At 40.5% G+C, this 144,179-nt stretch overlaps 4 protein-coding genes and 2 non-coding genes across 6 annotated transcripts; 5 read left to right on the forward strand and 1 right to left on the reverse strand.

Annotated features, from left to right (window-relative positions):
• Positions 1-5,193: 5,193 nt before the first annotated feature.
• LOC141597694 (small nucleolar RNA R71) lies at positions 5,194-5,300 on the reverse strand. Its single transcript, XR_012522915.1, has one exon. It is a non-coding gene; the product is annotated as a small nucleolar RNA R71 (small nucleolar RNA).
• A 21,977-nt stretch (positions 5,301-27,277) lies between these two features.
• Positions 27,278-53,225, forward strand: LOC141596470 (putative jasmonic acid carboxyl methyltransferase 2). The gene is made up of 5 exons (XM_074416647.1): positions 27,278-27,462; positions 28,311-28,703; positions 30,109-30,378; positions 31,828-32,286; positions 53,106-53,225. The coding sequence occupies exons 1-4, from the start codon at positions 27,382-27,384 to the stop codon at positions 32,194-32,196; spliced, it is 1,113 nt and encodes a 370-aa protein (XP_074272748.1). The 5' UTR covers positions 27,278-27,381; the 3' UTR covers positions 32,197-32,286; positions 53,106-53,225.
• On the forward strand, positions 46,052-46,158 carry LOC141597671 (small nucleolar RNA R71). The gene has a single exon (XR_012522894.1). It is a non-coding gene; the product is annotated as a small nucleolar RNA R71 (small nucleolar RNA).
• A 1,554-nt stretch (positions 53,226-54,779) lies between the features above and the next one.
• Positions 54,780-59,337, forward strand: LOC141596471 (putative jasmonic acid carboxyl methyltransferase 2). Its single transcript, XM_074416648.1, has 4 exons — positions 54,780-54,981; positions 55,510-55,905; positions 57,514-57,765; positions 58,897-59,337. Exons 1-4 carry the CDS (start codon positions 54,901-54,903, stop codon positions 59,269-59,271), a joined length of 1,104 nt encoding a protein of 367 aa, XP_074272749.1. The 5' UTR covers positions 54,780-54,900; the 3' UTR covers positions 59,272-59,337.
• Positions 59,338-64,731: 5,394 nt separating this feature from the next.
• Positions 64,732-67,059, forward strand: LOC141594750 (uncharacterized). The gene has a single exon (XM_074414742.1). It carries the CDS (start codon positions 64,732-64,734, stop codon positions 67,057-67,059), a length of 2,328 nt encoding a protein of 775 aa, XP_074270843.1.
• A 33,936-nt stretch (positions 67,060-100,995) lies between these two features.
• On the forward strand, positions 100,996-101,502 carry LOC141594751 (uncharacterized). The gene has a single exon (XM_074414743.1). The coding sequence runs from the start codon at positions 100,996-100,998 to the stop codon at positions 101,500-101,502; it is 507 nt and encodes a 168-aa protein (XP_074270844.1).
• Positions 101,503-144,179: the final 42,677 nt, after the last annotated feature.

The raw sequence follows: 144,179 nt of genomic DNA on the forward strand, positions 1-144,179 counted from the left end.
AATGAATTTCATGCTTGAGGTTGAGCTTTTTTATGTGTGGGGGATAGATTATCAAGGTCCCTTCCCATCATCGTTTGGAAATGAGTACATACTCGTGGCGGTCGACTATGTAAGCAAATGGGTTGAGGCGATCCCGACCAAAACTTGTGATGCTAAGGAAGTGATCAAGCTACTTCAAAAGATCATTTTTCCAAGGTTTGGGGTCCCGATAGTCCTCATTAGCGATCGTGGTACGCATTTCGGAGAAAGAGCATTGGAAGCTTTGTTGAAAAAGTATGGTGTGCAACAAAGGAAGAGTCTTGCCTACCATCCTCAAGCTAATGGGCAAGCCGAGATTTCCAACCGAGAGTTGAAGACTATACTTGAGAGAACCGTAAACAAGTCAAGAAAGGATTGGTCCTTGAAGATTGATGATGCTTTGTGGGCTTACTGGACGGCCTTCAAAACACCGATCGGTACCTCACCATTCCGATTGGTGTATGGCAAGGCTTGTCATTTGCCGGTTGAACTTGAACACAAGGCATATTGGGTCATCAAGCATCTCAACTATGACTTGAAGACGGCCGGTGAGAAAAGACTTCTTGATTTGAATGAATTGGAAGAATTTAGGCTAGAAGCCTATGAGAATGCTAAGTTGTACAAAGAAAGGACGAAAAGATTTCACGACAAGTGCATAATTAGGAGAGAGTTCAAGGAGAGTGAGTTGGTTCTTCTCTATGATACCCGCTTGAAGTTCTTTTCTGGAAAGTTGAGGTCGAAGTGGACCGGACCATTCACCATTGTCCGATCTTTCCCTCATGGTGCGGTTGAAATAAGCCAAGGAGACCGAACTTTTAAAGTAAACGGTCAAAGATTAAAGCATTATCACATTGGGAATCCCGTCCAAAAGGAAATGAAGATCCTTGAAACCTTTCTTGTCAATTAAGCTTTTTCGTCCTCACCATGAAAATTGTTGGCTTGTTTACTTGGTCGAGCCTACGACATAAAACAAGGGCGCTACATGGGAGGCAACCCATGCAATTATGTAAATATCATGCATTTAGGTAGAAATTGAGGAGTTTTGGACCAACGATACTTGTCGTTTTGATTGATGCCGGGTACCATTGTTGAAGAATTTGGGATTTTTGTATGAAGAGCAAGCTTTTTGCCATTTATTGGCCCTTGTCCGACGTCATGAGTCAGGTTTGAAAGTCGAAAACATGGAAGTCGAGGCCAATAGATGATGGGATATGGAATAGGGGCATATTGGAGAAAATGTGATGGAACGTATTCCCAGCCGGGTGACTGGCGGCCGGTCCTTTGACCGGCTGGGAGGTTCCTGTAACTTCAATGAAATTGTGACAATTTCACATGGATTAGTTGTCCCAGCCGGCAGGCCGGCAGCCGGCCCACCGGCTGGGAAGGCGTATATTAGGAAAAATCTTGCGTTTTGACAAAGGAGAGTAGTTTCAGCCGGCAGGCCGGCAGCCGGTCCACCGGCTGGGAGTACGCTTATAGGGGATTTGTGTCAAATTGACTCTTGAGAGAAGTCCCAGCCGGCAGGCCGGCAGTCGGACCACCGGCTGGGAATGCTTATAGTGAAGAAATTGAAGCAAGGGTGTCCTCCCAGCCGGGTGACCGGTGGCCGGTCTCCTGACCGGCTGGGAGTCTTCTGTAAATTTCCAAAAAAATTCAAATTGACACGTTTTCCCAGCCAGGTGACCGGCGGCCGGTCTCCTGACCGGCTGGGAACCCTCTGATTCCCTAATTTACACGAAAAACACCCAAAACCCCTTCATTTTTTTCGACACTTCCTTCTCTCTTCTCTCACTCTAACCCCAATCCCCCTCCTTTAATCTCACCATACAACCACTCCCACCACCCCCTACCACCTCCCTACCACCAACAACCACCTTCCACCTCTTTCCCAACCCTTACCCTCCATCAAAACACAAAAATGGCCCCAAAGAAAAGAGTGAGAAACGGAGATTTGGCCCTCCAACAGGCGGAGGCGGTGGCGGCGGCGGCGACCGACATGAGGACCGATCCCGACTTCCCGGATGTCCAATTCACTTCAATCACCATGAAAGGTAAATTTGTTTTATTCAAGAAACGCCCCATTGCCCCAACCCGATTTATTGATAGACAATCCATGCGGGAGTTAGGGTTAGACCAAGTTACTCTTGAATTATTTGATGGGGTAGGAATGAAAATGATGTACGGGATTCATGAAAAAACCTATGCCCGTCTCACATAGGAGTTTTTGAGCTCCCTTCGTCTTGACAAGCATCTTCAATCCGAAAAGGTAGCCTTTTTGCATTTCCGATTGATGAATAAGGACTACTCCTTGACTCTCCCGACCTTTGCTTCCCATTTTGGGCTTGATACAAGCCCTCCACATAAGGCACCCGAGACCTTTGACCATGGGGCCTTATGGAAGGCCATTACGGGTTTAGATGATTGATATACGATTAATTTACTTCTAATTCCCTCTTTCTTTTATGCATACCGACTCGTATCGAGTCGGTTTCGGGTGTTTTTTCCTTGCGTTTTGTGCCCAATGCCCGTACTTGTCACCTTGTGCATCCTTTTGTAGGAAACGGCCCAAGTATGGAGGAATTGGGGCAAGAAAGGCACCCCATTGCCTTTACATGAAGAATAGGTGAAGAAATGAAGAAGAGTGTGTTTTGCCGGTCAACCGGCAGCCGGTCTAGCCACCGGCAAAACACACCCCAGAGAATCACTTAAGATTTTGAAGAAAAGTTGAGGAATGTGCTTTGCCGGCAGGCCGGCAACCGGCCCACCGGTAAAGCACAGCAAGTGGAATTAATTGAAGAATTTGGTGAAAAACAAGCTTGACCTCGCTGCCGGTAGGAGCACCGGCAGCCGGTCAACCGGCATTACGCACCATAAAGAAGAAGAAGAAGTCCTGAAGAGGGTGTTTTTGCGGCAGGCCAAGAACCGCCCACAAGCAAAACACGGATGCCGGACATTTTAAATCTTTGCACGGTTTTGCGGTAGGAGCACCAAGCTGTAGGTGCACCGCAAAAAACGCAGCAGACGGGATTTGGGCTTTTCTTCCTCTTTTCTTCCTAATCTTGTACAAGCCTATAAATACCCCCTCTTAAACCCTTTTGTACACACAACCCTAGATCCAGAATATTTACCCTTTCAAGCTTAAAACTTTGTTAATCTCTTTGTTAATCTTTCCTTAATTAGAGAAGTTCTTCAATCAATTAGTGATTGAATTTGGGTTTGTAAGAAGATTGAAGGATTTCCTTCTTTATTATTTCTATCCAAATTCCTCTTTCACTATTTTGTTGGTATTAATTCTCTCCCTATTTTCATTTGTTTACATCTTGTTCTTCTTTTATGTTTGTTTGATTGTTTATGTTAAAATTGTTGTTGTTGTTTGTTTGTTGTTGTTATTTCCATCATTGTTCATCTTTTCATTGTTCATCTTTCCTTTGTTTCTCTTTCATTTGTTCATCCTTGGGTAGTTGTCCTCAAAGACTTAATCTTTGAGTTGATTTGGTTAAAGATTGTGTCTTTTAGTTTAATCAACCTTGTTATTAGATTAAATCATCCTTCCTTACAACTATTGTTGGATTGTTGCGTGTTTAGTAGTAAACTTCATCTTCCCACCATGTTTGTGACCAAAGGTTCCATCTTTATTGTTTATTTTGCAATTAGGACCATGATTAGTGAGTAGTCCTCCACTAGGGCTCGGTTTGACCCAACATGAGTAATTTCACTAATTGAATTTCATAAAGGCTAATTATTTGGGGAAATTGGTGAGGGTAGGTTAGAGGATTGACTTTGTTTAGGGGTTGACTTTTGGGTAGTGTCGATTTACGACCCTTGACCACCAACGAGAGTTGGTTAGGTTGTGATTTGGATACCCGAGATTTGACCCTATTGTTGACCTTGGTTGAGACCGAGAGGGAGAACCGGGGTAGGACACCTCTAATCTAGCGTTTGAAATCGACCCTCGAGAGAGGGAGTGGGATGACCCGGGAATTGATGGGGCTTAATGACCTTAGCAAATAACCGGACTACCTTGGGAAAATGCATGTTTTTGGGGTAGTTGGGTATTGGGTTAAGGATTCCGACCTTCGAACCCGAGAGGGGGGTTGGTGGGTAGTACTAGTGTCCTATTTCGAACCCGAGAGGGGGGTCTTAGGCGAATTAGAGTCGTCACCTCCTCACCTAACTACCCTCGTGATTAGCCTAGAGATTTGATTGTGTGGAATTACGAATTGTTTGGGAAGAACCGAGTCTTAGGTTTTTAATCATTTGAATTACATCCATTTAGTTTATCTTGCTTGTTTTTCTCCTATTTCTTTAATTAGTTGTTTTACCTTGTTGTTAGTAGTTCTAGTATAACCTTCTCCCATTATTGTCGACTTAGCTAAACCATAGAGTTAAAACGATTAGTAGTCTTCCTTGCTCCTTGTGGGATCGACCCTTAATAGTGTACAACGATAAAATCGTGCACTTGCGAGGTATAACTTGATACCATCAAGTTTTTGGCGCCGTTGCCGGGGAGTTTGGCTAGATATTAATTGTTTTCGTTCTTGTTTAGACTAAGTCTTTTGTTTCTAATCCCTCTCTTGAGTGTGTAGGATTTCTTGCATGGTTAGGAGAGCTCGAAGAGGTCAACCAATACGCCCGATTGACCACGAGATCGAAGCAACCGCGAGAAGACTAAATTCACTCCGTAGAAGAGGACTTATAGAAACACCAATTCCTCAAGAAAATCCAGTAATTGAGAACCTTCAAGAAGAACCACGGGTCTTTGAAACTTTCGAAAATCCTTTTGCAACACCGGAAACGGAAGTAACAATGGCCGCGGTTCCTATGAGAGATAACTTGGCTCCGAAAAAGGTGGTGAATCCGAGTATTGTGAAGCCACCTATTCAAGCCAACAATTTTGATGTGAAAGCCACCTTGCTACAACTTGTCCAAGGGAATCAATTCGGAGGGGGAGCCACCGAAAACCCCAACGAGCATCTCAACGAGTTCTTGGATAGTTGTGACATGTTCAAGGCCAATGGAGTCACGGAAGATGTCGTACGCCTTAGGCTTTTCCCTTACTCTTTGAGGGGAAGCGCCAAGGAATGGCTTAAAAGTTGTGAACCCGACTCTCTACGGACTTGGGACGATGTCTCTAAGGCTTTTCTCAACAAGTATTTCCCACCCCAAAGAACCGCAAGAATCAAGAGTGAGCTCCAAGGGTTCACCCAACAAGAAGATGAGACCCTTTATGAAGCATGGGAGAGGTACAAGGGCCTCCAAAGGCTATGTCCTCACCACGGTATTGGGGATGATGAGCTCATCAACAATTTCTATGAAGGGTTAAACAATGAGATGAAGATGAACCTTGATTCCGGCTCGGGGAAGGGAGCTTTGGATAAGATAGACCACAAGACGGCGAAAGAGCTTATTGAAGAAATGGCTTCTCGTACCTTTCATTGGAACAATGATAGGCACAAGAGGAAAGGGAAGTCAACGGTCGAATCGGCCAACAATGTGGAAGTGAAAGAGATGATAGAAGAGCTTAAGCAACAAGTGGCCTTGATGAGCTCAAGCAAAACATCTAGCAATTCTTCTATGAGGAACCAAGTCTATAGTTGTGAGCTTTGTGGAGACCAAGGACACCCACCCAATGAGTGTCCTTTGGTGGTTGGAGATGGCAATTGTATGGAGCAAGTGAACGGGATATGGGAGTCTAGTCCGGCCAAGCAAGCATTTAACAACAACCAATATCACCCCGGATTGAGAGCCCACCCAAACTTCTCTTATGGCTCTCAAAATGTCCAAAACCCAACCTTCAAACAAAAGTCACAACAACCAAACTTCCAAACTCAAAAACAAAACACAACATTCAATCAAGGTCCACCGGGTTTCCAAGGAAGAACCTTTCAACCTAGACAACAATTTCAATCACTTAACCCACCAACCACCCAACCATTCCAACAAACCACCCAACCTTTCCAACAAAATTTCCAACCATTCCAACAACCCACCCAACCAAAGTCAAACATGGAACTCATGATGGAACAAATGATGACATCTCAAACACAATTCATCAACCATACCACCCAAAAACAAGAAGAGACAACCTCATCCATCAACCAACTTAGGACCCAAATGCAAGCTTCTCAACGGATGACGGACAACCAAATCTCCCAATTGGCTACCCAAATGAGCCAACTACAAGCCTCCCAAGGGAAATTCCCGGGTAAAACCGAGGAAAATCCGAAAACCATGAATGTTATCCACTTGAGGAGTGGTAGGGATTTGGAAGACCGGGAATTTGTCAAGAAGAGGAAGAGTAGTAGACCGGGTAATGTCATTGAACCTCAAGTTGTGGTTGAACCTCCTAAGGCAATTGAAGAAAAGGAGGGAAAAGATGAGCTTGTGGAAATTGTTGTGGAAACTCCAAGAGTGATTGATGAACCAACAAGGGTAGTTGAAGAGCCTCAACAACAAGTGGTAAGAACTTATGTACCACCGGTTCCCTTTCCACAAAGGTTGGCAAGAGCCAAACTTGAACAAAAGTATGGGAAGTTCATGGATATGATGAAGGGTATCAACATTACTATGCCTTTCATTGATGCCGTAAAGGAGATTCCAAGCTATGGAAAGTTCTTGAAGGAGCTTATCTCAAACAAAAACTCCTTGAGCCCGACAACCACGGTGAACTTATCCAAGGAGTGTAGTGCAATTCTCATGAATGAGGCTCCTCAAAAGCTTGAAGACCCGGGAAGCTTTTCCATACCTTGTAAGATTGGGACCGTGCACATTGAGAGGGCCTTGTGTGATTTGGGGGCTAGCATTAGTCTTATGCCCCTCAAAATTTTCAAGAAGTTGAAAGGTTATGAGCTTTCACCAACAAGGGTTTCTCTCAATCTTGCGGATAGGTCGGTAAGATACCCGATTGGTCTTGTGGAGGATGTCCCGCTCAAGGTGGGGAAACTTGCATTTCCATGTGATTTCTATGTAATGGATATCCCCGAAGACTCAAATATTCCCATCATATTGGGGCGCCCATGCCTTGCTACGGGGGGTGCCATGATTGATGTGAAGAATGGGAAGCTTTCTTTGCAAGTGGGTGAAGATAAGGTTGAATTCTCCTTGAACAAGGCTATGAAAGAGCCTTCGGAAGAAAAGTCTTGTTATATTATTGATGTGGTAGAAGAATGGGTTGATATGAAGAAATTTGATGAAGACAAGAGTTTGCAAGGGTTCCTTGAGGGCAAGGTAAAGGATTGCAAGGAACACCGGGAGTATGCTTTAGCTATGGAAGCAACAATTGAAGAAGTCCCGGACAAAGAATTTGAAAGCTTGAGAGGAGATGGGAAAAAAGAGGAGAGATCCACGCCTCCTCAAGTGGAGTTGAAGGAAGCTCTCATCACCGCTCCAATCATGCAACCTCCCACTTAGGGAGAACCTTTTGAGTTGATGTGCGATGCTAGTGATGTAGCGGTGGGAGCGGTGCTTGGACAAAGGAAGAATGGTAAACTTCATGCCATATATTATGCAAGCAAGACCTTGGATGAAGCTCAATCACACTACACCACCACCGAAAAGGAGCTTTTGGCGGTCATATATGCCATGAACAAGTTTCGTTCTTATTTGGTGGGCTCTAAGGTAATTGTACACACCGATCACACGGCATTGAGGCACTTGCTAATCAAGAAGGAGTCAAAACCACGCTTGATTCGGTGGATACTTTTGCTACAAGAATTTGATATTGAAATTCGAGACAAGAAGGGTGTGGAAAATGTGGTAGCCGATCATCTTTCTCGGCTACTCCATGTCAAGGGGAAGGATGGATTGCCAATTGATGATTCCTTTGGGATGATCAACTATTCGCACTTGCTTTGATGGATGTCCCTTGGTACGCGGACTATGTAAATTATTTGGTATCCGGGGTCATCCCGCACGGTTATGACTCCCATAAGAGAAAGAAATTCTTCCATGACCTTAAGCAATATTTTTGGGAAGAACCGTGCCTCTACAAGGCTTGTGCCGACGGGATAATTAGAAGATGCATCCCCAATGAAGAAGTCCAACCCATAATCTCTCATTGCCATGACATGCCAAGTGGAGGGCATGGTAGTTCACGGAAAACCGCCGCGAGGGTGCTCCAATGTGGATTCTTTTGGCCTTCCCTATTCCACGATGTGGCCACCTACGTCAAGAAGTGTGACAAATGCCAAAGAAGTGGTAACATTTCAAAGAGGCATGAAATGCCAATGAACTACATACTTGAAGTGGAGGTATTCGATGTATGGGGCATTGACTATCAAGGCCCTTTTCCCTCATCAAATGGGAATGAGTATATCCTTGTAGCGGTGGACTACGTGAGCAAATGGGTTGAAGCAATTCCAACAAAGACTTGCGACGCAAAATCGGTGACCAAACTCATGGAGACAATCATATTCCCACGGTTTGGAGTTCCACGAATTGTGATTAGTGACCGTGGAACTCATTTCCGGGAAAGGACTCTTGATGCTCTACTCAAGAAGCATGGGGTGCAACATAGGCGGAGTCTTGCCTATCACCCACAAGCTAACGGCCAAGCCGAAATCTCTAACCGTGAAATCAAGATGATCCTTGAAAAGACCGTGAGCCGGTCAAGGAAAGATTGGTCTACCAAGCTCAATGATGCCTTGTGGGCTTACCGGACCGCTTTCAAAACACCAATAGGAACTTCACCGTTCCGGTTGGTGTACGGGAAGCCTTGTCATTTACCGGTTGAGTTGGAGCACAAGGCGCATTGGGCCATCCGACTCCTTAACTTTGACTTGAAGAGCGCCGGAGAGAAGCGGCTACTTGACCTCAATGAGCTTGAAGAATTTAGACTAGAGGCTTATGAGAGCTCTAGATTGTATAAGGAGAGGACCAAAAGATTCCATGACAAGGCCATCCTCCGGAGAGAGTTCAAGGAGGGAGAGTTGGTTCTCCTTTTTAACTCAAGGTTCAAGTTGTTTGCGGGAAAGCTCAAGTCTAAGTGGTCGGGACTCTTCACCGTGGTCCGAGTCTTTCCACATGGCGCCGTTAAAATATCCGATGGAGATCAATCCTTCAAGGTGAACGGGCAAAGGCTCAAGCACTACATTGCCGGAACCCCTATCATCAAGAATGTGAGCTCCATTGCTACCTACCTTCAAAATTATTGATTGTTATTCATAACTCCGTCGAGCCTACGACATAAAACAAGGGCGCTTCATGGGAGGCAACCCATGCATCTTTGTATATAACTTGCATTCTAGACTAGTAGTGAGAGATTTGGAGTCGTATTTTGTCTATTTGGATTGGTGACGGAGGTCACTTTTGAAGATCACAAGCATTATTTTCATTGACCCGAAACCCCGACATCATGCGTCGAAGTAATTGAGGAAAACAAGAATCCCGTGGTCAATGAAAAAGCTCAAAGTTGAGTTGAAGAAAAATTGAGCAAATATGAAGAACAAAACGAAAAATAGCTGTGTGTTGTGTTTCCGGTGGACCGGCAGCCGGCTGGTCCACCGGTAGCGAGGCCAAGCAGAATTTTTGAAAATTGAAGTAGTGGTGTGTTTTGCCGGTAGGCCGGCAACCGGCTCACCGGCATAACCCACCTGGCAAGGCAGAAAACACGAAGAATTGGTGAAGAGGAGTGTTTTGCCGGCAGGCCGGCAACCGGCCCACCGCTAAAACACTCATACTTTGAAGCTGGGAAATTGGAATTTTGAGTGAGGAGTGTGTTTTGCCGGTAGGCCGGCAGCCGGCTCACCGGCAGAACACACCTGGTATTTGGGGAAATAAGTTGAGAGGAGTGATTTGTCGGTGGACCGGCAGCCGGTTGGTCCACCGGCAGCGAGGTCAAAGATCTTGAAGGAGAAATTCGAAAAATAGAAAATTGGGAAGTGCGTTTTACCGGCAGACCGGCTGCCGGTTCGCAAACCGGCAAAACACATCCACAGACGCAAATTAAAACACGATACCCCCTTTTCTCCTCATTTCATTTCTTCTTTCTTCCTTCTTCAATCCTCCATTATTTTTCCCCCTTTTCTACCCTAACTCCACCAAAACTCAATCAAACTCCCTCCAACCTTCACCAATCTCCTCTAATCATCAAGATGGCCGGAAGAAGAACAAGGGCGGACATTGCTAGAGATCAAGCCGATTTGATTGCTCGAGCAGCTACCGGTACTTATCCCATCTATGATGATTTTTGTCGACGGGATTACGTGGGCTATGAGGACCCTCACCCCTCTTACTTCACTTGGCCCGATGGGAATTACCCAAAGGATGGGAGTATGGTCCGCGGAGGCTTTAACCTCCAACCGGACTACTTTGCGCGACCCGTTTTCCCGCCTATGCCCGAGTCTAGACCGGAGGGGCATGATGCCCAATGGTTAGGGGGAGTTCGACCTTATTTTGCTAGTGATGCGGGTGCGTCGGGTTCCGGTGGTGGTTTCACGGGAGGAGATAGCGGCGTGATGAATATGAGTGGTGATTTCACGGGTGGTTTCCCGGGTGTCGGCGGTAGTGGAGGTAATTTTACCTTCAACCCCGATGATTTGATTCAAGGCTCCGACTTTACTACCGGAGACAACAATGATGAAGATGATGATGATGTGATGGGGTCTTAGTCCCAAGAGGCCGAGTTGATGGCCTATTATTACTCCCTTTTCAATCCAAAGCCTTTGGTATGCTCCTCATAATCAATCCAAATGACAAGTACGATCTCTCCCTTTTATCCAAATTCTCTCCTTCACGTTTAATTTTCGCATGCATTTAGTTGATAATTCATTTAGTTGCATCATATAGGATTGCATTAGATTTCAATTTTGTAATATATTGTCACATTTAGTAATTGCATTCACTTAGCATAATTTGCATTGTCATTTCAATTTTGCATATAGAATAGAGCATGCATTGCATTTTCAAAATAAAAACCAACTAAAAATTGAAAAATGACAAAAACCACCAAAAACATGTTAATTTATTTCACTAATATGCCCTCCCATGTCTATAAATAAGTGTGGGGAGGGCCTAAAAAAAAACAAAAATATGTCTTTTAATTTGTAATCCCTCCACACATTTATTTCCATTTGGAAGTAATGTAAATAAATAAGTGTGGGGAGGGAGTTCTCATATCAAAAACCCAAAAATACGTCTTTTAAATTTTTCAAAACCAAAAATCACAAAAATATGTTATTTTGCCTTTGAAAAATCAAAAATCCATCAAAATATGTTCATTTCTTTTTGTTATTCACTCCCTATGCTTTTGTCCATTGAGGACAATGTACATCTCAAGTGTGGGGAGGGAAATATCCACTCTTGTGCATATTTGTTTATAATTGTAAATGTTTATAAATTAGATAAAATGCCTAAAAATTGAAAAATTTCTGAAAAATTCAAAAAAATTGCATTGTATATATATGTTTTGTCTAATCTTTTCGCTTGGCGCATTGACCACTTGAGGCAAAAGGGAGCTAGAAGACCGCTTGGTATAATCCTTCCTATCTCTTGCTCCTTTTACTATTCTTTCTTTTTGGTATCTTGCATACTTTGAAGGAGAATGGGAATTTTGTTGCTTTGGGTGTCTCCTTGGGAGACCGTTTGGAATTTTGGTGTTGATGTGCTGCTAGGTTTAGCCAATTTGTTGCACGTTTCATTTCATGTTTGTTTAAATTTCCGCATGCATTTGTTCACATGTAAATACTTGTTGCATTTCTTTCTTTTTGCATTAAGTTTGTAAATAAGTTTTTAAGAAAGAGCATGGTCAAAGGAAGGGAACCAAGTACCCCCATGATGAACTAATGTGCCCAATTGTGCCTTTCCCCTCCTCGTGACTCGCACCCGTGGCCTCTTAGTTAGCCGAGGAAGGAGGGCTTGACCAATGAGTTTAGACCGATCTTGTGAGACCTAGGGCCGTAGACTAGACCTTTGGCTCGACTTAGCTACTCAAAGGTAAGGGTAGAGCCTCCTAGGGCGGGTACATTCATACCCCGCCCTCATCTAGGTTCGAGAGTAGGTCTCCTCGCGAGACGTGTCACATCATTACGCACAAGTGTGTCGCATCGTCCTTAGATCATGAAATTGCATTGCATTTTTGTGCATACGATATGAAGCAAAAATCAGTTTATAATGAACCTCACATAGCCAAATAGCCTTGTTTTCTCCCCTACATCGTTTCCCTTTTTGATTCACCCCCTTTGAACTTAGCCTTTTCATTTGGCAAACCCACTTAAAATAGCTACATTCCCATAACCACCCGTCCTTAATCAAGAATTGGTCGGTTTTTGTAGTTGTGTTGTAGGAGGTGATTTGGGTCGTGATGGTGGATAGTACACATATCCATTTGGGTCGGAATTTGGTATGGTTTGGCTTTATATATAAATAAGAGGTTTTGAGAAAAAAAAAAAAAAAAAAAAAAAAAAAAAACAAAATAGAAAAGTGAAAAGTCATGAAAAATCAAAAAAATGAGTTGTGTTGTATATATTTGTTTGTTGCCAAAGAAAAAAAAAAAAAGAGAAAAAGGCAAGCAACACCCCTACTCATCATTTAAAGGGGTAGAAAAAGCCGTTGCTAAATAAAAAGGGGCAAATTGATGTTTTTCCAAAGATGAGTCGGGTTTGCACATTTTTTGCATGGCTTGGGAAACCGAGTCGTTGTTACGGTGTAGACGTTACCATTTGTTGAAATAAAAGGAGTTTTATCAAATTTTTCCTACTTGAGTTGGGTTTATGCAATTTTTGCATAGTCTTGGTCATCATTGCTATGTTAGGGCATAGACGTGTCTCATGTGTTGCAATAAGAGATGGGATGTGATGTGTCGACGATTCTTGATTTGAGCCCCACATGTCCAAACGGTGCTTGCACCAATCCCGTTTCGACCTTCTCCTTAGCCCCGTTGTAACCCTTGCTTCATGTTTTGTGCATTTTTCCCATTGTTTGCATTTCATTGGACATAGGACGATTTTACACATTAGATTGCGGGCACGTTTTCGCTAGTCGAGTTAGTTGAGTGATTTTGGTTACTTTTTGTCACAAAAATCACCTTGTTCTTTCATTGAGTGACGAGTGAAAACCGTGAGGATGTCGTTGCCTTGGTCCCCTTAGTCATGGGTCCTTTGGTTGAATCTTGTGTCGGTTTTGTAATTCTCGGCGGACTTGCCCTTTCTTCCCTTTCCCCGCTCTTGAATTTGTTTCTTGAGCATTGGTCACACAAGGGTTGCTTTTGTCACATTTAGGGGGTTGGCACTTCAATTGGCACTTCTGAGACGGTACTCCCGACCGAGACCATGTTTTGGTTGTTTGAAAAATCCGACCACTTAGATGAGGAAAGTGGATCATTTTGTTAGATGCATTCTATTTGTTGATTTCGTGCTTTCATGATGAATGTGTCGAAAGTTTTGTAGCAAGACCCAACTTGCCTTGCAATAGGGCACTCTCCCCTCATGGGTGTCAAATTGCGAGTTGAAAGGGCGTTGAGTGCGCTAATACTCGATCGGCTTAAGTAGTAGTTTAGTTGGGTGATGCTTATATTGTGCATCCACTCTCCATATCTATAATAATAATGCTTAGTACATTTGGTTTTGGAACTTACTCGGGGACGAGTAAGGCTTAAGTGTGGGGAGGTTTGATATACGATTAATTTACTTCTAATTCCCTCTTTCTTTTATGCATACCGACTCGTATCGAGTCGGTTTCGGGTGTTTTTTCCTTGCGTTTTGTGCCCAATGCCCGTACTTGTCACCTTGTGCATCCTTTTGTAGGAAACGGCCCAAGTATGGAGGAATTGGGGCAAGAAAGGCACCCCATTGCCTTTACATGAAGAATAGGTGAAGAAATGAAGAAGAGTGTGTTTTGCCGGTCAACCGGCAGCCGGTCTAGCCACCGGCAAAACACACCCCAGAGAATCACTTAAGATTTTGAAGAAAAGTTGAGGAATGTGCTTTGCCGGCAGGCCGGCAACCGGCCCACCGGTAAAGCACAGCAAGTGGAATTAATTGAAGAATTTGGTGAAAAACAAGCTTGACCTCGCTGCCGGTAGGAGCACCGGCAGCCGGTCAACCGGCATTACGCACCATAAAGAAGAAGAAGAAGTCCTGAAGAGGGTGTTTTGCCGGCAGGCCGGCAACCGGCCCACCGGCAAAACACAGATGCCAGACATTTTAAATCTTTGCACGGTTTTGCCGGTAGGAGCACCGGCTGCCGGTGCACCGGCAAAACGCAGCAGACGGGATTTGGGCTTTTCTTCCTCTTTTCTTCCTAATCTTGTACAAGCCTATAAATACCCCCTCTTAAACCCTTTTGTACACACAACCCTAGATCCAGAATATTTACCCTTTCAAGCTTAAAACTTTGTTAATCTCTTTGTTAATCTTTCCTTAATTAGAGAAGTTCTTCAATCAATTAGTGATTGAATTTGGGTTTGTAAGAAGATTGAAGGATTTCCTTCTTTATTATTTCTATCCAAATTCCTCTTTCACTATTTTGTTGGTATTAATTCTCTCCCTATTTTCATTTGTTTACATCTTGTTCTTCTTTTATGTTTGTTTGATTGTTTATGTTAAAATTGTTGTTGTTGTTTGTTTGTTGTTGTTATTTCCATCATTGTTCATCTTTTCATTGTTCATCTTTCCTTTGTTTCTCTTTCATTTGTTCATCCTTGGGTAGTTGTCCTCAAAGACTTAATCTTTGAGTTGATTTGGTTAAAGATTGTGTCTTTTAGTTTAATCAACCTTGTTATTAGATTAAATCATCCTTCCTTACAACTATTGTTGGATTGTTGCGTGTTTAGTAGTAAACTTCATCTTCCCACCATGTTTGTGACCAAAGGTTCCATCTTTATTGTTTATTTTGCAATTAGGACCATGATTAGTGAGTAGTCCTCCACTAGGGCTCGGTTTGACCCAACATGAGTAATTTCACTAATTGAATTTCATAAAGGCTAATTATTTGGGGAAATTGGTGAGGGTAGGTTAGAGGATTGACTTTGTTTAGGGGTTGACTTTTGGGTAGTGTCGATTTACGACCCTTGACCACCAACGAGAGTTGGTTAGGTTGTGATTTGGATACCCGAGATTTGACCCTATTGTTGACCTTGGTTGAGACCGAGAGGGAGAACCGGGGTAGGACACCTCTAATCTAGCGTTTGAAATCGACCCTCGAGAGAGGGAGTGGGATGACCCGGGAATTGATGGGGCTTAATGACCTTAGCAAATAACCGGACTACCTTGGGAAAATGCATGTTTTTGGGGTAGTTGGGTATTGGGTTAAGGATTCCGACCTTCGAACCCGAGAGGGGGGTTGGTGGGTAGTACTAGTGTCCTATTTCGAACCCGAGAGGGGGGTCTTAGGCGAATTAGAGTCGTCACCTCCTCACCTAACTACCCTCGTGATTAGCCTAGAGATTTGATTGTGTGGAATTACGAATTGTTTGGGAAGAACCGAGTCTTAGGTTTTTAATCATTTGAATTACATCCATTTAGTTTATCTTGCTTGTTTTTCTCCTATTTCTTTAATTAGTTGTTTTACCTTGTTGTTAGTAGTTCTAGTATAACCTTCTCCCATTATTGTCGACTTAGCTAAACCATAGAGTTAAAACGATTAGTAGCCTTCCTTGCTCCTTGTGGGATCGACCCTTAATAGTGTACAACGATAAAATCGTGCACTTGCGAGGTATAACTTGATACCATCAATGATGTTCCGGGGGTCAAGAGAGCTGCTAACACTGTCCATAATGCGGCTATTCGGGTTTGGCATCGGTTTCTGGGGTGGACTGTTTTTGGCCGTGAGGAAAATCACAATTTCCGAACGGAGGAGTTGGAAATTCTCGGCTCTTACCTTCGTTCCAACCCCACTACCTTCAAAATCGACATTGCCCGCCACTTGGCCCTTACATTGCAAAAACTTAGCAACTCTCCGGCTTCTTCGACGACAGTTGTCGTGGGTGGACTCATCACCCATTTGCTAAAGAGGCTCAATAGGAGAGTCAACTTGAGTGGTATGCGATATATGATTGGTGATACGATGCTTTTCAAGAATTATATCCACCACAACCTCAATTGGTTGAAGACCAACCCGGATGATGGCCTTGACTATTGGCAAATTCGGGTGGACGGGGTTAACCGAAATTCTATCCCTCTTCCTAACCCCGACAAGATGAAAGTGGTACCTAACTCGGAGTACTATTTGCTTGAAATTGAAAATCTTGAAGACCCCTCAATTCCCCAACAAATAAACCCAAATCTTCGGTATACTCGTGGCCGACCTATCATTCCCGCAAGGTCTACCTTGCGGTATGCCACACCATCTACTCCTTTCGTTGCCGGGCCCTTCCAACAAGGGGAGGGGTCCTCTAGTCACCAACCACAACCGCCCCCTCTCCACGCCGACCTCATTTCCTTCATGGAGGATATGAAGCTTAACATGGCCACCGCCGCAAGTGAGCGGCATGGGCTCCAACAACGGCTTGACCGGATTTACTATGACCATTCCCTTGGTCAATTCCCGGTTTATGATGATATGATGAGGCACCAATACAAACACCCCTCCGGCCTTCACCCCTCTTACTATTTATTCCCGGATGGCGGACATCCGGAAGATGGGAGGATCCTTTACGGAGATATTAATTTGCGGCCCGACTACTATAGCGCCCCGGTCTTTCCCACCCCGCCTAACACTCAAGGGGAGGGACATGACACGAGGTGGTTCGGGGGTGCCCCTTCTATCTTCACAGAGGGCGGGTCTAGTGGTGTCGGAGGGTACCCGGAGATGTTTGTCGGCATGAGCTCGGGGATGGAGGATTTTAATTCGGATGCCCCTTTGAACACGGACGATTTCATCCGTGAGTCGGAGTTCGGGGCGACTCAAGGTGATGGTGATGATGATGATGGAGATGGTGATGGAGACGGTGATGGTGATGACGAGTATGAGTAGAGCCTAGTAATGAGGGCTCCACTCCCTCCCTTTTCAATCCAAAGCCTTCGGTTTGCTCCTCATATTCAATCCAAATGACAAGTATAATCTCTCCCTTCTATCCAAAATCTCTCATTCATGTTTAATTTCTCGCATGCATTTAGTTAGAAATTCACATAGTTCCATTCATATAGGATTGCATTAGATTTCAAATTTGTAATATATTGTTACATTTAGTAATTGCATTCACTTAGCATAGCTTGCATTGTATTTCAATATTGCACATAGAATAGCGCATGCATTGCATTTTCAACATAAAAACCAACTAAAAATTTGAAAAATGAATAAAACCACCAAAAACATGTTATTTTATTTCACTAAATTGCCCTCCCATGTCTATAAATAAGTGTGGGGAGGGCCTAAAAAAAAACAACAACAAAAACATGTCTTTTCATTTTAATTTTCTCCACACATTTATTTCCATTTGGAAGTAATGTAAATAAATAAGTGTGGGGAGGGAGTTCTTATATTAAAAATCAACAAAAATATGTCTTTTTAATTTTTCAAAGACAAAAATCACAAAAATATGTTATTTTCCATTTGAAAAATCAAAAATTAAAAAATATGTTCCTTTCTTTTTCTTATTCACTCCCTATGCTTTTGTCCATTGAGGACAATGTACATTTCAAGTGTGGGGAGGGAAATATCCACTCTTGTGAATATTTGTTTATATTTGTAAATGTTTATAAATTTGATAAAAGGCCTAAAAACTGAAAAATTTCTGAAAAATTCAAAAAAATATTTGCATTGTATATATATGTTTTGTCTAACCTTTGGCATAGCACGTTGACCATTTGAGGCAAAAAGGAGACTAGAAGACCGCTTGGTAAACTCGTTCTTATCTCTTTCTCCTTTTGCATTCTCTCTCTTTTTATATATTGTTGTATGATATGGAGGAGGATGGGATTTTTGTGCCTTGGATGTTCCTTCGGGGGACTTTGGATTGTTGGTGATTGATGTGCTGCTAAGATTAGCCAACTTGTTCAAGGAAAGGAACCAAGTACCCCCATGATGAGCTATTGTGTCCAATTGTGCCTTTCCCCTCCTCGTGACTTGCACCCGTGGCCTCTTAGTTAGCCGAGGGAGGCGGGCTTGACCTATGAGTTTAGACCAATCTTGTGAGACCAAGGGCCATAGACTAGACTTTAGGCTCGACTTAGCTACTCAAAGGTAAGGGTAGAGCCTCCAAGGGTGGGTACATTCATACCCCGCCCTCATCTAGGTTTGAGAGTAGGCCTCCTCGCGAGGCGTGTCACATCATTACGCATAAGTGTGTCGCATCGTCCTTAGACCGTGAAGTTTCATTGCATTTTTGTGCACATGATATGAAGCAAAATTCAGTTTTTATGAACCTCACATAGCCAAATAGCCTTGTTTTCTCCCCTATATCGTTTCCCTTTTTTATTCACCCCCTTTGAGCTTAGCCTTTTCATTTGGCAAACCCACCTAAATAGCTACATTTCCATAACCACCCTTCCTTAATCAAGAATTGGTCGGTTTTTGTAGTTGTGTCGTAGGAGGTGATTTGGGTCGTGACGGTGGATGGCTTGCACGTCCACTTGGGTCGGATTTCGATGTGAATTTGGTTTTGTATATAAATAAGAGGTTGTAATATTGTAATGAAAAGCAAAATAGAAAAGTGAAAATATCATGAAAAATAAAAAAAAAATAGTGAGTCGTGTTGTATATATGTTATAAAGAAAAGAAAAAGGCAAGCAACAACCCTCCTCATCATTAAATGGGGTAGAAAAAGCCGTTGCTAAATAAAAAGGGGCAAATTGATGTTTTTCCAATGATGAGTCGGGTTTACACATTTTTTGCATGGCTTGGAAAACCGAGCCGTTGTTACGGTGTAGACGTTACCATGTGTTGAAATAAAAGGAGTTTTATCAAATTTTTCCTACTTGAGTTGGGTTTATGCAATTTTTGCGTAGTTTTGGTCATCAATGCTATGTTAGGGCATAAACGTGTCTCATGGGTTGCAATAAGAGATGGGATGTGATGTGTCGACAATTCTTGATTTGAGCTCCACATGTCCAAACGGTGCTTGCACCAATCCCGTTTCGACCTTCTCCTTAGCCCCGTTTTAGCCCTTGCTTCATTTTGTGTGCATTCTACCATTGTTGCATTTCATAGGACATAGGACGGTCTTACACATTAGATTGCGGTCACGGTTTCGCTAGTTGAGTTAGTTGAGTGATTTTGGTTACTATTTGTCACAAAAATTACCTTGTTCTTTCATTGAGTGACGAGTGAAAACCGTGAGGATGTCGTTGCCTTGGTCCCCTTAGTCATGGGTTCTTTGGTTGAATCTCGTGTCAGTTTTGTAATTCTCGGCGGTCATGCCCTTTCTCCCCTTTCCCCGCTCTCGAATTTGTTTCTTGAGCATTGGTCACGCGAGGGTTGCTTTAGTCACGCTTAGGGGGTTGGCACCTCAATTGGCACTTCCGAGACGGTACTCCCGACCAAGACCGTGTTTTGTTGTTTGAAAAACTCGGCCACTTTGATGAGGAAAGTGGATCATTTTGTTAGATGCATTCTATTTATTGATTACATGCTTCCATGATGAATGTGTCAAAAGTTTTGTAGCAAGACCCAACTTGCCTTGCAATAGGGCACTCTTCCCTCATGAGTGTCAAATTGCGAGTTGAAAGGGCGTTGAGTGCGCTAATACTCGATCGGCTTAGTTAATAGCGTTGTTGAGTGGTGCTTATATTGTGCACCCACTCTCCGTATTTATCTTAGTTGTACATTGGTTGAAGACTTACTCGGGGACGAGTAAGGTTCAAGTGTGGGGAGGTTTGATATAGGACCCTTTTACGCCATTTTCCCCTCTAATTTCATGCCAACCGACTCAATTTGAGTCGGTTTTAATCGTCCTTTCTCGCATTTTGTGTCCCGATTCCCTTTACTATGACATTTTGGCCTCTTTGCAGAAATTGAGGCGGCAACGGGTGAAATTAAGCAAGGAAGACGGGTTGCCTAGACTCAACATGAAAGGAGGAAGAGAATGAAGCTGAAGGGTGTTCCCAGCCGGTAGGCCAGCAGTCGGCCAGCCGGCTGGGAGTGCAAATACATACGACCAAGACTGAAACCAAGCAAAGAGGTGTTCCCAGCCGGTGGCCCGGCAGCCGGTCAGCCGGCTGGGAGAACAATTGAGCTGAAGATTTAAAGAGTTACAGAAACCTCCCAGCCGGTCAGCCGGCTAGGAGTGCGCCCAAATGCCAGAAGTCAAGTTCCAAGTCAAAGGTGTCCCAGCCGGTGGGTGACCGGCGGCCGGTTGACCGGCTGTGCCTACCTGATGACTTCCAAAATTCATTTCAACTTCCAGGGATCTCCCTGCCGGCCAAATGACCGGCAGCCGGTTGACCGGCCCGGAGTGCAGTGTCGTGTTTTAAAGCCCATTTCAAATCACACCCTAATCTTATACAAGCCTATAAATACCCCCTCCTTAAACCCTTTGTACACACAACCCTAGATCTCAGAATATTTCCCTTTCCAAGTTTCAAACTTTGTTAATCATTTTGATAATCTTTCCTTTATTAGACTAGTTCTTCAATTAATTAGTAATTGAAATTGGGTTGTAAGAAGATTGAAGGTCCCTCCTTCTTTGTTTTTCTATCCTAATTCCTTTCTTGCTATTTGATTGGTATTATTTCCTCTCCCTATTTTCATTTGTTTACATTTGTTCTTCCTTCAAGTTTGTTTGATTGTTGTTGTTAAATTTGCATCTTTGTAGTTTGATTGTTGTTGTTTTTCACCATTGTTCACCTTTTCATTGTTCATCTTTTCATTAATTCTCTTTCCTTTGTTCATCTTGGGCTAGTTGTCCTCAAAGACTTAATCTTTGAGTTGATTGTGTTAAAGATTGTGTCTTTTAGTTTGTTCATCCTTGTTATTAGATTAAAACATTCTTTCTTCATAATTATTGTTGGGTTGTTGCATGTTTAGAAGTAGAATTCATCCTATCACCATGTTTATGCTTAAAGACTCTATCTTTGTTGTTTATTTTGCCTTTAGAAACATGATTAGTGAGTAGTCTCCTTCTAGGATTCGGTTTGACCCGATATGGGTAATTTCACTAACTAATTATCATTAAGGCTAATTTGTGGGGAAAATTGGTGAGGGTAGTTTAGAGGGTTTTGCAAGTTTAAGGTTTGGGTTTTGGGTAGCGTCGACTTGTGACCCTTGACCACCAACGGAAGTTGGTTAGGTTGTAAGTTGGGTACCCAAAATTTGACCTTGTAACCGACTAAGGTTGAGACCGGAAGGGAGAACCGAGGGAGGGTGCCTCTAGACTAGCGTTTGAAATCGACCTCCGGAAGGAGGAGTGGGATGACCCGGAATACGATGAGTACTTAATGACCTTGACCATTTACTTGACCTCCTTGGGAAAATGCATGTTCTTGGGGTTGTCGGGTTTTGAGTTAGGGATACCAACTTTCGAACCCGGGAGGGGGGTTAGTTGGAGTTGCTAGTGTCCTTTTGCGAGACCGTAAGGGAGGTTCTAGGCGAATTAGAGCCATCTCCCCCTTACCTTTCTACCCCTTATTGATTAGCCGAGACGATTAGTATGCGGAATTACTTACATTCGTGGGAGAACCGAGTTCCAGTCCTTCTCTTTATTTGATCTATCCCTTATCTTTTAGCTTATTCTTATCTTGTCTAGTTTATAGCCTTTAAAATTTGTTAGTTTCGTGCTAGTTTGTTACCACCCTCTTTGTTATTTATCGACTTAGTTAAGCTTGTGAATTAGAACGATTAGTACTCCACCTACTCCTTGTGGGATCGACCCTTTAGAGTGTACAACGATAAAATCGTGCACTTGCGAGGTTTAACTTGAGACCATCAAGTAATCGTAGTAGTAGTAGTAATAATAATAATAATAATAGTAATAATAATAATAATAATAATAATAATAATAATAATAATAATAATAATAATAATAATAATAATAATAATAATAATAATAATAATAATAATAATAATAATAATAATAATAATAATAATAATAATAATAATAATAATAATAATAATAATAATAATAATAATAATAATAATAATAATAATAATAATAATAGTGGTTGCTGGATAAGACTCCCCAGGGGCTTTGGAGTGTCTGGCATACAGCCTATAATCTCTCTCGTTGTTCTATTTGGGATGCTACTGTTCAGGACAAATTCAGTGAAAGCTTCAGGAGCATCCTAAGTGTCAAAAATGATCTGCTGTCTGCTACTGGCCCCCCTTTAGCTGCTAAGGCTTTACTTCATAGCTGGTGTTCGGGTGATAAGTTCAATGTTACTGCAGCTTATAACTGGTTTAGGCCTTGCAGTCCCACAGTCCCTTGGTCTAAGGGTCTTTCACATAAGGTGGTGGTGCCCAGGCATAGCATTATCTCCTCTCTGGCTTGTCAATAGAAACTAGCTACTTTGGATAACCTAATCATAAAGGGCTTCATCACCCCCAATAGATGTATCATCTGCAAGCAGGACAGTGAAACTCATGACCATCTGTTCTTTGCTTGTCCTTTCTCTCAGCAGCTTTGGCAGGGACTAATGACCTGGGCTCATCTTACTAATAGGAGTCATAACTATAGAAGAGAGTTGGATTGGTGCCTGCACAAGCATTCTAGACGGCATTGGAAGCACATCTGGGTCCTCAGCTGCCTTACCTGTGCAATTTATACCATCTGTAAAGAGCGCAATTGCAGGGTTTTTAGTACTCAGGAGCACACGGTGCAGCAGCTGCTTTATCAGGCTAAACTAACAATTTCTGTGTCCTTGCTTTCTTGGTCCTCTACTAGATGCTCTTATCGTTTTCTAAATGCTTTGCATTCTTCTTAGCCTTTCTTTTTTAGGCTATATGGGTTATTCTTTTGTAAGATTTTATCCTTTTCTTTTTCCCCAACTTGTGGATGAATAAAAGAATTATAACTTCTTGCAAAAAATAATAATAATAATAATAATAATAATAATAATAATAATAATAATAATACTACTAATAATAATAATAATAATAATAATAGTAATAATAATAATAATCGTAATCGTAATATATTGTAATATTAATCGTAAACAAGTTAATTACGGAATACTTAACAAGATTAACATACCGTAATCTAATACTTCGTACAACTTTGTAACACTATGGTTTTCTATGCTTTTGGGCATTCTATCGGGTGGGGCTTACTCTGTCGAGTAAGTGAGTTTGGATTTCGAAACAGTGTTCTACTGATGGGTACTCGATCGAGTAAGTGACTTACTCGATCAAATAAGTTGGTTCTGCGGGTTATTTTAGCCGGGTTTTGTTAGCAACGCGTGATTGATATTTAAAGCATTCCGCCAGTTCCTTTGTCACTTTTTATCTTTTCTAAAACCTCTCAAAAGAAAAACAAGTTACGTTACTTCCTTTCTTCGCGTTGCTATTAAATCCCAAAGGCTAAGGTCGTCGGATCGTCGTGTTCTTTACGTCGTTGAGTTCGTCGTGTCGTGGGTAAGATCCTTGTATAGTTTTTATGCCTTTTTGTTGATTTTGTTTAAAACCCTAATTGGGTATTTTGGGGGATTTTGGGAGTATGATGTGTATTAGATAGTGATTGTATGATTATTATTTTATAGGAGGTGGTTTCGTAGAGGAGCAATATTGAGTAGCTGATTTGTGACGATCTGGTGATTTGCTTATTCCAGCAGGTAAGATTTCCCTACTCGGTTATCGATTACATAGTTGTTTAGTAATGTTGTGATTATTGTTGATCTTTAACGTATTGGTATTGAATTGGTGGTGTTGTTGTATAATTGGTTGTGTGATTGTCTGTGGTCGTGAGGCGTGTCCTCGGCTGAGTGGAGTCACTTGCGGGAGTGGCTTCACACCCTTGATTCGCCCTCTGTGGAACCCGCATCAGGAGGGGGTGTGCACATTAAGGAACATGAGTTTCGCTCGGATTAGATGAGCGGGGATTTGGTGGGTACGGCTGCGGTACCCCATTGGCGGCGTGGAATATCTGTTGCGATAGGTATTATGGCAAGACTATACACTTTAGTGTGTAGTCAGGTGTGTGGAGATATAATGGAGTTGGAACTTGTGTGTGTGTGTTGTATCTTGTGTATCTTGTTTTATGTAATCAGTAACTGACCCCGTTTAAATGTTTTGACAATTGTGGTGATCTATTCGGGGATGGTAACAGTTATTGAACGGGTATGAGATGGCTTGCGCGAGGGATAGCTGGGATGGAGTCACCATGTGTCACTAGAGTCTTCAACTGTGTCTTGAACTTAGTTTTCTTTTCAGTTGGTTTGGTTTTGGAACATTTTTATTACTTTACAGTTTTGGTTTTGGAATTGTAATCACCTAAACTCATTTACATAGTTAAGTATATTTCTTTATGGTCTATTTGATATACATTACCTCGGGTAACCGAGATGGTAGCTTTTCCATGCATTAGGTGGTCTTGGTAAGGCACCTTGGAATATGAGGGTTTTACAAAGTTTACTTAAAGTTTCTGAACTGTACTTATAGGATTTGAGCTGAATTATTCTTACTTTTTTTACTTGAACTTATAGGATCTTAATTTTTATGAACTGAAAATCTTAACCTTTTTACTCGAACTTATTGGATCTCAATTTTTATGAACTGAACTTATAAGATTTGAATTTTCCTACTTATAAAGCTCTGTTCTTTCTGGTTTAATTTCAGCTCATTTCAATTCAACTTAGCTCTATTCAGTTCAGTTCAGTTGAGCTTCATTCAGTTTAGTTTAGTTCAGCTTTTCTCTTCTCTTCACAAATTAACTCTTACTTCAGTTCTGCTCAGATCCATTAAGTTCGGTTCAATTCCATTAAGTTAAATTAAGTTAAGTTCAGACAATTTTAGTCCAAAAAAACAGAGCCCAAGTTATGAAGAAAACTGAACTTATAGTATTTGAGCTGGATTTATAAAATCTAAACTATTTTGAACTAAACTTATACTCCCTCCAATCCAATCCAAACTACCCACTTACTTTTTGGAGGTCAAACTTTGAAAAGTTTGACCGTTAATCTACAGAAAAATATAAAAGTTTGAACGATAAAATTTACATATTTAGTTGTATTATGAAAATATCTTTCATAAATTATATTTTTTGCAAAAAAAAAAAAATTATATACAAAGGAAGAAAAACGCGGTCAAAGTGTCGCCTCGAAGACCACCCAAAAGCAAGTGGGTAGTTTGGATTGAATTGTCTGAAATGAACTTAAAAAGAGTAATTTTTGTTGGAATAATGGCTCCAAAACTCCTTTGTCCAATATTGGAAAAAACTAGCTAAGTTGTTTTCTTGTTCCACATGGAAAAAATAAAACAAGTTTTATAGATTTTTAATGTTCCTCTCTACCTTTTTGTTTGAACTTGTGATTAAACATTTTGTGGAGGTCGATAAGTTCGGGTTGGGCCACACACGCGCGCGTGCGACTCTACTTGCTTCGTCGGGCTCTGGGTAGAGCACCTGCGGCACGGGCCATTGGCTCTTTTTTTTTTTTTTTGGAACATTGTTCTACGGAATTGACTACTGTAGTCTTCCAAACTGATTTTTCTGTTTAAAATGTTTTTATTTTTTCTAAACATAATTTCGTTAATTCTTATGTTTTCTCTGGTCTATATAAACAAGTTTTTGCTCTTAGTTTAACACACACAACTATCATTCTTCTCATATTGTTTCTTACCAAATTTTCATTGAGGTTTTCTGGCAACGTTCTTGGTTGCTCTCATCTGTGTCTTTGCCTACACCAAAGTTGCAGCGGTTGTGTTAATCCTAGGGGTCGATTGCCATTGAGACTGTGTTTAGCAGACGGAGCATATTTGACTTTAGGACAGTGACTTATTGTCACGTCACAACCTTCTCTTTCTCCAGATAAGATCATTCCTTTATCTACAAGTATTGAAATTATTACGACGCAATCACAACTTAAAATTGTACTGTATCTAGAATCTCATATAATTTGTTTTTGGTCAATCAAAGCGCGCACTTATGTCGCATTACAATAAAGGGCAGGGAGATTCGAATCTGGGACCTATTGTCCACAATACCTCCGTCTTAACCACTAGACTAAGACATCTTCGGTATCTAGAATCTCATATAATGAGCAATGAATAGTGTTATCATTATTAAAAGAGTTTTTCTAACGTGCGCCCTAAGGGCACACATTAAGAATATAAATATGGGAAGATTCACAACATATTCTCATGAGAAATGTAAGAATAAACTTTGTGTTACCATAATTAGTGAAGATATCTAATGAATCTTCCCATAAACGATGAGACTTTAATTGTATATGTTGCCAGGGGCGGATTTAGCCCGTTTTTACTAGGGTTATAGCCCTAGATGAATTTAAAATATAATTCAGTGTACTATGTTTTCATTATTATCTTGTAGCTCAATTGGTAATTGATCTGTACTTCTAACCAAAAGACCCGGCTTCGACCCCCACAGATGCACTTTTTTTCCTCTTAATTTAAATATCCATTCCTCACAAACTCCAATATTATTTTTTTGTCTTACAAAAATCCAATTTCATAAGCTTTTGAATATTTTATCAAGTAATTATTGAGGGTTTATATTGTTACCATTATAAAATATTTGATTGATAAAAAAATTGTATATGACTAAAATAGAACATTTTTTTTCATACCTTCTTTTTGCTAATCTTTAATATTGGTTGATCTTAATATGTTGGATTTTCATCGTATTGCTCATGCAAAATTAATTAAAATAGTTACAATCTGTCTCAATAGAAAATTATGTCGCGGTTAGTAACGGAGTAACGGATCCGTAAAATTTTGTCTTTGGGATTCCAATCAATATATTAAGGCCATTTTTGAGTAAAAAGTATATATTTAATTTTATTTAGCCTAGAAATTGGACAGAATACACAAAAAACTTTTATTTTTCGAGTGTTCAAGAACCCGAAAATCCATACACGGATCTGCCAATGTTTTGAAATTTTTGTTACCAATAAGTTTCAATAGTCTATAAATCTAACCCTAGATATATTTCGTTCCTAGTTTCGCCCCTGTATGTTGCTAAGCATTCATCTCAATATTAACAAGACTTTTAACTTTAATTTTAATCATGCATTTACACAAATATCACTATCCACAAAGTTAAACGGACGAGACCTATAAATTACGCACCATGTTTTGTTCTGTTTTCATCGTACAAACCTTGATTAGTTTATATGCATGTGGCCTTAAAACTATTGCATGTCAATTGTCAAGGACATGATAGAATATTGACTACAGACTACAGACTACAGTATACCTTAAAGGTATATATTAGCCTCAACCAAACTAGACAATCACATAAATATTTATTTTCTTATTCTTCCTTCCAATAATTAAATAATAATAAACTTTTGTAATATTTTTTATAATTGTTTAGTTTCGAGGATGACAATGAACATGCTTCAAGTATTTCACATGAATAAAGGTGGAGGGGAGACCAGTTATGCAAAGAACTGTACTATTCAGGTAAAACTTACTTCCTAGTAAAACTGAATTGAAAAAAAAATAAAAATTTATCGTCGAGCAGAGCTAAAGAAGCAATAACTGAATTTTTTTTCTACTTTTTTTTTAGTAAAAATCATGCATAATTCAATAAGTAACGCTTAATTAACCATTCATCTTATATTCATACTTGCTCATTTGATTTCTAGGACCAAAATTCCAAAATTTTGACGTTAAATTAAATATGTTAAGAATTAAGAAAAACTATATATTTACTAGGAAATTTTATACTCAAAAAATTGTTCATATAAATAATAATTCCATACAAAAAGATTATGGTCCAATTTTTTTTTCAAATATTTCAACAACGACGAGAACATTAGAGCCTTAATTAGTTTCAAAATAACTAGTTTAGATCCAGCGCAATAAATGCGCGGTATTTATAGAGTTATTAATATAGACCTTGTGCAATATATGCACAGTATTTATAAAGTTTTACTTTTTAGTATATTATTTATAGAATTAAAATTGAAAATTCACTTATTTTTCATGTTATACTCTCTATTTCCTCTCACAAAGAATATTATATCATATATCCTAATCTCACTCATTAACCTTTTCTTTATCAAATAAATTTACAACCACACGATAGGAACAAAAGTTTAATCCAGACCATTAATAGGTAATGAACCTCCATTTCTCAAAGACAATAGACGAGTTTTAGTGAATTACTCCGTCCTAAAAACCCTAAATAATTATCATTATTTAAATTGTTCTCAGAGAGAAAATCAAATAGATAACATGCAATAGTACTTAACATTTCTGTTAATAACATGCAATAGTACTTAACATTTTCTTTATAATTGACATAGAGCAAGATATTGTCCATCACAAAACCATATGTGGAGGCAGCAATGCATGACTACCTTAACACAGGCATTCCATGGCACACAATTACGATTGCCGAGCTAGGCTGCTCATCGGGACCAACAGCCCTAGACACAGTGACAACGATCATGGACGTGGTCGAAACGAGACAAAAAGTAGCCAATTTTATGGTGTACTTGGTTGATTTGCCGAGTAACGACTTCAATGGGGCGTTTAGTTTTATACCAAGTCTTCAAAAGAGGGTAAGAGAGGAAAAGGGTGTTGGTTTTGGACATTGTTTCATAGCTGGTCTCCCTGGTAACTTTTATGAGAGATTGCTCCCTAATCACTCCTTGCACTTTGTCCACTCTTCTTCTAGCCTTCATTGGCTCTCGCAGGTGGGTGACGTTAACTCATTTTTCTTTGTTTTGTATAACTGTTTTCTTCACAAAGATGTTTTATATTTTTGTATGCTGAATTTCACTAAGATGTTTCACTTTTCATCTTTCTATATAAGTTCTGCTTCTTATACGGAGTAAGATGTAACTTCAAATTATTTCTTTATTTTCATTTTTCTTTACATATTATCTGATTTCATAATATTTTTATAAAATAAATGTTCTATCTTGTTGTTAAGGAGAGAGGCTGAGGGGTCTAACTAGCAGGGGCGGCCCAAAGGCTGTGCAATCCGGTTCACTGCACAAGGGCCCAAAAGAAAATAGGCCCCTAAAATCTAAGTCCAATCCATAACATTAAAGAAAATGACTTTGGCCTTTTCCTCTTTGTGGACTACTCCGTAAAGTCGCTAGTCTACACTCTATAGTATCTTTTGTTTACCAAAAATACACATGCATCCCCAATTCCCATGAGTTCTTTAAATTTATTTATTTAAATTTATTGGCTGAAAGTACACTGTTTTTTTTTACTTTTCTTGGTTCTCAGTTCTTTTGTTATACGAAGCATCTTCATCTTTTTATTTTTTTATTGATATTTATACTTTATATTAAATTATTAATTATTGTGTGGACGATTTTATTGTGTAAAAAGACAAGGCATTTATAACAAATAAACAAATACGAAGTACTTATTTTACAAAAGTGAATCGTCTCATAATATGAAATCGTCTTATTTATATAATTTGCGTTTTATATATGCCTAAAATAAACCGTAGCATCTCCTTTTTTTCCTTTTATTTCATATATCTTAACCTGTCTTTTTTTCTCAAATTCTTGTTTTTTCGGTTACTTCATAAAAATGTACGACGAGTCGACGATGATCAATTATTATGAGCTCGGTGTTAATAATTTTTGTTTAGGACCTCAAGTAAATGGCGATTAATAGTTTTGGGGCCTCCACTTGATAATCGGAACAGGGCCTTCCGAACTCACCGGCCGCCCCTGCTAACTAGGATACACTCGGATAACTAGTGGTTGATCTAATACAATTAAAAGGGTCCGATCAACCCTTTTTAGTGACCTTGACCTTATCCTTACTTAGAATGTCCAAATAATTAAAGATATATTCGAACTCAAAATAAGTAAAACATACTTGTAAATGTTAAGTTGATATTTATATTTGACTCAAATAATATAGTCTTATTTGTCCGATCATTTGTTTACCTATTCTTTTTTTTTTGGTGTTTTATTCATTTGTTTACTTTTTATATTGAAAATGGTTTTGACGAGAAAATTGATTACTCATATCTATCATTGTCTACTTATCCTCTAATGACTAATAAGAATAATTACAAATAATTCTTTCTCTTTTCTGATCTTTGTGCTAAAAATAAACGTAAATTTGCAGGTGCCGATAGGGTTGGATGGTAAAGATGGTCCAAAAAATATGGGAAAGATATATCTATCGGTGACAAGTCCAAGCCATGTGATTGACGCATACAAGTTACAATTTAGAAAGGACTTTTTGTCATTTCTTAAATGTCGTTCACAAGAAGTGGTTTTAGGAGGACGAATGGTTTTGTCATTTATGGGCAAGAGATCTAGTATTTCCAATTATGAAGAAGATTATTTTCCATTGGAGCTCATTGATCGAGCTCTAATGACCATGGTTTCTGAGGTTATTATTCACTAATCACCATGCATACAAATTTCCATTGTTTTAACTTAAAATAAAAACTATATATCAGAAGTCTTAAGTCTAGAGTCAAGAAGACAAAAATATTGTGGCAGATAGGGCTGAGAATCGGTCCAAGACTGAATTGAACCGGACCAAAGACAAAAAATAAAAATTTAGAGGATTGAAGACCGGTCCTAAAACTTTCGGTCTTCGACCGGACCAAACCTTAAATATTTGGTCCGGTCCGGTCCTGTCTTAGACCGAAATGAACTAAAATTAGTTTTTTCACCATTTTGTAAACGACAATTACATTTTAGTTTTGCTAAATAAAATGCATTTAAATAATTAGACGACTCTTTTTATGAAAATCATTGACAATACTAATTTATAATGTCTTTTTAAGATGAAATACTAATTTGATTCATAATATTTTACTATTACGTCATTAAAAACATGAAATTTGGTCCATTCGGTCTGGAGCTAAATTAACCGGTCTTGAACCGGACCGAAGACCTAACCTTGAAAAAGTGAGGACCGAAGACCGGACCAAAATAATTCGGTCTGGGTCTGGTCCAGACCAAATGGTCCGGTCCGGTCCATTTTTCTGGTCCGGACCTTGGAGCACAATTTTCTTTTTAAATAAATTATCTTCTATCTATAATAAATTAAAATATTTTTGTATATCGAATATTTTCCCCTATAATAATGTTAAATAGAGTAAACAAAAATGAAAAATAATTAGTCTCTACAATTTTTTTTAATAAAGTGTTCTATTGTCAAATATAATTAATTTTTAATAAATGTATTTATTGACGATTAATATTTCTTATCAAATAGAAGGTTTTATGTACATAATTGACCAATTAGCACAAGTGTTTCAATAGTTAATTAGTTGGTATAATACTTTGATGTTGAAGGTTCAAATCTTGTTAGAACAATCGGGGGTGGACACCTGCCCCCCTAATTCTGCTCCAGTCAATCATTATACGAGTAATATACTTCCTCGTTTTCAGTCAACTATGTAATTTTATTATGGAAAAGTTTCAAATATTTTACCTCAAATACATTAAGAAATTTAAAAATTATACACGAATGTGATTAGATTGTTTTTACAAAATTAAATATTAAATACTTTTGTAAAGTAATATAAGAATAAAAATAAATGCAATTAAATTTTTTCTTAGAGACCACACAAGATTAATAAAAAGGAAAAAGGATAAACAACGGGCAACTCATTCATAATAGGTCTCATGAGAGACCGTTATATACCAATTACCAAACGAAAATTAAGTAAAAATATAAAATAGTTTATGACACGACTTAACTACATTTCTTTCATCCTTTGTAAAAGTTATCTTATCTTAATCCATGATAAACAAGTGACTATTTAAGTAAATACGTAATTGATTAGTGAAATATTTAAGTAAAGTGTTATTATGCATGATGTAGGGACTTGTAGAAGAAGAGAAGTTGGATTCTTTGAATGTACCATTGTATGCACCATCCCTTGAAGAAGTTAAACTACTAATAGAAGAAGAAACGTCGTTTTATGGAGATCATTTCGCAGCGATTGAAGTCGAGTGGGATGGAGGGAGCGGAATCGAACAAGAGTTAAATTCATTTGAAGGACGACTTACAAGAGGAGAAACAATAGCTAAGATGCATAGAGCCGTGATAGAGTCGATGCTAGAACACCATTTTGGGGAAGACATTATGGATGAACTTTTTTATAGGTATGCTAAGATTTGGGATGCTCATCTTTTATCCAATGAGAACTCTAAATTGACCATTTTGGTCATTTCCTTGATAAGAATTTGATGTTTTAACCAAATCCATGTCATTTTTGGCTAAGTGGTAATTAAACCAAAGAACATGCTCTCTTGGCAAATAGCCAAAATAGTAAGGCATGTGTGAAGATGAGCATCCTCCATTGTTGATCATTAGTAAGCTTATAAGAATGTTGTTAGAGAGAGTTTGTTATAGAGAGAAGTAAGAGAGAGAAGTTGTTATGTATTGAATGAATAGAATAATTTATTACAATCTGTTAATCGTTGCTTATATACTAGTGATGTAACTACCTTCTAACTAACACTTGCTTACATCATTATATGTTCATATTCCTCCCTCAAGCTGGATTACAATTCTGAAGTTGTAATCCAAGCTTGGTACTTAGAAAATTATGCTGTTGGGAGCCTAATGCCTTTGTCAGTAAATCTGCTAGCTGCATTCCTGTTCGAACATGTTAGGGAACCAGAAATCCTTCTTGTAATTTATCTCGAACATAGTGACAGTCGATATCTAAGTGTTTTGTTCGCTCATGAAAGATAGGATTCTGAGCAATGTGTTGTGCGGCTTTGTTATCGCAGAAAAGAGGAATGGGTTTTGGTATACTGACTTGCAAATCAGATAAAAGGTTGTCAATCCACACCATCTCACTTGTAGTAAAAGACATGCTGCGGTATTCAGCCTCTGTTGAACTCTTTCTAACCATCTTTTGCTTTTTAGTTTTCCAGGAAACGAGGGACTTCCCATGAATATGCAATACCCACTTAGAGATCTTGCTGAAAACGCACATTGACCCCAGTCTGAGTCACTATATGCAGTAACAGTTAAGGGAGTGTTTGCAGGATAGTACAAACCAGAATTCATTGTTTTCTTCAAATACCTGACCACATGTATTGCTGCCTGCATGTGTGGCACTCTTGGTTGTTGAAGAAATTGACTCAAATGCTGTGTAGAGTAAGAGATGTCTGGCCGTGTCATATTTAGGTACAGTAATCTACCTATAAGTCATCTGTAACGTTCTGGATCAGGGAAAATTTCTCCTGAATCAGTAGAGAGTTTCAATCCTCGTGCCATTGGAAAGTCTGCAGGTATGCAATCTTCCATCTGTGATGGTATCAAGCTATACCTCGCAAGTGCACGATTTTATCGTTGTACACTATTAAGGGTCGATCCCACAAGGAGCTAGGAAGACTACTATTCGTTTTAACTCTATCGTTTAGCTAAGTCGGCAATAACGGGGGAAGGTTATACTAGAACTACTAACAACAAGAGAAATCAAACTGAATTAGGAATAGATGAAAGAGCAAGATAAAATAAAAAGATGTAAATCAAATAGATTAAAAACCTAAGACTCGGTTATTCCCAAAAAAATCGTAATCCCACACAATTAAATCTCTAGGCTAATCATAAGAGTAGCTAGGTGAGGAGGTGACGGCTCTAATTCGCCTAAGACCCCCCTCTCGGGTTCGAAATAAGACACTAGTACTACCCAACAACCCCCCTCTCGGGTTCGAAGGTCGGAATCCCTAACTCAATACCCGACTACCCCAAAAACATGCATTTTCCCAAGGTAGTCCAATATTTGCTAAGGTCGTTAAGCCCCATCAATTTCCGGGTCATCCCACTCCCTCTCTCGAGGGTCGATTTCAAACGCTAGTTTAGAGGTGTCCTACCCCGGTTCTCCCTTTCGGTCTCAACCAAGGTTATTAACAATAGGGTCAAGTCTCGGGTATCCAAATCACAACCTAACTAACTCTCGTTGGTGGTCAAGGGTCGTAAGTCAACACTACCCAAAAGTCAACCCATAAACCAAATCAATCCTCCAAACTACCCTCACCAATTTCCCCAAATAATTAGCCTTTATGAGATTCAATTAGTGAAATTACTCATGTTGGGTCAAACCGAGCCCTAGTAGAAGACTACTCACTAATCATGGTCCTAATTGCAAAATAAACAATAAAGATGGAAACTTTGGTCATAAACATGGTGAGAAGATAAATCTTACTACTAAACATGCAACAATCCAACAATAGTTGTAAAGAAAGATGATTTAATCTAATAACAAGGTTGATTAAACTAAAAGACACAATCTTTAACCCAATCAACTCAAAGATTAAGTCTTTGAGGACAACTATCCAAGGATGAACAAATGAAAGAGAAACAAAGGAAAGATGAACAATGAAAAGATGAACAATGATGAAAATAACAACAAACAAACAACAACAACAATTTTAACATAAACAATCAAACAAACATGAAGGAAGAACAAAATGTAAACAAATGAAAATAGGGAGAGAATTAATACCAACTCAATAGCAAAAGAGGAATATGGATAGAAATAATAAAGAAGGAGAACCTTCAATCTTCTTACAAACCCAAATTCAATTACTAATTAATTGAAGAACTTCTCTAATTAAGGAAAGATTAACAAAGAGATTAACAAAGTTTTAAACTTGAAAGGGTAAATATTCTGGATCTAGGGTTGTGTGTACAAAAGGGTTTAAGAGGGGGTATTTATAGGCTTGTAGAAGATTAGGAAGAAAAGAGGAAGAAAAGAGAAAAAAGCCCAAATCTCGCAGCTGCTGCGTTTTGCCGGTGCACCGGCTGCCGGTGCTCCAACCGGCAAAACCGCGCAAGGAATTAAAATATCTGGCATTTGTGTTTTGCCGGTGGGCCGGCTGCCGGCCTGCCGGCAAAACACCTTCTTCAGGAGTTCTTCTTCTTCTTTGGGGTGTGTAATACCGGTTGACCGGCTGCCGGTGCTCCTACCGGCAGCGAGGTTAAGCTTGTTTTTCACCAAATTCTTCAATTAAATCCTCTAGCTGTGTTCTACCGGTAGGCAGCTGCCGGCCCTGCCAAAAACACGATCTTGACTTTTCTTCAACTTCTTAAGTAATTCTCGGGGTGTGTTGCGGTGGCTAGCCCATTGCCGGTCTCCGGCGAGAACACAATGTTTACCATTTCTTCACCTCTTCTTCATGTAAAGGCAATGGGGTGCCTTTCTTGCCCCAATTCCTCTATAGTTGGATCGTTTCCTACAAAAGGATACACAAGGTAACAAGTACGGGCATTGGGCATAAAATGCAAGGAAAAACACCCGAAACCGACTCGATACGAGTCGGTATGCATAAAAGAAAGAGGGGAATTAGAAGTAAATTAATCGTATATCAAACCTCCCCACACTTAAACCTTACTCGTCCCCGAGTAAGTCCCAAAACCAAATGTACAAAGCATTATTATGATAGATATGGAGAGTGGATGCACAATATAAGCATCACTCAACTAAACTACTACTTAAGCCGATCGAGTATTAGCGCACTCAATGCCCCTTCAACTCGCAATTTGACACTCATGAGGGGAGAGTGCCCTATTGCAAGGCAAGTTGGGTCTTGCTACAAAAATTTCGACGCATTCATCAAGAAAGCACGTAATCAACAAATAGAATGCATCTAACAAAATGATCCACTTTCCTCATCTAAGTGGCCGAATTTTTCAAATAACAAAACACGGTCTTGGTCGGGAGTACCGTCTCAGAAGTGCCAATTGAGGTGCCAACCCCCTAAATGTGACAAAAGCAACCCTTGTGTGACCAATGCTCAAGAAACAAATTCAAGAGCGGGGTAAGGGGAAATAGGACAAAACCGCCGAGAATTACAAAGCCGACACAAGATTCGACCAAAGGACCCATGACTAAGGGGACCAAGGCAACGACATCCTCACGATTTTCACTCGTCACTCAATGAAAGAACAAGGTGATTTTTGTGACAAATAGTTACCAAAATCACTCGACTAACTCAACTAGCGAAAACGTGCCCGCAATCTAATGTGTAAGATCGTCCTATGTCCAATGAAATGCAACAATGGTAGAATGCACACGAAATGAAGTAAGGGTTAAAACGGGGCTAAGGAGAAGGTCGAAACGGGATTGGTGCAAGCACCGTTTGGACATGTGGAGCTCAAATCAAGAATTGTCGACACATCACATCCCATCTCTTATTGCAACACATGAGACACGTCTATGCCCTAACATAGCAATGATGACCAAAACTATGCAAAAATTGCACAAACCCAACTCAAGTAGGAAAAATTTGACAAAACTCCTTTTATTTCAACAAATGGTAACGTCTACACCGTAACAACGACTCGATTTCCCAAGCCATGCAAAAAATGTGTAAACCCGACTCATCTTTGGAAAAACATCAATTTGCCCTTTTATTTAGCAACGGCTTTTTCTACCCCTTTAAATGATGAGTAGGGGTGTTGCTTGCCTTTTTCTTTTTTCTTGACAACAAACAAATATATACAACACAACTCATTTTTTTTTTATTTTTCATGACTTTTTCACTTTTCTATTTTGTTTTTCATTTCTTTTTCAAAACCTCTTATTTATATATAATGCCAAATCATACCAAATTCCGACCCAAATGGATATGTATACTATCCATCACTATGCCCCAAATCACCTCCTACAACACAACTACAAAAACCGACCAATTCTTGATTAAGGAAGGGTGGTTATGGGATTGTAGCTATTTAGGTGGGTTTGCCAAATGAAAAGGCTAAGCTCAAAGGGGGTGAATCAAAAAGGGAAACAATGTAGGGGGGAAAACAAGGCTATTTAGCTATGTGAGGCTCATAAAAACTGATTTTTGCTTCATATCATGCGCACAAAAATGTAATGCAATTTCATGGTCTAAGGACAATGCGGCACACTTATGCGTAATGATGTGACACGCCTCGCGAGGAGACCTACTCTCGAACCTAGATGAGGGCGGGGTATGAATGTACCCACCCTAGGAGGCTCTACCCTTACCTTTGAGTAGCTAAGTCGAGCCAAAGGTCTAGTCTACGGCCCTAGGTCTCACAAGATCGGTCCAAACTCATTGGTCAAGCCCTCCTTCCTCGGCTAACTAAGAGGCCACGGGTGCGAGTCACGAGGAGGGGAAAGGCACAATTGGGCACATTAGCTCATCATGGGGGTACTTGGTTCCCTTCCTTGACCATGTTGTTCCTTAAAAGTTTATATACAAACTCAATGCAAAAAGAAAGAAATGCAACATATATTTACATGTGAACAAATGCATGCGGAAATTTAAACAAACAAGAAATGAAACGTGCAACAAATTGGCTAATCCTCGCAGCACATCAACACCAAAAATCCAAACGGTCTCCCAAGGAGACACCCAAAGCAACAAAATTCCCATTCTCCTTCAAAATATCCAAGATACCAAAAAGAAAGAATAGTAAAAGGAGCAAGAGGTAGGAAGGATTATACCAAGCGGTCTTCTAGCTCCTTTTTGCCTCAAGTGGTCAATGTGCCATGCCAAAGGTTAGACAAAACAACATATATATACAATGCAAATTTTTTGAATTTTTCAGAAATTTTTCAATTTTTAGGCATTTTATCTAATTATAAGCATTTACAGATATAAACAAATATTCACAAGAGTGGATATTTCCCTCCCCACACTTGAGATGTACATTGTCCTCAATGGACAAAAGCATAGGGAGTGAATAAGAAAAAGAAAGGAACATATTTTTTATAATTTTTTTGATTTTTGAAAGGGAAAATAACATATTTTTGTGATTTTTGGTTTTGAAAAATTAAAAAGACATATTTTTGTTAATTTTTGATATAAGAACTCCCTCCCCACACTTATTTATTTACATTGCTTCCAAATGGAAATAAATGTGGAGGAAATTTAAATTAAAAGACATGTTTTTGTTTTTTTTTAGGCCCTCCCCACACTTATTTATAGACATGGGTGGGCAAGTTAGTGAAATAAAATAACATGTTTTTGGTGGTTTTTATCATTTTTTCAATTTTTAGTTGGTTTTTTTTTTTTTTTTGAAAATGCAATGCATGCTCTATTCTATATGCAAAATTTAAATGACAATGCAAGTTATGCTAAGTGAATGCAATTACTAAATGTGACAATATATTACAAAATTGAAATCTAATGCAATCCTATATGAATGCAACTAAATGAATTATCAACTAAATGCATGCGAAAAATTAAACGTGAAGGAGAGAATTTGGATAAAAGGGAGAGATCGTACTTGTCATTTGGATTGAATAAGAGGAGCATACCAAAGGCTTTGGATTGAAAAGGGAGGATAATAAGCCATCAACTCGGGGACTAAGACCCCATCTCATCATCATCATCTTCATCATTGTTATCTCCGGTATTAAAGTCGGAGCTTTGAATCAAATCCTCGGGGTTGAAGGTGAAATTACCTCCACTACCGCCGACACCCGGGAAACCTCCCGTGAAATCGCCACTCATGTCCATGACGCCGTTATCTCCTCCCGTGAAACCACCACCGGATCCCGATGCACCAGCATCACTAGCAAAATAGGGCCGAACTCCCCTTAACCATTGGGCATCATGGCCCTCCGGACGATGCTCGGGCCTAGGGGAAAAACGGGGGCCGCAAAGTAGTCCGGTTGGAGGTTAAGACCTCCGTGGACTATACTCCCATCCGCTCTCGGGTATTTCCCATCGGGCCAAGTGAAGTAAGAGGGGTGAGGGTCCTCATAGCCCACGTAATCCCGTCGACAAAAATCATCGTAGATGGGATAAGTACCGGTAGCTTGATCATAGTATATCCGGTCCAACTTTCTCCCCAAAATGTCCCTCTCACTAGCGGCTTTCGCCGTGGCAACGTCCATCTTCTCCATCCACTCGGTGAGAGATGGTGGTAAGGGAGGATAAGAAGGTTGGCCCGAGGAGGACTCCCCTTGTTGAAATTGCCAAGGTGGTGGTTGGTGGGTTTGAGGTGCGGTGTAATGTAGGGAGGAGGGAGTGTCGCTTCTACGGTCTCTCGAATAAACACGAGGAATATTAGGAGGAGGTTGGTCGGTGGGTGGATCCGCTTCAATATCAAGGAGATAGAAATCCTTGTCCTTTTCAATTTTTATAGCGGTAACATTTGGAAGCCGGATTGAGTTCTTGTGATTAATTTGCCAATATTCATGGCCATCAAGGGGGTTTACTTTGAGCCACTCAAGCTTGGTAGTCAAGTAGTGCTTTGTCAAGTGAGTCTCCCCGGGTATCCAATTCATCGTAGAAAGGTCTACCGGACGGTCCATATTGCGGGCAATTCGGGTGATCATGCCACCCACATGTATCGGGACTTTTTGCCCCGGAGAACTCGCTATCTTTGAAAGGTGAAGGGCTAGGTAGTGAGCCACATTAATTCGGAAAGGGGTGGGTTTTGTGAACAAGTAGGACCCCAAAATTTCAAGTTCATGGGTCCTAAACACCCATGGCTCATCCACCGCAAGAACGGTGCAACCCATACATCTATGCCACACCCGAATGACGGGGTTGTGGCAACTTATCGCGGGCCTTTTCGCACCAACTTTATCATCAAGGCCCGAAATTGCTTTCCAAACACGGGAATAGTGAAAATCAGCGGGAGGGGTATGTGACGGCGCATTTTCCAGCCCGAAAATGGTAGCCAACCGACCCAAAGTGATGTTGTGTTCCCGGTTCATGAGTCTAAAGCTAAGAGTAGCCACCATGTTTGATTGCCGGTGTTTTGCAATCTTAAGACTGCTAAAAAATTCCCAAGTAATACGGGGGTAAGTGTACTCATGCATGGTAAATATTCCTCTCATGCCACACCCCGTAAATAAAGCCTCCGTCTCCCTAGCAATCCCAAGGGTTGACAAAGACGGATGATGAAGAAACTTAGTTGGGGTGAGGGGACGATTTTTGAAGAGAATAAACTTACCCTTCTGAGTTGGTGTGGCAAACTCGACCGTAGGGAAGTCCGGATCGGGGGTCGTATCACTTGCGGCTCTAGCAATCAACTCCGCTTGATCCCTTGCTATATCCGCTCTTGTTCTTCTTGCGGCCATCTTGATGATTGGAGTAGATTGGTGAAGGTTGGTGGAAGTTTGATTGAGTTTTGATGGAGTTAGGGTTGAAAAAGGGGGAAAATAATGGAGGAGTGAAGGAGGAAGAAAGAGGAAATGAAATGAGGAAATGAGGGTTTCTCGTGTTTTAATTGTGTTTTGCGGGTGCGTTTTGCCGGTTGGCGAACCGGCAACCGATCTACCGGTAAAACGCACTTCCCTTTTTCCTATTTTTCGAATTTCTCTCCTCAGATTTTTGACCTCGCTGCCGGTGGACCAACAGGCTGCCGGTCCACCGGCAAATCACTCCTCTCAATTAATTTTCCCAAATACTAGGTGTGTTATACCGGTGAGCCGGCTGCCGGCCTACCGGCAAAACACACTCCTCACTCAAAAATCAACTTCCCAGCTTCAATGCATGAGTGTCTTGCCGGTGAGCCGGCTGCCGGCCTACCGGCAAAACACTCCTCTTCACCAATATTCAAAATCTTCTAAGTCAGCATGCGTGTTTTGCCGGTGGGCCGGCTGCCGGCCTGCCGGCAAAACACACTCCTCATCATCAGTTCTTCGTTTTTCAGCTTTGCCAGGTGTGTTCTGCCGGTGAGCCGGCTGCCGGCCTACCGGCAAAACACACCATTACTTCAATTTTTCAGCAAATAAGTTTGGCCTCGCTACCGGTGGACCAACCGGCTGCCGGTCCACCGGCAAAACACAACACACAGCTATTTTTCGTTGTGTTCTTCCAATTTGCTCAATTTTTCTTCAACTCGGGATTCGAGCTTTTTCATTGACCCCGGGATTCTTGTTTTCCACAACTACTCCGACGCATGATGTCGGGATTTCGGGTCAACGAAAATAATGCTTGTGTTCTTCAAAAGTGACCTCCGTCACCAATCCAAATAGACAAAATACGACTCCAAATCTCTCACTACTAGTCTAGAATGCAAGCTATATACAAAGATGCATGGGTTGCCTCCCACGAAGCGCCCTTGTTTTATGTCGTAGGCTCGACGGAGTTATGAATAACAATCAATAATTTGGAAGATAGGTGGCGATGGAGCTCACATTCTTGATGATAGGGGTTCTGGCAACGTAGTGCTTGAGCCTTTGCCCGTTCACCTTGAAGGATTGATCTCCATCGGATATTTCAATAGCGCCATGTGGATAGACTCGGACCACGGTGAAGGGTCCCGACCACTTAGACTTGAGCTTCCCTGCAAACAACTTGAACCTTGAGTTAAAGAGGAGGACCAACTCTCCCTCCTTGAACTCTCTCCGAATGATGGCCTTGTCATGGAATCTTTTGGTCCTCTCCTTATACAATCTAGAGCTCTCATAAGCCTCTAGCCTAAATTCTTCAAGCTCATTGATGTCAAGTAGTCGCTTCTCTCCGGCGCTCTTCAAGTCAAAGTTAAGGAGGCGGATTGCCCAATGCGCCTTGTGCTCCAACTCGACCGGCAAATGACAAGGCTTCCCGTACACCAACCGGAACGGTGAAGTTCCTATTGGTGTTTTGAAAGCGGTCCGGTAAGCCCACAATGCATCATTGAGCTTGGTTGACCAATCTTTCCTTGACCGGCTCACGGTCTTTTCAAGGATCATCTTGATCTCGCGGTTAGAGATTTCGGCTTGGCCGTTAGCTTGTGGGTGATAGGCAAGACTCCGCCTATGTTGCACCCCATGTTTCTTAAGTAGAGCATCAAGAGTCCTTTCCCGAAAATGAGTTCCACGGTCACTAATCACAATTCTTGGAACCCCAAACCGTGGGAATATGATCGTCTCCATGAGTTTGGTTACTGATTTTGCGTCACAAGTCTTTGTTGGAATGGCTTCAACCCATTTGCTCACGTAGTCCACCGCTACAAGGATATACTCATTCCCATTTGATGAGGGGAAAGGGCCTTGATAGTCAATGCCCCATACATCGAATACCTCCACTTCAAGTATGTAGTTCATTGGCATTTCATGCCTCTTTGAAATGTTACCACTTCTTTGGCATTTGTCACACCCCTTGACGTAGGTCGCCACATCATGAAAGAGGGAAGGCCAAAAGAATCCACATTGGAGTACCCTTGCGGCGGTTTTTCGTGAACTACCATGCCCTCCACTTGGCATGTCATGGCAATGAGAGATTATGGGTTGTACTTCTTCGTTTGGGATGCATCTTCTAATAATCCCATCCGCACAAGACTTGTAGAGGCATGGTTCTTCCCAAAAATATTGCTTAAGATCGTGAAAGAATTTCTTCTTCTTATGGGAGTCATAACCATGTGGGATGACCCCGGATACCAAGTAATTGACATAATCCGCGTACCAAGGGACATCCATCAAAGCAAGTGCGAATAATTGATCATCCGGCAAGGAGTCATCAATTGGAAATCCATCCTTACCCTTGACATGGAGTAGCCGAGAAAGATGATCGGCTACCACGTTTTCTACACCTTTCTTGTCTCGAATTTCAATATCAAACTCTTGTAGCAAAAGTATCCACCGAATCAAGCGTGGTTTTGACTCCTTCTTGATTAGCAAGTGCCTCAACGCCGTGTGATCGGTGTGCACAATTACCTTAGAGCCCACCAAATAAGAACGAAACTTGTTCATGGCATATATGACCGCCAAAAGCTCCTTTTCGGTGGTGGTGTAGTGTGATTGAGCTTCATCCAAGGTCTTGCTTGCATAATATATGGCATGAAGTTTACCATTCTTCTTTTGTCCAAGCACCGCTCCCACCGCTACATCACTAGCATCGCACATCAACTCAAAAGGTTCTCCCCAAGTGGGAGGTTGCATAATTGGAGCGGTGATGAGAGCTTCCTTCAACCTATTGAAAGCATCCAAACACTCATTAGTAAATTCAAATGGCACATCTTTTCCAAGCAACAATGTTAAAGGTCGGGCAATCAAAGAAAAATCCTTGATAAATCTCCGGTAGAAACCGGCATGCCCAAGAAAACTTCTTACTCCTTTGACATTAGTGGGAGGGGGTAAAGTTTTAATCACTTCTATCTTGGCTTGATCAACTTCCAAGCCTTTACTTGACACTACATGACCCAAAACAACCCCAGATGTCACCATAAAGTGACATTTCTCCCAATTCAAGACTAGACCGCTCTCTTGACATCTTTTCAAGACCTTACCCAAATTAGCTAGACATCCATCAAATGAGGTGCCTACGATGGAGAAATCGTCCATAAACACCTCCATGATATTCTCAACATATTCGAAAAATATAGCTAGCATGCATCTTTGAAATGTGGCCGGCGCATTGCAAAGCCCAAAGGGCATGCGCCTATAAGCAAAGGTTCCAAACGGGCACGTGAAGGTGGTCTTTTCTTGGTCATTAGGGTGAATCGGGATTTGGAAAAATCCCGAAAATCCATCAAGGTAGCAAAAATGAGAGTGTTGGGCAAGTCTTTCCAACATTTGGTCAAGGAAAGGGAGGGGGAAATGGTCTTTCCTAGTTGCCTTGTTGAGGCGTCTATAGTCTATACACATTCTCCACCCGGTTGTGACCCTTGTTGGAATTAGCTCATTCTTGTCATTGGTGACTACCGTGACCTCGCCCTTCTTTGGCATAACATGCACCGGGCTCACCCATGCACTATCGGAGATAGGGTAAATTATGCTTGCATCATAGAGCTTCAACACCTCCTTCCTAACCACTTCTTTCATAGCGGGGTTAAGGCGGCGTTGAGGCTCAATGCTCTCATCCTCCAAGTGAATGCGATGGGTGCAAAAAGAAGGGCTAATCCCCTTAATATCATCAATTGAGTACCCAATGACATCCTTGTACTTTCTCACAACATCAAGTAACTTTTGAAGTTCGGTGTCATTGAGTGCACTATTGACAATAATAGGGTAAGTGTCATTAGGGCCAAGGAAAGCATGTTTAAGAGTAGAGGGAAGAGGTTTCAACTCCACTTGAGGAGGCGTAGATCTCTCCTCCTTTTTACCATCTCCTCTCAAGCTTTCAAATTCTTTGTCCGGGTCTTCTTCAATTGTTGCTTCCATAGCTAAAGCATACTCCCGGTGCTCCTTGCAATCTTTTACCTTGCCCTCAAGGAACCCTTGCAAACCCTTGTCTTCATCAAACTTCTTCATATCAACCCACTCTTCTACCACATCAATCATATAACAAGACTTTTCTTCCGAAGGCTCTTTCATAACCTTGTTCAAGGAGAATTCAACCTTATCTTCACCCACTTGTAAAGAAAGCTTCCCATTCTTCACATCAATCATGGCACCCCCCGTAGAAAGGCAAGGGCGCCCCAATATGATGGGAATATTTGAGTCTTCGGGGATGTCCATAACATAGAAATCACATGGGAATGCAAGTTTCCCCACCTTGAGTGGGACATCCTCCACAAGACCAATTGGGTATCTTACCGACCTATCCGCAAGTTGGAGAGAAACCCTTGTTGGTGAAAGCTCATAACCTTTCAATTTCTTGAAAATTTTGAGGGGCATAAGACTAATGCTTGCCCCCAAATCACACAAAGCCCTCTCAATGTGCACGGTCCCAATCTTACAAGGTATGGAAAAGCTCCCCGGGTCTTCAAGCTTTTGAGGAGCCTCATTCATGAGAATTGCACTACACTCCTTGGATAAGTTCACCGTAGTTGTCGGGCTCAAAGAGTTTTTGTTTGAGATGAGTTCCTTCAAAAACTTTCCATAGCTTGGAATCTCCTTTACGGCATCAATGAAAGGCATGGTGATGTTGATACCCTTCATCATGTCAATGAACTTCCCATACTTTTGTTCAAGTTTGGCTCTTGCCAACCTTTGTGGAAAAGGAATTGGTGGCACATAAGTTCTTACAACTTGTTGTTGAGGCTCTTCAACCACCTTTGTTGGTTCATCAATCACTCTTGGAGTTTCCACAACAACTTCCACGAGTTCATCTTCTCCCTCCTTTTCTTCAATTACCTTAGGAGGTTCAACCACAACTTGAGGTTCAATGACATTACTCGGTCTACTAGTCTTCCTTTTCTTGATAAATTCCATGTCTTCCAAATCTCTACCACTCCTCAAGTGGATAGCATTCATGGTTTTCGGATTTTCCTCAGTTTTACCCGGGAATTTCCCTTGGGAGGCTTGTAGTTGGCTCATTTGGGTGGCCAATTGGGAGATTTGGTTGTCCGTCATCCTTTGAGAAGCTTGCATTTGGGTCCTAAGTTGGTTGATGGATGAGGTTGTCTCGTCATGTTTTTGAGTGGAATGGTTGATGAATTGTGTTTGAGTATTGACAAGTTGGTTTTGGGAAGTCATCAATTGTTCCATCATGAGTTCCAAGCTTGACTTTGGTTGGGTGTTTTGTTGGAAAAGTTGGGTGGTTTGTTGGAAAGGTTGGGTGGTTTGTTGGAAAGGTTGGGTGGTTGGTGGGTTAAGTGATTGAAATTGTTGTCTTGGTTGGAAGGTTCTTCCTTGGAAACCCGGTGGACCTTGATTGAATGTTGTGTTTTATTTTGGAGCTTGAAAGTTTGGTTGTTGTGACTTTTGTTGGAAGGTTGGGTTTTGGACATTTTGAGAGCCATAGGAGAAGTTTGGGTGGGCTCTCATTCCGGGGTGATATTGGTTGTTGTTAAATGCTTGCTTGGCCGGACTAGACTCCCATATCCCGTTCACTTGCTCCATACAATTGCCATCTCCAACCACCAAAGGACACTCATTGGGGGGGGGGGGGGGTGTCCTTGGTCTCCACAAAGCTCACAACTATAGACTTGGTTCCTCATAGAAGAATTGCTAGATGTTTTGCTTGAGCTCATCAAGGCAACTTGTTGCTTAAGCTCTTCTATCATCTCTTTTACTTCAACATTATTGGCCGATTCGACCGTTGACTTCCCTTTCCTCTTATGTCTATCATTGTTCCAATGAAAGGTACGAGAAGCCATTTCTTCAATAAGCTCTTTCGCCGTCTTGTGATCTATCTTATCCAATGCTCCCTTCCCCGAGCCGGAATCAAGGTTCATCTTCATCTCATTGTTTAACCCTTCATAGAAATTGTTGATGAGCTCATCATCCCCAATACCGTGGTGAGGACATAGCCTTTGGAGGCCCTTGTACCTCTCCCATGCTTCATAAAGGGTCTCATCTTCTTGTTGGGTGAAGCCTTGGAGCTCACTCTTGATTCTTGCGGTTCGTTGGGGTGGGAAATACTTGTTTAGGAAAGCCTTAGAGACATCGTCCCAAGTCCGAAGAGAGTCAGGTTCACAACTTTTAAGCCATTCCTTGGCACTTCCCCTCAAAGAGTAAGGGAAAAGCCTAAGGCGTACGGCATCCTCCGTCACTCCATTGGCCATGAACATGTCACAACTATCCAAGAACTCGTTGAGATGCTCGTTGGGGTTTTCGGTGGATCCCCCTCCGAATTGGTTCCCTTGGACAAGTTGTAGCAAGGTGGCTTTCACATCAAAATTGTTGGCTTGAATAGGTGGCTTGACAATACTCGGATTCACCACCTTTTTCGGAGCCAAGTTATCTCTCATAGGAACCACGGCCATTGTTACTTCCGTTTCCGGTGTTGCAAAAGGATTTTCGAAAGTTTCAAAGACCCGTGGTTCTTCTCGAAGGTTCTCAATTACTGAATTTTCTTGAGGAATCGGTGTTTCTATTAGCCCTCTTCTACGGAGTGAATTTAGTCTTCTCGCGGTTGCTTCGATCTCGTGGTCAATCGGGCGTATTGGTTGACCTCTTCGAGCTCTCCTAACCATGCAAAAAGTCCTACACACTTAAGAGAGGGATTAGTAACAAAAGACTTAGTCTAAACAAGAACGAAAACAATTAATATCTAGCCGAACTCCCCGGCAACGGCGCCAAAAACTTGATGGTATCAAGCTATACCTCGCAAGTGCACGATTTTATCGTTGTACACTATTAAGGGTCGATCCCACAAGGAGCTAGAAAGACTACTAATCGTTTTAACTCTATCGTTTAGCTAAGTCGGCAATAACGGGGGAAGGTTATACTAGAACTACTAACAACAAGAGAAATCAAACTGAATTAGGAATAGATGAAAGAGCAAGATAAAATGAAAAGATGTAAATCAAATAGATTAAAAACCTAAGACTCGGTTCTTCCCAAACAATTCGTAATCCCACACAATTAAATCTCTAGGCTAATCATAAGAGTAGCTAGGTGAGGAGGTGACGGCTCTAATTCGCCTAAGACCCCCCTCTCGGGTTCGAAGGTCGGAATCCCTAACTTAATACTCGACTACCCCAAAAACATGCATTTTCCCAAGGTAGTCCAATATTTGCTAAGGTCGTTAAGCCCCATCAATTTCCGGGTCATCCCACTCCCTCTCTCGAGGGTCGATTTCAAACGCTAGTTTAGAGGTGTCCTACCCCGGTTCTCCCTTTCGGTCTCAACCAAGGTTAACAATAGGGTCAAGTCTCGGGTATCCAAATCACAACCTAACCAACTCTCGTTGGTGGTCAAGGGTCGTAAGTCAACACTACCCAAAAGTCAACCCATAAACCAAATCAATCCTCCAAACTACCCTCACCAATTTCCCCAAATAATTAGCCTTTATGAGATTCAATTAGTGAAATTACTCATTTGGGTCAAACCGAGCCCTAGTAGAAGACTACTCACTAATCATGGTCCTAATTGCAAAATAAACAATAAAGATGGAAACTTTGGTCATAAACATGGTGAGAAGATAAATCTTACTACTAAACATGCAACAATCCAACAATAGTTGTAAAGAAAGATGATTTAATCTAATAACAAGGTTGATTAAACTAAAAGACACAATCTTTAACCCAATCAACTCAAAGATTAAGTCTTTGAGGACAACTATCCAAGGATGAACAAATGAAAGAGAAACAAAGGAAAGATGAACAATGATGAAAATAACAACAAACAAACAACAACAACAATTTTAACATAAACAATCAAACAAACATGAAGGAAGGAAGAACAAAATGTAAACAAATGAAAATAGGGAGAGAATTAATACCAACTCAATAGCAAAAGAGGAATTTGGATAGAAATAATAAAGAAGGAGAACCTTCAATCTTCTTACAAACCCAAATTCAATTACTAATTAATTGAAGAACTTCTCTAATTAAGGAAAGATTAACAAAGAGATTAACAAAGTTTTAAACTTGAAAGGGTAAATATTCTGGATCTAGGGTTGTGTGTACAAAAGGGTTTAAGAGGGGGTATTTATAGGCTTGTACAAGATTAGGAAGAAAAGAGGAAGAAAAGAGAGAAAAGCCCAAATCTCGCTGCTGCTGCGTTTTGCCGGTGCACCGGCTGCCGGTGCTCCAACCGGCAAAACCGCGCAAGGAATTAAAATATCGGCATTTGTGTTTTGCGGTGGGCGGCCTGCCGGCCTGCCGGCAAAACACCTTCTTCAGACTTCTTCTTCTTCTTTGGGGTGTGTAATACCGGTTGACCATTGCCAGGTGCTCCTACCCAAGCGAGGTCAAGCTTGTTTTTCACCAAATTCTTCAATTAAATCCTCTAGTTTGTGTTCTACGGGTGGGCGGCTGCCGGCCTGCCAAAGCCAAAAAACACAGTCTTGACTTTTCTTCAACTTCTTAAGTAATTCTCGGGGTGTGTTTCTGCGGTGGCTAGACCCATTTCACGGTCTGCCGTGAGAACACAATGTTTACCATTTCTTCACCTCTTCTTCATGTAAAGGCAATGGGGTGCCTTTCTTGCCCCAATTCCTCTATACTTGGATCGTTTCCTACAAAAGGATACACAAGGTAACAAGTACGGGCATTGGGCACAAAATGCAAGGAAAAACACCCGAAACCGACTCGATACGAGTCGGTATGCATAAAAGAAAGAGGGGAATTAGAAGTAAATTAATCGTATATCAATCTGCATATCCTTGATAATGTCTAGTGTATACTTTCTCTGATTCAAGAGCAAACCAGATGCATTTCTTGCAATTTCTAGACCCAGAAAATACCTTATTTTGCTCAGATCCTTAATTGTGAATGCCTTATCAAGACCCAACTTGATGCTGTCAATTTCCTCAATTGATTCTCCTGTCAATAGTACATCATCAACATAGACAAGTGCTATGATGAACTTCTTTGTCACTGGATGCATCCTAGTAAACAGAGAATAGTCATGTTTTGATTGAACAAAACCCTGATTTTGTAAGAACTTGGTTAATTCTATGTTCCACTGACGGGAAGCTTGCTTTAAACCATAGAGAGATCTCTTTAGCTTACACACTTGACCAGGTTTTGCTATGGTGTAACCTTCTGGTGGAGTCATATAGACTTCCTCCTCCAAATAGCCATGTAAAAAAGCGTTGTTAATGTCTAATTGATAGAGTGGCCATCCTTTTGAAGCTGCCAAAGCAAGAAGTACTCTAACTGTTGCAAACTTAGCAACGGGAGAGAAGGTATGAACATAATCCTTGTATTTAACTTGATTGAAACCCTTAGCCACTAGCCTTGCTTTGAAACGTTCTACTGAACCATCTGCTCGATGTTTTACTTTGTATACCCACTTTGAGCCAATAGCTTTATGTCCTGCTGGCAGAGTAGTGAGGGTCCAGGTTTCATTTTGTTCTAGTGCCTGCAACTCTTTATCCATGGCTTCTAACCATCTCTGATCTTTCTGTGCTTGTAAAAAAGTAGTAGGTTCAACTTCATTGATAACTTTTGACAATGAGTTGACATATTCTTCAGAAAACTCCACCATACTGTCCAAAATAGAAGCATGGAGAGCATTAGAAGTATATTGCACAACTTGAGAGGCATTCTTTTGTGCAGGTACTCTCTGAGGACAATAATAACCCTTCAGTCTTGTGGACAATTGTGTTGGCCTAGAAGACTGCCTAGGTGGTGTCCTAGTCTGAACTGTCATTCTCTGTTGGTTAGCAACAGCTGGTTGCTGCTTAGTAGTGCCTGCAGATGTTCTTTGTTGGTTAGCAGTGTCAGTTTCAGGTGTTACCCTAGCATTGAGCTGCATATTTCCTGTGGAAATAGGATCATCCTGATGAAATAAATCCACCAAATCATTACTGGTATAACCTAAATCCTCTGAAGAAGTAGCAGCATTAGTTTTAAAAGGAAATATCTCTTCTTGAAAAATAACATCCCTGGCTACAAATGTTTTGTGATCCTGTAGGTCATACAATTTGTAACCTTTTTGGCCAAATGGGTAGCCAATGAACACACACTTCCTACCCTTGGGTCCAAATTTATCTTTGTGTGAGAGAGGCATGGGTGCATAGCACAAACATCCTAAGACTCTCAACTCATCATAAGTTGCTGGTTTCCCAAAAAGGACTTCAAATGGTGTTTTCCAGCCTAGTATAGAGGTTGGCATCTTGTTAATCAAATATGTGGCAGCCAATACACACTCACCCCATAATTTTATTGGCAAATTAGCATGAATTTTATAGCTCTTGCTGTTTCAATTAAATGCCTGTGCTTTCTTTCCACACGGCCATTTTGTTGTGGTCTTCCCACAATGCTTCTTTGCAGAACAATACCCTTCTCATTAAACAAATCATAACATTGTTCTTGTAAGAATTCTGACCCATTATCACTTCTAAATGTCTTGACCTTGCCTTTGAATTGTGTTTCAACATAGGCAAGAAAATTTTTGATTAAATTGGCCACCTGAAACTTGTTTTGGAACATATATATCCAAGTAACCCTTGAATGATCATCAAGGATGGTAAGGAAGTATTTAGCTCCTGTTATTGTAGGAGTTTTGTAAGGATCTCATAGATCCATATGAACTAGATCAAACAATCCCTGAGCATAGGAATTACTTCTATTGAAAGGCAACATATGCAGTTTAGACAAAAGACATGTGCCACAATTAAACTTCTTCATTGATCCCACTGTCAAAGGTTTTACATGCTGCAGCTTATCAAAGGAACCATGTCCTAACCTAGAATGAAAAAGTTCAAGGTTACATTCAGCATTACAAGCATTAGAATCAGACAAATGGCTTGACTGTCCAAGAGCTCTTGAGTCTTGTACTCTTGAGACTTTATTCTTTATTTCCAAATCTAGGGCAAACCAGTAAAGGCCTCTTTTCTTTATAGCCATGCCAAGCCTTTCCTTACTGATAAGGTCCTGGAACACACAATGTTCAGATGTAAATAAGACATTCATGGGAGTTTGCTGAATCAATTTGCTTACTGATCGCAAATTTTGTTTAAAATCTGGAACCACTAATACATCCTTCAAATGAACAGCAGATGTTAGCTTGATATCACCCACTGTATTTACCAACTTTATGGACCCATCAGGAAGACCAATAACTACAGGCTTAGTCAAGGACCTAACATTGGTAAGTATGTCCATTTTTGACGTCATATGGTCTGAGGCACCTGTGTCAACTATCCAATCTAATTGACCATATGTTTGTGCAACTGTAAATGCCTCAGAATACAAGTCAGTACCTGCAAAGTTTACTGAAGAGTCTTCAGCAGATGACTTGTCTGACATGGCTTTGTACACCTGCTGTATGACATTCTGAACAATGCCAGTCACCACAGCAGTGTCAACTCCCATCATGTTTGAACACCCTGCAGTAGGAACAGTTGAACCACCTGCAGTAGGAACATCAAGTGGATTATCAGTTTGCATAACTTCAGCATTATTAGCTCTCATATGGTAGACATTGGTCCTCCCACCAGAACCAGAATGCCTGCCACCACCCCTGCCATTTTTGTTTGCAAGATGCCTGATTCTTTGATAGCAACCTGATATTGGGTGTCCCTTCTTGCCACAGTAATCACAGGGCTTCTGATGAAAGCACTCAGCATCAGTATGGCCCCCCTTTCTGACAACCATTACAGAACTTAGGTGGTTTATCTTGAGTCACATCATGCCTTTGACGCTTCCAATCACCCTGATGAGCATCATTAGATCTCATGGAAGCATAAGCATTCACTTCAGTAGGTACCATAGTATGTTCAGAGATTTCTCTTTGTTTTTCAATCTTCTGTAACAAGCCTAAGGCCTTATTCAGAGGTGGTAAAGCATCCATAGACAAGACAGTGGTCTTAACAGTATCGTAACCATTATTGAGTCCCATCAAGAATTGTATAAGTTTTGAATTATTCTCCCTTTCAAGAATCCTTTTTAACAATTGACAGGTACAACTAGTCATTGCACCACATGTCCAGTATGGTATGGGATCTAACTCATCAAGACTTTCCCAAGTTGTTTTCATCTTGCTATAGTATTCTACCAAACTAGCATTTTCCTGAGAAATACGTCCCAAATCTTTCTTTAAGGAGTAAATTTCTAGACTGTTGACCCGACCATACCTATCTAACAACTCAAGCCACATTTCCTTAGCATTAGCAGCATACTTCAAAGTTTCACCAATTTCAGGTTCTACAGAATTTGTAATCCAACGCATGATCAAAAGATCACACCTCCTCCATTGATGATATGTGTTAGCTGTTTGAGCAGGTGCTCTACAAGTACCGTCAATAAAACCTTCTTTATTTTTGGCAACTAGAGCATTATAAACTTCTCGTTTCCATTGAAGAAAACTATTATTTCCATTGAATTTAATGTCAGTCAATTTCAATGTCGGCTGATCAGTGTTAGAAATGTATAACGGATCATCAAGAACAGCATAAGGAGCAACAGCAGAAGTACTAGTATCAGATGACATGATTGCACAAAGATGAAGCTAAAGCAATCAAGAAAAGTTGAAGATAGTAGAGAATAACGAGCAAGAATCACATAAAAATGATCAACAATCGAAGAATTTTGCGGAAGCGAAAGAAAAAAAGAGATCGAGAAGAATAATTCTCACAAACTGATGAACAAAATCAGCAAATAAAACCAGGATCAACACCAGAATTAACCAGAATAAACCAGAATCAATCCCCCGGTTCGTCTGATACCATGTGAAGATGAGCATCCTCCATTGTTGATCATTAGTAAGCTTATAAGAATGTTGTTAGAGAGAGTTTGTTATAGAGAGAAGTAAGAGAGAGAAGTTGTTATGTATTGAATGAATAGAATAATTTATTATAATCTGTTAATCGTTGCTTATATATTAGTGATGTAACTACCTTCTAACTAACACTTGCTTACATCATTATTACATCATTATATGTTCATAGCATGAACTTGTGTGTCTTAGTCACTAATAAGTTGTATAATTATGGTGTGTAGAATACACTGTATATTATACTCCCTCTGTTCTAGTCATTTATTATCCTATTTTATTTTGGGATGTTTTAGTTAATTGTTGTCCTTTCTATTTTAAGAATAAATTTGATGAGCAATTTGATCATTCACACTCAATTTGGTCGATCCACTTGTCATTTATTAATTGGTCCCCTCCTCTTTCCTTGATCTTTGTGACAAAATCCAATGACAACAATTGAACAGAACCGAGGGAGTAAATAACTTGTTCTTGTTTCATAAAATTTATGGGGCTTTTATGTGTATTTGTACGTTTGACGACAATGTATAACTTTGTCAAGGAAAAGATGATCATCACGATAATGTCTTTGTTTGATGTACTAGTGGAGGAGGAAATTAATGGAACACAATACTAACATTTTTTTTTATGACAACCACTATTTTGACTTTATTTTTATATTATAGGTGATTCATTGATTATATTGACATGATTTTTATTTTTATATATTTATTTACCATAAAAAAATATTATTTCAAATAATAACACATGTTACCGATATTTTATTATTAATAATCCACCTAAATTATTACTCCATTTTTTCATTTATAATCTTATCTAGCAATTATGGTTTATACATCGTAAATACATTATGATGATGCGTAGCATAATGTATATGGGTTTTTACTAGTTCAAAAAACCTAATAAATTTGGCTCCATAAATTTCAAATACTCGGTATTTGATTATTTAAAATTACGCCGTCGTCAAATACTAAAGGCATCTAGTATTATGTACGCATTTGTAAGACTCAAAAATTATGAGATGATTACGACAAAGATTTTCATATAATCAATACACAAAAAATTATATTTGCATATAACTCGAAAAATATGAGATGCTTAATTATGACAAGGTCCTTTATATAACATGTGGAACAGGGCCTCGGAATTCTATTGGCCGCTCCTGCTATACACGTGGCCTCTTTAGCATTTGACCCCGGGATTGCACAACTGCCGCTACTTTGATGTAGGGGAAGAAGCAGATAAGAACAATTAAGATCGTTGTCAAATTTTTTTCCCGAAAATAAAGTGATTTTATTGTCTCAAGGAGAAAAGGGTCATATCTCTTAAGTACTCCCTCTATTTTTCAATATATGACTTTCTCACATTTCGAGACACATACTTCTCTCTTTAATATCTTTCAAATTATACTATTAAATATAGTGATATGTATACTCTTATGAAAAAAGTTTTCATAAGGAATTTAATGGTATAATTTTTATAATTTTTGACCAAATATATTTTTGTAAATATTAAAGTCAAAGACTCGTTTCGAAAAAACAAAATGTCATATATTAAAAAAATAGAGGGAGTATATTATTGTTAATTGTAGAGATGAGTTATATTAAGTGATGAACAGGAGATAAAAATCATCAAAATTACCATGGAAAAAAGGTGAATAAGCAAAGGAAATTGAGGTGAATTAAATTCGGTCAATTGCACCATAGAACATAGAATTTTGCTTCAAAGAAACATGCTCAAATTCCAACAGTTTATATGCATGTGGCCTTAAAACTATTGCATGTCAATTGTCAAGGACATGATTGAATATCGAGTACAGTATACCTTAAAAGATATAAATATTAGCCTCAAGCAAAGGAGAGGAGAGCAAACAAACTAACCACATAAATATTTATTTTCTTATTTTTCCTTCAAATAATTAAATAATTGTAAACTTTTGAAATATCTTAAATAATTATTTAATTACGAGGATGACAATGAACATGCTCCAAGTATTTCACATGAATAAAGGTGGAGGGGAAACCAGCTATGCAAAGAACTGTACTATTCAGGTAAAATTAACTTCATAGTAAAACTGAATTGAAAAATAAAAAATCGTCAAGCACGCTTAATAAACTATTCATCTTATTCACAATAATACGTGCTCATTTGATTTTTAGGGTTAAAATTACAAAATTTTGATGTTAAATTAAATATGTAAAGAATAAAAAACTATATACTCAAAATTTTGTTCATAGATATAATAATTACATCAGTACATAAAATAATCGTCAAATTTTTTTAAATATTGATCAACAACAAGAACATCAGAGCCTTAGTTTCGAAATAATTTGATATCCACGTAATCACATAAACCACCCATTAAAACCATAACATGCATACGAATTGCACACCTATGTTCCTCAAAGATAGAATAATAGACAACAAAATAAGATAGGTAATTTTTAGTGAATTACTTTGTCCTAATTAATAATTATCTTTATTTGAAATTTTTCTAACAAAATAAATCAAATAGGTAACTGTTATCTAAGAGAGAGTAAATAGTACTTAACCTAACATTTTCTTTATAATTGACATAGAGCAAGATATTGTCCATCACAAAACCATATGTGGAGGCAGCAATGCATGACTACATTAGCACAGGTATTATTCCACGGGACACATTTACAATTGCCGAGTTAGGCTGCTCGTCTGGGCCGACAGCCCTAGACGCGGTGACAACGATCATGGACGTGGTCGAAACAAGAGGAAGAGTGGCCAAGTTTATGGTGTACTTGGTTGATTTGCCTAGTAATGATTTCAATGAGGTGTTTACTTTTATACCAAGTCTTCAAAAGAGGGTAAATGAGGAAAAAGGTGTTGGTTTTGGACCTTGTTTCGTAGCTGGTCTCCCTGGTAACTTTTATGACAGATTGTTACCTAATCATTCCTTGCACTTTGTTCATTCTTCTTCTAGCCTTCATTGGCTCTCTCAGGTGACTTGCTTGAACTCATATTAAGTCATTATTTTCCATGGTATTTTTTGCATAAATATATTTCATGTTCTCTTTTTGAGTAATTTTATTAAGATACTCCACTTTTTGTTTCAAGTAAGTCTTGTGTAAAACTGTTTTACAATAAAATATTGTAAATTGTTTACTTTCACCGTCTCACTATTTGTTTACCTTTACTATTGTACAAATTAAAGACTAAGGAGAGACCAGAAGACTATACGTGCTTGTTGTGATTGGATAACAAGTAAACAATAATGGATATAGAAGAACAAATTACCCAGAATATTTGTAACATAAAATGGTAAACAAATGAATTAGACACCCAAAAATAAAACAAGTAAACAAATGATCATGAGGAAGGGAGTATAAAATACTTTGATGCCTTCTCACCCAAATATGAAAGTTTATTTTAATTGAGTAATTAAGTAAACTAATACTCCATATAATTTTACAATAATAGTTGTGTAATAGAGTTCTACTCAAGGTTTCGTGTTTAGTTTTCTTCCACTCCTTACAACTACGCATAGGACATGATTTTGGGACCATTTTTAGAATCAAATATGACCACTTTTGAAAGACAATTATTACTGAACCATTGTAGTTACATTTAACTATAAAATTATCACAAAATTCTATATTTTTGAAAAGATAAAAATAATCCGTTTAAAACAAAAAAAGTGTATTACACGAATTTTTATGAGGCTAGAATTTTGAAGGTACTATCAAATATTCAAGGGTATGGTCTTGTAAACGTGGACAAGTCCTTTTATATTCACGAGTAGGATTTTAATGTTGTACGGAGTATGCTACAATCTGTGCTGGTTATATTACTCTTTCATGGGAGACAATGACACACATAAGCATTTGAATAGTACGGATTATTCTTTTACTCTTTTAGCTTAGTTTAATTTTAAGGAGATAATGGTACGACATATTATCCTCTTCATTTATTTTCTCTCAATTTCCTCTCATAAACTCATGTAAATAATATTATCTCATTTATACTCTATTAATCCTTTATTTTTATATATAAATCATGAACCGTTCGATGTTGACAGGATATAATCTGGGCCGTTGATAGATAATGGCCTTTCCATTTCTTTTAGGAAATGGACAGAATTTTGGCTCATATTACATATACACCAAGTCAATAAACAAGCTTGTGACGAATTAATGCGTCAGAAATGAGAGTTTGTGAGTAAAATTTGGGTGAAATGTTTGTCAATGTGTAATCTACTCTGTAGTTAAAAAATATAAGTGAAATTTATGTAGAATAGTCCTTCCTAATGTAATGAGTGCGGATTTTATTGTCATTAAAAAAACAATATAATTATAGAAAATAAACAATTTTGATAAAATTTAGAAGGAGACATATTATTCCTAAATTTTGTTACTCGGTAATTATAGTGATATTTATTTTGTTGTGAATATACTAAATATTTTATACATAATCTAAGGAATAATTCCACATTTATAAAAGTTAGAAAACACAATAATACATCAAATTTTTGATTATCAATTTAATGTAATGCACTAATTTGGAGAAAGTAGCATATTGTATATTAAATTTTCCAATTCTTAAATTTATAGGTACCAATAGGGTTGGATGGTCCAAAAAATAAGGGAAAGATATATCTATCAGTGACAAGTCCAAGCCATGTGATTGAGGCATACAAGTTCCAATTTAGAAACGACTTTTTGTCGTTTCTCAAGTGTCGTTCACAAGAAGTGGTTTTGGGAGGACGAATGGTGTTGTCATTTATGGGGAAGATGTCCACTTTTGAAGAAGATTATCTTCCATTGGAGCTAATTGCTCGAGCTCTTATGACCATGGTTTCTGAGGTTATTACTCACTACTCACCATGCATACCAATTTCCTATGTTTTACTTTTTTTCATCTCGGTTATTTGTCTGTCTATTTTATTTTGGGTGTCTAAGTTTAAATTAACTATATCAAAATTGGGTTTTTCTACTCGGCATAGGTTAAGAAAGTCAAAAAATAACAAAATTTTAATAATGTCTTTATGGGAAATTGTAATATACAATTACTTTTACTTTTTTTTTTCCAAAGAAAACATTAAAATCTTTCTATTTTTGCTTTTTTATACTATATCCACTGGGCATAGGATAGAAAACTCAGTCAAAATTTCAAATAAATTGAGAATTGTTCCAACTATATAAGAAGGTGATTAGATTGTTTTTACAAAATTACATATAATAGTTTATTTTTGTGTGTGAAAACAATAAAAATATGAATGAAAACAAGAGTAATGATGAATACAACCCTTAAGATTGTAAATAAGAATTTAATGCATTTCTTTAAGCGGAATTAAAGTAGGAATTAAAGACAAATTTACATGTTTATTGATGTCATTAATGCTTGATTTAAACTTTTATTTCCTTTTTGGAGCTTTAAATATAGTCTCTAGGGCTGTATATATCATTTTCCTAAAAACAATTAAACTATGTTTTGAAGACGGTGGAAAATTAATAAAAAAAATAAAGATAAATAGTGACCACTTTATAGGAGAATATATATTCGTTACATCACTAAGCTAAGCTATAAGTTTAGGATACAAAGGTAATATAAGTACAATAATGCAAATATGCAATACCGAAATTGAGTAAGAATATAAAACATTTTATGATACGACATAACAACTTTTTTTTTTCATTTGGAATTAAAAGTGTGGTAACTTGTTACATCAAATCATTATTGTATCATTTTGTTGTAGGACTGTCATGGAGCAAATTGGGTAGTTTATGTTAATTATTCATTCTGTCTCAATTTTCTTTTTACCTTTTTTTCATCCCTTACAAATTATGATTTTTTTTCCCGGAAAACAACAACTCCGTATAAAAAATATTTTAATCAAAGATAAATAAGTGATTGTTGATCAGACAGAACAAGTAACTAAATACATAATCGATTAGTAAAATAATTTAAGTAAAGAATTATTATGCATGATGTAGGGACTTGTAGAAGAAGAGAAGGTGGATTCTTTGAATGTTCCATTCTATGCACCATCCCTTGAAGAAGTTAAACAACTAATAGAAGAAGAAACATCATTTAACGGAGATCATTTCGCAGCGATTGAAGTCGAGTGGGACGGAGGGAGCCGAATCAACGGATTCGAAGACTTTCATTCTTTCAAGGGACAACTTACTAGAGGAGAAATAATATCTAAGATGCATAGAGCCGTGCTCGAGTCGATGCTAGAACACCATTTTGGGGGAGACATTATGGATGAACTTTTTCTTAGGTATGCTAAGATTTGGGATTCTCATCTTTTGTTAAATGAGAACTCTAAATTGACCGTTTTGGTCATTTCCTTAATAAGAATGTAATCTTGCACCAAACGCATGTCATTTATGGCTTAGGTCCCGTTATTTTAGATTTAAAGTTATTTAATTTAGTTCACTTCAAATTCTATGAGTTCAGTTTAGTTCAGTTCAGTTCAGATTTTATAAGTTCAGTTCGGATACTATACGTCATTTAATTTAAGTTCAGTTAAGTTTAGATCTTATAAGTTCAGTTCAGTTCAGTTTAGATCATATAAGTTCAGTTCAGTTCAAATCAGATCAGTTTTAGTGCAAAAGAACAGGACCTTAGTGTGTTTGTCACTAAGTTCAATTGTATAAATTTTAGGATGGTCTTTTTTAGGCTCCCGCTAATGCCAAGAGCCAAATGTACCAAGCCAAGAACTTATGTGAGACTCTCAGTTGTCATATATATATATCATTCGTTTTTTAGGTTGTTAAATCATGTCTCGTGTTTTACTCATTATATAAAGAAGGATATTTCCACATTGAAAAAAAAGAGAAGCATACTCTATTGTTGCTCCATTTATTACTAAATTGGTTTTAAAATAAACCTCATTTAATTTATAAAGTGGACACCCTACAATAGAAGTATAGAACTGTTTACACAATAACTATTGTTGAAATTATTGGTCGTTAATTCATTATCCGTAATGGATATGATCTTGGCCCACACAATTTGTCATTTCTCTTACATAATATAGACGGGACTAGTAGTTTTTCCAACCAGAGCACATTTGATTGGGTCAAGAAATTGATGGTGCAAAACACTACACTAACTCACAAGTCGCAATGGTCACTTTCAATAATTTATATAACCTTGAAACACAAGGGACAACATGTCATAACTCATAATCAGGGCGTCTCAAAATAAATAGAGGTATTGTACAACACAAAAAATGAGGCGTTAAATATGAATGTATAAGTGTATTATATTTTAAAATTTGTATTGAATTCGGTGATCAAAATTAGAGGTCCGATTCCGCCGTCCATGATTGCCTTTAGTCTTAGACACCCCTGCTCATAACGTAGGGAATGATCATCACATATATTCCGTATAATCTTTGAAAAAAAAATCAGGATGGAGTCACTGAGATACTTATATAAGAAAAATGATACTTATATAAGAAAAATGATAAAAAAAAAAAAAAAAACGACTTGAAATAAAATTTTAACTTTTTGGAGGTTAACTCATTAATTTATTGAATTATGATTCACAAATATAAGACAACTAGTATTGGTGCCCGGCTTCGCCCGGGCTACCTCTACTTACCATTAATTTTTTTTTTCATTAAATAAAATTATTTAAAGTTGCATAACCCATAAATTTATCATTAATTTATTTTTCTATGACATATCCTAAAATTACGTTGAAATAAATTCACTACTCCCGCTATTAAAATTTTAATCTTATTAATGAAATAATAGTAATAACATTTCATTACTTCCCCGTAATCATTGTTACTTTCACTACTCCCGCGTAATTATTGTTACTGTCACTACTGTCGTATTAATATTGATAATTTCACTACTTCCGTTGTAATTATTGTTACTTTCACTATTGCCACATTAATATTGATTATTTCACTATTTCCGTTGTTGTTTCTACCGCTTTCACTAATCTCGTTGATAATATTGTTACTTTTACTATTCAAATGAGTGATTACTATCATATAACTATATCCAATGTTACTATAATTATTTTCTTTACTGATGAAATTACTTTTACTACTTGGCATGCAATTTTAAGAGAATTATATATTTATATAAATATATTACATATATGCATTAAATCAAATCGAAAGAATTATGCAATATTATATATTATGGAATCTAACTTGAATTACTTATAACCTACTTATATTATATTTGTGTATGTTAAATAATTATCATCTCTATACATCTAATAAACTATAAAGTTTAATAAAATTGCATAGATTTTAAATTTCATATATAATTTTATGATGATAATAATTAATACCATAAGTGTGCATGTTTATACTAATTAATTATTTTATTTTAAGGAAATTGACCATCTTCTAGTCTTCTACAAATATTTTATTTTATTTTAAGGAAAATTACCGAGCATCTTCTTTCTTTTAGTCTCATTAAAATTGGTCATCTTAATTAATTATTTTATTTTAAGGAAATTGACCATCTTCATTAATTATTTTATTTTAAGGAAATTGACCATGTTTTAGTCTATTACAAATGTTTAGGAAAATTACCAAGCTTCTATATAATTTAATTTTAACCCAAACTATATAATATTTGCATTGAGATCCCTTAATTGCGTCCATCACACGGTGCTAGTGATTTAAAACTATATAGTATAATTAATTTGTATAACTTTCTTTTATTACATTGAAGTCCCTTAATTTCTGTATTTAATATATAGTATTGATATGTTAATTGGATATATAAAAATTGTTAATTAAAGGCGACAATTGTGGACTCCTAATAAATAAAGTAGTGAGCATATGACACTAATTTCCTAACTTGCTTTTTTTGATGTACCAAGCAAGGACATAAGAAGTGGTATTAAAGTGGACGATTCAACCTTAGGTGTGATGTAATGTGGTGCTCGAGAATGTGGGGTGAAACGTCAACAAAAAATGTACCCTTGATTAACAATATAGAATGCGATTTGTATGTAAAGTAGCATTAGTCAAGGGAAACTTAATCAACATATGTTTGTTTATTTCATTTTTATACTCTTGTTCTATATACATATATTGATTCAACAACGTTAAATTATTGACTAATCTAGTAATCGTTGGTTTATCAAATAAATACAAATACTCGTACTTCTTATTTAATTATATAGATGTTAGAGTCTTAAATTTTAATATATAACCGCAAGTCCGCAATTGATACTTTTAAGATGATAATTCATAAATCTACTTTGTTGACTTTAAGTTATTGTCGGGTAACACTAGTATACATATATATGAAAAACATTTTAATCAAACATTTGAAAATGAACCGAATAGAGATAGTAGTATAAAAGACAACACAAATACTTTTTTTTTGCTCAAATAAGCGTATTATGTCGCAGGTTATGAATTTATTGATCTTTCTACTCCTGATAATATTGCAACAGCTGACTCAGAGTAAAAGAACAAAGCCAAACCTCAACGAATAAAGAGCATGATTAATTCTGCAGGAAAAGAACTACGGGTTTCAGAATGTTCTAGTTATAGATATAAAGGGTGTAGGTTGTTAATAGGTAATTAAAACATTGTAACTAACTCCGTAATTCTAGGGAATTAGTTAGGACTTTGTTATTAAATACACTGTATTTCCTTAGAAGTTTCTAGAATTCGAGTGTATATAAATAGCTTGTACAGTTTCATTTCTAATTATTCAATACTATTACAATTTTATTTAGCTCTCTATTCAAATTCAATTTCATTAGTTTTTCTCAATCATTTCAATCTTTATCTTCTTCAAAGTTTGAGGCTTTCTTTAATGACGTTGACACATGTTATGATCCATGTTTTCACATAGATAAGCTTTTATAAAGCGGTTTTACACATTTTTTTTCCTTTTTTATAAAACGGATTTTCTTAATATCCAAACAAATATAAGGATATTCCACGAGATAATATCTTAACAAATATATTATCTACGATAATATATTTTCCTAATATATTTCTAATATAATATTCTCTAATACTTAATAATCACTTTTGTCCACTATCAGAATTATATTTAAATTCGTTCTGTACTATATTATTGTAAAATCGTCTTAAGTAAAACTATGAAACATAATATTGTCAATCGTTCCTATTATAATGGATGTACAAAAGCCGTAAATGGCATGAGAGTATTGGGAGGACCAAGACCAAAAAAAGCAATATTTTAATTGGAGGACATGTTCGCACTTCGCACTGCCATTCAGACTAATAAGAATATTAATTTTTTATAATTTTTAATAATGTATACTAAAGATATTCACGTTACAAAATAGGTCTCGACAAGTGTGATAAAGTCAATGTAACCTTTTGTATGGATGGAAGGGAGTATATTCTACTACTCCCTTCATTTTTTTATATATGACGTTTTGCATTTACGAGGTAAGCCTTTAACTATAATATTTGCAAAAATATATTTGTTCAAAAAATATAAAAATGGTACCATTAAATTCCTCACGAAAAACTCTTTCATATGAATATACATATCATAATATTTAGTCTTATATTTTAAGAGATATTGAAGAGAGAAGATAGTGTCTCGAAATGTGAGAAAGTCATATATAAAAAAATAAAGAGAGTATTACAATTACTCATTACTTATCACGTTGTTTAAATGTCATAAAAGTTTTTAAAAATGCTTCAATACTACTATTCCAATTACAATTATTTTACGACTACAACATCGTTGGGGGCCTCGTGGCCCAAAGTTGTTGCCTATTGTAACACACGTGAGCTAATTTAAAGTTTAAACCATGTTGCACACGTTTTTAGATCTTTAATTATTGTTATGCTTGAAGATGACCCGTGGTGGAACCGGGTAGGAATTAATCGAAAGTTGTCCCCTAAACAAAGAAAAATCAAAATATTTTGTTGATTTTTTTGTTTTTTCAATTTCTTTTCTTCCACTGACTTTATTGTATTAGTACTTCTTGTCATTAAAATATTTTTGTTTTTTGTTTCTTATTAAGAATAATTAGTCTTATTTTAAATGGGTATATCCATCTAAAGATGTAGACGGGTAAAATATATCACCACTTTTATAATAAGACAACCTCATCATCCCATTTATTGTTTATATTATTATGAAAATGGTGACATATTTAATCTGTGTATAACCTTAGACGGATAATATTCGTCTAGAGTGAGATTTTGTGTATTAAGAAATCTTAATCCTGACACTGATCACGACAGTATATAAAAAATCTGGAGGAATTAATTTTTCTTTGACAAGAGTAGGCTATTACTACTTTACTAGATTGTCCAAATCTAGCAAAGATAAGGTGGGGGAGGTAAGGTTTGACATATGAGGTAAAATATAAAAAAAATTGTTATACCCTTTTTTCTTTTCTAACTTCTCTTCTACCGACGTTGATTGGGCTGGCTGCCCGGACACTAGACGGTCCACTAGTGGCTATTGCGTGTTCTTGGGTGAGAATTTAGTGTCTTGGGCTTTGTAGAGAATACTAGTCAATGTAAGTGGTTAGTCAATATTTGTAACTAACCTATAACTAACCTCTAACCAAATTAGTTAGTCGGTTAGAGTTGTTAGATGCTTTGTATATATAAGCACAAGTCTATTGATGTAAACCGTAACTTTTACACAAATACTCAATCAATAATATTGAATCTTCTTTATCTCTCTTTATTCTTCTCTCTACAAACTACAATAACAACCATCTTCTTTCCTTCCATTAATGGAGATTTGATGGTTTACATGGTATCAGCTTTGTAAGATCCTATTATTCTACGCTTCCGCACATAAACAACTTCCTCTTTTTTCATCAAAATCATGCCTGAAGATACTCTCTATTCACCATTAGACGACCCTTTGTTCCTTTCTCAAACTGATCAACCAAGCTTAATTCTCACATCTTTTTCATTTGATGGCTCAAATTTCATTCAATGGCAGAGGGAGATTATTTGGGCTCTTCTATCCAAAAACAAAGTTGGATTCATTACTGGAGAGTGTCCCTGTCCTCCTGCTACTGATAAAAAGCATAATTCATGGGTGAGATGTGACATTCTTGTATCTCGCTGGATCAAGAACTCTATTGCAAAGCCTTTGGTCAGTAATCTGCAGTATGCATCTTCAGCTCAATCTCTTTGGGCAGACATACTTGAACGATATGGTCAGCTGAATGTTCTAGATCTGTATGCTCTTAAGAAAGAATTGAGTAACATTTCTCAGGACACTTCGTCTCTTCTTGATTACTATGGTAAAATCAAGAATCTCTGGGAGAACATTGATACTATGGATCCAGTGCCACAGTGCACATGTGGTGCTATGAAGAATTGTACTTGCCAATTACTCAAAAGATTGTTGGATAGAGAGACACAGGCCAAATTAATTCAGTTACTCATGGGATTGAATTCTGGGTTTGAGCAGTTGCAAACTCATATTCTCACTTTAGATCCTTTGCCACCTATAAACAAGGCACTGGGTATGCTTCAAAAGATTGAACGTCAGAAGTTAATAAATGATGTAACTTCTGATGTTGCTGTTGAATCAGTTGCGTATGCAGCTAAAAAGAGGGCACAAACCTATTCTTCAAAGGATGAGACTAGCAAGAAACGTGCTAAAGATGACGTTCATGCTGGTTCTGAAGATGGGAAGTACTGTGACTATTGTGGTAGGTCTGGTCATACCATAGATGAGTGTTGGAGGAAAAAGACTTGCACTTTCTGTAATACTAAGGGGCATATCAAGGAAAGGTGTTACAAGTTTAAAGCTTTCAACAACAAGAAAGGGAATTCTAACATGGAGACAGGCCATACTAAAGCTGCTCATAATGCTGAAATGGTTTATTCTGATCAAGATTCTGAATATCAGGATATAGCTCCTTTTTCTGTTGCACAGACTGGTTATACTGGTAATTCCTCCTTGGGACAGTCTGGTAATCCTCAAGCTTCTGGGAATGTTCATGTTTCTCCTGATTTTGTTCAAGGGATAGTGAATTCTGTAATGACAAAAGTTTTGCAAGCTTTGAATGAGAGGCCAGAACCATCTGGTTCAACTTTGCAGTCCTCTGTGAACTTTGCTGGTATGTTTTATTCTTCACAAGCTTCTGCAGTAAATAATTCTAGTTCAAAGGTAGATTGGATTGTTGATACGGGTGCTTCAGACCATATGACTTCCAATTTGTCTCTACTACATGATTTGAAATGCTTACCTAGACCTGTGTATGTGGGTTTGCCTGATGGTAGTGTTAAAATTGTTTATCAAACTGGAACTGCTAAGATCACTGATAGAATTATTCTGCATAATGTGCTTTTCCTTCCAGATTTTAAGCAAAATCTGCTGTCAGTGGGCAAGTTAATTGCTTCTAGTGGCTTACTTGTGTTGTTTTTGGATTCTGATTGCATATTTCAGGACCCTACAAGTAAAGAGATAGTGGCTTTGGCTAAAAGAGCAGGGGACCTTTACAAGCTCAGGGGTGCTAATGCTTGTTTGCCTAGAGTTAATTGTAGTTCAGTCAATAAGGAATTTCTTGTACATAACAATAATACTCTAAGTCAGTCTCAGAATGTCAGTTTGTTACATGCTAGACTAGGTCATTCTTCATTGGACAAAATGAAATATGTAAACAGTGAAGGATTAAAAGGAATAAAAAAGATTTCTTGTGATACTTGTGTACTTGCCAAACATCATATTTTACCATTTCCAAAAAGTACATCTTATGCAAATGAATGCTTTAAGTTGGTGCACATGGATGTGTGGGGTCCCTATAAAGTACCTACCCTTACTGGTGCTAGGTCTTTTTTGACTGTTCTAGATGACCATTCAAGATTGACATGGACTTTTTTGATGCACAATAAGACACAAGTGCCTGGTCTTGTAAAAGGTTTTGTTAACTATGTAGAGACACAATTTGGAAAAAAGGTTAAAGTGATTAGGTCAAACAATGGAACTGAGTTTTTTCAAACATATTGTAAAGAATATTTTAGTACCAAAGGAATTATTCACCAAAGATCCATTGTTGGAAGACCACAACAGAATGGGAGAGTGGAAAGGAAGCATAGACACTTATTAGACACTGCTAGAGCTCTTCAATTGCAGTCTAGAGTCCCTATTAAGTTCTGGGGGGGAGTGCTTGCTAACTGCCACATATTTGATTAATAAGTTACCCTCTGTTGTTCTAAAATGGAAGACTCCTTATGAGGTATTATTCAAAGAAAAGCCTCAGTATGATGAGCTTAGGATCTTTGGTAGTTTGTGTTTTGCATCTATGCCTCCAACAGCTATTGATAAATTTCAAAAGAGGGCAAGGAGGTGCTTATTCATTGGCTATCCATATAATCAAAAGGGGTATAAATTGTATGATTTGGACACACATACAGTTTTTTCAAGTAGAGATGTTGTGTTCAGAGAGGGCACTTATCCTTTTAAAGCTTCAGCAAGACACAAGGGTGTTTCTTCTCCACCAGTAGATATTACACTTCCTGTTGATTTTCTACAATCCATAAACACAGAAGTTTTATCTCCTGTTTCTACTGAGTCAGAGGTGATAGAGACTACTGGAGTGGTCACAGATGATGTGCCAACCACTGAGTCACCTACTGCAGGGCCTGTTGAGATGGTTCAGACAGTTGCAGATGTCGTGGCTAATGCTCCTGTGACACAGCAGCAGGAACAGGGTCAGGGTGTTAGGAAGTCTGCTAGACCAAGAGTTCCTTCTGTTCTCCTATCAGGTTATCATTGTCCACCACCAAGGACAAGGAGGTCCACAGCTTTTCAGGCAACTGTTTTGAATGAGCTGACTTCTTTTGATCAAGAATATGTCAGGTCTTTATGCAATGTGGTTGAGTCCCATGAACCAAGTTATTATCATCAAGCTTGCAAGGATGATAAATGGGTTTTGGCTATGACTCAGGAGCTGCAAGCATTAGAAGCTAATGATACTTGGGAATTAACAACCCTTCCTTCAAATAAAAAGGCAATAGGGTGTAAATGGGTTTATAAAATAAAGCATAAACCTGATGGTTCCATTGAGAGATATAAGGCAAGGTTAGTGGCTAAGGGCTACAACCAAGTCAAAGACAAAGACTATAAGCTAACCTTTTCTCCTGTTGCAAAATTTTCAACAGTAAGAATAATATTGGCCCTGGCAGCTATTAAAGGTTGGCCTTTGCATCAATTGGATATCAATAATGCATTTCTACATGGCTTCTTAGATGAAGAAGTATATATGAAGCCTCCATTGGGTTATACACTTGCAAAACAAGGTCAAGTTTGTAGACTAAAAAGATCCTTGTATGGCCTAAAACAAGCCTCAAGACAATGGAATCTTGAGTTAACAAAGTATCTCAGTGACTTGGGGTTTATTCAATCCAAGTTGGATTATTCACTCTTTACTAAGACAGACCAGATCACTAAGAAATTCATGGTTGTCTTAGTCTATGTTGATGATGTGTTGGTGACTGGTGAAGACATTGCTGACATACAACAGTTAAAAGATCAGCTGCACTCCAAATTTACAATCAAGGATTTGGGGTTGATGAGATACTTCTTAGGATTGGAGGTTGCCAGGAATAAAAATGGCATTTTATTAAATCAAAGGAAATATATCCTTGACATTATACAAGATGCAGGTTTTGAAGAGTCCAAAGCAGTTTCATTTCCCATGCAAAAGGGCCTGAAACTGTCTACTGATAAGGGGCAATTACTTTCAGAACCAGATAAATACAGACGCTTAATTGGCAGAATGCTTTATCTCAGTCTCACAAGGCCTGATATTTCCTACTCCGTGCAGCATTTAAGCCAGTTTCTGAGTGCTCCTAGAGATGCACATTATGCTGCAGCACAGCATCTGGTCAAATATCTGAAGGGTACTGTGAATGCAGGCCTCTTTTACTCAGCATCAGCTACTCTGAACCTGCAGGCTTACACTGATGCAGACTGGGCAGCCTGTGCATTTAGCAGCAGGTCCTTGAGTGGTTATTGCATCTTCCTAGGGAGTTCTCTCATCTCCTGGAAGACAAAAAAGCAAAAAACAGTCAGTAAAAGTTCTGCTAAAGCAGAATATAGGAGTATGAGTTATACTGCAAGTGAGATGGTTTGGACAGCCAATATACTTCAGGAGTTGCAGGTTCCAATTAAGTTTCCAATTCCCTTGTACTGTGATAATAAAGCAGCTCAATGTATAGCTCAACACCCCGTCTTCCATGAGAGGACAAAGCACATCAATGTGGACTGCCATTTCATTCGAGATAAACAAATGGAAGGCTTTCTCAAGACACAGCATGCTGGTACCAAGTCTCAGTTGGCTGACATTATGACCAAACCACTTGGTACCAGTGAGCATCATTTTTTAGCCACCAAGCTTGGCCTACAATTCAACTCTTGTAGTCCATCTTGAGGGGGGAATGTAGAGAATACTAGTCAATGTAAGTGGTTAGTCAATATTTGTAACTAACCTATAACTAACCTCTAACCAAATTAGTTAGTCGGTTAGAGTTGTTAGATGCTTTGTATATATAAGCACAAGTCTATTGATGTAAACCGTAACTTTTACACAAATACTCAATCAATAATATTGAATCTTCTTTATCTCTCTTTATTCTTCTCTCTACAAACTACAATAACAACCATCTTCTTTCCTTCCATTAATGGAGATTTGATGGTTTACAGGCTTCTAAAAGACAACCTACCGTCTCTCGGTCTAGGGCCGAGGCCGAGTACCGCGGTGTTGCTAATGTGGTTTCGGAATCTTGTTGGTTGCGAAATTTATTGGTTGAACTTCATCATCCGCTTTATAAGGCGACCATTGTCTATTGTGATAACATCTCCGCCATTTATCTTGCAAAGAATCCCGTACAACATCAACGTACCAAGCATATTGAAATTGACATTCATTTTGTTCGGGAAAAAGTTTCTAAAGGTGACGTTCGCGTTCATCATGTGCCTACTCGCTCTCAGTTGACCGATATTTTCACGAAAGGACTTCTGTCAGTTCTATTTACGGATTTCCGAGATAGTCTTAGCATTCGTCTTCCTCCAGCTTCGACTATGGGGGAGTGTTAGAATATATGATTTATATTTAGTATCAATCATATATTTAGTGTATATGTTTGTTATTATATCCCTTAATTAGTGGTAGCTAATTATGTAAATTGTAGATATTGTTTCCTAGTTATTAGGTAGGCATATCTTCTCCTTATTGTACATATACTCAGTTTGTGATTGAATGAAAGGTAAGCACTATATTCTTTCATTCTTCTTCTTTTTGAACCTTGAATTTATAACTGAGGTATCAATAAATTTGTGCGCACTTTACTAATTTGCTTTAGAAATGATTTGTTCTATTCTACCGTATTATTTACAAGTTTATGTTTAATTATTCTTAATTGAATTCATAATTTGATTTTAGTAACTTTTCCGGCATGAGGTTTGATAGTGCGCCGGTCGCGAAAGTGGTAATTTGCCCCCTTAACTATGTTCAATGGTGAAATTAAGTCCCTCAAGTTTCAATTGTAGCAATCAAGCCCCTTAACTTTAACAAAAAGTGAATTTCGGCCCCAATTTTTAATAATTACTTAAAACCTAACAAAAATTCATTTTTATATGTATATTACACAACTAATAACAAATAAAAATTAATAATTTCATTTTCAATAATTTATATAAAATTAATTATTCATCTAAACAATAATTTTACATTCATCTATAATAACACAAATTAAAAATATGATACGAATTAATGAACTATTCTAACATTTATAATAAATTGTCTAACAATTGTAAAATTATAAAAAATAATCGCTATCACAATTATGTATTGTATAAAAGTTACAAGATTATTAAAATTAAATTTTGTTTTTGATTAATTCGATTATGAAATTGATTTTGATGGAATATTTATGAGAAATAACATAATGGGGTTTAATTTCACTTTCAATCAAAGTCATGGGGCTTGATTGCTACAAATAAAACTTAAGGGGCCTAATTTCACCATTGGCCAAAGTTAAGGGGGCAAATTGCCACTTTCGCGGTTTTCGGGTGAAAGATAGTCAGAATATCATAATTGGGTTTATTTGCTCATTGACCAAAACATGTGGGACTAATTTGCACCCTTTAAAACTTAAAGGGTTAATTTGCACATACTTACAAACATATGGGACTAATTTGTTACTTTCCCCGATTATTATATGACTAAGGCTCTGTTCTTTCTGGCTTTTTAGAGCCGAATCGAAGCGAATGGAATGAATGGAGCTGAGCTGAATCTGAATCGAGCTGAATGAATCGAATGGAGCTGAATGAATCGAATCGAGCGGATGAATCGAATGGAGTTGAGTGAGTTGAATCAATCGAATGGAGTTAATTTGAATCAATGTAGTTGAGTGAATCGAATCAATAAAGCCGATTTGAATCGAGGTGATTGAGTGAATTGAATCAAGTAATATTAATATTATTATTAATATTAATACTAATACTCAATATAATAATAATAATAATAATAATAATAATAATAATAATAATAATAATATTGTTGTTGTTGTTGTTGTTGTTATTACTATTTGTTTTTTTTAAAACGCGGACTATTATCATCATCATCATCATCATCATCATCATCATCATCATCATTATCATCATCATCATTATTATTATTATTATTATTTATTTTTATTATTTTTATTTTTATTTTTATTTTTTTTATGAAAGGATGCGCGCATCTTTCATTAAAAGAAAAATAAAAGTTTATATGAAATTGGTGGGAAGTCGAGAGACAATCTGGGCCCCCACACCCTTAGCAACAAAAAAACTAAGTCTAGTGAAAATACAAGCGGCCACCGGAGCCCCCGCATCCTGAGATACCGAGAATTTCTGGATCCGCTTGAGCAAGGCAACAGCATCTGAACCTTGCTCCCCAAGTGAAGGGAAAGATTATTATTATTATTATTATTATTATTATTATTATTATTATTATTATTATTATTATTATTATTATTATTATTATTATTATTATTATTATTATTATTATTATTATTATTATTATTATTATTATTATTATTATTATTATTATTATTATTATTATTATTACTACTACTATTACTACTATTACTATTATTATTATTATTATTATTATTATTATTATTATTATTATTATCATCATTATTATCATCATTATTATCATCATTATCATCATCATTATTATTACTACTACTACTACTACTACTACTACTACTACTATTACTACTACTATTACTACTATAAGAAGAAGAAGAAGAAGAAGAAGAAGAAGAAGAAGAAGAAGAAGAAGAAGAAGAAGAAGAAGAAGAAGATTACTAAATTAAGATTAATACTAGTAATTATACTAATTTGAATGATTAACTAGGTAGCCACCATGAACCACAATACACCATCAATTTTATTAGGTGAAATAATAGAGCACCGATTTGCTAGAATGTTGTTCAAAGTCTAGCCATATATCATCCTGATTTGAGTGATTAGGTAGCCACCACGAAGCAACAACAATCCTAATTTTATTAATTAGATAAATAAAAATCGACAGGCCGACCTAATTTCATCTTTAACCAACAAATAAAATTTGATTGATTAATTAAAACTCAACAAATAATATTAATAATTGATAAACAAGTAAATTAATTTATTATTTGATAAATTAGAATCCATCATTTTTAAATCATCTGAGCAATTAAATTAAGTTTTAGGAAAAAATATTGATTCAAGAGTTCATTTGGTTCAGTTTTAGGTGAAAAGGGTACAAACTAGAACGTTTATGAAAAAGTGTATGTGAAAGATTAAAGTTCGTATATGAAAAAACAATTAGGTATTAATTAATAATAGTAATATTAAAATTAACAATGTTATTAATAATATTATTAATAATTAATATTCATATTCATATTCATATTCATATTAATAATAATATTAGTAATATTATTAATTTTATTAATTTTATTAATATGAATATTATTGATTTTAATAACTATAATATTCAAAATGATAACAATAATGAGGATCATTAATTAATAATAAATTAATGATGATGATAATAATAATAAGGGTAAATTGATAACTTATACCTAGTATAATACACTTTTTCAAATCTTATACCTAAGATAATTTTCTTTCAAAACTTATACCAAAAATCTTTTTTTTTTCACACTTAATACCAAATCTCTAAAACAGACCTGAATTGACGGTTTTGCCCTTACTAATTACTATCACCACCTCTTCTCCCAACATTAATCCTAACCTCTCATATCCACCGCATAAACCCCACCACCATCACCACTACCCACCTTCATCCCCCAGCCGGCACCACCTCCAATGTCGAGCTGCCGCCGCAAGTGTGCACCCGCCGGCGGGCCCTCCTAGTGCCACCCCATTATACACCAACAACTTACTCACAAGCTCCTCAAATCCAAACCCACAACACCCACCCCAGCTACACTCCACCACAGTCAAAAACCCCACCTACAGCCCATATACGCGTCACCTATCATCCTATTAAAAACCCACCAACCCAACACTGTTAACGCCATTACCCAGCATTTAAAAAAAGTGTCCCACCACCTAAACCCTTTCACCAACCTTAAAAAGTCAAATCTCATGTCATGAATGTGGGGGGAGGAATTTTCGTTGGTAAGGGAGGGCTTTCTTGGGTAGTAGATAACAATTAGAGTTTGGGGGTTCGACGGTATATGGAGAGGTGCTGAAAGGGCTGTCGGGAGGAAGCATGGGGAAATATTGACGACAGTGGGAGGGCATTTGCGGCGGTAGCCGATTCCGGTGGTGGTGACAGCGGGGGAGGAGGTGAGTGGTGGTGATAGTAATGGGGTGTATGTGGTGGATATGAGAGGTTAATGAGTTAATGTGGTAGGAATGTGTTAATGTGGGGGCAAAAGGTTGGTGATGGGTAATTAGTAAGGGTAAAATGGTCAATTCACGATATTTGGTATTGGGTATGAAGGAAATGAGGATTTTCGGTATAAGTTTTGAAAGAAAATTATTCTAGGTATAAATTTTGAAAAATCCTGGTTTTAGCAGTGAGATTGTGGCGACGAGAGTAACTAAGACCATTGAGCTGATGGACTTGGTTGCGAGGATTGAGGACCCGCAGTGTGAGTTGCTTCTCCTTCGAGCTTGTACTGGTATATCTAAGCTTTACTTCTCTCTTCGTACTTGCTCCCCTAGTGTTTTTGGGTCTGTCCATCTTCCTTTTGATGCCGCTCTGCGTTCTAGCTTGGAACGTATTGTCACCGCGTCGGGCGGGTTTTGGGGATTGGCGGTGGGCGCCTTGCTACATTCCCTTTTCATCCGGGTGGCCTTGGTGTTTATGCGGCCGGAGATGTTTTGTTCTATGCTTTTATTGCGTCCCGCTTGCGTAGTCTTGGTTTTGCGGCTAAGCTCCTCGGCCCTTCTCGTGTTGTAGCCGCCGGCCCGCTTTTGATGATGCCCACGGTGTTTACCGCAACTACAGGTTCGATATATTAGGTCGCCCTAGTGAAATTGTGCCCCCAAACTTATGAAGAAATTGGCGGACATTTATTTCACGACGGTTGCACGCCTCGAGTCTGTTTTTTTTTGACGCCTCGCCGGATCGCTCTATGGCGGTCTCGGCAGGTTCTCACTCCTCCCGATTGGTTGCGTGCGGTTCCTATCTCAGGGTTGGGGCAGACTATGAACGGGAGGACTTACCGTAGTGTGATGGGGTATCGTCTGGGTGTTCCGTTATTCTCGGTATCTAGGCCCTGTCCTGCTTGCTCTCGGGTTTTTGCTGAGGATGTTTTTGGGGACCACGCTGTTTCTTTCTTGTCTTTGTGGGCGTTAAACATCGGCATAACCTTGTCCGGGACACTCTCTTCGACATCTGCTATAGATCTGGTATTTCTGCGGGGAAGGAGGTTGATATCGGTTTGGTTGATGGGCATGGTGGCTCTCTTCGTCCTGCGGATTTATTGCTTTATTCTTGGGACAGGGGGCGTGATGTGTGCGTCGACCTGACAGGTTCTTCACCTTTGACTCAGACTGGGTTGGCAGATTTTGTGCCGGGCCGGGTTGTCGCTGATGCTGCTCAGCGAAAGTGTGCTAAGTATGGGGATTTGTGCGCGGTAGCGGGTTATGGTTTCCTACCTTTCTCTTTCTCTTCACTCGGGGAGTTGAGTTCGGATGCTGTTGCCTTGCTCAAGCGGATCCAGAAATTCTCGGTATCTCAGGATGCTGGGGCTCGGGTAGCCGCTTACATTTTTACTCGTATTAGCTTTACTATTGCTAAGGGTGTGGGAGCCCAGATTGTCTCTCGGCTCCCCACCAATTTCATGTAAACATTTTGTTTTTATTATAATGAAAGCTGCGCGCATTTTATAAAAAAAAAAAAAAAAAAAAAAAAAAAAATAATAATAATAATAATAATAATAATTGATGGGGCATATTCTGCACCCGCTGACCGAGTCAACATATTGAGCAAGGTGAAAGCCAAAAGACAACAAGTCAACGTATTAGACAGCATAACCGACATAGCCTGTCGGCCTGTCACTTGGGTCTCGGTCTCGGCAACTAGCCGGCCGAGAGGCATATCTGCGTACTCACATCCAGTCCCCTCGGCATGGAGTCAACCAGGCCTGCCGGCCCGGCATGGGTCCCTCGGCCGAGGGCAAGATAGTCTTTCCACCTGCTAGCCACTTGGCCACTTGGCCACAAAAGGTGAAAGTCTATAAATACTCCACTTCTCTCATTGAGAAAAGGATCCGAATATCATCTTAATCTGGTATAAACTCACTTATCTCTCTACAATATACTTTGCCAAGTTAACACATAACTTATCTCTTTAAGTTTACTGACTTGAGCGTCGGAGTGAGTACGCTCGGTACCAAGCCGAGCCCTCAATTTGTTCATCTTTACAGGAGAGAGTGAAAGGAAGGGACAAGCAAACGACGTCATTCTACAAGCTTAAGTGGTCATAATCCTGCTCCGGAATTACACCCGGAACAATTGGCGCTGTCTGTGGGGAAAGATACTAAAAGCTAGTCACCTCCCTTACAAAAAAAAACCAAACAAAACCATTCAAAGAGCTAAGAAGATGTCAAAGCAACAAGAAACTATGAGTGAAGGAACTGCATTCTTCCAGGATGACACGTTCCCTAATTCTGAGATCGGGCAGTCCCCCACCGGCCGAGTCACTGAACCGGCATATGGGATGCCGAAAGAGCCAGAAACACCGCTGCATACCGGCCAAGTCACTATCATGGGACATGTGGTCGATGCAGCCAAATTAAAGCTATTCCCGGACCTGATGGGTAGTACGCCGATCACCCCTGTCACGACGAAGGTGACGACAGCGCATCCACAGGTGACCAGGGCCCATAAAGTGACTCCGAACAACTTGTCCGGAGCGATACAAGGAGCTGGCCATGCTAGGATGCTGGCAGAGCCCGTGGTGCCAGTGGCAGACCTAAGTCCTTCCCCCACTCGCGGGAGGACAGCGTCGCCGCGGCAACAACGAGGTCACCCCCGAATGAATGAAAGAAGTCCGACTCACCAAAGTCGGACAACAAGAAGCCCTTCCCACCAGAGGGAGAGAAGCCGGACTAAGGTTGCGAGGAGCCGATCGCCACGTGTCATTCGACACGTGGTCAGACAGCCCCTCAGTGCCTATGTCCTCGAAGTCCCTGTGCCGACTAAACTGAAGCTGCCGCCCCTATCATACAAAGGGGATAGCGACCCAACCGACCATGTCGAGGCTTTCGAGTCGTACATGTCGGTATGGGAGCAACCTGATGAGGTGTGGTGCCGAGTCTTCCCAACGACCCTGCATGGGATGGCTTAGAGTTGGTACAAGGGGTTACTTAATGGCTCGGTATACTGTTATGCCGACCTGAGAGACAATTTCCTAGCCCAGTATGCTTACAACAAGAGAAGGGCCGTGGAAACATCGGATCTCCTAACTATCCGACAGGGGGAGGACGAGTCCCTCCGAAGCTATGTGAAAAGGTTCGACTCTAAAGTTCAGCACATCCGTGAGCTGAACACTGAACTGGCGGCCTTCACACTGATGAAAGGCCTCCCGAAAGGCGAGTTAAAAAACGAGCTGATCAAGTGTGAAGACCTCAACCTAGACTCCGCCATAAAGATGGCCGACCGAGCCGTAAAGGTGGAGGACTATCACAAAACCTGGGTAGGCCACAGTGAAGCTGGGCACCCAGAGAGGAAGAGCCGCCGGGACAACGTAGATGAAGGACGCCGTGACGGGAATAGGTCACGGCCCGAGAGATTTAACAGGAAACAGCACTCGGCGGGCGCCGGGGGGAGTTCGGGACCGTACAACCAGAAGCGGTACAGCAGTCTCGCCCCCCTGGTCGCCTCTCCAGCCGAGGTCTTCACCCTGAGCAAGAATGATGGGCAGAAGTGGGCAAGGCCCCCCAAGGCGAGGGGGGACGGTGACGCAAGCCAGTTTTGCGAATACCACGGCCACACCGGCCACAAAACTGACAACTGCCGACATCTGAGGAACGCCATCGAAGAGCTGATCGGAAAGAGGAGCCTCAACAAATATGTAGCTGGAGGCCCAGGAGCAAGCGCCGATGGGGCGAATAGAAAATCAGTATTCCAACGGATGGGAGTGATCCAGGTTGTCATCGGGGGAAACGAGAACGGTGGGTCAGCTAATGGGCACAAACGACACCTGAATGAGTTATACCAGGCCATCAACTTTGTGCCCAAAACAGTGATCCCCGCTTCCACCATCCCCGATATAACCATTGGGAAGAAGGACTACAAGGGATTCGTCGCCCCGCACAGCGACCCGCTCGTAGTCCACCTAGATATAGCCAACCACTTGGTCAAAAGGTGCCTGATTGACACAGGCGCCTGCACGAACATCATGTTAAGGGAGTGCTTTCTTAATCTCGGTCTGAAGATTGGAGACCTGAGCCCCTGCACTAACCCGCTATACTGACTTCTCCGGGGCGGCCTGGTACCCCTGGGGTCAATCGGGATCACGGTGATGTTCGGCCAAGCGGACGCGGCTAAAAATGTTTTATCCGAGTTCGTGGTTATTGATGGTTCGTCCGCCTACAATGTTCTCATAGGCCGAGTCACTTTGAGCGAGGCCGATGCGATGATGTCCATCGGGCCCCGACATTGATGTACGTCTCGGACCGGGGAAGCACAAAAGCTCGTCTCAAAGGACGAGAGAGAAGAAATAGTCAATGTCCAAGTGTCTGCCAGGGGGTGCAACATGCAATCCCTCAAAGTGGCGAAGAAGTCGGAGAAAGGGAAGAGCCCATCCTTGCAGCAGGAGGGTGATCCGATGAACACTAACGTCGGCATGGTCGAAGGAGCCGAGACCGAGGAAGTGGAAATTGACCCGGGCGCACCGTGAATCGCTGTCGGTGTCGGCCGGAGCCAAAATTCGAGCCGATCTCCTAGACCTATTGAGGAAGAACAAAGATGTCTTCGCATACTCAATCGCGAGATGCCGGGCGTGAGCGGGAGGTGATCGTTCACAAGTGAACGTACTCTCCACCGCTCGCCCTGTCAAGCAGAAGATGAGGAACTCCTCGGCCGAGAAGGATGAGGCCATCAAAGCTGAAGTAGACAAATTATTAGCGGCGGGCTTTATCATGCCTTGTACTTACCCTGAGTGGCTAGCAAATGTTGTAATGGTGAGGAAGTCGTCAGGGGCGTGGAGGATGTGTGGATTTTACCAATCTTAATAAAGCGTGCCCTAAAGATTGCTATCCCTTGCCTCGAATAGATAGTTTAATTGACGCCACGGCAGGCTACACTATGCTAAGCCTGCTAGACGCTTTCTCAGGGTATCATCAGGTATTCATGGCCGAAGAAGACATGCCTAAGTGCGCATTCATCACCGGTAACGGCACATACATGTATAAAATGATGCCGTTTGGTTTGAAGAACGCTGACGCAACTTACACTAGGTTGGTGGACAAAGTGTTTCAAGATAAAAAAAAGGGCAAAACATCGAGGCTTACGTCGACGATGCTATTGTAAAAAGCAAGTCCGACAGCGAGCACTTGGCCGATTTGAGCGAGACATTTTGTTCACTAAGGAAATATAAAATGAAGCTTAACCCAAAGAAATGCAACTTCGGTGTCCGGGCCGGCAAGTTCCTCGGCGTGCTTGTCAGCGCCAGGGGAATTGATGCCAATCCGGAGAAAGTCCAAGCAATACTAGACCTACCGGAGCCGAGAAATCGAAAAGAGGTTATGGTGCTGACCGGAAGAATGGCGGCTCTAGCCCGCTTCATCTCTCGGTCGGCCGACAAGAGCACTCCGTTCTTTAAAGTGCTGAAAGGGAATAAAAACTTTAGCTGGGGGGAGGAACAGAGCACAGCTTTCAAGCAACTGAAAGCCCACCTTCTGACACTACCGACCCTGTCCAGGCCGACGCTGGGGGAGACGCTATATCTATATTTAGCAGTTACCTTGGCCACGGTCAGTGCCGTAATCGTCAGGGAAGAAAATAAGCAGTAGTACCCAATCTACTTTATCAGCCATACACTGCTGGCCGCCGAAAGAAATTACCCACTGATCAAAAAAGCGGCCTTCACCGTCGTCGTTGCCGCAAGGAAGCTGAAGCCCTACTTCGACGCACATCCCGTGACGGTCTTAACCGACCATCCATTGGAGAAAGCATTGGAAAAATTCGAAAAATCCGGCAGACTTATCAAATGGGCGGTGGAGCTCTCCGGCTTTGGCATTCAGTACAAGCCGAGGCTTTCGATAAAGGGGCAAGCGCTTGCAGACTTCCTGGCTGAGTGCACATATCAAGAAGAATCACATCCCGGCGTATGGGAAGTGTATACCGACGGGTCCTCCACGGCGAACAGCTCAGGAGCCGGCATCCTTATCACCAGCCCTAACGGAAACGAGTTTGAGTACGCCTTGAAGTTTACCTTCTCGGCCTCAAATAACGAATCCGAATATGAGGCGGTGATAACTGGAGTCGAGTTAGCTAGAGCTGCCGGGGCGGAGCATATTATGTTGAAAACAGACTCGCTCCTAGTGACTAATCAAATCAGAGGAGAGTATGAGACTCGAGACGATGGGATGGTAAGGTACCTGGAAAGGGTAAAAGCTGACACCTCAAAATTGAAATCTTTCCAAATACAGTGCATCCCCAGGTCTGAGAACAACCGAGCCGACGCCCTCTCAAAAATTGCCAGTTCAAGCATCAAGAATGTCAGTCGAACCGTGCTGGTGGATATCAGAAATGCTAAAAGCATCACTGAGACCGTCGGCATGGTGGGCGACATCGAAGCCGAGACGACGTGGATGACTCCGATAATGAAATACAAGCTGACTAAAGAGTTGCCGGAGGACCGTATTCTGTCTCAGAAGATAAGAAGGATCGCTGCGAGGTACTTAGTGTTCGAAGGAGAATTGTACAGAAGGTCCGTAATAAGACCACTCTTGAAATGTGTCCCCCCGACGCGGAGCTTATCTTGACAGAGATTCACGAAGGCATCTGCGGACACCACATGAGGGCGAGAACGCTAACCCACAAAGCTCTCCGAGACGGCTACTCGGCCTACCATCTTTGAAAGATTCGGGGCAAAAACCAAGAAGTGCAAGAATTGTCAGATGCATGCTCCGGTAATACATGCACCTTCCCGAGACCTGCAGCCAGTACTTAGTCCCCTACCCTTTGCACAGTGGGGGATGGATTTATTAGGACCATTTCCGACGGCCTCCGGAGGAAGGAAGTACCTGATTTTCGCTGTTGACTACTTCACCAAATAGGTCGAGGCTGTCGCGGTACCTGCCAAGACCACGGCGGCCGTAAGAAAGGTGATTTGGGAGAACGTCATAACTCGTTTTGGGTTACCCCAAGTCATTGTATTCGACCACGACCGAGAGTTTTGGAGCGACATGGTAATGAATTGGTTAGAAGAGCTCGGTATCAAATTTGCATACTCCTCCGTCTGCCACCCTCGAGCGGGGGCGGCGGAGCCAATAAAAAAAATACTGAACGGGTTGAAGAAGAAGGTTGAAGATCTAAAAGGAAGATGGGCTGATGAACTACCCGGCGTCCTGTGGTCACTTCGAACCACGGAGAAAGAAGCAACAGGGTACAGTCCATTCCACCTAGTCTATGGGTCTGAGGCCGTCCTGCCAATTAAAGCAGCGGTGCCGACATTCAGAACGCAAACCTTTGACCCAGTCGAAAATGAGGAAGGCCTGAGAGCCTCCCTAGACCTGGTCGAAGAAAGTCGAGACACGGCACGGCTCAACTTAGCAGTATATCAAAACCGAATGAGAAGAGCATACAACCGTAGGGTCCACAAAAGGGACTTAAGAGTAGGAGATCTAGTCCTGAGAAAGTCGGCCGCAACAAACAAAGGAAACATCCATGGTAAAATGACGGCCAATTGGGAAGGACCCTACGGGGGTGGTTGAAGAAATGAGGCCGGGGACATACCTACCGTGACACGGACATGGAGGGTGTGCCTCTAATGAGCCACTGGAACACGGACAACCTTAGGAAATATTTTGTATAGCGGCGGAGGTGTCCGAGACCGTTGTGGGCACCCCAACGCGTGATTATATCTTATGAAGAGTGATCCAAGTTTCCCATCGAAATGCTTGTCCCCTCCGTAGTCGTACCAAAGTAGACGCCACGGCCAAAGCGGCGATCACTACAAATGCGATTGATACTCATGAAAGCGACCAACATGCTTAGTAGACGCCAGCCGGGCAGTCACTACAAATGCAGTTGATACTCGCGAAAGCGACCAACATGCTTAAGAACGTATAAGTACAGTTGAGAACGCAAATCTGACTGCCCCGGCCAATCCGGGAGTGGAAGAGGAAGCGATCAATATGTCTATAGATACGAACGCTGTCGAGCCGTAACCTCGATTGCCTCGGCCAAAGCCGGGAGTGACGGGGAAACGACCGATATGCTAACATGTTCACAACAGCAGTTGGGAAGCGCAAATCTGACCGCCTCGGTTAAGACCGGGAGTGGAGGAGGAAGCGACCGACATGCCAACATGTTTAAAAACGTTTAAGTACAGTTGAGATACGCAATCTAACTGCCTCGGCCAAGCCGAAGGTAAAACGAAAAAAAGCGCTCAATATGTTTAAAAACGTAAGAAGACAACTGAATGGAGGATGAGATCAAAGCCTCGGCCAAGCCGAAGGCAAATAAACAAACTTTATTAAAAATGTTTACAAGTGAGGCAAAACAAAGTCGACGGCCGTCCCCATAGGGATAGCCTAAACACAACCTACCAAAGTTTAACAAAAAAAGAAGGAACAACAAAAGGTTACAAACATAAGACTTGAAGCACCAAAAGGATGGCAGGGAGGAAAGGCTCAATAGTTGGCCCCCGAACAGCTGAAGCTGTCCGAAGGGCCGGGTGAATCTGGTGACGACCGCCCGTCTCCCTATGCTTGTTCTTTGCTCGCTACGGCAGCAGAGAGAGATCACATCAACGGTGGGCGGCCCAGAGGACGGCTTGGCAGCTTCACTTGCCTTTGCCCTCTCAGCCTCCTCTCTGGCCTCCTTCACCTTAGCATCCCGGGCCGCCTTCTCCGCAGCCTCCTGAGCGACCTTCGCCGCCTTCGCCTCGGCCACGGCCTTGGCCTCCGCAGCAGCAGCCTTCTCATCCAGAAGCCTGTCAAAATCTTGCCACGGGAAGGTGCCTTCAGGAAGGAGCTCTTTAATCGCATCCCTGGTAGCATCTTCAGCTTGGTTCCGGTACCGGGCACACATGTCAGGGATGATGACGGTTTTCAGCATCTCAATATCCTTATCCCTCTGAGCAAGGATAGCCTTTGTGCCCTTGTGCTCCTTCGCCTCGGCCCAATGCAGGGACTTCCATCTTTCCCTCTGCTCAACCATAGCCTGATAGCCGCCCTCAAATTTGTTTCTCTCCCCTCACAGCTTAGCAGCATCAGCCAACGCAGCCTCAACCTTGGCTCTCTCGGCCAGGACCGCCTTCTCGGCCTCCTCCTTAAGCTTTCGCTCAGCGAGGAAGTCTTTCATGGTGGCCAGGAAGTCCCTCTTCGTCCTCTCGGCCTCCTTCTTAGCAGCGTCAAGCTCGAGCCTAAGCCGTTCAAGCGCAGGGGCAGTTTGAGCCATGAGCTTTTCTTGCTCGACGAGATGAGTGCCGGCTAGTTCAGCCCACTTCACCAGCCTCTTGGCCAACCTTATGCCTTCCGCCCTGAGCTGAACGGGGGAAACCTTCTGGGATGAGGAGTCGGCGGTGACATTTTTATCGCCCGTCTGCACAGGCTGCTTCTCCAATTGCCGTTCAGTGAGAACGACAGCCGGCGACGGCTGATCTATAAAAAACCCAGACAAAGCATCCATGTCAACATTCATTGACATATCAGAAAGCCTGTCATCAGGAATGCCTAAAGAACCTGCTAAATCCGAGCCATGGGTTAGATCCGTACCAGTCTTAGCCTTCTTGAACAGAGGGCCGGCTGACCCCTTTTCTTTCCCTGCCTCGGTAACAGCAGCAGCAGGCGATGTTTCTTTCCTCTTACCAGAGGGAGGAGGACCCTCCAAAACGGTGACGTCCTCATCAACATTGACGACCACCTCATCCTTTTGGACTGCGGGGATTGGAGATCGAGTGGGGGTTGACGTCGCAGCCGCCTTAGACGTTGTTTTTGGTCTCCGGCGCGACACGTTACCGCCAATCTCCGCTTGAGTCGCCGCCACATCCATTGCCTTCATCGCCTGCTCCATGAGTTCGTGAGGGGCCGGTCTGCGATCACGTGGCGCGGCCTTAGGGTGCAGCTCAACAACTCTCCCGTCCTGGTCGAGTCCCAACTTGTTTAGGATGGAGACGGAGAGATCCAGGCCAAATCGATTTGCAAGAAACAAAGTCAACAGTTAAGCAAAGGAAGTAAACCAAGACTCAAATACAGAAGCATAAAAAGCAAAGGTAGGCCTCACACCGACCCCACTCACCCTGGCCGAGGGCCGGTATGAGGCCGACGTGACAAAGCGGCTCGTCTTGAAGGACGATCTGCGTCGGAGGCATCCATCCCTTCGGCGTGCCATCCCTCTCAGCCTCGAATAGGCTCATTGCCCGCACTTCGTCGTCCTTAAGATAGACCTTCTTGGCGTCCATCTTAATCTTATTCCGGGAGACATATCTATCATGCTCCCCCTGACTCTCACACCGCAAATTGACGCGGCGCTGGAAGGACCGGGGTAGTGGATAGTCCTCCGAAACCTCAACATATACCCACCGCCCCTTCTAGTCCTTGCAAGATGTCAGCTTGGAAACGGTGACATAACCCGGCTCGGTTTGTATGCTGTACCACCCCGAGCCGCCTAGGGTAGTCTGCCGAAGATGGTGAAGCCGGCGGAAAAGGTTCACCGTTGGGGCCTCCCCTTTAAAAAGACAAAGTCATACGAAGCCAATAATCGTCCTAATGGCCAACGGATTCAGATGTGCCACGACGACATTCATGGCTTTGATTATGGCGGCGACGTGTTCATTAAGAGGAAATCGGAGCCCATACTCCAGATGTATGATGTAGACGCCGATACAACCTTCGGGAGGGCAACAGACTGCCTGATCACCCTCAGGGACAATGATTCTATACCCCCTGCTGAAGGAGTAATGGTCTTCAAAAAGTTCAGGCCCGGAACAACTAGCGAACTTGTTCGTCCAAACACGATCGGGTTCAATCGAGCAGGCTTCACCGTGCCACAAGAAACGCGGCCTCTCTGCATCAGAATGGGTCTTTTCCTCATCATCATCATCAAAACCCTCCAAAAATTTCTCATCAACTTCAGGAGAAGGCGACAAGCGACCCCCGAACCCTATCGGGGTGACAACCAGTGGCTCCTGTTCATCAGGATGCGGCGGTTTGCCCCCCGGAGTAGAGGTACTAGGCAGAGCATCAGCAGCAGACATGGTGACAACAGTTAATTAACAAGTAAAAAGTTGGGGAAGAATTTGTTTGTTTACCTTGGAAGAAAGTGTTACGCCGAGTAACGCTTTGAAAACTAGAGAGAAGTTTCTTCGAAAAAACTAGAGAGAGGAAATTTTTTGAGAAAAAGAAGTTTGTAGGTCAAAATGAGGGGCATACTGCTCTATTTATAGAGCAAAGCCCATTCAGTGGACCAATCAGAGCAAAGCCCATGAAGCGTCCACCAATCAGCACCAGGCCACGTGTCAAGCATGCAGCCACGGAATGTCAATCGACATACAGTAACAAATCTTCTTCGACACGCTCCTTGGTATCTACTTGCTAACGGCCGGTGATCAACCAAGCTTGGCAAAGACGCCGGGGAAATCAAAAGCACACGGCACTCTCAACCTTGGTCTCGGCCAGCGCCGTTCTCTTTTCCACATTCGATGTCCATTACACAACCATGTGGAGGGGGGATATGGTACGGCCTGAACAGAACCAAGCCGAGGAAGAAGTTCTACATGCGCAGAATACGCTCAACACTCATCGAAGGTCCATACCACGGCATAGACTACGCTGGGGCAAATTGATGGGCATATTCTCGCACCCCGACCGAGTCAACATATTGAGCAAGGTCAAAGCCAAAAGACAAGAAGTCAACGTATTAAACAAAGATAACCGGCATAGCCATCGGCTGTCACTGGGTCTCGGTCTCGGCAACTAGCCGGCCGAGAGGCATATCTGCGTACTCACATCCAGTCCCCTCGGCATGGAGTCAACCAGGCCTGCCGGCCCGGCATGGGTCCCTCGGCCGAGGGCAAGATAGTCTTTCCACCTGCTAGCCACTTGGCCACTTGGCCACTACGTGACAAAAGGTGAAAGTCTATAAATACTCCACTTCTCTCATTGAGAAAAGGATCCGAATATCATCTTAATCTGGTATAAACTCACTTATCTCTCTACAATATACTTTGCCAAGTTAACACACAACTTATCTCTTTAAGTTTACTGACTTGAGCGTCGGAGTGAGTACGCTCGGAACCAAGCCGAGCCCTCAGTTTGTTCATCTTTACAGGAGAGAGTGAAAGGAAGAGGCAAGCAAACGACGTCATTCTACAAGCTTAAGTGGTCATAATCCTGCTCCGGAATTACACCCGGAACAATAATAATAACAATAAAATAATAATAATTATAATAATAATAATAATAATAATAAATAAATAAATAAATAAACAAATAAATAATATTAAAAATATTAATAAAAACTATTAAGTTTAAGATGTGCAAAATTGAAATGGCCTGAATTTAGTGGAGCTGAACTGAACTGAGCTGAACTGAATGGAGCTGAACTGAACTGAATAGAGCTGAGCTGAACTGAGCTGAACTGAAGTGGGGTGAAAATAAGTCAGAAAGAACAAGACCTAAGTTTCTTATTTTTTAAAAAAAAATAGTGACGACGAAATTGCAATCGTACGCGAAAAGCTTTATTATTCTGTAATAGAAACGACATACATTCGAATATTCGATAACTCCGTAACTAAATTACATAATTATTTGACTTGAATAATAACGACGGAATAAATAATTGGAATTGACATGACTAGATTTAAATATTACGGGTATAATTCACGAGTAATGCCATGGGCACCTTCAAATACACCCTAATTCACGAATAATTGGATCGGACATTTTGTGGAAGTACCTCCATACGAATATTTCCCGTGCCATTTTTTTTAGATGTTAAATAACTTGAATTTATAGAAATGTAGAATAGATATAAGTTGAGAAAGTGTGTGGATTAATGTGAGAATTAGGGTGTATTTATAGGATTAGATCTAGGAAAATAAAACAAAAAATTAAAAAAAAAAAATCTTCTAATTGTCCGCACTTGGCACAAATTTGAAAATTGAAATTTGGGATTGAAAAATCAAAGTTGAAATTTCAAAATTGAAATTTGTTGCCTTTGTTGGGATTTGACCGAATAAGTTGGTAACTTTGTAGTATTTGGTAATTTGGGAATTGGGATTTTGGTGGGACCTACCTGGTAAAAACGTTGGTATTTATCACACTAATTGAAGACAAATATGGAAATTGCCAAATTCATATCACACAATTTTTGAGACAAAATAATCAATTATTGTCAAGAATCAAGTCATACGGCCGTTGAGCAACTGCACTTTTGGGCGGGCCAGACCGGGCCGGGTCAGAGGCGGGTCAAAGGGCGGGTCAGTGGACGGGCCGGGTTTGGGTTTCTTGACCCGGGCCAGGCCAAGATAGGGAGGCGGGCTAGGCGGGTTGGGTCGGGCTTGGCCGGGCTGTGTGCTAAAATGGCCCGAAGGGCGGGCTGGGCTTGGCCGGGCCGGGCTGGCCCGTGCTGTTGGCCACCCCTCTACACCACCCCATTTGTTGCTTGTCCCATTAGGAATGTGGTATTGTATTTGACCCGTCTTTAGTTTTTTTGTTATGGGCAGAAGTCAATGTGAACTGTTTGCTCCGTGGAAAATTTGCTGAGACACATACTCATCTATTTCAGCACTGTGAATATACTACTACTCTCTCGATTTAACTCCACTTTGCAAGTTTGTTTTTTGCACGGGTATTAAGAAGCGGATTAAAAAAACTATTAAAAGTATATTGGCAAAGAAATTGGAGAGTTTAAAAATATTAAAAAAATATTCCCTCCAATTCGTTATAATGTTCCCTTTTGTCTTTGGCACGATATTTAAGGAATACTATTAAAAATGAATAAAGGACATTGGTGGGGTTGGTGTTAGGAGAGATAAATGAATTATTAGAAGTTAAATAAGGAGTTGTGGGGGCAAAACATTAAGAAAAATAATAAAATAAGAGTAAAAGAGTTGTGTGGGTTTGATGATAGGAGAGAGGAGAGAGGTTTGAATAAAATCAGAATAAAAGTTACCAAAAAAAAAAAGGAAAGGGGAACATTACTTGAATAATCCGTTTCGGGAAAGAGGGGACATTATAGCGAATAAGAGGGAGTATAAAGATGCGTGGGGTTTTATAGTGGATTAGTGTGGGGTATGGATGACATTTTTTGTAAATATAGATTTTCAATAAGGATAGAATAGTCAATTTTTTAGCCAAATAAGGCAACATGTAAAGTGGAGTTGAATGGACGAAAAATGAATATTTGCAAAGTGGAGTTGAATGGAGGGAGTATGTTGTTTGCCGGGATAAGCTATATTCTTCATATCTGTCTCCCTGTCAACTGTCATATGGACTGGGTTCATTCAAAGTCTTGGTCTAAGGTGAAGAAGATGGTTGGATACTAATGCGTGGATTCAAGCAGCCTACTATGCTGTCTGGCATCGAATAGAAGCATCACTTGCTCGGCCTGAATGTGTGTTGACGGAAATTACTAGCCTAATGAAATATCGTGTATCTTCTTGGCTTAGTACAAAAATGAAAAGTAGAGATGAAATTTGGATCATGTCTATTGTATAATCCTTGGTCTTAGGTGAAGAAGATGGTTTACTAATGCGTGGATTCAGGCAGCCTACTATGCTGTCTGGCATCGAATAGAAGCATCACTTGCTCGGCCTAAATGTGTGTTGAAGGAAATTACTAGCCTGATGAAATATCGTGTATCTTCTTGGCTTAGTACAAAAATGAAAAGTAGAGATGAAATTTGGAAATTGTACCAAAATATGGGTAATTTGTATTCTTCTCACTTTTGTGCTCCTTTGTGTGTAGGGAGGACGTATTCCGGGAGGACCCAAGAATTTCTCTAGTTTGTTATACTTTAACGAGAATCTAACATTTCCAAAAAAAAAAAAAAAAAAAAAAAAAAGGTCGTTATATTAGTTGGGCTAATTTCATGGTATGACAGCCGATAACAATTTGTGTTTGGTTGATGATGTCTAGTAATTATTTGGGCTGAAACCCACTTACCTACTTTGTATGACATGGACTGTTTCTGGGCTATCGTTTTGAAATGGGGCTTGTGAGTTGGGACTTATCTTATGTTGGACTCGGTGTAAATAGACTTGTCAGCCCATTGATATACGAAGTACGCAAAATACATTTTTTTTACAGTGTAAAACCGTCTTACATAATCTAACGAATTTTTATCTATTAAAGTTATTTATTTTGTTTATCAAGAGCAAAATAAATAATGCTGCTTCTCAATTACACTTCCTCGTTACTCATAGTATAATGAAAAACATGTCATTTCATCATATTTTCTTAGTTTTAACATTTTATCAAAAGAGCACAACATAAATAACAATGAAAAGAGTAATTAAACTTGGTCGATTAATCAAACTTGAATAAACTAAATCATTAAAAAATACAAAGTAAATGTGATCAGTACGGAGCATTCCATAACCAATTGAGCTTACCTACCGAAAACGTCATAGCATAGTGGTTTAGAGGAAGTATCGTGACAATGTATTACTGGTTCAAAACTTCAAACCCCCTCCCAGTAAGTCTTGCTTAAAACGGGTCGGATTTTAAGACGGGTTGTTGTGTGAGAGGAAATGGGTAGAGGGGACAAAGGTGGGACCCCCCATGTGCCTCTCCACTCACCCTAAATGGGTATTTTGTGAGGGAATATGGTATCCGTCTTATTAATAAGACGGATACCTTGGTCTGAAATAAGAATTGGGGATATGTTGTATTTGCCTCAAAGACAGCAAAAAATGTTAATCGAGCTTACCTATAGATTTTAATAAATGAGCAAGAATTTAGAAATAATTAAGAAAATTAATTACTTGTTAATTAGTACTCCGTAGAAGATAATATTAGTTATATGCTTCGAGGCCTCGAGGGGCTCGGTCCTTACAAGTGTTTTATATTTCAGTGTAAAACTATTATCTGATCCCCTTCAACTCAATTATTGAATATTTATATTTTAAACATATACATTTACAAAATTTATAGTTTAACTCAACCCTTCTTATCATTTACTCTAAAATACGCTACCGTTAGTTAAGTTTGTGCCAAACCTAAGTTGTTTTTGAATTAGTGTAGTAGCTAGATAGAGTACAAGTTAGCTAGCTAGGCCGGCGTTTTTTTAATAAGTTTTGTTTGGACTTGATCGTGTACGTACTAAATGAACGTGGGTCGTGGGCGCATAAATGAATAAATAAAGTATTAATTAAGGGTATAATATGAATTTTAAGTATAGCAAAATCACCCAACAATTGACCAATTATGTACTTATGTTCATGATTTGTTAGGAACCAGGAAGCATATTTTTAGGTAAAGACATCCTAATGTTTTGTACAAAAAAGGTCCTTTGTTTAAGTCCATGACAGCTAACTATTATACCTTACTTTGAATAATACTCCCTCCTATTCATTCATTTTGTCCCCCTTCTATTTTGCACAAGAATTAAGAAAATGATTTTAGACCACACAAAACACTCTATTCCACTCTACCCCACATGTAATTAAATTTGGACCACACAAAAGTTACCAAAAAAGGAAAGAGGGACAAAAATCCGACTAGCTTCGATAAGAAAAGAGAGACAAAATGAATGAATAGGAGGGAGTATGTTATACATACTAACATACTTCGTAACCTATCAGTTGGTTAAAATGAAGGTATCATGGTAATAAATCACGAGCCCAACTCCTCTATCTGTATATTATACTTTGCGTCTCACTTGATCGAAGAGTGTAAAGAGGTCATAACTTAATGGTTAAAACGAAGGTATCGTGATAGTAGATCACGGGTTCGATCCTTTCTATATATTGTAATAGAGTCTTACGCATTGATACCGAAAACCAATTGGAATAGAATAATAACTTGTTCGTATGGATTTCTTGAAATAAATATGGCGCTTTGAATACAATTGTGAATTTGTGAGCGATTTCATCCTTTATTGTCTACTAAAAGATTAGGAAAAACTCAAAAAAAAAATTCCCGTCTCAAATACTCAACCTAAATTTGGGCCTAATTGTAGCATATTCTTTGAATATATCGGGCTAAAACCCGGTCTATTCTTTTCCCTCCTATATAAAAAACTCAATCTAAAATGAGGCCTAATTATAGTCTAATATTTTTGAAAGCTACCCATCTGTAGTAGATGGATTGTAGTCTAATGGGCTAACTTGACTTATTCTTTAAATTAAAATATTAATAAAATTCATAATATTATAATATGCATTGTCGACTTATCGTGTAAAATATAGTTTTTAGGTTTTCTTGGATAAAAAATACAATAACTTATGTTTGTTTTCAGTGAAATGTGAATATATTGTGATAATCAATAAGAAGTGGTTCAACGAAATTGAAGAAACTCTTCTTTTACTTAAATCGGTTGTGTTATTTCTGTTAAACCAAAATTATTGACGATTTTCTGAAGTAGTGCACAAAATTATGCTACGAACTCATATAATTGCTTAGAGTGCCAAATTTTCAACCTACCACACTCTAAAGATTGCATATATGGATAAGCACCTCACCATACAAACAAATTTCAAATTATTATGAACAAAATTAAAATAACAATAGGATTCCTAATAATTATCACAAAATCTCATCAATTGAAGACGCAAGACTATCATCACAAAACAAGACGGATAGTCTTCTCTCTCACAAGATGCAAGTGGCAATGTGTATGGGTGCTCCATTTTCCCTCCCACTTGCCAACCCACTTGCTTTATTGTGAGAGGTCTTCAGCTTGTGACGGATATTGTCCATCACAAGCAAGACGCTTTGAATAATTATTTGATCATGTCCCACATTTTGTTCTATTGTTTCCCTTTAGTTTGGTTTGTATGACTCATTTTTGTACTAGTAAGGAAAAACATAAAATGCACGAGCTTCTAATTAGATTGCCTGACATGTGTACTTAATATTATTCATTATTGGGGCGGCTTGCATGCCTAAACTTTCTCTTTGTGGTATCTAAAGTAGAGGCCCCTACTATTATTTTGGTATGTCTTGTTAATTTGTGTCCTACAATCGGAGGGACGTTTCTGATTTTGTGAGTTTGTTTCGTCATGGCTAAAAATCTAAAATAGATTGCGGAAAATTGATTATACATATGATTTCATGATTTCATCCCTTGTCGTACTACAAAGTTGAATAATATAGTGGGTTCTGGGTTACGTTGTTGTCCTTGTGCTTAAGTCATAGGGCTTACTTGGAATCCATTGAATAATCGGGGTAAATTTTAACACAAAATCTCATTGAAGACGGACACTATCCGTCACAAGTTGAAGACAAATAGTGTCCCTCTCACAAAATGCAAATGGATAGTGCAAGTGGGAGGAAATGGATACCCCCACTTGCCCTCCCACTTGCATTTTGTTAGAGGGCCACTATCCGTCTTTAGCTTGTGACGGATAGTGTCCGTCTTCAATGAGACGGACCGAAATTTTAATCGGGTGATAATTATTGGGGAAGTTAATTACTTAGATAATGAGTTCCTTGATAATAAGTTTGACATATAAGACTAATGATTAATGAGGAGATGTTTTATTCTCATAATCATTACCGGGGGTAAAATGTATAACCCTTTCATGAGGGTAATAAATTCGAAAGGTGAATAATTACTCTAATACCTGTCAAGAATAATTACAAAAGATAATATACTAAACTGAAGATTTGATACTTGGACTCTTGTCCCCAAATTTGCTTCTCAAAATATAGTTGGATGCAAATGGGTATTTCGAATAAAATATAACCCCGACGGCACTCTTAAACAACATAAAGCACGACTTGTTGCGAAAGGGTTCCATCAACGTCCCGACATTGATTACTCCGAGACATTTAGCCCCGTCATTAAACCCACCACCATTCGCCTTCTTCTGTCTCTCGCCGTTCACCTTGGTCGCTTCGTCAAATTGATATCAATAATGCCTTTCTCCAAGGCACTTTAACCGACACCGTTTACATGGCTCAACCACCTGGCTTCCCTGACCCATCCCGTCCCGACCATGTGTGAAAATTAGTGAAAGCTATCTACGGTCTAAAGCAAGCACCTCGTGCATGGTATATTGAATTACGAAATTATCTTCTACAATTCGGTTTTAAGAATTCAGTTTCTGATTCTTCACTGTTCATCTACCATCGTGGCACTACTCGGCTATATGTATTGGTTTATGTTGATGACATTATCGTCACGGGGCCTAATTCGGATGCTATTTTACGTTTTATTGCCACTATTTCTGCTCGTTTTTCCCCGAAGGATCTTGGGCCTCTTTCGTATTTTCTGGGAATTGAAGTTACTCCCACTGTCTCAGGTATTCATCTAAACCAATCCAAGTATGTGTCGGATCTCCTCCTCCGTTACAATATGGAAGAATCCCACCCCGTCAGTACTCCCATTTCGACTGAGTTTCTGCTGGCTAAACAACTAGACGCCCCCATTGAAGACGAGTCTACTTATCGAGCTATTGTTGGCAGCCTGCAATACCTCTCCCTCACTCGTCCCGATATATCATATGCAACAAACAGGTTAGCTCAATTTATCACTCATCCCACGACAGCTCATTGGGTTGCTCTAAAACGCCTTCTCCGCTTCCTCAAAGGCACTTCCAATCACGACATTCAGTTACATCGTGCTACTCCTCTTTGTCTCCGTGCCTTTTGCGACGCCGACTTGGGTGGTGACAAAGACGATTATGTTTCTGTAATACTATGGATTTTATAGGCTAGTACTCGACCGAGTATGACCTACTCGGTTCGAGTAAAGTGTGTTGGGTATTCTGTTTGGCTTCTGCCCAGGAATACTCGGCCGAGTATGGGTAATACTCGACCGAGTAGAGGGTAATCGGCTGAGTATACTTTATACTCGACCGAGTATCCGGTCTAACAGGTTTAATTCCACAATTTGGTTAAGGTGATTAGAGATTATTATAAATTATACTTTTACGGTTTTTGAATCATTTTACCAAAACTAAACGACGCTCACTTCTCTCTCTAATCACCCTAACCATTATCAAGCCTAATTTATCGGTCGCAAGTCTACACTTCCGTCTCTTGTCTCAATTTAATGGGTAAGTCTCTAGTTCGTTGTAATCTGCTAATAGGTTGTCTTTTAGGGTTTTGCCCCAATTTGTGATTTGGGGGTTTAGGGTTTGTTCATCATATGTGTGTTGATTGTGGATTATAATTGTTGTAGGTGACGATGTGGTAATTTTTGTGCAACTATATGATTGATTGCAGCATAGCGGATTGCGAAAAGGTAGGGTTTCTTCTACTCAGTACTGTTAATTGATTGAGATTGCATATGTTTTATAATTGTTGTTATCTGCTGATCATCGGAGGTTGGGTGTTGTGGTGACGATGTTGGTGTGGTTGTGTTGTGACGGTTGTGGTGTTGTGACAGCTGTGATGCTGTGTGTGTGATTGTGGTGGAGTCACTTGCGGGAGTGGCTTCACACCCTAATTTGCCCTCCGTGGAACCCGTCACGGGAGGGGATGTGCACATTAAGGGACAGGGATTATTAGTCACTCGTTGAAGAGCTGGACTAGGTGTGGATGGGCTGCGGTCACCCACTGCCGGCGAGGATTACCTGTTGCGATGGGTAATCTGGCAGGGCTACACACTTCGGTGTGTAGTCGGTTACTGTGTGAGATCGGGAGACCGGGGATGGAGGATGATCAGCCGGTTACATTATGTGTTTGTCTTATCTTGATTGAACGGTACTGACCCCGTGTTGTTGTTTTGTAAAACCTGCAGTGATCCATTCGAGGATGGTGAGCAGATTATGACAGGTAATGCAGATGTTTAGCTATGGGACAGTCATGGGGAGTCATCACTTGAGTCTAGCTTCCGCTGTTACAAGTTTAGCTGTCTTTGATTTCAGTTGTATTGAGACCTTATACTTTTATTTTTGAGTCGGCCGAGTTTTATGTAATCGCTAACTCTTTATACTTTAATAAATGTGTTTTTGGATTGTTGCTTTTGATATATACTTACATCGGGCAACCGAGATGGTAACAGCCTTTCATGCTAGGGTAGTTCTTGGTAAGGTACCTTGGTATGAGGGGGTGTTACAGTTTCCACCTCCGGTTATATTATGTATCTTCGCCGCAACCCCGTCTCATGGTCCTCCAAAAAGCAACGAGCTCTATCTCGCTCATCCACCGAAGCTGAATTTAGAGCTGTGGCCGACACCACAGCTGAAGTATTATGGCTTCGTTCCTTGCTAAGTGAGCTTGACATTGCCATGTCGAAGCCACCTGCCATCTACTGCGACAACCTTGGCGCTACGCACTACTCCGCCAATCCGATATTCCACTCCCGTATGAAACACCTTGCACTTGCCTTTCACTTCGTTCGAGAACAAGTTCAACTCGGCACCGTTCGCGTGCAACACATCTCTGGGGACGATCAACTAGTTGATGTCCTTACTAAGCCTTTACCTAAAGCTCGTTTTCACTCACTTGTCTCCAAGATTGGCCTATCTCTTCGACCGTCCATCTTGCGGGAGCGTGTCAAGAATAATCCATCAATAGATATCAAATCTTCAGTTTAGTATATTATCTTTTGTAATTATTCTTTCCTATTTTCTAGTTATCATATCCTTGTATTTAGGTAGTATTTGATCTTATGATCTTTTGTATACGGCTAACAGTAGGTTTAGGTTTTAGTCTTTAGATTGTAACCATCCTATAAATACTCTTGTAATCCTTTGAGGTAAAATCAATAAATTACATTTACCCAAATCTCACAATACCAAACATGAAAAATGATCCTTACATATCAGTCCCTTATTCATTTCCCCTTTTTACCCTAAATCCAAACAAGCCCTTAAAATTAACATCTCTATCTAAACTCCACTTATCAACTCATATCAATATCTCATATCCGATAACATTTGTTATATGATACTCACCATTTTTCATTTATCGTAACTTATTATGTACGGAGAACTACCTCTACGATAACTACTGTATATACGGGTGAGTATTGGTCCAAGACCTGACCAGAATGACCTGAAAACTGGACCCGTCCAAATACAAATTTAAAATTAGATGGACCGAATGGCGAATACCAGACTTAAAACTTTCGGTCAATCGGACCAAACCAACATTCTTGTTTTCTCTTAGATCAAAGTGGATCTAGCACCATTTATTTTCTCACTACATCGTATGCTATAATTAGATTTGAACTAGTTTTAAACCCGTGCAAAATTGCACGGGTATGTATTTGGGCAAGTATTACTGTTCTTGGATGATTTTTTTTTTTTTTTTTTTGCATTTCTATTGTAATTATCTAATTGATCTAAATCAACAATCTACGTAAATAATGTTTACACTTGTTTCAAATACGTGTTCAAATGCAATGGGTTAAGAGGAAATAACGTAATATATTATTGTAAATAACATTTGCATACATAAAAACCTTACATCCCGAATAAAGAAATGTAATTTAATAATCTACTTTAACATATGAAAATTATTCTAAAAATTGAAAATTTTCATGATATACTACATTAGTAGTCATAGTAGAAGTACGCATATCTGAATCACGAATTAGAATTTTCAAGGTGCTGACCTGAGATAATGACTGCCCTTGACTCGTGTTTAAGTTACAATATGTAACACATTATCAGAAAAATTAGGAATTGTTTTATTACCAATATAAAGTCTATATGGCATTGCACCAAAAACGATTTCATGAAAAGTGTAAAACACATGAACTGAAAGTGGTATCTCAGAACCAGTTATGGGTATCACCCTTATACTGTATTCATACCAAATCTTGCAAGGGTGAAATGTTGCCATGTCGAGGCCCACTCGGTTTGAGGAAATGTTGAACCTTCTGATTTTGTATGTGTTTCCTTCAGTAAGTTATTCTAGGAAAATCCTTGTCAACCTCTGGTTGATTGTTGCCTGAATGGCGTCTCCCTGTTTCATAAACATGATTATGGTTTTGGTTAATCATATACTTACTTTTCACATTGAAAACAACATCAAAGAAAAGAAGGCTTACATTTACGTCTAATAGGAATCAGTTCAACTCCTCTCACGTCATTTGACTTCTTTTCTGACTTTTTGTGCCATAGTCTCATAACCTGAATAGTGATTTGCTCTGTTCTTGGCGTTTCTTTCTTGATGTTGGCGATGTGAATACTCTGAACATATGCCATTGTGTAGTTTTTTTTTTAAGCTTTGTTATTATTTTGATGGTGAGTTATGCTGGTCTGCACTGATATTTATACTGCAAAATAAACATAAGTTGTAACCCTAATTGACCACCTATGCCATGATTCCACTAAGCGACTACTTGGAAAAATCTTATAACTGTTCACCACCACTACATAACTGCATCACTATTATATCTGCAGTTAACTTTCTGATTTTTATAATTCGGAATGTAATTTACACATTTTTGCAGATTATACGGGTGCCGTGTTTTTAATATGATGATATTAATGTAACCTCTAAAAGTTACTTGTCGAAGTAGAAATTACTCGGTAGCCTATCACTGTCACCTTCCGACTTCGGAGTGCGCGACTGATAGTTAAGTTGCCGTAATTTATGCTCCAAGTTTATATATCCTCATGATGAACGACTTTCTATACAGATCTGAGAGGATAATTTTTTTTAAAAAAAAACATATATTAAAGTTTTACAATTGTTTTAAATTTAATAGTTAATTTCATTAATTTCTGTAAAATATTCACATTATTTGTTATTCAATCCCGTAAGTAAATGTAATTTATTCACGTAATTATGTAATTTTATTATTAATTATGTACTTTTATTAGTAACTATGTAATTCAGTCCGATTATATGTAAACTTTCATTTATTCCGATTTGTAATTCATTCTGTTTATATGCAATTTCTTTTACTTCAGCCGATAATCTATTTATTTTAGTAACTATGTAATTCAGTCCGATTATATGTAATTACTTTCATTTATTCCGATTTGTAATTCATTCCGTTTATATGCAATTACTTTTACTTCTGCCGATTATCTATTTATTTCATAAAATACTTTCTATGACGGAATTTGTCGCATGTTTGTTAGAGACGATTTAAAGAAATAAACTCTTTTCACGTAAACGGGACCTAGCATAACCTAAATTTCCCCAAAAAAAAATTGGGTGAATGACTTGGCGCATCCTATGTTGAGCATTGTCTTTTGCGTTAATATAGATAAGATTTCACATGATCGAATGAATGCATTAAATAACTAGACAATTATTTTTTTTTTAAAAAAAATGATAATATTAATTTATAATGTATTTTTGAAGATAAAATGATCATTTGTTTCATAATATTATAATCATTAATCATTAAAAATACTCTCTCTCATCCACTATTCTTTCTTCTTTCTTAAAACGGATTATTTAAGTTTTCTTCCCTCTTTCCTTATTTGAAAAGTTTTTAATAATATTATACTTTTACCTCTCTCCAATCATCAAACCCCATCATATCCTTTATTAATATTTAATCATAATTATTTCTCCCTCTCTCCAACAACAAAACCCCACTCATATCTTTTATTTTATAAAACTGGGTTGAAACGCTGTGGATGCACCACGTGTCAACCCAGCCTTAAATACACGTATTAATTAAAGCTGAAATTAAATACAAACATAATAAGTGATGTATAAATCTCATAAAAGTATTAATTATAGTTTAATAAATTTTATTATAAAATTATATTAAATAATTACGGTGATTTGATTCTAAATTTACTAAAAAGTTATTTTGATAAAAATTCTAAAATATAAATAATTACGTCCATTGTGAAAAATGCTTTCAATTGAGTATAATTTTCATTATATTTATTGAAATATTTATTTTGATATATAGAGATGATTAAAGTGAGTGTCTCACAATGTTTTACATTTACATAAAAAAACATTTTGAGAAAGTTATAAAACTTAGACTATTAAATTCATTAAGAAAAATATATTTAGAAAAGCCATTGTATATATGAAAAACACAACTATAAAAAAACTACTAAGAGATAAGTTTCATAGTTTGAGAATGAAAAAAATTATATTGGACAAATTGAATACATATGAGATTTTGATAAGTTTCAATAGTGTGATAACGAGTATGTTTACGAGTGTGTATGTACATAGTGATCGCGAGTGCATTTGAATAATCAAAACAAAAGTAATGATTATTAAGTAATATAGTATTATAAACGACATGAAAAAGCAGAAAACACGTTACATTTTTTTAATATCTTTAATTAAATATGTATAAGTCAAATATAAAATATTGATTATGACTAACCAAATACTCCTTATTACTTTTAGTTAAATATTTTCTATGTTATCTTTTAAATACTTTGAAGTAAAACATCAAAAAATAATATTTGAGAAAGTTCAACCTATTATATTTACAGGTAATAAACTCTTAAACATCATTATATATAATTGTTTAAAAAAATAAAAGGTGTAAATTTCTCATAGACATGTTTGACACATATCACATGCAAGACACAATCAAAATATTTGAATAAGTTGAGTTTGAACTCTATATGGTTGATAGATAAATGTCACATGTTATACATAAAAAAAAAAATTACATAAAATTATGTTCATATCATTACTAAAAATCCTTTAATCAAATCCAATGGAACAAGAAAGGATGAGAGAGAAACTAGTGAGAGAAAGTTCTTCTAATTTCTAAAATATTTGCTTACTTCTGACGCAAGATGGCTCGAAATAAGAAATCTACTAAAACTCCTTTAATCAATTCAGGACAAAAATAAAAAAATAGTGATAATCTTAGTTTTCGATCATTGAATAAGGGAAAACTTCAGTTCGTCATCTCAAATTTTCGTCGTTGGATTTAGATTCTGACCTTGAGTCGATTTTGGAGGATGAAGCTGACTGTGTGGAGGAACCAGAAAAGGAAATTTCATCTGAGCCTAGTCAACCCTTGCTTCGATTTTCAAAGGAGGATGTTGCGGGTGAGATTTCTTATTAGTCTTCGTCCATATACTGCTATGTCTTAGGTGCTAACCCTCCTAGCAATGTTATTACTGGTTTTGTTAAGCGTGTTTGGCAAGCTAATGGGGTTGACAAGATCTCATTCCTGCCAAATGGAATTTTTCTAGTTCGTTTTAAGACGAAGGCACAACAGCAGACAGTTCTTAACAATGGGCATTTAATTTTTGATAATAAACCTGTTATTATTAATGAATGGAAGCCTGATGTTGAGTTGGTAAAACACGATGTGTCGAAGATACCTATCTGGATGAAAATTTATGGTCTAGACATAAAATTCTGGGGATTAGAATGTTTGAGGAAACTTAGTGGGTGTGTTGGCCAATTCATCAAATGTGATGATGCAACCTCGAATAAGGCTTTTTTTGGGGTATGCTCGTGTTATGATTGAGGTGAAAATTGGTCAAAAGTTTCCTACTGAGCTACCTTTTATGGATGAGAATGGGAAGTCTCAATGTGTACGTCTTGCTTATGATTAGTTGCCAACAACATGTACTGGCTGCAAAGGAATGGGACACACTGTGGATGTCTGTAGGAAGGGGGAACCTAAAGCTGGGTGAAGAAGGTCTGGGTTCCTAAGAAGACCCAAGCCCCTATCAGGAAGCACCCAGTACTGCAGAAGAATCAGCAGAAGTCACAGCCTGAGATTCAGTCTGCTGCTGCTATACCTGCTGGTGGCCTGGTTACACCAATTGTAACACCAATTGTTGGGAATCAGATTCCAGTGGTGGAGGTTTCTCTTCCACGAAGAATTATTACCAGAATGATGAAAGGGGATAATGGTGGGAAGAAAGTTTTCACACCTGGAGGGCTGTCATTTATGGAGTCTCTGACTCACTCTTTACAAAAGAGTAGGACCAAATTGACTGATAAAATTATGATTGAAAGGGGAGAGAGTAGTCACTCTCAGACTGATAATGGGTAGTTGTGGTTTATGGAATATTAGAGGGATGAATAGTAGTAAGAAACAGGATGAAATAAAATGGTTTCTTAACCAGAATAAGATAGGTTTATTTGGGTTATTGGAGACTAAGATTAAGAATAAAAATTGGGGTAAAATTAAGAGTACTCTTTGTGACATCTTTGCATTAATAACAATTGTCATAAGGGTGGTAGAGTATGGCTTATTTGGGATCCTACTATGTTCTCTGTAGATGTTAGAGATATCACTGATCAATGCATTCATGCTGCAGTCAGGGATAGATTGAGGCAAAAGAATTTTTGTATCACAATGGTGTATGGTTTTAATAAGCATGCTGAAAGATAGAGTTTGTGGCAAAGTATGAGGAAGTATTATGGAATTACTAAAGAGTCATGGGTAGTATGTGGTGATTTTAACACTATTTTGGGCACTAATGAGAGGATAGGAGGGTCTCCTGTTACTATGGCTGAGATGGCTCCCTTTCTGCAAGTAGTCCAGGATTGTGAACTGTATGATATCTCAGCCTGTGGTTCCTACTATACATGGAATAATAAGCATGAGGAGGGTGATAAGATATATAGTCGAATTGATAGAGTGCTGATAAATGCTGAGTGGCTACAGGTGTATGATACTAGTTTTGCTACTTACCTACCTGAGGGCCTTTTTGATCACTGCCCATGTGTGATACAATTTGAGGAGAACACTGTTCTTAGGAAACATTCCTTTAAGTATTACAATATGTGGTCACAGGCCGCTGGATGGAATGTAACTGTGCAGGGGACCAAAATGTTTAAGGTTGTTCAAAAACTGAAGGGGCTTAAACAGAAGCTGAAGGAACTTAATAAGGAGCAATTTAGTGATTGTTAGGCCTAATTTAGCCTGGTCTGACTTTAATTTAGCCTGACCTTATTAGGCTGATTGGGGCAACCTAGGACCAGACAAATCTAATTATTATTTGGCAGACGAAGAGTACCACAAGGCAAGCAAGCTACTAAATCCCTGAAGAAGAACCTGATGGTAAGCGTAGAATAGCCTGATAGGACACTTAAGCAGGTTGGATCAAATTGACAAACAAGAAAAATGATTATATGAACAAATGACCACGACCTACTCTCATGGAAGACCAAGTCCAACTACAAAGAGCACATTATCTTCATAAATCAGAACGTGCAAGAGGATAAGAACAAAAGTTTATTGAGGAAGAACAAGTCAACCAGATTAATAGGAAATGTGCCCTATTTTCCAGCTAACAACTCCAACGATCAAGGGGAACGTCGAGGATGCATCCAACGTTAATATTTGAAGACTATAAATAGCATGGTCTAACAATTATAAAACACACGAGATTATTCATCATTCCTTTACAATTTACTTATTATTTTCCTGAATATTCAATTGTATACGCTGAACTTGTGATCAGCTTGTCTAAGAAATACAAACAACATTATTTATACTTAATTCTTTCCTATTATTCATTTACACTTTTATTCCTAAATTATTGAACTAGATACCCTTCCAACTCAATAATCAAGCCGGATCCTTCCAGGGAAAATCCTGCTAAAACAATTGGCGCCCACCGTGGGACATCTTGTTCGTTAATAAAAAATTTCTTTCACCATTCTTCATTTAGAATTCACATACAAAAATGGTAGAACTCACCCCAGAACAACAATTGGCGGCTGCCTTAGCTAAGATCAAAGAATTGGAGACAATTCAAGAAAAGGCGGCCCAAGCAGAGGCTGAAATCAGTAGGCTTAAGGAATCCGAGTCTAACCTGAGAAAAAAATTGGAAAATCAGGCTTCAGGCTCCAGGACCAGATTCGAGCCAGGACCCCCATTCTCATCCATTATCAAAAACATTGACTTTTCCAATTTTAGAACTCCGGAGAAGGATACCTCATCCGGCACCCAAATCATTCTCAACAATGAAACAAACAAAACTGAAGCAGCAATAATGATGGCTATGCTTCAGGAAATTCAAAAACTCCACAACAATATAGAAAATATACCTGGAGTGCCAGACCTTGTGGCTGAAGTGGAAGTTGAGCTTCTTGATTCACTCTTTGCAGATGAAATTGCAAAGATTGATCTCCCCAAGAAATTTACCGTCCCATCCATGAGAACTTATGATGGAACCTCTGATTCACAAAATCACGTTGCCATATTCAAACAGAAGATGTTAGCCACCTCAATAGCCAGTAAACTCAGGCAGGTCTGCATGTGTAAAGGCTTTGGTACAACCCTAACTGGAGCAGCATTACAATGGTTCATCAATCTCCTAAATGGAAGTATCAAGAATTTTGCAGACCTGGTCACTGCCTTCTATCAACAATTCGTAAGCAGCAGAGACATGGCCAAGAGACCCAGTAAATTGTTCAGGGTAAAGCAGCTTCCTGAACAATCTCTCAAAGAATTCCTGGCTAGATTTGTCAAAGAGAAGGTAGCCATTCCCAGGTGCGACGAAGAGACGGCGGTAGAAGCTTTCAGGCAAGGAGTCCTGCTTGACAGTGACATCTATGCAGACTTAACCAAAAAAGCCTGCCCAACCTTTGCCACTGTTCAATCCATCGCCTTAGAACATGTCAGATTGGAAGAAGATTTCAACTTCAGAACAAACTCATCAGGAGGAAAGTAAGGCTACGGGCACACTAACTGGAAAAGCTCCTACCAGAAAGGAGGCAACCCCAGATCAGCACCCTATTCCAGACCTGAGCGATCTGAAGTCAACATGGCACAAGAAAATAAAGGTAACCTTTCTAGCCTACCAACTATTCCTGAATATAACTTTTCTATTAATACTGCAGGATTAATCAAACGCCTGGAAAGCTTGGGAGACACGGTCAGATGGCCCAAGAAATCCGACAACCCTAGGAATGATCCAACGAGATGGTGTGACTTCCATCAGGATATCGGGCACACCACAGAAGAATGCATCCAACTCAGGAAACAAGTGGCATACCTCCTAAAGAAGGGCTATCTGAAAGACTTAATCCAGCAGCCAAAGAACAAAGATGAAGGACCAAGCAAGAGAGATTCAGGGAACAACAGAGATCCTCCTCCTCCTCCCCCCATCTACGAAGTCAAGTTCATAAATGGAGGATCAGAAATCTGTGGCTTAACCAGCTCGGCTGCCAAAAGAATATCCAGGGAGTCTAAACTTCAACCCCCTTTTAGGTCTAAGTCATTACCTGCTGTTACTTTTGATGACTCAAACTTGCAGGGAATATCAGATCTACACCATGACAGCTTGGTAATTACCATGCAAATTGGCACAGCTAAGGTATCAAGAATCCTGATAGACGGGGGAAGTTCAATCAACTTGGTGATGCTTGACGTCCTCAAAGCTATGAAGATAGATGAAGAGAAAATCATCAAAAAATACAGTGTCCTGGTGGGATTCAGCGGAGAAACAAAGAACACCCTGGGAGAAATTAGCCTGCCGACCTATATGGAGGGCGTGGCTTCCTATGAAAGATTCGGGGTAATGGATTGCCTATCCTCGTATAACGTAATCCTGGGCAGACCATGGATCCACAACGTCAAAGCAATCCCGTCAACATACCATCAATGTGTGAAAATACCAACCGAATGGGGGATAACCACCATCAGGGGAGAACAAAGGACAGCTCAGGAATGCTACACCCAGGCTTTGAAACCTTCAAAGTCAGGTAAGTCCCTCGCATAGCAATTAAAGTCACCTGTCAGGAAAGAATATATTGCGCAGTCACAAATGGAAACAGAAGAGGTCATTCTGGACCCAGAATTCCCTGACAGGAAGGTACTCGTAGGGTCAGACACACCTGACTCAGTCAGACCCAATCTGGCCAGCTTTCTCAAAACTAAAATGTCTTGTTTTGCTTGGTCACATTTTGATATGACTGGTATAGATGCTGATATTATAACCGATAAGTTAAATATTGACAAATCCTTTAAGCTTGTACAGCAAAAAAGGAGAAAATTTGCTCCAGAGAGGAATGAAATCATCAACCAAGAAGTTGACAAGCTATTGGACATGGGAATGATCAGGGAAGTAATGTACCCCGACTGGCTTGCAAATGTAGTAATCGTCCAAAAGAAAAACGGCAAATGGAGAGTCTGTGTAGAATACACTGACCTAAACAAGGCCTGCCCCAAAGATCCATTTCCCCTGCCACGTATCGATGCAATGGTGGATGCCACTGCAGGCCACGAGATGTTAACATTCATGGATGCCTCCAGCAGATTCAACCAAATAAAGATGCACCCCGCAGATCAGGAAAGTACAGCCTTCATTACTGAAAGAGGAGTATACTATTATACTGTTATGCCCTTTGGATTAAAAAATGCAGGTGCAACCTATCAAAGATTAGTCAACATGATGTTCAAAGATCAAATTGGAGATACCATGGAAGTCTACATTGACGATATGGTAGTCAAGTCAAAAAGGCGAGAAGACCACGTCAAAGACACGGAAGTAGCCTCCCAAAGTCGGAGAAATTCAACATGAAGCTCAACCCACGAAATGCCATTTTGGAGTCTCAAGAGGCAAATTCTTGGGCTATATGGTGACAAAAAGAGGAATAGAAGCCGATCTGTACAGATCAAAGCCATCCTGGAGCTAGAACCACCAAAGACAATCAAAGACATACAAAAGCCGACGGGAAGAATAGCGATTTACTGAACGAGGTTCATTTCAAGGTCATCGAGAGAGGTGCAAATCATTTTATAACCTCGCTAAGGAAAAACAAAGACTTTCAATGGACCCCGATCATCAAGTCGCCTTTGAAGATGCGAAAACATACCTATCCTCTCCACCCTTGTTGGCGAAACCAGTCAAAGACGAACCCCCGACAAGATATACATCGATCCTTTTAAATCTTTGTCGGCAGCGATTCAGTCAAAGAAGCAGACGGACAACAACACCCTGTCTATTATGTAAGTAAAAGTATACTAGATGCTGAGATCAGGTATGGCCTACTTGAAAAATACGTTTTAGCTTTAATTACGAGTTGCACCAAGTTAAGACCATATTTTGAAAGTCACCCTATAATAGTCAGAACCAATCTTCCTATCAAATCTGTACTTAGAAAGCCAGAATTATCCGGACGAATGTGCAAATGGTCAGTCCAGCTAAGCACATACAACATAACATTTGAACCAAGGATAACAATTAAGTCACAAGCACTAGCAGACTTTGTGGCTGATTTTAGCCCAGCCCTAGAACCCGACCTAATAAAAGAAGTAAACAGACTGACCAATGACCAAACAGACCTAGAATGGACCCTATTCGTCGATGGTGCAGCCAACATGAGGGGCACCGTCCTAGGGGTAGTACTAAAATCGCCACAGGGGGATAAGATAGTACAAGCTATAAGCTGTGCATTCGAAGCTACCAACAATGAGGCAGAATATGAAGCCCTAATAGCCGGATTAAAGGTATGTATTGACCTTGGTGTACAAAACTTAAAGGTACGTACTGATTCCCTTCTTATTTCAAACCAAGTAAATGGAGTATACACTGCAAAAGACTCAAAAATGATGCTCTATTTGGAAGTTGTCCAAAATTTAAAATAAAATTCCGCAATTTTAATATTGATCAAATTCCTAGGGACTTGAATACCCAGGCCGATGCCCTAGCCGGCCTAGGATCCAACTTCAGTCCCCCTGATTTTGATAAAATCCCCATCGTACATTTATTAGAACCTGCAATAAACAAACAAGATGAAAGTTTCCCAATATATATTGCCAATTCATGGACAAAACCTTACTATGATTGGCTCCAACAAGGAATCCTCCCCCTGAATAAGCAAGATGCTAGGGCACTGAAAATCAAAGCTGCTTCATATACTATTATTAACAACGTGCTTTTTAAGAAATCGCAGCGGGACCATACCTCGGATGCCTGGAACCACAAGAAGTGAACAGATACTATCGAGAAATCCATGGAGGATCTTTGTGGAAATCATAAAGGCGGGAGGAGCCTGGCAAGCAAGGTACTCAGAACAGGTTATTATTGGCCCACTCTGAGGGCCGATTGCCTGGAATTCAGCTCTAAGTGCGAAGCTTGCCAGATTCATGGACCATATATCCACCAGCCATCTGAAGAACTACATTCCATATCCGCCCCCTAGCCATTTATGAAGTGGGGCATGGATATAGTAGGAAAACTACCTCAAGCACCTGGGCAAAAAGTTTTTATGCTAGCAATGACTGACTACTTCTCCAAGTGGATAGAAGCTGATTCATACAGACAAGTCAAAGAAAAGGATGTCATACCATTCATCAAACGCAACATCATATGTAGATATGGCATCCCTTCTGAAATAGTATACGACAATGGCACACAATTCGTGGGAAAAAGAACAACAGCTTTCTGTGCTCAATGGAACATCAACCTGGTAACCTCCACACCAGAATATCCAAAAGCTAACGGCCAGGCAGAATCTAGTAACAAAGTAATAATCAGTTGCCTAAAGAAGAAGCTAGAAAGAAGGAAAGGTAGATGGGCTGAAGAACTCCCCTTGGTCCTCTGGGCTGACAGAACCACGCCTAAAACATCCACATGCCAAACCCCCTACTCCTTGGTCTATGGATGTGAAGCAGTAATCCCAGCAGAGGTCGACATTCCATCAGCCAGATGCAGCCTGAATACAATAACGGGCAATATACCTCTAATGGAGGATAACCTGGACTTGACGGAAGAACTAAGAGATGCAGCCAGCATTAGAATGGCAGCATATCAGCAAAGAGTTGCCAAAAGTTACAACAAGACTGTCAAAGCTAGAGTATTCAGGGTAGGAGACCTTGTTCTCAGAAAAGTTTTTCAAAACAAAAAGGAGAAAAACGCAGGCAAATTGGCCCCAACCTGGGAAGGTCCCTACCTGATTGACTCAATAGTCGGCCAGGGAGCTTATAGGCTACAAACCCTGGACGGCGAAATGATCCCAAGAGCTTGGAATATCGCACATTTAAAACTATTTCACATATAAAATATATTCCCCAACCCAGGTATAATCTTTACCTTACCACTTTCTGCTTGACCTGATATGAAACTAAATGTATGATATTTGCCATTATATGAATAAATGCCTTATATGATTTCTTCCATTATGTGCCCAAGTACTTATCAATATTCTCGTATTCCCCTTTAACGAGTAGAATCTTCAATATTTGTTTTTCATACTATACTTTACTTAAAATAAATTTTAAAGATTGAGGGCCACCCTACTAATATCCAACTTTCAGTTGCAAAAATAGGCCTTAAAATATTGAGCTCAATTTAATATACAAACCTGGAAAACCTTTTCCTGGATTGTATGACATAGATGGGTCATAAGCCCTCCAGACAGGCAGGGGACATAAGCCCTCCAGACAGGCAATAACCCCACCCATGACACAAAGAAGCGGCAGATCCAAGACAAAAATCGCCCGATCCGGTCGAATAAGCGGCGGATCCAGTACACATCCAACACTACAAATATACCTTATCAAAACACAAAAAGAAACCAACAAAGACAAAATATTTATTCAAAAACCGAAACAAAATATTCATTCAAAAAACCTACCCTAATAATTATTCATTCCAGGAACATCCTCTCTCGATGGGCCAAAACAAAAAGCAAAAACACAAATCTAAACAGGCTTCGAACCAGTAACCGACTCACAACCATCCACCATTTCCTGATCACCAGATTTCTCCTTGGAAGGAGGAGAATCCACTTCTTCTTCATGACCCATATTGGCCAAGTCAGGATACTGGGTATCTAGAGCTGCTTCATCCCGATCCGGATCCCACTTAGCCCGATCCGATTCCGGATCCCTCATAGCATCAACCCGGCCTTTCCCAAAGAAGTACTGAGCAGCATCAGCAAGCCGCGCTTCTACCAGCTCCTTTTCAGCACCAAGATTGTAACACCCCGACCCAAATCGGGTCGGGAGCGGTTATTTATGATAGCTCACCAGGCTGTGTACATGGCCCACAGATCAACACGGGTCCTTTACAGCGCATTTTGTCCTCACTCATGCGCATCCCGGAAATATTCCCAGGAGGTCACCCATCCTAAGACTACTCCCAGTCAAGCACGCTTAACTTTGGAGTTCTTTCGCATGGATGACCATAAAAGAAAGTGCACTTTGTTGATATGAGTAGTACTTCCAATCCCTTTAAGCACTAGTCATTTAAGCCTATCACTGGACCTCTTCAATTACCGTGGGGTGTTACAAAGATCTTTATTCTTCCTCAGCTGATCCTGCATTGCCTGCTTCTCGGCAGCCAACACTTTCTTGACGGCTTCCAGCTCTCCCCTTGCAGCCTCGAGCTCTTGCCTGACAACTTTCTCAGCGTTTTTTGCAGCCACCTCACAAACCAAAGCATCCTTAGATGCCTCTCTAGCCGACCCCAGCTGAGATTGAAGTACTACCTCATTACCCCTGGATGTGTGCAACTCACGGTTAACTTTATCTAATTTCTCTTCCAAGCCAGAAATCCTAGCCCGGGCATCCCTGAGCTGACAAGCAGTAGCCAACCCAGCATCCAATCCCTACAGAAAAACAAAAGAAAATCAATTAGCCAAACATAAAGCAACACAAAGAACACATAATAATTAAAAAAGGCCCTTTGCAACTAACCTCCTTAGCCTGAGAAGCAAGAGCAGCAACCTTTGTCACAAGAGAAGACAATATAGACACTACTTTAGTAGAAGACTCAAGGGTATTGTCAGATAAAAGATGGTCGCTCATACTATCAGAGAAATCATTTATCTGTGCCCGGGCAGCATCCATATCGTCCATCCGAGCAGACACTTCCCTGACACTTCTGATTGGTTGAGCCTGAATAGGCTCTTTCTCTCTCCCTTCCTCTTCAGGAATTACAGCTTCCCTCCTCCTTTTGGAAGCCTGAACGACCTCTGGGGATACTAGCCTGGGCGGTTCCTGGGGAGGCTGGACATCAGAAACCAAAATGTCAAGCGTCTTGTCGCTCCCACTAGCCTCCTAGCTATTGCACTATTCAGCAATTCTAGCAACCCCAGCTTTCAAGTCGGCTGCACTAAAGCTGGCCAACCTAGCAGAAGATCTGTATACTGAATATAAAAAAAAATACATAAAAGTATCAGGAAAGAAGTAACAAAAATACAACAATCAACACCAAGATATAAAGAAGACATACAATAAAGGGCAGTGGAGCCAGGCTTACCTTTAGGTACTTTGACCACACTCAGCTTAGGCTTCATATACCGGGGCAACAAATCTCTGCCCAGACTAGCAGGCCAAGTCCTCTCTTCTTCAGGAATAGAAAGAAAGGCCTCTATCCTTGAAATGGATTTCTCGTCAAGAGGATCAAAGTTCCAGTCAGGAGCTGCAAACATCTCCAAAAATGCACAGGTAAAACTTAAATATTCCAATTTCGTACAATATAAAATGCAAATTAAGAAATACAGAAAACCTACCACTCTCCAAAGGAGGATATCTCAAATAATTCAGGCCTGACCCCAGACTGTCAGTCCGGATAAACAGGTAAGTCTTGGCCCAGCCTTTATCATCTCCAGAGTTCAGGTTAGTAATTAATTGAGACATTTTTAACTTAATTCTCAAATTGAAACGACCGGTAGAAGGATTTTTCAGATGATATACTGCCTTGATGTCATTAACAGTAATCACAAGTTTATGTTTAGCACATAAATTTTCTATAGAATGAACAAGTTTCCAAACCATTGGCATGATTTGAAAAGGTGATACTTCCATGGCACGAATAGTATCAATCATTAAAGGAGTAAAAGGTAACTTATAACCTGCTTTGAACGCCCATTCATAGATACAGAACCAACCAGGCGACACCCAGTTAGCTCTGACTGGACAAAACTCAGGGATCCAAACCTCAGCAGAGTCAGGGATTAATTTTTTCTCCCTTAAAACCCCATCATAGTTCGTTTTTAGTAGATTTTCTTCAGGGAAAGAGGATTCCAGAGATTGAAGAGTAGAAAGGATAGAATCTTGATATTTAAACGCTATAGCACGAGCAGGAGGATCAATTTCAACCACCTCCTCCTCATGGACGTCTGTGGGTTCAGGTTCAGCCGCAGCTTTCTGGGAAGCAGGACGCTTTTTTGCTCCCATATCCTTTATTGTTTTATTTATTGTGAACAACGGGGGCCCACAGGGGCGCTTGAGAGGAAGAGAACAAGCGTTTGCATTTGTTGAAGTCGCCACCAATTTTTATGGGAAATTGGAACCGCTCGAATACCTCGTGCCATGTCAAGACACAAAGTAGTGACATGAACACTAAGCAATCGATACCCTTAGCATTCTATGTCTAGAATGACTCTCGTGGATGCCAATGAACACGGATGTTCACAGAGATCTGGAGTAAGGGGTGAGGGTACGTATTAGGAAGCTCTTTTGATCGAACACCTAATCCCGCCCGCCTCGATAGCGGCCTCTACTAATGATTAGGGACATCATCTATACTCGATATATCGTCTATTATATGCATGTAATGCAACATCCAAGTTTTAATCCTAGCATGTGCGAATTAGACTAAGTCGGTTGACACATAGTTTAGCATACAATTGGGTCGAAGTAGGATTTAATGCTCAATTACATGTGAAGACATACAAATGATACATACAAATGCGATTAATAATACAATGATAGAAAACTATAATAAAAATACAATAATTACATCGGGTTTAGCGATTTATGTCGAAAATATCTTTAAAACGGATAATTTGAGAAAGAGAATGAAAGAAAGAATTAACGAACAGATCAGTAGGTGATAATACGGTTAATAGTCAATTATACGTAAGCTAATTAAACTAGGTCAGGCAAAAATGAAGTTCAGAGACAGAACTCAACCTGGAACAGGCGCAGCAGGACTGCGCCCTTTCGAAGAGGCGCAGCAGTTGCTGCGTCTGTTCCAAGGGTGAGTTCTTGATGTGAAGCCGGAACTGCAAATCGTTAATATTAATTGGTAAATTTAAAGGATAATTAATATATTTACTCGGATGAAAGTGATCAATAGGTTATTTACATGTGAATGAAGGTCATAAAAGCAATAAAACATGGATGAGACGGAATTAAATGGATTAATTACATGAATGAACGATAGATTAATGACATGGGTGAATTAAATAAGCTAAACATGATGAATCAACGACAAATTAATGACGAATACGACAAAATACAGATGAGAATATATCAAGGATCGAATTCCAGAAACCCGATATGAACAAATCGAATTCCTACAACCCGGATTGATTTTAGTGACGAAAACCCGCAAATATTGGTTATGAGGGATTTAAGTCAGATTTAATGATGAATTAAACGTGTGAATGATGAATAATAAATACATGAGATTATTAGACTATTGTATCGAAGAATTAGAGAAAACAAATCAAACAAACAAAAAACGAACGAATCACAGAGGACGAAGGAAGAAGAACGGAAGCAGGAACTGCGGCAGCCTCACAAAGAGGCGCAGCAGGTGCTGCGTCCCTTCGAAGAGGCGCAGCAGTTGCTGCGTCCTTTCTCGACGGTTTGTCTTCTGGAAATCCGTACAAAGAGATTTTAAAGCACGGTTTTAGAAATCTGTTTTAAAGAGGTATTTTCGACATAAACCTTACATTAGTGATACAAAAAGTAATAACAATAAATCAAGGAGGATTTACACCCTCAGACTTACATGTTTGATGAAACGAGATGAACTAAGTTATCGATTAGTGATGCTCGACTCGAATGTAGACGAAAGTGACCTCGTAAGAGGAAAACGATTAGATTAATTAAGTTGATTGATGTGGAGTTGGTCAAATTGGTCGGTCATGCAAACGAGTCTGGTACTCAGAAGGATCCGAGCTTACGTGGTCGAATGTTCAAGCACGTAGACGCCAAAAAGTAAGAACAAAGGTCTAGAATGCAAAGGGAGAAGAGAAGGGCGGACACTCGCGTGAGAAATATGAGGAGCGAAGGCTCCTATTTATACTAATCACGTGAAGGAATAGGTTTTCGGAGAGTCTTTGGAAGTGAATCTCGGAAAGATATGAAAAAGATACGAAAAATACGCAGAAAAGGACCTGGGAAGAGGCGCAGCAGTCACTGCGTCTCTTGGAAGAGGCGCGGCACCTGCTGCGTCTGTTCCCAAGTGGTTTCCTCCTGCGGAAGAAAGATTTCCGTGTTTGAGTTATAGAAGGACGGAATAATTTGGTTTTCCTTAATATCTTGTATGAATATTTCGGGAAATTGTTTACCAAAGATTAAAGATTGTGAAATAATTATAAAATATGGAATAGAAATATCCGGAACATTCCAGAACATTCTGACTCGGGATTTAACGGTTATCAGAAAATGAAGACGGTTTTAGGCCCGGACTCCAAATGTACTCTAATTACTGTCAAAACGACCGTATCGGCACGTAGATGACAACTAAGAGGTAGACATTAATATTTGAGCAATCACTTGACGACAAACTTACGAACTGTCACAAATCGTTCCGCGCAACAAACATGCGGCCCAATCATCACCGGGTGGTTTGCGAGAGGTGCAGAAATGAGGTATCTACAGAGCCCCCACTTTGACTGAGGCTTGGACAAGGCGAAAGTCAAAGTATAGCCATCAGGTCAATCGAAGATTACAACCCGACCATTATGGCGACGCGAGGCGGCTCAAGGGGTCTAAGCCAAGGACCTGTCGTCGGGAACATTTTAGAGTCTGTCGACTATCGGGGAGGGTCGTTTAAAGTCCATTAGACTACGTAAGGAAGCTCGCTAGCCATAAGAAGAGATCATACCTGAGACTTCTGGACGAAACGGGACTGAAGGCGCTTCGGCAAAACTCTTGGGCCTGAATATAACTTGGTATCTGAAAATACGGAAGCTTATTCCTGAAGAGGGGCATCTGAAGGATATGAGGAAAGACAGCAGGACACAGTCTGGAACTGCTGGGAGAAATTTGCTTGTGTTCAGCTTCAAACAAACTTCGGAAGAATTCGGGGTTGATGTTGATCTCCATGTCTCGAGCGGGAAAGTCTATCCGCTTACTCTCGTTGGGGAACATAATCGGGAACTAATCTCCATGTCTTGAAAGGGAAAGTCTATCCGCTTACTCTCGTTGGAAATATAATGAAGGCGTGTCGAAACACCTGTAAAGGAATATCTGCTCGCTGTGACAAGCAAGGTCTTGGAAGCGATAAATAACGTATGATAGTCTGCTGCTGGCTTAGAAGTGCGGGTCTAAACGAAAGATAATCGTCAAACGGACCAAAAAGATAAAATAGCACGGGGAAGTGGCGCACCAAATATGGGCCCACAAATAACGAACTCATAACGAATTTTTGAAAACTCGTATGGAGGGAACACCAGGAAGAGGCGCAGCAAGAGCTGCGTCTCTTGGAATAGGCGCAGCGCCTGCTGCGTCTGTTCCCAAGGGTGCATTTTCTGCGTAAAAACGCGATAAACAGAGGTATGTGTCTCATTCTTGCATTAATCTTCTATATTTGATCAATTTGGATCGAAAAAATTAGGGTTATCAACCCAATTATTTCGAAAATTTGGGGCTTTTCCCCCAAATGCATTTGCCTTGTAAAATTGATACTGGAAAGGGAAAATTGGTAGTATAAGGAACATAACCATGTATTTGTTTCGAATTTTCATTGAGTTTTGAGCATTTGAGTGAAATTGAGACGGTTTCACAGCTAGATCGTAAATTGCTTCGAAAATAGCCTTAGGATTGCCCATTTGCGATGAAACTTGATATTTGGGATCCTTGGATGATGGGTTTTTTAGGACACTTTTCTAGGGCATAATCGCCGTTATAACGAAATGCTGCCGAAATTTTGACTCGAACCCCGAACTAGGCTTCAAATTAGGCTTGACTTGACCCTAATTACCACATGAGTGATCGGGTTTGTGAGAATATGGCCAAATATGGCGAGAAGAGAGTGATTTCAGGGCTTCCAAAGGCTCGAAAATCCCTTAACCAAGGCTCGTCGTCACGTGACGCGGCCTAAATTTGCCTTAATGTTGCAGGTGTTGAGGCTTCTACTTCTGGGAGGACTCCCATGGAGATAGACGCTGCTGTTGTCGAGGAGGCTTTGGAGCAGGCTTTCACCGCTGCGGTGATGGCTGCTGGGGACGAGGTCCACGAGGAGGAGGCTGTTGAGGAGGAGGAGGAGGCCCCGAGGCGGGCCAACGTCGGACGAGGAGGTCGTCAGCTGAGGGGAGCGCCCGCGTGAGCCGAGACCTGGGAGAGTAGGCACTTGCTCTGGGCTGCAGAGGGTCACCTGTCCTACAGGACGGTGAAGAGTTTGGTAATTTTGAATTCATTACTCATCACTCACCTTCTTTCATTCATTTCATTTGTTCATATCTTCTCCAACTTTCATTCAAAACTAAAGATAGATTTTGTTTCAAATCACAATAGGAGGCCGGGAACATCAGGTCGTTCTCGGGTTATACGACAGCGATGGAGTGCTACGAGCGGCTGTCAGCGGAGGAGCGCGCCATGATCGAGCGTGGAGCGTTCGGTGCCTTGGTGCATGCCTGGAGGGATATCGCGAAGAGGAAGTTGCGGGCTAACCTTAGCCTGGTCCGCGCTTCCTTGGAGCGATTCTGGGACACGACTTCCACGTTTCACATGCCTTTTGGTGAGGTGTGAGTCACTCTGGAGGACTACGGCATGATTTTGGGTCTGCCGTGTGGGACTGAGGCGGTGGAGTGGCCGGAGACTGCCATGAGAGTGGACTCGGCCGAGGCGAGGAGATTGATCGGCTGGAACTTGTCACCGAAGGCTGTTACAGTGCCAGGCTTGGTGCCCAGTTCCTACGTTCGAGACTACTTTGCGGTAAAGATCCCGACGCTGGTGACGATTGACGGGAGGGAGACGGCTCCTCCTCCCTGTACTGCTGAGCAGAGGGCCCGATTGTGGCTTTGGTGGTTTATGTCTTCAATTTACCTCGGAGACAAGGGAGAGAGGCTGTCGATGAAGCTTCTTCCCTTCCTTTCTGACCTGAGCTCCCTAGGGCGCTGGGACTGGGTCACTGCTGGTTTTGCGGTCCTCATCCGCTTTATGAGGGCCATGGTTCGTCCGGAGTTGATGGAGAAGGGGACTTCTCCTGGTGCTGTCGGACCTGGACTGCTGTTGGAGGTATGAACCTTTATTGAGACTAAAATCAATTCTTTTCCTTATCCAATTAAATCAATCAAATTATAAAAGATCGTTTATTGACTATCTTGTTTCACAGGCGTGGGTGTACTCCTACTTTTCGAGCCTCTCACCCAAGAGGATGGAGCCGCTGGAGAAGGCTTATCCCGTCGTGAGGGATTGGGTGATGTGCAGGATGAGGAGCAAGCGTTCCTCTCACGGTGTTTACCGGCAGGACTTGAACGCTCTTCAGCTGGACAACATGAGAATCTCACTTATATTCATTTGCTTCTTCATTGCTTTTAATCGATCATAAGAATGATTCCTTGTTTGTCTTGTCCTAGTGGGTGCCCAGGCCTTGGGCGGAGTATGCTGGCGCGCCACCTTTTGTGGCTGAGGTCCTTCGACCTACGAGCTCGAGCCGGCTGCTGTTAAGGACGTCGATGGGTCCTGTGTGGTACTTGGGCGAGCGCTTGGCTCGTCATTGCTCTCGGGACGTGTTGACGGTTCCCATCGATCCTCCTAGGACGATGTTGAGGGAGCCTTCCGAGGCAGAGAGGGAGGCTGACTTGGCTGGCGTCGGTGGTGACGCCCTCCTTCTTCCTGGCGAGGACTACTCGGCGTTCCTCTACAGGAGGTTGGCGTACTGGCCGGTAGTGGTGAGTATCTCTACTCTTCTTCTTTACTTGATTTTAAAACTACGATGAAAGATCACCGATTAATGAGAAATATTTGACTTTGCAGGAGGTTGAGGCGGCGGGCATCGATCCCCCAGAGTACCCCAAGACCCTCGAGTACACTGACGCGACTGGGAGGACGACGATCTCCAAGCTGAGTGACTTTGACGTGGCTGTGACGGATGCTGGCCTGGATGACTGGCAGCATCTGATTCGGAGGGTGAGTCTCTAATTCACATAATATTTGTGTAAGAACACATTTGAACTTATTCGATTATTGAGAACTTCTTTCTTGAAAATGCAGGTCGCGCCGTCTCGGTTTGTGGCGTTATGGAGGGTGGCCAACCGGCTGCGAGCTACTGCCGTCGAGTCACTTGTCGGCGGTCGAGGTCGTCAGGTACGAACCTTGTGCCTATTTCATTTTTGAATTTTGATTTCCCTTGTAATTGCTTGAAATGATTGACATGAGCCAAATTTTGTTGTTTACAGGGGGACCGTGAGCTAGAGCGAGAGTTGGCCCAGTCTCGGGAGGAGACAGCTCGCTTGTTGAGGGAGCTCGAGGTTCGAGACGCCGAGATTGATGTTCTCGCGGCGAGGGTTTCGGAGCTGGAGGGCGACCGGCAGTAGTTTTGTTTTGTTTTTTGTTTGTATTTTGCACATTTGTACATTTTGGCCTTTATTTTGGACATTTTGGACTTTGCTTGGGGCTCGAGCCCCCAGTTTGCTGTACATTTCCCTTTCTTGGTTATATATATGACGGCCTGAGTGCCTTTGCTGCTGGGTTGTGTTGCTTGTACCTGCAGGTTAGCTTTGAACAGGTTTGGTAGATGACGGTTTACGCCGTCATGCTGCCGAAATTTACATAGAAATCACGCAAAACATACATTTGTATATACATATGGCCTGAATTAGCGCAAAATGAATGACTCAAAAAAATGCAAAAAGTGCAAAAAGTGAAAATGCAAAAAATTTGCCGGAAATGACCGGACGGTAGGGAGGGTTACCCCCTAAAAAAGAAAAAAAAAGAACCCTATAAGTTAGAAATGAAATGATTAAAAAGAAATGAAAGAAATATATAAATGAAATAAATATATAAACTGTGAAATGAATTAAACTGGAGTTGAAAAATTATTTCCTAAAATGAAAATGTACAAGTGTGATAAAATGACGAAAATGTCGATATTTCCTTGAGATGCGTGCCCGCGGAATTAGGAAATACAAAATATGGTAATTTCCTTGTATTTACCAAAACAATAACCCGTAGGAATAGGAAATTATTCGTCACGGAATTAGGAAAGATCCAACGCGGAAAATCACAGAAATCTAGCTGAGGAAGAGGCGCAGCATGAGCTGCGTCCCTTTGAAGAGGCGCAGTAGGTGTTGCGCCTGTTCCCAGGTGTGTCTGCTCTGGCAGATTTTAGGAAACATAAATTAGTATAAATAGAGACGTCGATAGAGCTTTTATTCACACAATTCTTCCGTCTCTTCTTCGTCTTATTACATAAAATTCTCAAAACAAGCACTCATCATGAATACTTTGGAGATTCACCTAAAAGAGTGGACTAATGAGTTTTCCAACATGGAGAAACACGACATGGGCGCCTATAATCTTGGATCATTGTTGAGTTTGAAGCTCATCAAGGTTGTCAAACCGTTCTTGGATGCTTGTCTTGATTACTGGAACCCGAATTATCATGTTTTTGCGTTCCTTGGAGGCGATATTTGCCCATTTCCTGAAGAAATTGCTGCGATCGGTGAGTGGGACCCGGAACACTTGCCCGCTATTCCTTCTACTTTGCAAGGGTACAAAAGCAAATTTAGAGATTTGCTTGGATTGACTAGGCTTGAAGGTGGACCGTCTAGTGACCTCGAAAGGAGTGCGAATGTTGGACTTCATTGACCGATTTATTAACAGGGCCGACCCCACCGTTTCTTATGTTGCTAGGCGAGAGGCCTTTGGGTTTTGCTTGTTGCATGTGTATGTCCTCCAAGGGCATATTGATGAAGACTTGAGAGGTGATCCCCGTCTTTTGGGCCTAGTTGAGCAAATGGAGCTGCGCAGGAGCCCAGCTTGTTTATGCTTAGGAGAGATCTTGTTGGGCTTGGATAATAGGAAAGCCAATCGTGACCTACCGTACTTGGGAAGTCCCGTTATCTTGCAGGTAAAAGAACATTTTCTTCTTCCTTTTTTTTTTTTCGTTTTTTTCTTTGATGTCTAATACCCGCTATTGGTAGGTCTGGCTCATGGAACGGCTTTGATTGATCGAGCCCCCAGTTCATGTTCCTTCTTATCATGCTCGTTCGATTGCAATGAGGACCAGGTTGTACATGGCGGACTTCACTCGAGTCTGCGATTACTAGAAGAATAAACTGAAGAGTGATGATGGCCCCTTGATTAGGTGGATTGTACCATGGTGGCACCTCAAATCTGTCACTGGAGTGTCTTCTTTGGATCTTACCCGATCTGTGCGCATTCCTGGCTTGGAATTCATGGTGTGCATCTTCCCGAAAAGGCTGATAAGGCAGGTTGGACTAAAACAGACGATCCCGAAGCTTGATACCGTCCTGCAGACCGCTGTGGCGCTTACTACTGACAGCCGAAGGGAATGGGCCATTAAATGGGCCCAAAGAAACATGTGGTTCTTGAATTCTTCTGTCAATGCTCTATGGGTGTCGGATTCTTATCTACGATGGAGGAAAGCTACTACTCCGGAAGAGCGCGAGAGATTGAGGAAGCGCGAGCCCGTTGACTACAAGGTGCGTGAGGTGGAAAAAGAGAAAGAGAAGCATCTGACCGAGGGAGAGGAAGAAGCCGGGTTTCGAGTTGTTCATCCTTCGAACAAACCGAAGACTTCTCCTGCCGTGGACATGGTGATGGGTAAGAATGGTAAGGCTAGGCCTCGAGAAAGACCGTTGGTGATTAGGCCTGAAGTGGTGCAAGAGCGTCCGGCTCGAGATCGTGACAAGAAATTGTAGATACCTCATTTCTGCACCTCCCGCAAACCACCCGGTGATGATTGGGCCGCATGTTTGGTACGCGGAACGATTTGTGACAGTTTGTAAGATTATCGTCAAGTGATTGCTCAAATATTAATATCTACCTCTTAGTTGTCATCTACGCCCCGATACGGTCGTTTTGACAGTAATTAGAGTACATTCGGAGTCCGGGCCTAAAACCGTCTCCATTTTCTGATAACCGTTAAATCCCGAGTCAGAATGTTCTGGAATGTTCCGGATATTTCTATTCCATATTTCATAAATTTTATCTTTTGGCAAACAATTTCCCGTAATATTCACATAAGATATTAAGGAAAACCGAATTATTTCCGTCCTACCATAACTCAAACACGGAAATCTTTTCTTCCAGTAGAGGAGGAAACCCCTTGGGAACAGACGACGCGGCAGGTCGCGCCTCTTCCAAGAGACGTAGTGGCTGCTGCGCCTCTTCCCAGGCCCTTTTCTGCGTATTTCTCTTATCTTTTTCATATCTTTCCGAGATTCACTTCCAAAGAGTCTCCGAAACCCTAATTCCCCCACGTGATTAGTATAAATAGGAGCCTTCGCTCCTCATATTTCTCACGCGAGTGTCCGCCCTTCTCTTCTCCCTTTGCATTCTAGACTTTGTTCTTACTTTTTGGCGTCTACGTGCTTGAACTTTCGACCACGTAAGCTCGGATCCTTCTGAGTACCAGCCTCCCCGTTTGCATGACCGACCAATTTGACCAACTCCACATCAATCAACTTAATTAACTTAATCGTTTTCCTCTTACGAGGGCACTTTCTTTGCATTCGCGTCGAGCATCACTAATCGATATCTTAGTCCTTCTCGTTTCGTCAACATATAAGTCTGAGGGTGTAATCTCTCTTTTATTTATTGCTATTTACTTTTTTTGTATCATCATCAATTGTAAGGTTTATGTCGAAAATACCATTAAAACAGATTTCTAAAACCATGCCTTAAAACCTCTTTTTACGGATTTCCAGTAGATAACCGTCGAGAAAGGACGCAGCAACTGCTGTGCCTCTTCGAAGGAGCGCAGTTCCTGCTGCGCCTCTTCGCGAGGCTGCCGCAGTTCCTGTTTCTTTTCTTCTTCGTTCGTCCTCTGTTATTCCTCGAGTTCTTTTACTTGTTTCGTTTGTTTGTTAATTCTTCATCATGATAGCATATAATTCACATGTATATTATAATCATCATCATTAGCATGTTTTAATCGTCACAAATCCGACTTAAATCCATAATAATCCAATATTTGCGGGTTTTCGTCATTAAATTCAATTCCGGGTTATAGAGATTCAATTCATCAATATTGGGTTTCTGGAATTCGTCTTTGATATAGTTTTCATCTGTTATTTGTCGTATTCATCGTATATTCGTCATTAATCCATCGTATCTAACTTAATTAATTGAATTAATTTGTTTCACTTGTTAATATTTTTCACTCCTGTAATTAATCCATCATAATTCCGACTCATCCATGATTATTGCTTTTATGACCCATTCGTATGTTAAATAAACATGCTAATCACTTCCATCCGAGTAAATAATACCAATTGATCATTAAATCACCAATTAACAGTAACGGCTTGCAATTACGGCTTCACGATCGAGACCGAGCCAAGGAACAGACGCAGTGTCGCTGCTTTGCGCCTATTCCAAAGGACGCGGCTCTCTGCTTTGTTCTGGCCGAGTTCGTCCCTGAACTCCGTTTCTGCCTTGACGTCGTGTAATTAGTTTACATATTAACTAACTATTAACCGTAATATCGCGCTAATTCCTGTTCGTTAATTTATTTGATTCTTTCTTTCATTCTTTTATTCTTTTTCTCAAATTGTCCGTTTTAAAGGTATTTTCGACATAAATCGCCTAATCCATTGTAATTATTGTAATTTCTTATTATTGTAATTTTATTCCTTGTATTTTTTATTATTTGTATGTTCTCACATGTAATTGAGCATTAAATCCTACTTCGACCCAATTGTATGCTAAATTGATTGTTCACCGACTTAGTCTAATCTTCACATGCTAGGATTAAAACTTGGATGTTGCATTGCATGCATATAGCCGACGATATATCAAGTATCAATAACTTCCCTAATCATTAGTAGAGGCCGCTATCGAGGCGGGCGGGATTAGGTGTTCGATCAAAAGAGCTTTCTAATACGTACCCTCACCCCTTACTCCAGATATCTGTGAACACCCGTGTTCATTGGCATCCACGAGAGTCATTCTAGACATAGAATGCTAAGGGTAACGATTGCTTAGTGTTCATGTCTCTACTTTGTGTCTTGACATGACACGAGGTATTCGAACGGTTCCAATTTCCCATAAAAATTGGTGGCGACTCCATACAAAAATGCAAACACTTGTTCCTCTTTTCCTCCCAAGCGCCCTCGTGGGCCCCCGCTGTCCACAGTTTGGCGACTCCACTGGGGATCATACACTTACGTGTAGCAAGGGTGAAACTTGAACAAGGTTAGGGAATAGTTTGTACGAGACAATTGTCGGTTTTCATAACTCGGTCTTCCTAGACCGTTTTATTCGGCCTTCCTAGGCCCAACCCAACCCATTCGACCAATCGTCCCGTCTAAACGGTCCTAATTCTTATTTGGGCCTAAGGATGGATAGCGATTGACGTCATCCATACCATGATGCTTACTCTTGTTTGTATCAAGGGCCTTCACTACTTGAGGAAATGGACTAGGAATCGGCCTTACTCTTGTTTGGTACGAGCCTCTCCTTAGACTTCGGATTTGATGGTTCGGTATGGCAACCCACCCTTTAAACCAAAACCCTTTTAAATGCACTCAGCATCCCGTTATAATGCTTGTATAAATGTTTGTACCTTACGTGATCACCACTTCTAAACAAAACCATGACGAGTTTTCAAAAAATCAAAACCCATTTTTAAATAAAATTTCGAAATAGGCTTTCAATTAGCGCAAAATCCGGTCAAAACTCTGTCCGTTTGTCGTGTCAAAATCCGGGCCACAAGCCCATTTCAAAACCTCACTTCGAGTCCACTCCTACAACTACACTATAGTTGACTAGGACACACATTTTCAAAAACTTTGTCTTTCTTCAAAGCTCACTCAACACAAGTGGCACACACCCACTTCACGAGTCAAAACATTTCTTCTTTTAGCAAGTGTGTTAGAATGGTCGATCGTGTTTTGATTCGTCGCCGATCTCTTGTCCAGTTTTCAGGATGCCCGGATCAAGTGATGAAACAAACCTCCACCAACTTCAAGATGGTAATGATCGAATCCTAGCCGCGCTAGCCCAAATGCAAGTCACTCAAGACCAAGTCTATGACCGCCTTGAACTCATTGAAGGCCGTATCTATGCCGTAGAGGGAAGGTTGCCCTCTCATGAAAGTGAAGTAATACGTAACTCCGATGATGAATCCAGGGATGAAAATCCTCTAGTGGGGATGACTGTAGCTGAGAAAAGACTCCAATACTTAGAGGGGCAATTGATGTACCTTAAGGGGGATGACATTTATAGGGAGAACAATCGCAAGTATGAGGCCGTCAATTCCAAATTGCCAACTAACTTCAATATGACGGATATCCCTAAGTTCAAGGGACACGAGAACCCTTTGAACCACATCCGTGCCTTCAAGGATTACATGTCTATCAAAGGCATCAAACCCGAGATGTTCTTAAGGATCTCTCCTTCATCTCTTGACACTATCCCAAAGCAATGGTTCTACTCCTTAGATCACAAGAAGGTCGCTACTTGAGAAGACGCCGCAATCGAGTTCTCTAAACAATATGCGGATAATGCCGAGATCCAAGTCAACATGCGTACTCTAGAGGTTCTTACCCAAAATGACAAAGAAGGATTCACCGACTTCCTTAGTAGGTGGAGGAAGACTAGCACCCAACTAGTTGAACGCCCGGATGAGGCTACCCTTGTGGAAAATTTTGTGGATAATCTCAAACCCATCTATGCCAATCATTTGAGATACCAAAACATCAAAACTTTCAAGGACTTAACCGTACTAGGTACAAGGATTGAAGATGACATCCGTAAAGGACTCTTGTCCAAAACGGTAGGTCGAGGATATCAAGGGTCCACAAGTCGTTCATACGGCTCTACTAGCAAGACCGATGAAGTTAACCTTCTCGAGCCATCCAAGAAAAGTACCCCACCAAGGAAATTCACAAATCTTGGGGACACTTACTCCAACGCTCTAAAAAGGTTAATGAAGCAAGGTAAACTCCAACCCATCGGACCTACTCCCGAACCCGAAAGAAAGTCCAAATTCTGGGACGAGAACTCGTACTGTGAATACCATAGGGGCAAGGGACACGACACAGAAAAATGCTACAAGTTGAAAAATGTGCTTCAAGACATGATTGAAGATGGTCGACTGCCAATACCACCGGGAGGTAAGCCCAACAACACTCAGAATCCTCTTGGAGTTCTAGTGATCACAAGTGAGGAATCTACCTTAGATTGCTCACACCTCATTTCTCCATATGAAAATGAAATTTATGCAATCGAGAATGAAGGGCTCTACTCTACTATCTCCCCTACCATTTCCGACTTCATCACATGGGCAAGGAGTGTGGATAGACAAGTTTAGGAATTAGAAAACATAGTGACAACTCTACATAATCCCAACGCAACACCCGAAGAACATGTGCCACCAATCTTCTCTCAAAACGCTACTATGCAAGAAGTAATCACCGTGGTTGATAAACTGGTTGACCAAATCATACGACTGGAAGGTGACATCATAAGAATGAGGGAACTAACTGCAATCAATGGAGTTTGGGCCGACGATGATGAGGACGAGTATCTTATTGAAAACTCCCTAGTCTAAGAAATAGTCCAAAATGGCGAAGACCAAGATGTGGACCACCTAACTCGTTCGGGTCGTCCATATCAAAACACTACTCAAAATGGTCCAACCAACGTCATCACACCAAGTGACAACGAAGAGGACTCCACTGATAATTTGCTCAAGCAATTACAAAAGACAAAGGCTAATCTTTCAGTCTGGCAATTAATAGCAAGCTCATTCCCACATCGCCAAGCTTTACTGCAAGCTTTGGCCAAACTAAATGTAGCACATAACTCCAATCCTGAAGATGTAGTCAACTTGGTCTTCCAAGAATCACCGAAGCTAAGTAATCCTATTACTTTCTCGGACGAAGACTTGCCACCTTTTGGCGCTAGTCACAACCTTGCTCTATACATCACTGTCATTTATCTAAAGAAGAATGTGCCAATGACCTTGGTGGACGATGGTTCTGCGGTCAATGTCATACCCCTCAAAACGGCATACAAGCTAGGCATGAAAGAGTCGGATTGGATCCCTACCAATCAAGGTGTGCGTGCATATGACGGTAAACGACGAAAGGTGGTAGGACTTGTTAACCTAACCATAGCCACAGGGCCAATCGAACGAAAGGTTAACTTCCAAATAGTGGACATCAAAGCTTCCTTCAACATACTTCTGGGAAGGCCGTGGATTCACGCTTCCAAAGCGGTAACATCCACTCTTCATCAAAAGATCAAGATCCCACTAAATGGCAAAGTAGTGACGATCACTTCGTCACCCATCAAGGCAATAATCGAAAAACAGTCAAACAATCAAGTCCTTCCGGATCCCGTGTACGAACTTGGGGGCTTCCAAAGTGTAAGTGTCATAGAAAGTGAATTGGCACCCTTATACTATAATCCCTACTCCAACTTGGTGGTCAACCACATACTCAAAACCCAGGGATACTTCCCTGAAATGCCTTTAAACCCTACTCGAAGAAACACCTTCGCACCATACAAGGAAGGCAACTCAAAGAGGATACCACTTGGACTAGGGTACAAACCCACAAAAGAGGAGGTTCTCGAAATGCTTGCCCAAGTTCAAAACCGTAAGCACGTAGGAGTCCAAATGCGACCCTATCTCCCTACTTTAAATGGGTAACATCCACTCTTCATCAAAAGATCAAGATCCCACTAAATGGCAAAGTAGTGACGATCACTTCGTCACCCATCAAGGCAATAATCGAAAAACAGTCAAACAATCAAGTCCTTCCGGATCCCGTGTACGAACTTGGGGGCTTCCAAAGTGTAAGTGTCATAGAAAGCGAATTGGCACCCTTATACTATAATCCCTACTCCAACTTGGTGGTCAACCACATACTCAAAATCCAGGGATACTTCCCTGAAATGCCTTTAAACCCTACTCGAAGAAACACCTTCGCACCATACAAGGAAGGCAACTCAAAGAGGATACCACTTGGACTAGGGTACAAACCCACAAAAGAGGAGGTTCTCGAAATGCTTGCCCAAGTTCAAAACCGTAAGCACGTAGGAGTCCAAATGCGACCCTATCTCCCTACTTTAAATGGGTACTTTGTTCAAGAAGGAAGTCTAGAACTCTTCCACGGATTTCCCGAACCTTGGCATTATCTCGAGAGGAAGCTAGCCGGAATCGAGATCTTTCACGATTGCTACTTTATCCCTCCAGAAACGGTTCCTACCGTCAAAACCCGTCAAGCATCTTGCTTAGACGAACAAGCTGTTAGCCTATTGTTTGGAGAAGATCGATTCGTTAGGGCCGCGCAGGATGAGATCATTACCATGATACTTCAAGACGATCGCTTCAACCCCACCGCGTTAATCACAGAAACCAACGCAAGACAGCAGAAAGGATGGAGAAAATCAATCAAATGGACCAACAATCAAGGAAGACTCTTCAAGCTCACCACTGGAGAAGGAGATATGTTCAAAGGAGAACCAGAAGACGATGAGTTCGAGTCGGAGTCGGAGTCAGAGTCGGAGTCTAGAGAAGTCATTAGAGAGTATACTCCTGTCGTCATCCCCACTCCCTTTGTTTCTCCTAGCTTAGCCTCGAATAGTCACAGTAGTTCGGGAAATGCCCCAACCACTGTCCCTTTGCCGCCACTGACCATGGACTGTTGGCTTCTTTGTTTCAACTTTACTCAAATTTTAATATGAATAAATCAGGTTCTGCTTACTCTTTGTGTTATCTTGAGTGCAATTCTGTTTACGATGATATTGAGGATGACCAAGACCCAGACTCGATCGAAATACCTCCCTACGTAACCAAAGAAATACTACAGGAAGGGGAAGGGGGACCAGTAATAGAGGACACCGAACCCATCAATGTAGGAACCGAACTAGAACCCCAAGAACTTAGGATAGGGATTCCCTTGAGCTCTACCGAAAGGGCCGATTTCATAGACCTCCTAAATGAATTCAAAGACGTTTTCGCTTGGTCCTACAAAGACATGCCAGGGATCGACAGGGATATCGCCGAACATAGGATTCCGATCAAGCCAGGTTTCAAACCTGTAAAACAGAAGCTTCGACGAATGAGAACAGAATGGGCTCTAAAGATTAAGGAAGAAGTTGACAAATAATTCAAAGCCGGGTTCATCAAAGTTTCCGAGTATTCTGACTGGGTAGCTAACATAGTACCCGTACCCAAAAAGGATGGGAGAATCCGTGTTTGTGTTGACTTTAGGGACTTAAACAAAGCATGTCCAAAAGATGACTTCCCTCTACCTCATATCGACATATTGGTGGACAATACTGCAGACCACGCATTACTATCCTTCATGGATGGGTATGCGGGATATAATCAAATCAAGATGGCCATGGAAGATATGCATAAGACCGCCTTTGTCACCCAATGGGGAACCTATTGTTATACGGTAATGTCGTTTGGATTAATCAACGCCGGAGCTACATATCAACGCACCGCAACCACACTCCTACATGACATGATGCACAAAGAAGTTGAGGTATAAGTAGATGACATGATTGTCAAATCCAAGGAAAGAGAGGGACATATTGCGAACCTTCGCAAGTTCTTCGCAAGGCTACGAAAGTACAACATGAGGCTCAATCCTCAAAAATGCACATTCGGGGTAACATCTGGCAACTCCTGGGATACGTTGTTAGCCAACGAGGTATAGAAATAGATCCTTCCAAAATCAAAGCTCTGATCGAAATGCCACAACCTCAAACAGAAAAAGAAGTCAGAGGATTCCTGGGAAAAGTATAATATATAAGTCGATTCATATCGAAACTTACGATGATTTGTGAGCCTATCTTCAAGAAACTCAAGAAAACAGACCACGCCATGTGGGATGATGATTGTCAAAAGGCATTCGACCGAATCAAGGAGATATTGGCTAAACCACCAGTGGTCATGCCACCACAACGAGATCAACCTTTTGGTTTATATCTCACGAAGAATCGAAACGACCATGGGTGCCATGCTGGCTCAAACTGTAGGAAGTGAAGAAAGAGCTATCTACTATCTAAGTAAGAAGTTCTTGGAGTACGAGTGCAAATACTCACAACTCGAAAAGACATGCCTCGCTCTCGTGTGGGCAACGAAGAAGCTACGCCATTACATGCTTAGCTACTCTGTCAAAATATACTCCAAAATGGATCCAGTCAAATACCTCTTCGAGAAACCCGTCCTGAACGGACGTCTAGCAAGATGGACACTGATGCTCTCAGAATTCGACCTCAAATACGTGCCACTGAAAGTTATAAAAGGTCGCGCCGTCGCCGAATTTTTCGCAGAAAATCCTATCAATGACGCACAAACAATAGATACTTGGTCATTTCCAGACGAGGATATACTCCAAACTGATGTAGACTCCTGGGACCTTTACTTTGATGGAGCATCAAACTTAAGAGGATTCGGAATAGGAGTGTTGCTCATTTCTCCTGAAGGCGAGCATACACCAATTTATGTCAAACTCAACTTCGAGGTGACAAACAAATTTCGAGAATACGAAGCTTGTCTCATTAGACTACAAGCGGCAGTGAGCTTAGGCATTAAAAACCTCCGAGTACATAGGGATTCATCACTGATCATCAACCAAGTTACGGGATCTTGGAAAATCCGAAGCGAAAGCCTCGCACCTTATCAGGCTAGAATAGACCAAGTGGCTCAATTCTTTGACCACGTAACCTACCTACACCTACCTCGGGAAGAAAATCAATTTGCAGACGCTCTTGCGAAACTTGCATCTCTGATTAATATGCCGGATCACATGATGGAAATGCCTTTGTGCATCGAACGACGGTCAGAGCCGGCTTATGTCCACCAAATCACCGATGAAGAAGAAATCGCGCAGGAACCCTGGTTCCAAGCAATCCTGAATTTTAAGCTTAATGGTACCTATCCACCAGATATGGACAAGAGGGGACAACGTGCTATACGCCTACTAGCTTCCCAATACGTTCTCATGCAAGGAGAATTATACAAAAGAACACCTCTTGGTGTAGTCCTACGTTGCCTTGATCATTCACAGGCACGAAAGGTGATGGAAGAAGTCCATGACGGAGAATGCGGTCCTCACATGAGTGGGCCTATGATGGCAAAGAAAATCACACGTCTGGGGTATTATTGGACCACAATAGAATCCGATTGTATCAAATACGTAAGACATTGCCACAATTGCCAAATCTTCGGGAATGTACAATATGTCCCTCCTTCGCTACTCTATACGATGACATCCCCTTGGCCATTTTCTGCATGGGGAATTGACATAATCGGGAAGATAACCCCAGCCGGAACATGAGGTCATTGTTTCATTCTAGTAGCAATTGACTATTTCACCAAATGGGTAGAAGCGGCTTCCTACACTAGTCTTACAGCTAAAAATGTGGCAAAGTTCATACAAAACAACATCATCTGTCGATATGGTTGCCCACATGAAATCATTAGTGATAACGGATCACATTTCCAAGCTGAGACCGAGCAATTGCTAGCCAAATACAAGATTAAGCATCACCACTCTTCGCCATATAGACCACAGACTAACGGCGCGGTAGAGGCGGCAAACAAGAATGTTGTCACAATTCTCAAGAAAATGATTGACAACTATAGAGATTGGCTAAGCAAGATACCCTTTGCTTTGTGGGGGTATCGTACATCTGTTAGGACGCCCACTGGGGCCACTCCTTTCTATTTAATCTACGGCATGGACGCTGTACAACCAGTCGAGCTAGAAATACCATCCTTGCGTATTTTACTAGAAAGTCAAATCCCGGAAGCCGATTGGAAGAAGGATAGATATGAAGAACTCATCCTCCTGGATGAACGTAGGCTACGCGCCTTACATAATGTCCAAACATATCAAGCACGTATCAAGCGAGCTTTCAACAAAAGGGTTAGGCCAAGAAACATCAAAGAAGGAGACTTAGTGCTCAAATCGGTTAGAGCTCTTTTACCTGTTGACCCACGGGAAAAATTCAAACCTAGTTGGGCCGGACCATTTCTAGTCAAATCCATACTCCCAGGGGGCGCGGTTAGAATAACAGACCTAGACGGGAATGAGTTTTCAAACCCAACAAACTTGACCAACTAAAACGATACTATGCCTAGAATAGGAACGAAAACGCGCCTCGCGTAACCCCACGTGTCGCTCTTGTGGCACTAAATAAACGGCCCCTGGCCAAGCCGAAATAAGCTAATGTCACTGTGCTCTTGCATTTTGACAAATTTATCATCCTCGTATCATCAAATAAACTAAATTCGCACCTTCAGAGTAAGCAAAAGCTCATGCTTATTTTCTACGTTCATTACAAGCTCTTTCTTAGAACAATTATTCTTTTACATTTACTCGAACTACGCGCAAGGGTTTGATTTCACTTTTTAAGTGAATACGTAGGCAATCCTTCACAAGATTCAACCCGTTATATCTAAAATGTAAATAGAAGGACATTTGCATTGCATTTGAAATTCGACAAGAATAATAAAAAGAAAATCACAACGGTTTCATAACCATTTAACCTTTTTTATTCATTTTCTGATAATAATAGTACGATACATAATAAAAAATAGAATAGGCTAGGATTCTAAAAACCCCACCTTTTTATTACAACAACAATAAATAATAATAATCAAATAATAAATAAAGACTCAGGCTATTCCTCTATCTTCCCCTTGCCCTTGTCATTCCTATCATATTTCTTGTCACGACCTCGAGCCGGACGCTCTTGCGCCACTTCAGACCTAATCACCAACGGTCTTTCTCGAGGCCTAGCCTTTCCATTCTTGCCAATCACCATTTCCGCGACAGGAGAAGTCTTTGGTTTCTTTGAAGGATGAACAACTTGAAACCCGGCTTCTTCTTCTCCCTCTGTCAGGTGCTTCTCTTTCTCTTTCTCTCCCTCGCGCACCTTGTAGTCAACAGGCTCGCGTTTCCTCGATCTCGCGCTCTTAGGAGTAGTAGCCTTTCTCCATCTCGATAAGAATCCGACACCCACAAGGCATTGGCGAGAGAAATTCAAGAACCACATGTTTCTTTGGGCCCATTTAATGGCCCACTCTCTTGACTCTCTCGTAGTAAGCGCCATAGCGATCTGCGGGACGGTGTCAAGCCTCGGGATCGTCTGTTTCAGCCCAACTTGTCTCATCAGTCTTTCCGGGAAGATACACACCATAAACTCCAATCCGGGAATGCGCACCGACCTAGTGGGATCCAAAGAAGACACTCCAAAGTGTGATTTGAGGTGCCACCACGGGCACGACCCACCTAATCAACGGGCCATCGTCGCTCTTGACTTGTTCTTCCAATAATCACGGACCGAGTGAAGTCCACCATGTACAACCTCGTCCTCATCGCAATCGAGCGGGCATGATAGGAAAGCACATGAACTGGGGGCTCGATCAATCGGAGCCGTTCCATAAGCCAAACCTACCAAAAGAAGGTATTAGACATCAAAAAAAAAACGAAAAAAAAAAACCGTCTTTTACCTGCAGAAGGACGGGGCTTCCCAAATACGGTAGATCGCGGTTGGATTTCCTACTATCCAAGCCCAAAAATAATCTCCCCTAAGCATAAGCAAGCTGGGCTCCTGCGCAGCTCCATCTGCTCAACAAGGCCCAAAAGACGGAGATCACCTCTCAAGTCTTCATCAACATGCCCTTGGAAGACATACACATGCAACAAGCAAAAGCCAAATGCCCTCCGCCTAGCAACCTGGGAAACGGTGGGGTCGGCTCTATTGATGAATCGATCTATGAAGTCCAACATTCTCACGCCTTTCGAGGTAACTAGACGGTCCACCTCAAGTCTAGTCAATCCAAGCAAGTCTCTAAATTTGCTCTTATACCCTTGCGAAGTAGAAGGAATGGCAGGCAAATGTTCGGGATTCCATCCACCAATAGCAGCAATTTCTTCAGGAAATGGGCAAATATCACCTCCAGGGAACGCAAAAACATGGTAATTCGGGTCCCAATAGTCAAAGCAAGCATCCAAGAAAGGTTTAACAACCTTGATGTTGTTTTAAACTCAACAAAGACCCAAAATTATAAGCACCCATATCATGCTTCTCCATATTCGAAAATTCGTTGGTCCATTCCTTCAAGCGGATCTCCAAAGTATTCATGATGAAAAATTTCTTTTGAGAATTTTATAGACGAAGAAGAGACGGAAGAATTATGTGAATAAAAGCTCCACCCGCGCTTCTATTTATAATAATTTCTGTTTCCAAAAATCCGTCGACAGGGACGGTTTGGGAACAGCAGCGAGACTGCCTTGCGCTTTTCAAAGGGACGCAGCTCATGCTGCGCCTCTTCCCCAGCTTCACTTATGTGATTTTCCGCGTTGGATCTTTCCTAATTCCATGACGAATAATTTCCTATTCCTACGGGTTATTATTTTGGTAAATACGAGAAGATTACCATGTTTCAGGTTTCCTAATTTCGCGGGCACGCATTTCGAGGCGACGTCGACATTTTTTCATTTTATCACACTTGTATATTTTCATTTTAGGAAGTAATTTTCATTTTAATTCATCATTTTAGAGAATAATTTTCGTTTTTAATATTTCTCATTTAATTCATTTTACCAAATCTCAACATTTCTATATTACTTTCAATTTCTTAATTTCATTTCTACATTTCTAACTTATAGATTTCTTTTTTTTTTTTTAGGGGGTAACCCTCCCTACCGTCCTTTCCGGCAAAATTTTGCATTTTTGCATTCTTTTGAGTCACTCATTTTGCGCTAATTAAGGCCATATGTATATATATAAATGTATGCTTTGCGTGTTTTCTATGTAAATTTCGGCAGCATGACGGCGTAAACCGTCATCTACCAAACTGTTCAAAAACCGACTGCGAGATACAAGCAACACAACCCAGCGCAACAAAGGCACTCGTGTCGTCGTATATACACCAGACAAAGGAAATGTGCAACAATCGGGGCTCGAGCCCCAAACAAAGTCCAAAAATGTTCAAAATGATGGTCCAAATGTACAAATGTACAAAATACGGCCAACAAAAAAAAAAGCTACACAAAACTACTGTTGGGCCCCATCCAACTCTGCAACTCTCGCCGCAAGAACGGCGATCTCGGCGTCCCGAACCTCGAGCTCCCTCAACAAGCGAGCTGTCTCCTCCCGAGACTGGGTCAACTCTCGCTCCAGCTCGCGGTCACCCTGTAAACAATAAATTGGCTCATGTCAATCGATTCAAGCAAAATCAGAAAATCAAAAATCAAAAATAGAACTAGGCGTAAGGTTCATACCTGACGACCTCGACCGCCAACAAGTGCCTCGACGGCAGTAGCTCGCAGCCGGTTGGCCACCCTCCACAACGCCACAAACCGAGACGGCACAATCTGCATTTTCAAAAAGAAATTCTCAACAATTGAACAAACTCAATCAAATGTGTTCTTACACAAAAGTTATACAAGTTAGAGGCTCACCCTCCGAATCAGATGCTGCCAATCGTCCAGGCCAGCATCCGTCACAGCTACGTCAAAGTCACGAAGCTCGGAGTTCGTCGTCCTCCCAGTCGCGTCAGTGTACTCGAGGGTCTCGGGGTACTCTGGGGGCTCGATGCCCGCCGCCTCGACCTCCTGCAAAGGCAAATGGTTCTCGTTAATCGATGATCTTTCATCATAATTCTCAAAATCAAATCAAGAGGAAAAGTAAAATATGCTCACCACTACCGGCCAGTACGCCAACCTCCCGTAAAGGAACACTGAGTAGTCCTCGCCAGGAAGAAGAAGGGCGTCACCACTAGCACCAGCCAAGTCCGCCTCCCTCTCAGCCTCAGAAGGCTCCCTAAACATCGTCCTGGGAGGATCGATGGGAACCGTCAACACGTCCCGAGAGCACTGACGAGCCAAGCGCTCGCCCAAGTACCACACAGGACCCATCGACGTCCTCAACAGAAGTCGGCTCGAGCTCCTAGGCCGAAGGACCTCAGCCACGAAAGGAGGCGCTCCAGCGTACTCCGCCCAAGGTCTGGGCACCCACTGTGACAAGATAAAGAAGGATCATTCCTATAATCAATTAAAAGCAAATATAAGAAGCACGAGTGAATATAAGTGAGACACTCACGCTGTCTAGCTGAAGAGCGTTCACGTCCCGCCGGTAGACGTTGTGAGAAGAACGCTTGCTCTTCGTCCGGCACATCACCCAATCCCTCACCACGGGATAGGCCCTCTCCAGTGGCTCCGTCCTCCTGGGCGCGAGGCTCGGGAAGTAGGAGTACACCCACGCCTGTAAAGCAGAATAATCAAAGACGATCTTTCGTGATTTGATAAAGAAAAAGAATTAACTATGGTCTAAAGGAAGGTTCATACCTCCAACAGTAGTCCAGGTCCGACAGCACCAGGAGAAGTCTCCTTCTCCATCAACTCCGAACGAACCATGGCCCTCATGAAGCGGATGAGGACCGCAAAACCAGCTGTGACCCCGTCCCAACGCCCTAGGGAACTCGGGTCAGAAAGGAAGGGAAGAAGCTTCGTCGACAACCTCTCTCCCTTGTCTCCGAGATAAATCGAAGACAGAAACCACCAGAGCCACAAACGAGCCCTCTCCTCAGCTGTACTGGGAGGAGGAGCCGTCTCCCTCCCGTCAATCGTCACCAACGCCGGGGTCTTTCCCGCAAAGTAGTCTCGAACGTAGGAACTGGGTATCAAACCCGGCACTGTAACAGCCTTCGGCGACAAGTTCGAGCCGATCAATCTCCTCGCCTCGGCCGAGTCCGCTCTCATGGAAGTCTCTGGCCACTCCACCTCCTCGGTCCCGCACGGCAGACCATAAATCATGCCGTAGTCCTCCAGAGTGACTCCCACCTCACCGAAAGGCATGTGGAATGTGGAAGTCGTATCCCAGAATCGATCCAAGAAAGCGCGGACCAGGCTAAGGTTAGCCCGCAACTTCCTCTTCGCGATGTCCCTCCAGACCTGCACCAAAGGACCGAACGCTCCACGCTCGATCATGGCCCGCTCCTCCCCCGACAGCCGCTCGTAGTGCTCCATCGCTGTCGTGTACCCCGAGAACGACCTGATGTTCCCGGCCTCCTATTGTGATTTGAAACAAAGCTATCTTTAGTTTTGAATAGAATTTGAAAGGAATTTGAACAAATGAATGAAAGAGGATGAGTAATGAGTAGTGAACTCCTATTTACCAAACTCTTCACCGTCTTGTAGGACAGGTGACCCTCTGCAGCCCCACACCGGTGCTCGCTCTCCCAACTCTCGCCCCCACGCAGGAGCACCTCTCAACTGACGACCTCCTCGCCCGACGTTGGCCCGTCTCGGGGCCTCCTCCTCCTCGACGACCTCCTCCTCCTCATGGACCCCGTCCCCAGCAGCCATCACCGCAGCGGTGAAGGCCTGCTCCAAAGCCTCCTCGACAGTAGCAGCGTCTATCTCCATGGGAGCTCTCCCAGAAGTATAAGCCTCATCACCTGCAACATTAAAGCAAATTTAGGCCGCGTCACGTGACGACAAGCCTTGGTTAAGGGATTTTCGAGCCTTCGGAGCCCTGAAATCGCTCTCTTCTTGCCATCCTTGGCCATATTCCCACCTACCCGAGCACTCATGTGGTAATTTAGGTCAAGTCACGTCTAATTTGAAGCCTAGTCTCGGGTTCGAGCCGAAATTTCGGCAGCATTTCGTTATGACGGCGTTTATGCCCTAGAAAAGTGTCCTGAAAAATCTGTCACAAACCAAAATTCCGAGATGGTAGAAAGTTTACCCATCATTCAAAGATCCCAAATATCAAGTTTCATCGCAGATGGGCAATCCTAAGGCTATTTTCGAAGCAATTTACGATTTAGCTGTGAAACCGTCTCAAATTTCACTCAAAGGCTCAAAACTCAACAAAAATTCGAGACAAATAAATGGTTATGTTCCTAATACTACCTACTATCCATTTCTAATGTCAATTTGACAAGGCCAATGCGTTTGGGGGGAAAAGCCCCAAAATTTCGATCAAATGGGTCATAAACCCTAATCTTTTCGGCTCAAAATTGGACAAATATGGATGATTAATGCAAGAATGAGACACATACCTCGATTAGTCATCATTAATGCAAGCTTTTGGATCAAACCTTGGCGGAAATGGTGAAGATTTGAGAGAGAAATTGTGTGAATTGTGTTTCGAACAAATGAACATAAGCCTCCTGATTATCGCGTTTTTACGCAGAAAGAACACTTTGGGGAATAGACGCAGCAGGCGCTGCGCCTCTTCCAAGAGACGCAGCTCTTGCTGCGCCTCTTCCCTGTGTTCCCTCCATACGGATTTTCAAAAAATTCGTTATGAGTTCGTTATTTGTGGGCCCATCTTTGGTGCGTCTCTTCCCCGATGCTATTTTATTCTTTTGGTCCGTTTGACGATTTTCTTTCGTTCCGGCCCGCATTTTCCAAGCCAGCAGCAGACTGTCGCACGTTATGTATTCCTTCCAAGACCTTTTGCTTGTCGCAACGAGCGTTTATTCCTTCACAGAATTCGACACACCTTCACTATGTCTCCAGCGAGAGTAAGCGGACGTATTGTCCCTCTCAAGGCATGAGGATTAACATCTACCTAAGCATATTTCCCCTCAGTAGTTCCCGCCTGTGTCCTGCTACTCGCAATTATTTCTCGAAGACTACCTAAGCAGATTTCCCCTCAGCAGTTCCCGCCTGTGTCCTGCTACTCGCAATTATTTCTTGAAGACTACCCAAGCAGTTTTCCCCTCAGCAGTTCCCGCCTGTGTCCTGCTACTCACAATATTTCGTGTTTCCCCGCGGAGTTCGACGAAGGTGTCGTTCTCCAAAAGTTCCCAAACCAATAGAGTTCCTATACCCAACTCTTTAGGTAGTCCCCTTTCAGCCTTCCCTTTAAAGGGAACTATCCCTTCAGTCCTTCCCTTTAGAGAGAGATATCCTTCAGAGTTAGCCTTCAGAAGTATTAAGAAGTTTCTTCATAATCCCTGCGACCCCTAATGCCTTCAGACACCAAGTTATCTTCAGACCAAAGAGTTTTGCCGAAGCGTCTTCAGTTCCGTTTCACCCAGGGGTATCTCAGGTATGGTCTCTTCTTATGGCTGGCGATCTTCCTTACGTAGTCTAATGGACTCTAAACGACCCTTCCCAATAGTCGACAGACTCTAAAATGTTCCCGACGACAGGTCCTTGGTTCAGACCCCTTGAGCCGCCTCGCGTCGCCATAGTCGTCAGGTTGTAATCTTCGATTGACCTGATGGCTATACTTTGACTTTCGCCTTTTCCAAGCCTCAGTCAAAGTGGGGGCTCTGTAGATACCTCATTTCTGCACCTCCCGCAAACCACCCGGTGATGATTGGGCCGCATGTTTGGTACACGGAACGATTTGTGACAGTTCGTAAGATTATCGTCAAGTGATTGCTAAAATATTAATATCTACCTCTTAGTTGTCATCTACGCCCCGATACGGTCGTTTTTGACAGTAATTAGAGTACATTCGGAGTCCGGGCCTAAAACCGTCTCCATTTTCTGATAACCGTTAAATCCCGAGTCAGAATGTTCTGGAATGTTCCGGATATTTCTATTCCATATTTCATAAATTTTATCTTTTGGCAAACAATTTCCCGTAATATTCACATAAGATATTAAGGAAAACCGAATTATTTCCGTCCTACCATAACTCAAACACGGAAATCTTTCTTCCGCAGGAGGAAACCCCTTGGGAACAGACGCAGCAGGTGCTGCGCCTCTTCCAAGAGACGCATGGGCTCGCTGCGCCTCTTCCCAGTGCCCTTTTCGCGTATTTCTCGTATCTTTTTCATATCTTTCCGAGATTCACTTCCAAAGAGTCTCCGAAACCCTAATTCCCCCACGTGATTAGTATAAATAGGAGCCTTCGCTCCTCATATTTCTCACGCGAGTGTCCGCCCTTCTCTTCTCCCTTTGCATTCTAGACTTTGTTCGTACTTTTTGGCGTCTACGTGCTTGAAATTTCGACCACGTAAGCTCGGATCCTTCTGAGTACCAGCCTCCCCGTTTGCATGACCGACCAATTTGACCAACTCCATATCAATCAACTTAATTAACTTAATCGTTTTCCTCTTACGAGGGCCCTTTCTTTGCATTCGCGTCGAGCATCACTAATCGATATCTTAGTCCTTCTCGTTTCGTCAACATGTAAGTCTGAGGGTGTAATCTCTCTTTTATTTATTGCTATTTACTTTTTTTGTATCATCATCAATTGTAAGGTTTATGTCGAAAATACCATTAAAACCGATTTTTAAAACCATGCCTTAAAACCTCTTTTTACGGATTTCCAGTAGATAACCGTCGAGAAAGGACGCAGCAACTGCTGCGCCTCTTCGAAGGAGCGCGATTCTTCTTTGCCGCGCCTCTTCGTGAGGCCGCAGATTCTGTTTCCTTTCTTCTTCGTTCGTCCTCTGTTATTCGTCGAGTTCTTTTACTTGTTTCGTTTGTTTGTTAATTCTTCATCATGATAGCATATAATTCACATGTATATTATAATCATCATCATTAGCATGTTTTAATTGTCACAAATCCGACTTAAATCCCTAATAATCCAATATTTGCGGGTTTTCGTCATTAAATTCAATTCCGGGTTATAGAGATTCAATTCATCAATATTGGGTTTCTGGAATTCGTCTTTGATATAGTTTTCATCTGTTATTTGTCGTATTCATCGTATATTCGTCATTAATCCATCGTATCTAACTTAATTAATTGAATTAATTTGTTTCACTTGTTAATATTTTTCACTCCTGTAATTAATCCATCATAATTCCGTCTCATCCATGTTTATTACTTTTATGACACATTCGTATGTTAAATAAACATGCTAATCACTTCCATCCGAGTAAATAATACCAATTGATCATTAAATCACCAATTAACATTAACGGCTTGCAATTACGGCTTCACGGTCGGAATCGAGCCAAGGCAGACGCGATGTCTGCGTGCCTATTCCAAAGGACGCAGCTCTACTGCGCCTGTTCCTGGCTGAGTTCTGTCCCTGAACTCCATTTCTGCCTTGACGTCGTGTAATTAGTTTACATATTAACTAACTATTAACCGTAATATCGCGCTAATTCCTGTTCGTTAATTTATTTGATTCTGTCTTTCATTCTTTTATTCTTTTTCTTAAATTGTCCGTTTTAAAGGTATTTTCGACATAAATCGCCTAATCCATTGTAATTATTGTAATTTCTTATTATTGTAATTTTATTCCTTGTATTTTTTTATTATTTGTATGTTCTCACATGTAATTGAGCATTAAATCCTACTTCGACCCAATTGTATGCTAAATTGATTGTTCACCGACTTAGTCTAATCTTCACATGCTAGGATTAAAACTTGGATGTTGCATTGCATGCATATAGCCGACGATATATCAAGTATGAATAACTTCCCTAATCATTAGTAGAGGCCGTTATCGAGGCGGGCGGGATTAAGTGTTCGATCAAAAGAGCTTCCTAATACGTACCCTCACCCCTTACTCCAGATATCTGTGAACACCCGTGTTCATTGGCATCCACGAGAGTCATTCTAGACATAGAATGCTAAGAGTAACGATTGCTTAGTGTTCATGTCTCTACTTTGTGTCTTGACATGACACGAGGTATTCGAACGGTTCCAATTTCTCATAAAAATTGGTGGCGACTCCATACAAAAATGCAAACGCTTGTTCCTCTTTTCCTCCCAAGCGCCCCCGTGGGCCCCCGCTGTCCACAGAAATATGACAAGAATGACAAGGGCAAAGGGAAGATGGAGGAATAGCCCTAGCTTTTATTATTATTTATTATTACTATTATTGTTGTAATAAAAAGGTGGGGTTTTTAGAATCCTAGCCTATTTTATTTTTATTATGTAATGTATTTATTATTAGAAAAAGGATGAAATAAAAAGGTTAAATGGTTATGAAACCGTTGTGATTTTCTATTTTATTATTCTTGTCAAATTCCAAGTGCAATGCAAATGTCCTTCTATTTACATTTTAAGATAATGGGTTGTATCCGGTGAAGGATTGCCTACGTATTCATTAAAAAAATGAAATCAAACCCTTGCGTGTAATTCGAGTAAATGTAAAAGAATAATCGTTCTAAGCAAGAGCTTGTAATGAACTTAGAAAATAAGCATGAGCTTTTGCTTACTCTGAAGGTGCAGTTTAGTTTATTTGATGATATGAGGATGACAAATTTGTCAAAATGCAAGAGCAAAGTGACATTAGCTTATTTCAGCTTGGCCAGGGGCCGTTTATTTAGTGCCACAAGAGCGACACGTGAGGTTACGCGAGGCGCGTTTTTGTTCCTATTCTAGGCATAGTACCGTTTCAATTGGTCAAGGATTGTCGGGTTGGAAAACTCATTCCCATCTAGGTCTATGATTCTAACCGCACCCCCTGAAAGTATGGATTTGACTAGAAATGGTCCGATCCAACATGGTGTGATCCATTTTCTTGAGCTTCTTGAAGATAGGCTCGCAAATCATGGTGAGTTTCGATATGAATCGACTTATATATTGCACTTTTCCCAGGAATCCTCTGACTTCTTTTTCAGTTTGAGGTTGTGGCATTTCGATCAGAGCTTTGATCTTGGAAGGGTCTATTTCTATACCTCGTTGGCTAACGACGTATCCCAGGAGTTTGCCAGATGTTACTCCGAATGTGCACTTCTGAGGATTGAGTCTCATGTTGTACTTTCGTAGCCTTGTGAAAAATTTGCGAAGGTTCGCAATATGCCCTTCTCTATCCTTGGACTTGACAATCATGTCGTCTACGTATACCTCAACTTCTTTGTGCATCATGTCATGTAAAAGTGTAGTTGCGGTGCGTTGATATGTAGCTCCGGCGTTGATTAACCCAAATGGCATTACCGTATAGCAATACGTTCCCCATTGAGTGACAAATGCGGTCTTATGCATGTCTTCTATGGCCATCTTAATTTGGTTATAACCCGCATACCCATCCATGAAGGATAGTAATGTGTGGTCTGCAATATTGTCAACTTATATGTCGATATGTAATAGAGGAAAGTCATCTTTAGGACTTGCTTTGTTTAAGTCCCTGAAATCAACACAAACACGGATTCTCCCATCCTTTTTGGGTACAGGTACTATGTTAGCTACCCAGTCAGAATACTCGGAAACTTTGATGAACCCGGCTTTGAATTGCTTATCAACTTCTTCTTTAATCTTGAGAGCCCATTCCGTTCTCATTCGGAGAAGCTTCTGTTTCACAGGCTTGAAACCTGGCTTAATCGGAATTTTATGCTCGGCAATATCAATGTTGATCCCCTGGCATATCTTGGTAGGACCAAGCGAAGACGTCTTTGAACTCGTTTAGGAGGTCTATGAAATCGGCCTTTTCGGTACAGCTCAAGGTAATCCCTATCCTAAGTTCTTGGGGTTCTAGTTCGGTTCCTACATTGATGGGTTCGGTGTCCTCTATTACTGGTCCCCCTTCCCCTTCCTGTAGTATTTTTTTGGCTACGTAGGGAGGTATTTCAATTGAGTTTGGATCTTGGTCATCCTCAGTATCATCGTAAACAGAATTGCACTCAAGATAACACAAAGAGTAAGCAGAACCTGATTTATTCATATTAAAGTTTGAGAAAAGTTGAAACAAAAAAGCCATCTGATCTGTGGTCAGCGGCGGTAAAGGGACAGTGGTTGGGACATTTCCCGAACTACTGTTACTACTCGAGGCTAGGCTAGGAGAAACAAAGGTAATGGGGATGACGACAGGAGGAGACTATGACACCCTTGATATTTAGCGTTAACTAATTACTTAAATGCGTAATTTCTACGGAAAAACTGGTAGGATATGTTTGTAAATGGTTCAACTAGTCAAAAACCTGCAATTTCAAAAATTTTCTTCCTAAACCATTCACAACCATTCCAACTCAAGAAGAGTGTCATAACCCCGCAATGTGGTGATAAACTAACTTACATATATAACTAAAGACGCGGAAATATAAGGATACAAACCAAAAATAGAAAGGGAGACATATGTCCCTTCAAATTATATACAAACCAAAAGTATAAAAGGTTTACTAATAGAATAGCCAAAACTAGGTCCAAGGTTCCTTGCTCACTAGCCGTCTGTGACCCCAAACAAAGCATCAACAACCTGTCAATCGCATTTTATACAAACACGAAAGCCACAATTCAGTGGGGAGTAACTTCGAGTCCTCCCAGCCACGAATCGTCAAAATTAATGTAACATGTAGTAAAACATGTAAGCAATATGATAAACAATGTAATTATCATGTAATTCTGACCTATGACCCCTAAACTGACCAACTAAACTATCATGTGAATCATATAATTCAAATAGTAATCCAAACTTTATCAATCAGAACCGCTTACATCTCACCTATTACGATTCATAAAATCACCATACAAGAAAGGGCAATATATCAAAGACAGGCATAAGTTCTTAGCACGGTCAATAGTCACTTTGTAACTCGAGTCTATACCACGAGGTAGGGAAGGTAATCGAACCGGTATCTTGGCTCAGCGGTTACTATTAAGAAAACATGGCCAAGAGACAACACAACCCTAGCCTAAAATCTGCTTGAGACCTAGACATGCGGATACACACCACCGCACCCAAGACCCACAACTTTTTTTAAAACAAAGTGAAGTGAGTACCCTAAGGACACCACCGAAGGGTTGGCTAGTACTTAAGCTGACCCCATACTATCAAAATAAGTACCTGAGGTCATGCCCCAACTTGGATATAAATCCACTAGTCAGGAACACAAAGGCTATCAAGCAGTGAACATATACTCGTCAGAGACTATAAAGACCTATCTATGATGAAGGCCGAAATACTCACCTAGGACCTAGTCCCAGCTAGTCCCAGCTTGAATACCTTAGCCCACACCACCCAAGACTCACCACACAAGTCAAGTAAGACACCCACTTAACCTTAAGAGGGCAAAAAGTCCTACTTACCAACCTAAATGCTAACATTCTATCATGTGAAAGGCTATATAAATGTCTATTTACAGCATACAATCCAACAGTTCCTCAATAAGAATTCAATACTAACTTCCAATTCTAGCAATTTTAACAATATTAAAGGCTTTAGGGGAATCTAGGGCCATTACTACAAAATAAGAAGCTATTTAAATTCAACTAACTAAATAAGAAGCTATTTAAATTCAACTAATTACACATGTGAAATAGAGATATAATAAATGGCCTAAAACAAGAAAAAGGCCGATTATCTAATTCATTCAACCGAATTTTTACCCGCAACCCCAGCCCTGCGACAGGTACGGGTTAAATTGCGGCTGACCAATCACTCAATTAACTGACATCGCATCAGTCAAAGGGACTAAGGCTCAGTTTTCGGCACAATCAACAAAACATTACAATTATCGCTATAAAATTCATTTTGAGCCTATTATTTACAAATTCATTTTGTAAACTATCCTAACATGTGATAACTATTAACATAAGCATAGTTTTATCATTAACATACTTTTTATTACTAGTATGAATCAATTCAAAATACTACCCCTTTGTTACTTATATTAGTTATAACATTACTCAACCTAAAATGACCAATTTTGTACGAAAAACCGCAAAACAAGCATGGACCAACCCGGGCAGCCGTGGGCTAGTTGTGGGCCTGCCACGGGCCTGCCACGGGCCTGCCACGGGCCTGCTGCCCGTCCCCTACACCACCTTATTTTTCCATTTTTGTTTAGTAAGAGACCGTCTGAAAATTAATTAATCGTCCCCAATTCAACTTTAATAATTTAAACTAACAAAAGGCACAAATTAAACATGCATACAACAAATTTATCATGTGAAAACTACTACTCAAGTAAAAATCACCAAACATACAAAATCAAAAACATGTGACGATCTTTCGTCGAGTAACTCGAAATATGTTACCTTAAGCTAGAAAAAAGAGCAATTAGCACCTCAAACCCAAACCCTAACTAGCAACTATCCGCTATCTTCGATAATATACGAGTCCCCGAACTCGTCTTCCAATCCTTCACCTAAATAAACAATTAAAACACAATAATAAGCATATAAACCGAAAATTCCGAAATTTGGTCTTAAAACAACTTAATGAAAACTGAAATTAGAACATACTAAGTTGTAGATCTCGGCGAGGGGATTCCGGAAAGGTAAATTTCGTGAAAAACCGCTAAGAAACGAAGAATTTATGGCCTAAACAGCTTGAAATTTTGTGAAAATGGTGTTTGGAAGGTTATGGAAGGTGATGGAAGGGAAAAACCAGAAAAATGAAAGGTAGGGGGAAGGGATGCGCGTGAGGGAGGAAGGAAAGGAGGAAAAAAAGAAGTGCGGGATTTTTAGTCGGGATTTTTACGAGTCGGTTTTGACTCGTTTCAATAATTATTAAATCCGTAAGTCAAACGCAAATTCCGTCAAGTCCAAAGTCTTTAAACACGAGATTACAATAAAATTGAGTATTCATACGACCCATTTCCAAATTCGTTTACCCAACGTTCAAACGAATTG

Source organism: Silene latifolia, chromosome 8 (genome assembly GCF_048544455.1).
Source record: "Silene latifolia isolate original U9 population chromosome 8, ASM4854445v1, whole genome shotgun sequence".
Classification (NCBI taxonomy): Eukaryota; Viridiplantae; Streptophyta; class Magnoliopsida; order Caryophyllales; family Caryophyllaceae; genus Silene; species Silene latifolia.

Bases quoted from the DNA above. Each gene is read 5' to 3' on its own strand.
- LOC141594750 (XM_074414742.1), top strand. From the start codon at position 64,732: ATGCCTGAAGATACTCTCTATTCACCATTAGACGACCCTTTGTTCCTT.
- LOC141596471 (XM_074416648.1), top strand. From the start codon at position 54,901: ATGACAATGAACATGCTCCAAGTATTTCACATGAATAAAGGTGGAGGG. The intron at 54,982-55,509 runs GTAAAATTAACT...TAATTGACATAG, and splicing joins CAAAGAACTGTACTATTCAG to AGCAAGATATTGTCCATCAC. The intron at 57,766-58,896 runs GTTATTACTCAC...TGCATGATGTAG, and splicing joins TTATGACCATGGTTTCTGAG to GGACTTGTAGAAGAAGAGAA.
- LOC141596470 (XM_074416647.1), top strand. From the start codon at position 27,382: ATGACAATGAACATGCTTCAAGTATTTCACATGAATAAAGGTGGAGGG. The intron at 27,463-28,310 runs GTAAAACTTACT...TAATTGACATAG, and splicing joins CAAAGAACTGTACTATTCAG to AGCAAGATATTGTCCATCAC. The intron at 28,704-30,108 runs GTGGGTGACGTT...GTAAATTTGCAG, and splicing joins GCCTTCATTGGCTCTCGCAG to GTGCCGATAGGGTTGGATGG.
- LOC141594751 (XM_074414743.1), top strand. From the start codon at position 100,996: ATGAGGAAGTATTATGGAATTACTAAAGAGTCATGGGTAGTATGTGGT.